This window comes from Larus michahellis, chromosome 2 (assembly GCF_964199755.1).
Source record: "Larus michahellis chromosome 2, bLarMic1.1, whole genome shotgun sequence".
NCBI lineage: Eukaryota > Metazoa > Chordata > Aves > Charadriiformes > Laridae > Larus > Larus michahellis.
The window spans coordinates 117,173,545-117,295,440 of NC_133897.1; the positions used below are offsets into that span (position 1 = coordinate 117,173,545).

A 121,896-nucleotide genomic window follows, 5' to 3' on the forward strand; every position below is an offset into this window, starting at 1 on the left:
TGTCATGGCTTGCCCCAAAGATCCTGTCAAAACCTTGAAAGAAATCTCACACAACCTGAAAATTATCCAGGCAATAGAGAGAAATGTGATGGGATTTATTCCTTACTACCTGAAAAGCTCCTCATGGGACCTTAGTTTCAACAGTTTTTCACGCACAGACCTGGGAAGGAGACAACACCTCAGTAGCACACAGACAATTTTGAGAGGAAGGCCTTCAGGTGTGCTTGGGATGTATGATTCCCAGCCACTTGCAGCTGCTGCTCTGGTGTTTCGCATGCTGCTAAAATGTGACCCACCTCAGACAAAATATGCCTACAAATATATTTTACCAGCATAAAATTTTCCAGCTTTCCATATATTCTGACACATGGAAAGAGTTTTTGAACAAGTGTTTCTCCAAAGTTGGATAACTCTTCACTGAAAGGGACCATGTTTCCTCTCGTAAAAATTGAACTCTCTGTGTCACAAAACATAGTTAAAAAGAGTGTGTTAGTCATGGAACTCATGCCAAAGTATTGTTTCAAACTGATTAATCTCAAGAGCCTTAGAGTCTGATTCCTGTATCCACCAGCTTTTAGAGACAGAAGTGGGACTACTTGAGAAGGACGGAGAGGTGGGAAAGTTTGAAAACTCAAGCAATGCCACAGCCCTGAGGCACCACCAGCCATGCCTGTCCGCTCCCACCCCCCTTGGGTTCCCCCCACCTTGCCCAGGGCCCAGGCCCCCATGTCAGACCCCTGGGGCCATCAGCCCCTGCCCCAGTGACATCACAGCAGGGCTGGTCTCCAGCTCCACACAGCCCTGCCCTGCCCAGCCATGGGCCCCACCGAGCCAGGCCCACCTGCAGGCCCATGTCCTAGCCCGGCCTCAGCCTGTCCCTGTTCCCAGGCCCACGTCACTGCCCAGCCTCAGGCTGTCCCTGTTCCCAGGGAGGTGCCCGATGCCCCAGGGCTGGGTCTTCCCTGATGCCCCCCGGCTGCCCTGCTCCTGGCTGAGGCCATGGGACAGGCCATTGCTGCCAGGCCCTGCCCTGGCGGACATCACAAGGTGCCCCCATGGTCCCTGGAGATCCCCCAGCCCCTGCGGTGCCCTGGCAGGAAGGGAAGTAATCTGTACAGATGTGGGTAGATAAATCGGGATTTCCAAAATGTGCAAACCTCATTGGATTTTCCAGCTGTTTTCCCTGAGGAAAGCTGCAATACACCCCCGAAAGGAACGCTTTCGAGGGGTCCCTCTGCTGCTGCTTCAGCAGTGTGTGCTGTGGCAGCAACATGGTATCTGCCACAGCCAGAGACCCTCCCAGTCCGGTCCTGCTTCTCCCACCCTTCCAGTGGAGCAAGCTAATTTTGAGGGGGTTTTGGTATCTGCAAGTCTTCTTGAACAATCTGTTTGATTAAAACAAACACACAGGCACCCTGAGGCCTCAGCAGGAGTGAGAAGCAACTGTGGGGTTCAGGGAGCTTCTCTGGTCCCTACGGGTGCTTCTGGAAGGGCTGAAGCCTGCCCTGGCTGACAAGCCCTTCATGGAGCTGGTGGCACCAGGGCAGTCTCAGTGTGTCGACATAAGGTGACCACAGAGCCTTATTTCTGGACTTGCTGACTTTCCCCAGAAGGAAGAATGTGTTCGCACATGGAGTATGGCGCAAGCTGTGAACCGCTGTTGAGTGAAACAAGAGTGCTGTTGACCGGTTGAAAGATCATCAACAATACATCACTTTGATTTTCAGCAAAGATTAGCTATCTTAGATCTGTGGAGGACTTTCTAACTGGAAACACAATGAGTCTCTGGACCAAGACACAGAGAAATGCTGAGGGACCACCTTCATTCAAGGCATGTAGGAATAATTTGACAAACATCTTTGCTGGTAGCCTAGGTATACTTGATGCCTTTCACCAAAGAATTGGATAAGATGATTTATTGAGGTCCTTAACACATTAAATTTCTATGATTTATTTTTCTACTACTGCTAAGAGCAAGGTATTTTTGCACTTTAGAGCTATGAACAGTATCTTATCCATATTTCTTACACAGTATCTAACCACATGCATATTCCGCAGCATAAGCCCCAGTGGCACTTGGAAAAAAAAAAAAAACAAAACCAAACCAAAAACCATATTTTGCTTTTCCCACTTCTGAAAGAAGGATTGTCTTCGATACCTTTGCATTAAAACAAAACTGTGAAGAGCAGAAAATTTTGCTGATGCTTACCTGCAAAAGAATAAAAACAAAATATAATCCAGCGTGAGAGGTTGACTTATTCTTCCATTTAAAAGAAAAATAAAAGGAAGACGAAATCATCTCTTCTGAAAGTGCTAATCCCAGTGGCATTATAATAGCTGAAAAATATCTTCTTCAAGTTCTCTATGCAAATAATCTTTATCCACTTTTAGATAATGACATTTGGGTAGAGAAGAATAGATTTCCTGTGGGAATGCTTTTATGTCACACGTGGTATTCAGTTCCTGAAAACAGCAATTGATCTGTGGGGGTCAATTCTACTTAAACCATGTTTAACATTACCAGAAATTAGTCCCTCAACAGTCTCTTTTTCAGGCAAAATATCAATAATCATCTGGCTTCTTTTCCATACACACATAACACATATAATATTGCTGTTACTTTGCATAGTTTGCATTTAGCATTTTTCCCATTTTCAGATTCACAGTTTTGTTGGTGTTAATAGACATAACCCCATAAAATGAATTTTCACCAAGATTAGCAAAATCTATGTGTCCCAAGCCTCCAGTTTTAGCAGTACTTATACTACATTAACAATGGGTCTCTTACTGCTGTGCAGAAAACTTCTGTCCTCATGCAATAGCTGTTGACGGTGTGTTTGAAAGGAACTATCAATCAGGTGTGTTTGTAATTAAAGTGTTTAAGGACTCATCAACAGAAAATGGCAGCTGTCAAAATCTAGGCCCTCTAAGACAAAGTTTTGGTGGGAGGAATTTATTGCAGAAACACTAAACACAGACACTAATAGCAGTCTGATGAGATATGTTTGGTACTCTGCTCTGATTTTCTAGGACATTTCCTTGTACATTTCCTTGTACAGACATTGGAGAAGTCACACAAGACCTTATAGGTGCTGTAACTTTCTATATTTTCTTATGAAAAATGTTCTGCTTAGAACACTTGTACGAAAATGGATACAGCCCCACATTTGAAGTGTCTGTTTGTGATGCAGGACACTCAGATTTAAGTCCCCCGGACTGCAGGACCTAAGAGTTGTAGTGAGCAGAATTGGGGATGTAAGAGCATGAAAACTTGTATTGTCTCAGAGCAGTGGTCCATCCAACCTGCTTGCCTGCTTCCAACAGCAGCTGCTAGCAGATGCTTAGGAAAGCATAGAAGAACAGGGATGCTGGTATTGATACTTTCTTCTCATCCACTTACAGCTTCTGGATGTCTGTGTCTTCAGGAATTATTGAGCTATTAAGTGTATCCTCATTCTGATGTTCTGTTCTTGTTTGACTTTTCCCTATGACAGTGTCTAATTGCATTTTGAACTGTTTTATACCTTTGACTTGCATTAGATATGTGAAACGAGTTTCACAGCTTAATTAGGAGTTGTGCCTAATCAAGTGTCTATTCTGGATTGGACTTTAAGATTTTCCCTTCCCCGCCGCCGGCCCCCTCTTATTTCAAAGGCATCTTTAGTGTGACTAGAATTTCGAAGTTCAACACTTGTCATAAACTGGAACTTCTGTGCATCTCATCCCTTTGCTGTGATGCTTTGGTACACAGGGCAATACAAAATTGGCTTCTGTGGATGACAACTAAATTCTTCATCTGCACATTATTAGCATTATTGACTTGTCCCTCAGATATAACCAGAGTCCATGCTGCAGCCTGGAGACTGAGTACTGCAAAAGCTGATGCCAAACTCCCTGCAGGGGCCTGAAGACAAACATGCTCAGAACTGATTACCAAGCAGTTTTAACTTAAACTACAGTTTTGCTACTGAGGCGGGTGGGAAATAACAGAGAAGACATATAATGTCCAAGCTTTCCACGCTGATCTTGGCTACACTCCATTCATCAGGCAAGGGATGAGATAAGCTAATTGTTTGATCAGGCTTATCATTCTCAGTTAACACTGTCTCAGCAATGCCAGTTTATAAGCAAAATTCAGTCAATAACTTTTAATGTTTACTTGTCAATATTTACAAAATATTATTTTACACAACAATTACTGCTGTAAAAAAGGGGGAGTATTGTTATTCCACTTAAATACTATACAAAATTCACCACTGATATTTATCTTACATTTATAGCTGTGTAGCACAGTAACCGAGGGACTTGATATAGATTAGCAGAGACTGCAGCAGAGTAGAAAATGGAAGTAAAATATCCTGAATCAAGAACACATCAATATTTTGTATTTTTGAACCAATGTAGCAACATAGGTGCACATATACGTTCTTGCCTAGAATGAAGGTGGTCTTGCACTGAGGTGACCAACTGCAGTGAGAGCTGGTTAATAGAGCTTGTTGGGAAAACAATGTTGGAATAGACAATTCACTTTCATTATCATTGACACATTTGCAAAATGGCATAATTTTCTCTGTTATTTCATTCAACAAAGGAGAAAAAAGGGGAGAGAAGTTGTGAAAATTTTTCAAAATGCCATTCTGTCACTTGTGGAAACATTCTGAGGTTTGTTTTTTTTCCTTTTTTTCCTTTTCTTTTTTTTTAAGGATTGTTGATTTAATTTTATATTTTACTATAAAATCAAAAATGGCCTCATCTCAAAATGAAATATCCAGGTCAACCTGACACTAATCCTTTATGAAATATCCTTCTGCATAAAATTTGTGAAGCTACTGGTGCTGTAGCTAATGAGGGCGAGTGGCCAGTCCTTTGCAAAATGGAATTTCCATCTTCTGCAAGGCTCTATTAATAAAGTGTGACTTCATGGGGTCTGGAAGGTCATGATTTTTTTCATTGCCCTCTTTCAAGAATCGGATTTGCTCACCATGGCTAATAGCAGCTTGGGACAAATGATTACTATACGGTCTCATTACCAGCCTGCCTGGCCTGAGACAGCTTCTACTGAATGATTTCTGTAGTCAGCTTTTGTTACCCATCTTCTAGGATTTACCTTTTGCTGCTGCTATCGTTCCCAACTCACCTAGCGTGGACACTCATTATTTCTCTGCTCTCACACAAGGCTTTTAATAGCACAGCATGGTATGGTTATAAGTTTAGAATTGCACCCATCCTTTTATTACTGTTACCACGTCTTCCATTGCCCCATCACAATCCACTTATTATTCTCATTCATCTCCTCTATCTTGTCTCATAGCTGATACTCTCTTTGAGGCAAGTACTGTCATTTTCTACGTGTATCTGAATGACACCTGCCACAGTGAAAGGCCAGGCCAGCTGAGAAATGCTGTTACATAATTGTGTAATAATTGTAATTATCATCAGAGACAGATACCTATTACTAATCATAAAAAATTCTAGAACAGCCTTGTCCTTCTCCTGCCCTGTGGTGTTCTTATTTCCCTTCTTTTTGCTTTCCTTTATGCTTTTTTAAATCCTTTTTTTTTTTTTCTAAACAGATACCTTTAAATAACAGGCTCCCTCAGCGGCACTCTCCCCACTGTGTTTATCTGGTACGAGCACTGGGCAGCACCCTAATTCCACAGATAGGTGTAAGTGAGTCAGTGCCTGGCTGAACGATGTCCATCTTCACAGTGCCACAGAAAAAATACTGTGCTGAAATTAAATATGAACGCACTCTCATTTATAGAATCATAGAATTCTTAGAGTTGGAAGGGACCTTAAAGATCAACTAGTTCCAACCCCCCTGCCATGGGCAGGGACACCTCCCACTAGATCAGGTTGCTCAGAGCCCCATCCAGCCTGGCCTTAAAATCTTCCAGGGATGGGGCTTCCACCACCTCTCTGGGCAACCCATTCCAGTGTCTCACCACCCTCATGGTGAAGAACTTCTTCCTAAAATCCAGTCTGAATCGTCCCATCTCTAGTTTTAATCCATTCCCTCTAGTCCTACCATTACCCGACATCCTAAAAAGTCCCTCACCAGCTTTCTTGTAGGCCCCCTTAAGATACTGGTAGGCCACTATAAGGTCTCCTTGGAGCCTTCTTTTCTCCAGACTGAACAACCCCAACTCTCTCAGTCTGTCCTCATAGGAGAGGTGCTCCAGCCTTCTGATCATCCTCGTGGCCCTTCTCTGGACACGCTCCAGCACGTCTATATCGTTCTTGTAGTAGGGGCTCCAGAATTGGATGCAGTACTCCAGGTGGGGTCTCACGAGAGTGGAGTAGAGGGGGAGAATCACCTCCCTCAACCTGCTGGCCACGCTTCTCCTGATGTAGCCCAGGATTTATCATGTTTCGCCTCGTTTCCCATGTTCTGCGGCATCCTGCGTCATTGTTCCATGCCAGAGAGAGGCACCTGCAAGCAGGCAAGCACACTGTTAGCAAGGCCATCACCTCATCTAAGAAAGATCTGACTCAAAGCTAGCTGCAGCTGATTTCAGAGGTCCTCCCTTGGTATAAGCTGACAATGTCCCATATGCTGCCTCCATAGCCTCAAAGCTCCTTTCTGCCCCAGCGGAGCCAGTCTGCCCAGTTCAGAAAGACAGATGGATAATTTCTACTTCCCTTATTCCCTGGCAGTGAAAAGAAAACTAAATGCTTGGGAGGCAGTGGAATTCTGATTACTTTTCTCAGCCTTCACAGAAGAAAGACTGGGCTCTGCAGGCTCTGTGATTTTGCCTTTTGACCACAAGATGTCTCCTGCAAACCGTGGAAATAGCAGGAGGCTGTCACACAGATTGGGAAAGTGGACACCAGCTCAACTCGCAGGCCTGGCTCTTAGGCTCAGTGTGTCTTACACTTGCCTAGTATGAAAACCAACCCAGGTTCATCCCACTTTTTCCAGCAATTCCAGCAACAAGAGGTCTAGAGCATGCAAAGGATTTTTAAATTTTATTTTAATTCTCATGTTTGTTTCCTATAAAAGTTATGCAAATTTCAGCCGCCATGGGGTAGTGGTAAAAAGAGAGCTTATCACAACAAGCAGCCTCCAGGAAATCATGTGAAAGAAGCTTCCCAATGCACATCCCATCTCCCACCTGAGAGAATAGCCTCCCAGTGAGCGACGGTCAGCTTTGAAAAAAGAGGGAAAATCTGCTTAAACTTCTTGGAGGCACAGACTAACTGAAACAATCTGTAAGCCTTCACAGAGACAATTTATAAATACCTGTATGTGAGAGACCAAAAGACTGACTGACACAAGAAACGGCTGAGAAACGGCTGTGAAATACAATGACGTGCACAGAAACAAGAACTTCCTTGAACTGCAACATTTCCAGGATAGAAGCTTCAAGAACAGGCACGAGTTAGTTTGTGCAAACATAGCGAGTATTGGGCTTTTCTTTAAGCAGACTTATTTTTAAGCTTGTCTGATATTGGTTATTGTCTTGGTCCACAGAGGAGCGGCTATGTGTGTAGCCTGCGTTCATTCTTTCCTGTCATGTCCAGTGAAGCCCTCAGCATGTAGCCGATGTTTTAGTTACTGCATTTCTTCATCTGTACTCTAATGCCGCATTAAAGAGCAGACTTGCCCTTGGACTGCTCTGTTTCTAGTGTAGGTTCTCCTTTTGAAAATGTAATTGGCCATAACTTCTAGTGTAACTGCATTGTTCACTTTGAAGTTAGACAGGATGCTCGAGAATATTTGCTTCTAAAACATTCCACTAAAAAAGAATGGGGGGGAAAAACCACTGTATTTAGAAATCTATCACATTTATTTAAAAAAAAATCAACAAAAAACCCAAACATTTTATCTATTTATATTTTTTCAGCTTGAAGTTTTGGGGAATTTTAAAAGAAACTGGGCAAACCTTTAGAGATCTTCTGACAAAATATATATTTTTGTCCTCATTGATTATCTTTTACTGGAAGAAACTCGAAATGAGTTCTTAAAATTGAAAGTGGTTGTTACATTAAATGATACACTCTTTTAAGTGTGTCATTCAATTGATATTTATAATTTATAATTGCAGCTTGTAAGGCACAGAGGCATGCCAAAAAAAATTAAGCAATATTAATTGCATCATTCAGATTGACAGGAGAACTCCCATGACTTAAGCAAGTCACAGAGAGGGAGGCAGGGAGGAAACTCTGCTCTCAGGATTACTGATGCTGTACCAGATCAACAGACCTGCACGGATTTCTGAACCAGGCTTCCCACTTGAAATTAGCATCAGGGCAGCTGTCGCGGTACTTCCAAGGCAGCAAGGTCTGCGGGGAAGGAGGCTTAAGGAATAAGCAGATGTTGGGAATGGTGGCCTGCAGTGTAACTCCCGAAGGCTGTGCTTCAAAATAGAGCCACTACAGACAGACAGGAGGCTAGATTGTTTCCCCCCCCGCTTCACAAGCACCGTAGTCTAGTATTAGCGCACCTATCCCAGCAATAGGCTGCTTCTTACTCCACATTTAAAGAAGCCAAAGGGCCCCCTCTCTTTATGCATTTATCTGCTATTTAGCTCTACAGGACAAGCACGTGTGATGCATGTAATGGAGTATTTGAAGGCAAAAGTGCCTGTTGCAGTGAGGAGGAGAAGGGTGTAACTTCACCTCGGTACTTTCCAAGTTACATTCTTTTATTAAAGGGTATGGTCTCCTCGACAGGATTTTCTCTCATTAGCAGCTCCGCTGAGGTCGCTGAGACTGCTTTACAGGCTGTACGATTACCCGTTGGTGAACATAAATCCTTACCCAAAAAAAGCAAGCAAAAAATCCTACTGGCTTTTGAATAAAGGTTTTATAAGAAATCTAAATGATACCAGGCACTGTTCTGAGGTATAAAATAATATGTGTTCATAAACTGATTTGTGGTCTTCATGTGAAATCGAATATATAACTCCAAAGTGTACTATTAAATATTATAGTATGAAAGAATTGCTCTGAGCACTTTTGTAAATTTCTATTCTTGAAATATTGATTCAACAATTTTGAAGGGCCACTAGAATTTTCTATAAATACGAAACCAGGTTAGCCACAAAATTTGTTGCGTAAGTGCATAGGCTACTGCATTCTTCTATGCAATGTACATTATGCAATTTATTATTTATGCATGATACTTCTTGTCCATCATGAATCATTGTTAAAAGGAGATGAAACTCAGAATACTTAGAAAGATCGGCGAATGTGTTTTAATTTCAAATTAACTGTGGAAAATGTATAAATAAATCAGTAATTACTACTGTCTGAGCTCTATGATGGTAACTACAGGACTTAATTAGAATTTAATTGAGTAGTAGCCATTGTCTTTGCTAAAATTCGTAACTAGACCTTGAGCTGAAATATTATGATTTTCTGAAACCTTCCCACAGTGATGCCTCAGTTTCTCCATTTTCTTAGAGTCCATACCATATGTGTGTATACATAAGTGTGTGTATGTGTCTGTGTATTTCCTGTATGGGACCCTGAGAATGCTGGTTAATGTTTGATTTGCACAAACACTTTCTATAAAGCGTTTGTTTTTCCTACTGGTCTTAGCCAGCATACCTGACATCTGACTAAAACCTTTGAGCATTTAAGTATTATTTATTGGTGGAGTCACAAACTACGTTCTCTCAGAACCAGCTCTAACTTTACACTCATCAAAATTGGCTTTGTCCAACCTAATTTCTTCTCTCCTTCCCCAGAAATACAATAGCTGAACTCCCATTAGGAGGGCTTTGCTTCCCTTGTCAGGGCTGATACAGAAAGCAGCAAGCACTAACCAAAATAATCTTATACCAGTCTAAGACTTCTCCTCATCTTGGCACCTACACTTACCAGGTTCAGCAAGAAACCAAACTCTTTTGTACCAAAGTAACAAGAAATTAAGCCCTGCTGTACTTAACCTTAAATGTAACTGTAGAACTAAGCGTAAATCATTTCTTTGCTTGAAAACAGCTGCTGCGCTTAACCTGAAGTACATTGAGCGCTTTACCCCTCAGTGTCCTACTCCTTACACTTAACCATCATCCAGAAATTCCTAATTGACTCCGAATGAGTCATAAACTATTTGCCAGCACAGATCATGTTTTTCCTGTGTGTCTTGCAGAACTCAGCACAAAATGAACTCTTCAGTTTCTGTTCTCCTGAACCCAAATCCTTGATATAAATCTAATTTTATTCTATCCCAGAATAGATCAAGCTATCTAGCTTTTATTACCCTGAACTTAAATTCAGCCTATCCTTGCTTCATTCCTCATCAAAGTCCTACAGGTCTTAGGAGATCCTAAATTTTCCTGAATTCTTCAGATCTCTGTGAACCAAACCTTAACATTAACCCTAACCCAAGCACATAATTTACATATATCCTACCAATCCCCTGCAACACCAGCCCAAACAGTGAGCTATTTTCTCCTACCAGGGTCAGTCCACAGCTTAACCCCATGCACCTCTTGGATCCAGCAGTCATCTGACTCTTCAGCCCTCTTAAGCCATGGGTTAGGGACAAACTCTAACCCTAGCTTTAATCAGAGCTCAGAGTTTAATCTGCAGCTGTGGCTAGCGTCCCCATCCCCTGCTACCTTTCTGGATCAGCCCTTTCCCTCTGAACCTCTAGCTGCGACTCCAACCTTCACTGCAAGGACCCACATCCTATCCTGTCCTGTCACCCTGAAACGTCCCCTACCAGCAGTAGCCCCCATTCTAGATTTAATGTTCTTGTAGGGATACACAATATATACAGATTTTCATGCTTTCTTTTTCAAAACCCAAATCTTTATCCTAGTCATAGAATCATAGAATTGTTTAGGTTGGAAAAGACCTTTAAGATCAAATATGAGTGAGTCCAGAGGAGGGCCACGAAGATGATCAGAGGGCTGGAGCACCTCTCCTATGAAGACAGGCTGAGAGAGCTGGGGTTGTTCAGCCTGGAGAAGAGAAGGCTCTGGGGAGACATTAGAGCAGCCTTCCAGTACCTAAAGAGGGGCTACAGAAAAGGTGGAGAAGCACTCTTTATAAGGGAATGTAGGGGTAACGGTTTTAAACTGGAAGAGAATAGATTTATATTGGATATTAGGAAGAAATTCATTACTGTGGGGGTGGTAAGACACTGGAATAGGTTGCCCAGGGAAGCTGTGGATGCCCCATCCCCAGAAGTGTTCAAGGCCAGGCTGGATGGGGCTTTGAGCAATTTGGTCTAGTGGGAGGTGTCCCTACCCACGGCAGGGGGGTTGGAACTAGGTGATCTTTAAGGTCCCTTCCAACCCAAACCATTCTATGATTCTATGATCATCAAGTCCAACTGCAAACCTAACACTGCCAAGTCCACCACTAAACCATGTCCCTAAGCACCACATCTACATGTCTTTTAAAATACTCCAGGGATGGTGACTCTACCACTTCCCTGGGCAGCCTGTTCCAATGCTTGACAACCCTTTCAGTGAAGAAATTTTACCTAATGTCCAATTTAAACCTCCCCTGCTCCAACTTGAGGCCATTTCCTGTCATCCTATCACTTGTTACTGGGAGAAGAGACAGACCTCCACCTTGCTACAACCTCCTTTCGGGTAGTTGTAGAGAGCAATAAGGTCTTCCCTGAGACTCCTTTTCTCCAGACTAAACAACCCCAGTTCCCTCATCTGTTCCTCATAAGACTTGTGCTCTAGACCCTTCACCAGCAATCCTAATGTTAGGCTCAGAACTGCCCCTTTTCCATTCACCCTCGCTACCCTCAGCCATTGTCCCATTTCTGTGACAGCAAGGAATGAAGAAATCCACTAAGATCCCACAGAATCCATGGGGAGAAGGGCTGGGGTTATTGTGGGAAAGGACAATGTTTAGACATAGGGAGTTGGTGATTTTGGACCCATGATGCAGCCATGATTACAATTAGAGCTTAAATTCACCAGCAATGCCAAGACCAATGAGTCATATTCATTCCTTGTCCCTGGAAGGTGCACAGTGGTAGGTAAGACCTTCTGCTGGGAAGGCTGAGTGATGCATGCAAGATTTGGGAAGGCTGCATCTAGCAGGGGATGATTAATATTTAAGTTTCTATTCCAGAAGACCTGAGCTGAAGAGCTGAGTTTTGATGACTGTTGAGTTTTGCAAAGCCCTATGGCGGGAACACCCAATTACCTTAACTGGAGCACGAGTGGGGATCCATGGTTAATGTTTAAGCTGGAGGGCAAGATAGGATATTTGGTAAGATTCAGATTGCCTGTAAATGAATAGCTGGGTTTCTTTATGGATTTTACAAGGCCAGAAGCCTTTTGAGGAAGAGTGCTGTTGGCACAGCGGATTTGTTTATGATGAGAAATGGAGGCCACCACTTTGTAGCTATTCTAGGACAGACATTATGGGTTCTGGGTAGAAAGGACTGAAATTTTTTGCTTCCTGCGTTTCACAAGCCCAGTACAACATAAAGCCAACTTCTGTTTAAAGCGAGGGTTGGAAATGGTGCTACATTTGGAGTATGGGATGAGGAGCTGGGGCCAGGGAAGTGGGGTTGTATCTGATAGCGATGCTCGGGATTATAAAGCAGTGGATCAATGCTAGGTGTTCAAAAATGGCTTTTCATTATTTATTAGCCACATGGGAACTGTTTTAAGTAGTTGAATCTGTTTGTAGATCCTTGGCTTTCAGCAACGGGTTTTTTTAAATGAGACTGGACATGCTCCTTTCCCCAAGGGAGACTGGGAAATCAGCTGAAATCATGCAGAGACATGAGGCATGGCTACAGTAGCAAATTCTGGGTATGTGAGCTTGGAAGAAACTCAGATTACAGAGGACTAGGTAACATGCCAGGATTTCAGCAGGGAGGTAACCTCTGTGGCAGGCGCCCAGGGAAACAGGCAGGCTGGTTCAAGCGCGAGGCACTGCCGTGTGGGATCATAGCTGAAGCGCTCGGAGTGATATAATTAACTTGAAAGAGGGATGCAGCTGCATAAACTTCACATCTGTACTCACCCTAAAGAAGGAGCAAGCTCCCATGATTGAAGCGTGATAAAAGGAGCCCTTCTGCCATTTGGCGGCACGAAGCGATGCAGGGTGAAGTCCAAAAAGCAGCTTTCCTGTCTACAAGCGTGCTCATAACTCTTTCTGCCCATCCACCTGTGTGTACTTGCATGCCCTGTGGAAAGATGTAACAAAATTGTAAGGTCAACAGTCATGAGAGTACTTGACCTGTTTCTTTCCCTTTGTGATAGCCCATGGAGCCCTAAGACAGCCAGAGCCGCCCCCTCCAGAGACCTGCAAGCATCGCTGCTCCTCCTGGGTCAGCTGGTGCGGTGCCAGGCTTACCGCTGTTCTGCCAGAAATACATGAAGTACAGCGTACTTTTTGTGCAAATATCCAACAGAGATATTAAAATGAGGTTCATATCCTCATCTGCGACAAAGTCCCGTATTACTGACTGCAGAAACACGTACCATCTGTGGATGGCTAAGGGCCCTTTGAAGCACAGAGCAGAAGCACAACAGAGACACAAGTAGAAATACAAATTTTAAACCCTGTGGTGATTGCTGTGGAATTTCAGAAAGCGCAGAAGCCCAGTTACAGGTAAGGCAATGTTCGTATTGGACCAGGACTCCTTAAATGCGACTTTCAGACCGGCATCCTGAATTCTGTTACCCCACCCAGAGGTGTCGATAGGTTGTATTTCTCTGCTCAGTGAGACGTGCTGGCAGCGCAAGAACATGTTCAGACATAAAAATGCAAATCAACTCACCTCATTAAATTCTACATAGGGGATCAAATGCTGTGTAACAGTTAATTTTTTTCTTTTTTTTTTTTTTTTTATTAACCATTTGCAGAGAGCAAGATAAATTCTTCCAGCTTTCTAACTGACATCAGAGCAGGCTCTGGGTCAATTCTTTGCTCTGAGAAGGAATAGCAGTGCTGTGGCCCATAAAAAACAGCTGCTGCTTACATGGGAGTTTAATACATTTGAATACGTCATGTATTAAAAATATATAAATTTTTTTCAGTATAATTTCTTTAAAATTTACTCATGGAAAGTGATATTTTCACAAATATCTTGTTACTTTGGGGGCATTTTTACCCTTTTATCAGTAAGTATCTCTTATAGAGGACATGATGAATTATTTTTTTAAAAAGTATGTACCACCTTCATTTTATCTTAGTCAGAGCATCCTTGTGTTCACACTAACAGTAAAAAAAAAAAAGTTTGAGGATTTTTTGCAGGAAAATTACCTTCCTGTGAACAATTTCTCTTTTTTTTTCTTTTTTTAAGTAAGGGAAATATTGTATGAGCCTCTCTCTGTGAGCCCATATACTGCAGAGTGGGAGTTGGACATGCCAATATACTTGCTTCACTAGTTGAAGGAGTTCTTGCTTCCCCTGGCACCACTCCTCAGAGACCAGAGTATAAATGCATTCATGAATTAAAATGCATTTATTTTAAATAAAGTGCCCACAGGTGTCACAGCAAAAACCCAACATGTTGAGATTTACAAGTGTTCAAAGTTAAACCTTTAATGTGCAGCCTAACCTACTCCCTTCACAAGCGCATTTGTCTTCAAGAACATGCAGTATTTCCATTAGTGCCTACAGGGAGACCAACATCTGTGTTCATGGATTTGCACATAGAGAGAATGAAGGCAAACTATTTTTCACATCCATGCTGGATACTCATATTGAATTATGGTCCTTAGACTTCGTTGTAAATGTACTGTTTCTATGCATATAGCTGTACCAACTCTGTTTCTCTTGAAGAATGTATTATGACAGGGATTCCCACAAAAGCCAAGGGCAGGAAGGTCTCCCAGGGTGCCTTTGAAAGCCTTCCCCATAGAAGTTTGTCTTCAAAGGCTGTCTGAATTCAGACATTCCAAAGTTGCAGCTTATTTTTTTGAAGTTCTCCGGGAAGCTTTGTTGCTGTGTGGCCTCAGGACACTTCTGCTATTTGTTTTTATTTAACTTGTTCAGAAAAAATAAACCAGGTGGTACCATGAAAACAAAATAATCTATTTAGTAACTTTCCACAAGAGGGTGCAGTTGCATTTTGTTAAATCCGGAGCCAACCGCAAATAAACGGATTGCAGCAACAGCTGCCTAGCTGCCTACAGAAATGACTAATAAAATAATTATAGAAAAAAAAAACCTCATCAAGAGCGGTGAAAGATGTGAAAAATTATACTGAAACACACTGAATGTATTCATAAACAGCACTATGTGTCAGGTGATGTTGACTAGAAAACCTAATACACTTTAAATACCTTTCAAACCTATGGGGGGTCCATTTTTAATTTGTTTTCTTTGAGCTAGTGAAGAGCCACAACTGCTCCAGGGGGAAGCCCTCAGCTACGAAATACACTCTTCCACTTTAATTTGAATTCACAGACATTCCCAGAAACATCATGCAGCAGGTAGAGCATTTCCCGATTTTACCAGCATAAACCTGCAATAACCCTGGGCCCATGAACAGCTCACCCTGCAGTCCCCGGGGGGTGATGAAGCTCAGAATTGTTAGTGGCCGTTTTGCATGTTGGACTAGTGAGGGTTGTTTATATTCTTGTCGGTTTTAGTATGAAAGCACCTAACAGGCCTGCCGTGGGGACTAGCATCCCATTGTGAAAACTCTACACACAAAGAACAGAAAAAGGACAGCTGCCTGCAAGAATACGGTGAAAGATCTATAACTTAGCTGACCAAACAGGCATGATGCCAACAATTGTCTTTAAATACCCGTCGAGCTCCTGATTTATTTCATTGCTCTGCTCTTCTTGCTCGTTGGTCCCTTAAGCCCGTCACCCCATCTCGCAGTGCTGTGGGACACTTTGGTCTGGCACAAGTAACTGGGCTCAAGCATGGCTGAAATCTGAGGGGTGGTGACAGACATTCAGAGCACTTGACACTGGCTGGTCTGTTGGTCACTTCTGCTCTTAAACTTGGTGAACTACCCGTTTATTATACTCAGAAAAGCATGTGATTAACTTGGGTAATGGGAAATAATAGGCTGTCTTCTACCCACTATTGTCAAGCTGAAGCTTGCCCTGGTACAGAAGAAGCCAGGACACACTTAAAGCAGAAGTTGCCCTGAAACATAGACATTGAGATGGCCATCAGTTCTAGAAGGCCAGTGACTCACAGCCTGGCAGGTTATCCTAACTACCTGTATCCTAAAAATTCAGTAAGAGTACCGCATCCCATCTCTTTCCCAAAAATACTTTGTTGTCATTACAAAAAAGGGTTTGTGCCTATTTTTTAGAACAGAATTTAGCGGTATGTTTCTAAATAACAAATAACAATGAATTTTGCTGCGTGCTTCTGAAGCTAAAAGTATGTTTCTAAACATATAAGCTTTTGCTTTGCGGACAGAGATATGTTTTTTTAAAAGCAGTATTCAGTTTTTAATAAATTCCTAATCCTAGCAAAACAGTTGTGAAATCTCAGATGTGATTTTTCACCTCAAAGGCCCAAGCCTTCCACCAGAGCTCTATCACATTTTTTTAAACAAACAAGAGTTTTTGAGTGCCTCTGTGAAACATCGTATTTTAGATGTGTTGAAACATACTAAGTCGTGCCACATGGATTTCATCACATTATGTTTGGTGTCTATGAAATATACTTACGTTCATATAAAATTCTTATTGCTAGGTTGGAGCACTCAGAAGATTCTCTAGGGACGACATTCTCAAATACGCTTGGGTTTGGCTTGACTGCTTCCCTCTATTGCTGCTCCAGAATTTTCTGTTCATGGTTTTTAATAGAAAAGCGGTTTCTGTAATATTGACTTTTTTCCACAGGAAAAGGTTGGTTATGCCAAAACAATGTAATGTCCCTTTGGGAAAATAAAGAAGAATCCAAAATGTTTTGAACTGTCCAAGCAAATCTAAATGTTTTGCTTCAGGATGGTTTGCCATTACTCATCAGGAGTTTGTCATGGTTTAGGTCCCTGATTTTCCCCCGTCATGTGGGATTCCTGAAGGGATTACATTTTCCATCAAGAACAATAGAGCCCCTTCTAGCTGTGTTATGATGTTGCATCAAAGATGTCCCAAGCCCACATTTTAAAACCAAAATATTTTGAACTTTCCATGTTTTATTTTTCTTCCCAATTAGAAAACAAAAGCAAAAATATGGGACAATGTAGAACACACAGCCTGATTTTCAATAGGCTCTATTTTGAAGGAACAAGGAGTAGGATAAGCAAATTCCTGTGCTTTGTACAATCCCACTTTAACCAAAAGTGAAAGGAAAAACAAGCAAAAGGAAGCAGCATGTGAGCCATACTAATGTAACCTTTAATGCCATCTATTTTTCTTTAGCTAGTATTTTTCTTATTTTCTTTAGCTACATTTGTCTCCATATTATTAACTAGCATTACCCCGTTATTATGAGAATAATAAATGTATCTTTTTATCCCATCATTTACAATTTATTCCATGAGAAATGAAATACCAGATACACAATGTTATCTGGCTTCCACAGACTGTTTAATGAAATGTAGGAAACATAAGAAAATAGTGAAATATGATGTTACTTTAAAAAAAAAAAAAATTCCAAGATTTTTATATTCCCTCCAACATTTTACAGTTCTCTGAAACAACAGGATCAATTACTTGCACGTTCAAAAAAAAAAAAAAGGAATACTTGCCAGCTCCCTTTCTCAGAATAATTCAAAATTTGGAGAGATGTATGTTGGTAAAAACTTTCCTTTCTAAAAAAAATATAAAATAAAGTAAAATAAAATTGTTCTTTCTGTAGCTTCCAGGTCTGAATTCATGGCTTGTACTTAGTTCTCCCGAACCTTTATAGCAGCCTTTTTTTCCCTTTTGAAGAATATGAACAAAAAAGGTTCTCAGCCACTGTGCGTATCATCACCAGCTCCAGCACTCGTGGTGGGGGGCTCAGGTTAGGTTCCATTCCGCTCCTTTTCCCCCCACCCCGAGAGCCAGATGCTCAAGAAGCACCATGATAAAACAGCAGGACAAATCAGGAACCTCCAGAAGAAACAGAGCAACTCGGAAGCAACCTTCCTTATTCATTCCTGTAGGTTTTTTTCTTTTTAAGCAAGAGGTGGAGAAGGGAAGGGCTGCTACCACTTGCCTACAATAGTTGTTGCGTGGTGGGAGGTCCATTCCAGCTCTGCGTTCCTACCTAATTGCAAAGAAATTCTGGCTTAGCCTTTGAAGCCTTGGAACGGAGCATCTCCAGCCTCCTTGGCGAGTAGGACTTGTGGGAGGATATGCAGATAGAGTTTTTTGGAGAACTCACCTTGGATCTACTAAGCCTGTACACGCGAAGTGAGACTGTGCAGAGGCTTACTTACCGGCAGGTCAGATGTGGATGTATTATTAACACATATAGCAAAAGGCATATCCCTGACATCTGTACAGGAAACTTGCTAAATTTCAAACGACTGTGTCCAGTTTGGAACTAGAGGTGCTTCTCTACAACTCAGCTGGCAAAGTTGCTTCCATCTAACATGAGAAAGCAGCAGACTCACATTGCAAGTGTCAGAGCAGCGAGGCAAGCAATTGCCAAGTTTTAATAAACCCAGACTTCTTCCATCTCTTAATGTGTCTTTCAGATTTTAAAAACCAGGTTTTCCCCAAGTGCCTCTTCTTCAGTAGTTGTTACCTCTGCTGCCTCGTTCATGACTCTCCCATTTGCCCTGACACAGATTCTCAGGGAAGAACGGAAGACACTGCGGCTGCTTCAGGGGAGCAAAGCAGACAGCAAGAAGGAAACCAAGGGTATTTTGCTGGAGTGGGGTGGGAACTGAGAGATGCATGCAGAGCCAAGTAGCAGTTAAACATCAGGAAAACAGAGATATCTAGTCTTTCCTATTCCCCACCACCACTGCTCTCTTCTCATCTATGACTGAAATCACACTGGGGTTCCCTACATTCTGAAAATTCAAACTGTTCTGGCTGCAGCTGAGGTGGGATAAGAAGTCACTGGTCCCGTCCCTATGTTGCTACCTCTTTCCTCATGTCAGGGAGCACAACTGCATATACATGTCACTCCCTATAAAGTTGCCATCAACAAACAAAATTTTATTTTTTTAGAAAACTATTAGGACACTTAAACTGACTAAGATCATGTTGGCAGAACTGCAAAACTATAGGAAAAAACCTATAGTTGTAGTTATGTCAGCAGACCTGAGGGGACTGTAATCTCCAGTTGAAGGAATGGTGATGAGAAAACGGAAGATGGGAGAAAACGGAAGATGGGAGAGAAACAACAGAGATAGAGGGCATGCTGAGAAAAAAACCATACATCTGATGGCTGTTCAGTTTTCTGAGATCTCTAAATGGTGCACAACAGCAACATCCACCTGTAATGGTGAACACCGCAACAGTGAACAACCCCATCCTGATCGAGGCTCCACTCCAAGGATTTGTCTGGCATCCCAGACCGAGGGGATGACTTTGTTCCTGGAAATATTCCCAAAGTAAAACTTGTTCACATTCATCTCTAAATTAAGAAGGAAGGCTTTCCGGTGCCCAGGGTTGTGACAGACAATTATCCTCAAAACATTAGGGCAAGAATAACAACCTGGCACAGAAAATTCGGAAGATTTGTTAAACATTAATGCATAATAAAGGGCACTGACACAGGCCTGAGGAATTTGTCCATCTTTAGTCAGGGTGCGAGCTCAGAGGAAAGGACCATACAAAGTCTTGTGCAAGGCTGAGCACAGAATCTACCTAATGATGATGAGGAGGATAAGATGGGGAATACAGCAGAACAAAAACGACGGGGTGAACAGAGGAGAGGCTGATTAGGAAAGGCTGGTCCCGCAGGGCCACATTAAGACTCCGTATATAGTTTCTATGTCTTTGTAAAAAGAAAGTTGTTGAATTCTTTTCACTTGGCTTCGTTTTCTGAAGTAATGTATAAAAGCGCCGCAACCGCATGTGTGCTCAACAGCTAAAATTCAGAGTGCCCTGGAAAAGAGATTTTGATGCAGAATCCCCTAGCAGCACTCCCTAAATGCTGTATTAACTTGGATTTTGCAGCTAATAACATTATTAAGAATTTCTTCCCCAGTAACATCTTAGGCAGTCAGCACAAGAATAACAAAAGAAGTATAACCAACGTATATATGTATATGCAACTCTCACAAAGTCAGCAGAAATTGTTCCTTTATACTGGCTACTAAATGAGGTCACAAGTCTCTAAAAGGCTATGAGCAACTCTAGCAGCGATGTCAAAACCAAAGACAGTTCAGGTCAGCTTTACCACACATACTTCTAAAAAGAAGTACTTTTCTCCTACTGTTCGTCCCTTTTCTTTCTGACTAAGAGTATACGACCCCTTTTGTGAGGAGAAGAGCACACATTCCAAATCTCTCGGAAGAGCAGGGCAGCCCAAGTAAATGCATTACTTTTTTCTGGACATGTACGATTTCACAGGCTTCAGATTTTTCAAATATGAAATTTAAATGAAAAATAAATAATAAAAAAGAATGTATCTTTGCAGCTTCAACATTAAATCATGCAAGTACCAAAGATAACAGGATGTGTAGCTGCTGCCAAAGCAGGGTTGAATGTTAAGTGTTCATCATACATAGCATTGCCCTTGAAACAAAAGCAGTAGTTATTTTAAGTAACCATAAGCAATACTCATGTGCAATTCAAAGGAGATCGGATATAAAGAGATAAAGATTAGGGCACAGCAATAGGGCTTTCATTATACGGTGTAATCCAGCGTGTCTGATATAACTGGATGTGACACAAATGTAAATAGCAACAGGTTTGGAAGTATGGGGTTTTCCAAGATAAAGTCTAGCATGCTTTCAAAAGTACCTTTAAATACTTTCAAAAACAATGTTGGAATCAATGTTTTTCAAAAAGAACCCTCCACATACTTGCTAAAAGTATAATATGCGTAAGTAATTAGTCATGTTACACAAGATCAAACAGAAGCGCTATTTGAGAAAGAACGGAATATTTATTCTTGCAAAGAGATGTGCACAATGAACACAAAGATCCCGGCCACTTGGAGATGCAGAAGCATTTTAAGGCAAAAAAGGACAAAAATATTTTGAAGTTTAACATAAAGCTTCAATAGAATACTCACTTCAGAATAGGAAACAATGACAGATCCATCACACAGTGACTTAGCACGCCATTTCCTTACTGAACTACTATATTCTTATGTAATTTGCATTATATCCAAGGAATATGTTTTACTTTTTAAAATCAATAATTTTATTAATAGCGTCACTTGAAGAAATTAACATGATGAAACAAAAACTACCCACTTATTTGACTAACAGAATATTCAGATTCAAAAGAAATATCCATGTTTTGCTAAACCCCCTATTCTTAAAAATACTGATGCAAGTGCTTACAAGTAAGCATGTGACTAATACTAATTAATTCCAAGAAGAACTGTTTTCTGTAGGATGAGCAATGGGAACTTGGCCCATGAATTTTAGGAGATGCTGCTATAAAATACCATTGTTTTCTAAAGAGTAAGTGATAGTTAGGATGAGGCCTTGACTACCATAGTTACTTCTCAAAATGAAGGAATGAATTCAGGTCCAGAAAAACTTTTTCTCTCTTTTAAAAGAAAAAAACTGTTTGCAGGAGACCACGATATTTTTCTGTTTATTCCAATTTATTGGAAAACAATCCCACCAAGTGTTTTCAAGAACGTCTCAATGTTTCCAAGTTACTATAATGTGTACGATAGATTAACATTTGGCATGTACAGTTAAAGCTCTTCAGAAAATCAATCTACCCATCTCCTTCAAAATCTCAGGATACGAGGCCTGTAATTCCCCAATCACAAATCACTGAACCCAGATCAATGCCTGTAATATCTTAGTCTGCCCTCCTCCATCTCTGTTCCTCCTTCTTTCGTTCTGCTCTTACACCTGCATTCCCCCTTATATCCCTAAAAATACTTCATTTGGCATAATATGTACTTAATCCTAATTTAGTAACTTGAACCAAAAAAAAAAAATTAGGATTGTAAAAATGATCATCTTCTTTAGAAATTAATTCAAGTATATGATAATTTTAAAAGATAGCCTACATTTAGGAAGGTGTTCTGCCTGTACTATTTGCACAGATCTTTAAGAGTGCGTTAATGACAATTTAAAACTCAGTGCAGCTGAGGTGTTAGTAAGTGCTGAGCCTGTTAGAAGGGATATTTGGGAAACTGTATCCAGCAAATGGCAGTGATGAGCCCCTAAGGCAGTAGCACCTCACACCACATTCCAGCCACAGTAGAGCATAGGAGAGCAGCTGCTCCCTCCCCTTCCTGGACAAAGTAAAAAATATTAATTTAAATCAAGATTTGAAAGCCCACTCAGTAATAGCCGAGCAGCAGCATTAAGGGAGTTTTACCCAGGTAAAACCAGGCGACAGGTTGCAGGCAGAAGGTGGCAATGACGCCCCGAATCCCCTCCTGTGCAGGATTAAACAGGACTGAACCACCAGCAGTTTGACGGTTTTAAGTCACCTGTTCAGTGTTTCCTTATAAAAATGAGGAACACTCAGACTGTTAGTGACAAGTGCAAGACAATTTAAGAAGCAGCCAATTTTTCCACTGCAATGAAGGCATGTCTAGCCTCCAAGACTCCCGACTCAAACCCTCATCTATTCTTTCACGCCCATCTGGTGTGAGTCTGAGCTTGCCGTCAGTTACGGGACTGGTCATCTCGTCTTCTCCCCAACTGCTCTGCTATTTTAATCACACTGTGCTTGAAATTAAGCGTGCCGGTCTCTCCACTATCAACCAAAGTCTATCACTGGTGCAGCCCCAGCACTATCCGTGGCAGCCGACAGCACACGTACACATAGAACAGCAGGCGGAGGTCGCGATTAACGGCTCAGTCTTTCAGAAACCCACCAAATCATTCCTTATCTTGGTCTTAAGGGGAGAAAGCAATGGGAAAGGTGTGATGGACTGAAAATACCAACAAACCTTTTGGTACCACACAGGCACAGCCAGGTGCTGGGAGAGAGGACAACTATGTAATCCTATCCATTGACCCCGGGCCCAAAACTTAGAAGTCAAATTACAGTGACAGCTGGCAAGAGCCAATATATATATATATTTATGTATGTAGAGCTTTAGCCCAATGCTGAAAAATTTCTTAAGAAAAACGAGTAACTTTGAAACATAATGAAGATGATGACATCCTTAGGCCTCATTCAGTTTTTCAGACATCCAAGTTTTACCATTGTGCTGTAAAATTAACCACGCAGCAATGCTTACCTGTGTATTAAAATCCCAGAACTGTTACTTGGTGATGAAACTTTGCTCTCTATTCAAGACTACCTACCATAAACCCAGATGAAGCCATGAAACCGTGGCAGACCCAGAGATCTCACCAGTCTGCAAACACTCCTCCTCAGTTAAGTAATCCATCGCCCAGGCCCATTTGTAAAACTTGCTGTTGATTTTCTAAATTAAAAATCAATTCTGTATAATATGATTTAGGCTCCTGACAGAACAGGAACATGATAAACTCCACCGCTCTAACTGGATTACATGAGTACAATTTATGGTGAGGAGGCTCCAAATCTAAAACACTTTTGCTTTTTTTGTATGTTGTTAACTGTTTAGCATATTTATGGCCCTGTAAAAGCAAATACACGTATTTGCTGTCAGTAAATTTGCTGTAAAAGCAAACACATGTATTTGCTTTATCTTAAATTAAAAAATACAAATGGCTTCACTGTGCAGCACTGCCTGGAAGATAAACTGGACATCCTATTCAATTTTTTTAAGATTAAAAATATATTAGATTATCATTAGTGATCAATACAGTTACTGCTTTATATTCAGCCTTTGAACCAAATAAAGAGGCAAGAGTGCTATTCCAGTGCTAAATTTGACTATTAAGAGAACTGAAAACAATAAAAGTAATAATGAGAACTGCCGATTTGACCACGTAAACTTCAACAACTTTGATTCTTTAGCGTTGGGTTGTTTTTCTTTCTTTTCTTCTGCTTCTCCCTGCAGCCTGCAACTCTGAAGGCTAGATGCATTTACACAACCTTTCTCCGTGAAGACCGCCTTGCCCCAAATCCAATTTTTTTTTTTTTATTATCTCTTAAAATGTGACACGCTGACTTCTGGCATCGCCGTGATTGGGGAAACCCGTAACACACCGCACCGCGGAGTTACCGGTGCCTTATTTACAGGCTTGTCTTTTGTTTGCCCAGGGTTTGGGGACAGGTTTGCTCCGCGGTGCCGCCGCCGCAGCCCCTCGGTCCCCGCCGCGGTGCCCTCGCTTCACAACGATCGTTTTTCGCATCTTGCTCGACCCAAAGAAACGACGTTTTCACCCAGCCTAAGCCGCGGCCCACCTGCAGATGCCTGTCTGTAGGACTTCTAAAGTTATTTTTCTTCACCTTTCCCACACCAGGCCGAAGGGCTTCGCTGCCGAAATCTTTCAGGTTCAGCTTTCCCTGCCGAGAGAGGCTTCCCGAGTCCGGCTGCCCCAGCTCCCGCCCCGGTATTTACCCCGACCAGGGCCCCGCTCCCCAAGCCCGAGGAGACAAGGCCGGGGGAAGGCGGCGGCCCTCGGCCCACGCCTCACCCCCGCAAGCCGCGGGGCAGCGCAGGGCAGGGCAAGCCCCGGCTCCCTCCCCGCCGCCCCCACACCGCGGGGCCGCTGGGGGAGCGGCGGCTCCGCTCGCCTCCACCATGTTGGCTCCGTGCGCGGTGGCGCGGAGGAGGAGAGGGGGAGCCGCCGCCTGCCCGGCTCTGCGGGGGCCGCCCGGCTCCTCCCCGCAGCCTCCGTCTCCGGGCGTGGGGGCCGCTGCCCCGGCCGGGAGGGGCGGCGATCCGGGCCCGGGGCGCATGGGGCGGCCGCGGGGGCGGAGGGAAGAGCGCCGCGGAGGAGGGGCCCGCGGTGCCCGCCAGAGAGCCCGGCCGTAGGGGCGGGGAGTCTCCTCCTCCTCCCGCAGCGAGGCTCCGGCTCCCCGCACGCACCGGAGCGCCCGGCTCCCTCCTCCTCCTCCTGCTCCTCGTCCCTCCTCCCTTTCCCCTCCTCCCCCCCTTCCCTCCCCGGGTCGCCGCGGCTCCGGGAGGAGCGGGGGGGGTCCCCCGCTTCCTTCCCTCCCCCCCTCCTTCTCCCACCCGCCACGCCGAGGAGAGGCAGGTGAGGACCCGGCCGCGTCCCCGCTCCCCCCGCCCCGCGGGAGAGGCGGCCGCGATGGCGGCGGCGCCCGACGAGGCGCTAGGCCCCGGCCGCCCGCCCCCGGCCTCTCCCCGCCGGGCGGCCCCGGTGAGGGGGGGAGTTGGGGGCGTCCCTCACCCCCGGCCCCTTCCTCTACGGAAAGTTTCGCAGCAAACTTTCTTCCGGGCCCGAGCCCCCGCCCGAGGGGTCGGGCGGCGGCAGCGGGAGGGAGGGAGGGAGCCGCGGCGTCCCGCACCGCCCGGGGCTGGGCCGGGCTGGCGGCGGGGGGCGGGCGGAGGGGAAGTAAGTTTGTGAGGGGAGGCCTCCCCCCCCGACGCCCGGCTGCCTCCGCCGCCCCTTCCAGCCGGGCTGCCGTCCTCGCCGGGCCGTTCGCTCCTTCCCCGGTGGCGGCGGCGTTCAGCGCCCGGGCCGGTGCTCGGCCGGTCCCGGCTGGGCTCCCGAGCGCAGGCGGCCCCCGGTGCCGGCGGGATGTAAAAGGCTGAAATTCAGGAAATTGATTTGCGAGTCGCCCGTAGCGTGGCCTGCGTGGAAGTGTTTTCTATTAATTTTATTATTTTTTTTTCACCTCACCGTTCTGGCTTCTATCCCTACCTCTAGCAGGGACACGACTGCTTTAAATTTCTGAGTCATTAATTTAAATGTTCAATCATCACAACTTCATGGAGCCTCCCTACGGTTAAAAAATAAGTGTACACTAATAATATAAGTGTATATATTACAGGGCCCCGCTGCTGCGGAGGCTGCCTGTAACTTTCTGTGCTGCGTGGACCCGTGCATAAAGTTGTGCATGTATCTCTCAGGCCGAGGGCTGGCGTGTCTTCTCCATTATAATCACATTTATTTCAGTATGGTCCCTTCCAGATGTCAGGTATGGGTGTGGGTACGGGCCGCTTTGCATTGGGAAAACTAGGTTATAAATATTTCCGAACCTTGTGGTTGTTAAGGTGTATTCGGGCGTACCTGCTGGATTTAACCCTACACAGAGGCTGGTCGTTAATTAAAAAATAGTTGCATGGACTTACTTAAACTGGCAAAATGATCCAAAACCAAGTTTAAAATCTGGAGCATGTTGCCAAGGAAGGTGTATTTCTTTCTCTTAATAATTTGTCGACAGCTGAATGAAATATCAGGCATATTTTGCAAGCAAAATTGACCTTTAGTCAGGGAAGCAAGATAGGAAAGTTTACCTGAGATTCTTTTTCTTTCATTTTTGGAAAGTAAGGCCTTGAAGAGGGATTTCTAGTAAAATTGCCTGGTCAGTTACACTTGCAGCATCTGTGTCAGTTTTGCCATAACTATATATTTCTGCAGACTTTGGAGATGTAAGGACTGTTCCTTTCCAAACAACACAACCTTGTACTTCCACTTGTGTTTCTGATGCATGCTGCAAATTTAGCTCTAGGAGGTTCCTGCTGAACATGGGCACAGAGCAGAGACGGTGGGTGGGTTTTGCACAGCCAGGGTGTTGGGGTTGAGTTCGGGACAAGGTAGCAAATGTGATGGGAACGGAAAGAGAGCAGCCCTGGCGCTGTGCTGAATTTCAAAGAAAAAGATCCAGCGATACCAGGCGTATGAAAGGATGGTAATAGTTGGTAGCAGCGATTGCCAGTAATTATTCTGTGGGTTTTGTTAGCTTTATTTGCTCAGGATGTGCAGCTCAAATGCAACTGCAGTGTCTGTGTGGTGTCAGTCCCTCTAATAACTCTTCTGGCCGTTAGCCGATTTCAAACAAATTTGGCAGCAGAGGTCTCCCAGGTGAGCAATTTCTACAAAATTTGTGAAGGTAAGGAAGCCAGGTAGAAGAGAGCTCTTAACCTGCACACCAGAGAGTTCAGGTCAACATTTATCTCAAACTGGAAACTGACGCAGGAAATGGGCCCTCCCTGGTTCTGCTGCTCATAGAGCTACTGGTCCAGTTTTCAATAAGTTTTTAAAATCTGGAGCCCAGTACCACTCCTTGAAATCTGAAGAATTCCATTTGGAATGAGAGTAGTGAGCCCAAGGTGGGTTTAATCTGTATTTTGTATTATAAAGAGAGATTTTTCAGGGGAATATTTATTGCCTAACAACAGTTCTTTGGCTATGAAACAAACAAACAAAATTGAAAGTATGTTTAAATTGCTGCGTTATTCAAAATCACTAGAAAAATACTTAATAAATCTTTTGTGTGCTGCGTACTGTGTAACAGAATTATTGAAAAACTGCAGTTCACAATTTAGGTTTTTTAGCAATATTCATGTAGCAGAGCAGAGAATGGCGCTTTCACACTAGAGGAATATTCTTTATTTTGAGCTTTGCATACTTCATGCAGCTCCTGAAGAATGAAATCGACACTCTCTTCGCTCCAATAAATGGTGGCCATCATGTGACAGTGATGTGAAAGTCTGCGGTGTGGCATATGTCAGTTTATGTGGTCAAAGTTTGCTTTATGAACAAATTCACTGCATCGTTTTCCTTCTCTATATGTGCTGTCTGCAGACAAAAGCTGTATATTTTCAATAGATAATTCCTTGTGTTCAAACCGTTAGTTAAAAGAAATACATTCTTTCATCTGTATTCCCTACTTGGAGCCAACTGTTTTGCCTCGTACTTTGATCACAGTTTGAGTAAGCTACCTTGATGTTAATTTAAATTTGGTGTCAGCATTAACACTGCTTTAGGAACGCGTCCTTATTCTGCTGTGTCACGTCAAGCAGCCTTTTTCAGATAGGACGCCTCCCGTCCACACATACACAGTTTGTGGTTTCTGTGAAGCCCTTGTGAAAGGTTTTGGGCTTCTAGTACTGGAAGTCCTCTGCTAGTCAGTGGAACAGATTGATTAGCGAGGGAGAAATGTAGTTTCTCAAACTACTGTGACAGAATGGTTTAGTTTTTTGTCCTGGAGGAGCCACCTCCAAATACAAGTAGATAGCTGATTCTCGGTATTTCATTTTTGTTCTCCTTGAGAATGTCAGTAGGATGCTGTTTTAACGTGATGGATTTTATGATGTGGCAGCCACTAATTTTTTTTTTTTTTTTTAATACAACCTGCTTTACGGTTGCCATATGGTAACTTCTTTCAATCGCTATAGTACCCAGCTGCATTCAAACCAATGGCTTAGAGATGTAGGGTTCCAGACTGTATTATCAATTGCCAGGTTTTGAAGGCAAACCTGGACAAATTCCCATGTGTATGCTGAATTTAGTAGGGAAAAAGTCATATTGAAAAGATGCTGTCAACTAACTGTAGGACAAGTTTAATTTTAGGTTTTAAGAGGTCGTTCTTACTGCCGTTTCCACCTATGGAGGTTTATCCTTCGTGGTGCTAATGCATCAAAGCAGAAACTGGCACCACAGCAAGTTATTGAAATGAGTGGGACTGCACCCTTAGGTAAAGTTAACATGAACGGCCGATTGCAGCATCAGAGATCAAGATGATAGTAACGTTAATGCTAGAAGTTAAGTAAGTAAACTGTATTACTTATGCATGAGTTTTGTTCCCTTTAGATTTAAACACATACTCTTTAAAGATGTAAAGGATAGCTGGAAATAGGGTGGGAAAATACTCTTTTCTGTTGTCGCTTTGGGTTGGCATCTGCACAGGGCACGGGGTTTCATGCAACGTCCCAAAAATCAGTGAATCAAAGTCGCGCACCGCTGAAATGAGCCCTCAAGCTGAGGGTCTCCTGTGAGGACTGCTAGGCCTGGCTTTTATCCGAGACGTGCAGCCTGTGGGACACTGCCGTAGGGATCGTTGGTAAGCAGATCCTTGGCCCGTGCTGAGTGTTGTGGCTGAGACTGGGGTTTTATTTTGATTTTTCTTGACTGTAGTGTTAGGTAATGTTGCAGAGTATGGTTGGAGAGTGCCCAGGGAATAACGACTGCTAAAACCTCAGACTGGCATCATCTGTATTTCAGCTTCTTGAGTACTTTAACCTGGCAGTATTTTATCTTTGTATTTTTGGAAGGCAAATGCTATTATAATAGTGTTATGTGAGACTCTAATAAGTACCTGTATTGACTACATCTTTATCTTAAATGTTTACGTAAATTTTGAACTCTGGTGGTGCTACTGAGTTTCAAATAATTTGTCTTTCAAATTGGTGCTTCAGGGGGATGAAAAACTTCTGTGTCTTAAGATACATCTTTCTGTGGTTTTCTTCACACCAGAAGTCTAGAGAAGTCTGGGAAAAATAAATGATTCTTCAGCAGCTTCGAGCCACCCCTTCAGTTCAGATTTTAGAATCAGCTAGACCAGGCTTACAAAAGTGAATAACTTCATTTACTTCTATTGACAGAGAAGTTGTTGAGTAAATACACCCACATAGGTAAATCTTTGTAGATCAGGGCCTTTAACTTGTTTCTGGGGCATTTTTCAGGAGCATTTTGTGGTGTTAATCAGATATTTAGAGTCAGCCTTCATATTAGAAGACTGGTTCAATGGGGTTAATTTCCTTTGTTTGCAGAGGCCCAAAGCACCTTTTAATCTTGCAAAACTGAGACAGTAATAGTGTTTTATTCATGGTGTGAGTGATGGAGCATGAATGCGGTCAGGTCCCAGGTATGCTTACCAGGACTGACGATCCCGTAGCAAAAGAAGGGTCAGAATGGAGCATGGTGTTCGTGTTCCGTCCCGTTCCAAATGTTTGCCCATACTTCAGGCAGACTTTCTGATGGTGCATGTAAAGTTCAGCTTCAGGAAGAAAAATACAGTACGTGGGCTAAAGGGTTTGAAATTTGCAACCGTACTTAATGCCCTCACCATTGTAAGAAAAGGCAGTGCTTGTGCGAGGTATTTAAAGAGTAATTAGAGGGTACTATGAATCTCTTGTGTATTGCAATTGTGTAGCATTATAACCGTTTTGGCAGTCAGCCAGGAAAAGAAGACTTAAAACAAATTAATACTGAACAATCCTGTTTTAATAAGTTATTTTAAGTATGGTTAGATAACAAAATTAATATTTATGCTTAAAATGTGACAAAGGAGAAACAGATCTGAGTTGTTGTGTGTGTCGTCTTGCTTTTCAAGAACGTTTTATTGGAAACTAAAATCGTGACCAACACTTGTAACCACAGAAAAATTAAAAAAAAAAACCCTCCAAAGTCCTTCTGTATACCTTGCTCTTCCTTTCCACGCTCTTCCTGTTTCTTGTTGGTTTTTACCAGCTTAGCTTATTCAACATAAATACTCTATTTTGCCAGGAACAGTATCCCGAAGTCCAGAAGCTAAAAGACTGTGCCAAGGATAGCATGGCCACAGGCTTTCCTGGTTCTTAGGGTCCCTTCCTGAGCATCCAGTATTGCCCAGCGTTTCAGAAGGTGGGACCAGTGGTGAACCTCTGGTCTGACTCAGGGGTGTTGGGGCTAGATGGACTATTGATCTGATTTGTAACAGCTGGTCTTTCAATGGGCTTAATTTAATGAAAGCATGCCGCAAAGATGAACAACACTGTTAAGGTTTTGGTCAAAGCGTGCTCCACTGAAAAACTGATAGAATTAATGTCTAGAAAATCATCTCGTTTTCAAACTACATTAATCTGAAACTAGAATTCATTTGCCAAAGTATGGGAAAGAAAATATTAATAAAGAGCTGTGGTTGAGGAAGGAAATCTGAACATAAATACAAAAGCTCTGTATTTCATTGTAAAGTGTTTAAAAAAAATTAAAATCAGTAAGTTTAATAATACATCTTCCAAGTTATTTTTTCAGTTCTCTTGTATCTCCTTTCTTTGCCTTGATTCTGATACTGTTGTTCTGAATGTCTATAGTTTGAGATTAAAACCTTATCTTACTGATTTCCAAACAATGGTCTTCAGAAGCATCTGAACAGACAGAATTTGTGGTGTTTCAGTTAAAAGTTTAACAAGGTTAGTCTGTAAGAAACAGAGAATTAAGTGTGATGTGTAGGTATGAAATTTATATAAAGCAGTGGTCTCCAAACATCTTAAAAATCTGCACCAAACCTAATTGCAAACTTCACATCTTCAAAATCTGCACAGACAAGGCATTTATATTCATGTGAGAACGGAGCAAGGGTGAGATGAAGTGGGAGGAAAGCTTATGGTGATAAAAGTGAGTGTTTTGTGTCCCCTCTCCTATAACTTCTTGAGCTGAAAAGAGAACGTATCAGCAGAATATTTTACTAGTTCTGGTGTTGTTGATACATAGTATTTAGTATTTGTGACTCTCATTCCTCTCCTTCAACTGAAGGACTCCACATTTTCATTAGAGGCGTGAACGTATTTTGGTGCTATTGTGAAGCTGCAAACAGATGTAATAGTGCATCTTATGTGCTTGTAGGTAATTTCCCTTAACAGAAGATCTTGCTATACTTCAATGACAAGTGAACCTGAAAATATGGATTTTTATTTTTTTTCTTTTTGCTAATGTAAATATATGCAAGGCTTAGATAAGATCCATAGGGCAAAGACCATTTTCTACTCTGCGTTATGACTAGCCCAGGCGAGCAGTGTATCTGTTGTGTGAGAAGACTGTCCCATACTGTATGGAGGGGTAAGACTTGTGGTTTTCTTGTTTGGTTGGTTTTTGTCTTAAATCTTAACAGTGCTTCTCCTCTTTGATATATATGTTTATTAAGTTAAGCCTACTGAAAGAACAGGTGTCATGAATCAGACTAGAGGTCCATCTAGGCAAATATATCTCTTTTTTTTTTTTTAATTCTCCCCCCACCAATTCAGGAGAAATTCTTAATGTCTCGTCTCAAGTAAAAGTTTTTGGAAGTTTAGTTAAAGGGAAAATTTCAGAATGGGTTCTTTCAGCAACAGATGGCAGTTCTGATTCTGTCTGTTTTAAATAAAAAGTATTCAGTTTTTCTTCCCGTGATAATATCCTGAAATGTAAGTGTGCTCTGTAGTATTTGAGGCATGTGATATTTGGGATTTTTGCCAAAGTATGTTCTATGTTTTTGGGTTCCCCCCCATAAGTTCTGAGTAGAAGATACATTAATAGAATGACAAAGTCCTGAAACCAAAGAGAGGGAGGGGTTTATTTAACTGATACCGATGTTAAATATTTGTTTAAAGGATTATTGAAGGTTATAATAGTATTGGCCAGATCAGCTCATCCGTACCTAACTGAAAAACATGCATTGGAGGGAGAAAAAGAGTATACTAGTCTCACCGTGGAGACCCATGTTTAATTCTGTTTTCATAGCAAAGTTAAATACTCTATTCAGGAACACTTACAGAAAAGAGCAAAATACTATTCCTTTTGAAAACAATTACCTATGAAGGAAAGATAAGGGAAAACCAGAATAATTCCTGAGCTGTTACTACTAGTCAGTTGGGGATATTTACCTGAATAAAATTCTTTTTTTCAGCAGCTGCACTTCCTCAAGCCTGAAAAGTAAGTATTGTATTAAGAATCTGTAGGGGGTAAAAAAAAGGGTTCTGGTTTGGTTTGGGGTGGTTTTTTTGGTTTTTGTTCTTAGTTCTGTGGTTTTCAAATGAGTGAGCAAAATGCAAGTACAAAATTCTCAGCTTTAGAAGACACGAAAATTAGATGCTGACTTGTATATGGTGTTAAAGGCCCAGATGCAATAGTAATATGGATACTGGTTTTTTTTTTTTACTTTCCAGTACCGTTCTGTACTGTATTTTAAGTACAGTTATACACTTAAAATACAATTCATAAATTATAGTGGTTGAGGTTATTTAAAGTGATAAGCTTTCAAAATAGCTTGCTGAATAATTATATATATTATGTAATTTGCTAAAGATATCAATCTCCTTTTTCATTTTAGGAAATATTTCTTAGCTTATATGCTGTAGAAACCTGTAGAACTGATTGATCCAGGCTATCATGATGTACGTAAAATGAGACAAATGATAGTTTATAGATGAAAAATCATTTCCTTGGAAACGTTTGACTTATTCATGCAAAGTAGGTGTATTTAAATATGCTGGAATTAATTTGCATTGGTTATTAAATCTAGGACTCTGATTACTTACCCCCCCCCAGCTTTAGCGTAGGTCTGACGTACCATCAGAATACTATTTAAATTTGGGTGCATACATGGTGAAATCATAGCCAAGTGAATACAAAGTGACTTACGTTAACAAGCATGACACCCTGATTTTATATGGTTATTTAAAATGATTATTTGAACTTAGTTTTGTGCTTGTGTATCTTAGTTCTTTTCCCAAAGAGGCTGAGTCTTACTAGTCAGTAAAATATGTTAACTATATATTAGGTTTACGCTAATCTTGTTAGTTTTTTGCCAGGGGCATGGATTTTATGCATGTGTGTTTAATGTAATAATAAAGTGTCTTAATATCTTAATAATTATTTTAAGCTATATATATATAATTATTTAGGCAATGAAAGCCCAATTTATACACAAGACATTTTTTTCTTCCTAATTTGTGTTCAGTGACATTTAAATTGAAATTCTGATTGAAATTCATATAAAGAACCAGCATTATATTTTAAGGTACAAGTTAATAATATGTTGCCTTTTAGATAGGGATATATGAGGCAAGAATTCTAAATGCAAACCACATTTTGTTTTAAATCTGATTGATTTATTTACAAAAGGGAATGTTAGCTTTAATTTGTTAATTTATTTTGGTCTCCAAAACCTCTAAAGTGTTAGAATGTATACCTCCCATATGTGCAAGTTTTTGTTTTCTTTGAAAATACTAATGAAAGTCTTCCTCTGTCTTTTAATGTGATCTTCCCTAAATGTTTCTCAGTTTCTAGTGTACTGATTTCTAAATAATATTAACTGGGGGGAGGGAGGTCTTCTACGCTTGTAACAGCTTATGTTACTTCAGATATTTAGGCTTCCAAATTCTGGTTCCAGGTGATTTGAATTTGTTTAAAATTTTGGTGGCTAACAACATAGTTTGAATAATTTTTTTAATTTAATATAGGTTATCCTAACAGTAAATTTAGGTCTTAATATAAATTGATGTTACCGTTTAAAAAAAAATAAAATTCTTTCTCCACTTTAAATATTGAAAAAATGCCATCAGAAGGGTAACTTTCCATTATAACATGGCATGTGGTCAGTTAGCATATGACTTAACTTGGCTGTGCAGGTCTGTTGTATTTTGGTTTTGCTGTTATACAAACACTCAGAAGTATACATTGTTTATTGCTTTATATTGAGTATAGTACAGCCGGGTAACCGGGTAATTTAGGTGGCCGAATCAAATCATGTTCAGGCCAACAGAGTAACCTGCCAAAAACTTTTGAGTCAGGGAACTGATCTCAGTGTAAGATGTTCTTGAGGAAACCCTAATAGCATTGACAGAGAATTGAAAAGTTTGGAAGTGTTACCACTGCGTGATTTCTACAGTTTGGAAACCATACCATTAAACTGTTGCTTCTCTTAAGGTATTTCCTAGACTTAAGGGATTGTTGCTTTTTCCCCCTCAGTTCCTCTGAAACTGAACAGATGAGGCAGATGCGTTAGATAGTATGGTGTTACAGTCAGAGTATTGGAATGGGATTATTTTCTCTTTTTAAAAACGTTGCCATGTACAACAACTTTTCACGTGCTTTAAACTGAAATGGAAATTAGACTTTTCCTTTTTTTTTAATCGTTTGTTTCATCAAATCAATTGCACATGTTTTGTTGTTTGGGGGTGGTTTTTTTTAGCTAATTAGGAAGTGGAAAATCAGAACTTATTTTTATTCACAGATATTTTAGCGTTTCTGTTCTAGGACCTGATCCTTTTTCACACTGAAGTCAAGTGCAAAATTCCCCTTGACTTCAGGGAGAGCTGGATTAGCTTTACACAAAAGGACCAAATTGTCCTCTGGGATAAGTAAAGGCAATTCTATTGAAGTAGACTTCATCGGAGTATAAAATGAAGACAAAGAAGTGTTGCCTGCCTTTACAGGCAATGAAATTGGACCCGTTAGCTCTAACAGCTAGGTTAATTTAGCAGTTGAATCAAAGAAGTTTTCCTTTTTCCAATTAGATAGTGCAGTTATAGTAGTTCACTGCATCAAGCAATGAATATGTTACTTATTTTTGAATAGAAATATTTTACAGAAGCTAGAATCTGTTTATGAACTCTTTTGTCTATGAGGCATAGGAATTATCATGAGAAAACTCATATGCTTTCTAAACTGTTAGCAAATGTTCAAGCAGTTTATCCTTAAGTAGCTGAAAGGGATCCACGTGCCGTTTAAATTTAATAGGTTTTATGTGACAAGTTGTGTGGGGCTTGGGGGGCTTTGTTTGCGTTTTCAGCATGAGGCTGGCGTCCCAAGTGGCTTTCTGTAGTCTTGCCGAACTGGGAAGAGGGTGATTCATTTACACCAAAAGTTGGACTGGAAGTTATCCCTTGTGTTTGCCAGTGGTATCCAGAGTAATCCCACTGATTTCCACAGTTGGCAGTAGCACCTTTGGCACCTTTTTTTGTGCTTTACACATCGTATCTGTGTTGTGTACAGAAACGATGAAGGAAATAGTATTTGAAAAATGAACTCAAGTACAGTGATTACTTATGTAATTCTCTATACTACTTGTGAAATGCATCATTTGTCACTCTTGCTTATCAAATTTTTCTTTTCGTGCTTCTGATATCTGTTGGGATCATGAATTAATTCAACAGTCTCTGTGATTATTTTGACCTAAGCACTGTGTGGCTTTCTTGTACTTGCCCTTTGAAGTTTCACAAAGGGAAAGGGGGCTGGAACATTGTAATCTCCTTAGAATGATTTGAGAATGAGTATTTAAACGCTGCTCCATGTTCCTTTATTAACATTTCACGTGTGAAATGAAATTCCCCTCCTGGGAAGAATGCAGATCCACACAGCGTTTGGCCTTTTAGCATACGTAGCTTTGCAAAAAAAACATCCACAAATGATGGCTGCTGTAATATTTAGCTGATGCTAAGGGGTTAAGTAGCAAACTGAAATCCTCTGACACACTTGAGGTGCTAAATTTACAAAACAAGACACAGGAACTGTTTTAAGATTAGTCATAGTTAGGAAGCTTATTGAACCACCAGCATCTTCCCGGAAACATCCTGTACTTCTGTTGTCTTCAGCTAGCTTCATCTATTCACCGTCTTAACTGCTTTTTGGTTTTTAGAAATTCTTGCAGCAACTTCTTTGTGACTAAGGCGCATTGTCAATCAGTCCTGTCCTCCCCATGCCAGCCAACTGTCCCCTTAATGCAGCAATTCACTTAGATGAATAGTGCTCATACTTTAAGGAGACAATTGCCTACCAGAGAGAGTGCCAACTTGATTTAACTTCGCACAAGTGTGAAAGAGTTTTTAAATGGATACTGTCAACTAACCTTGGCCCAGGGCTTCAGCTGCCTGGAAATTGTTATAATCTGATTGGGAGTATGTCCAAATTTGTTTAAAATATTTTAGACAACCGCTTGGCTGCAGAGAGCGTTAGTACCCCAGAAACTGTTGTCAGACGATCGTCCTTGGTCTGTTGGAACTACAGCGGACGTGTCCTGGCCAAATGTAGAACACGGCTTTTAAAATGGCCTCCTTTTTTGGCAGTACATCGCTAAATCGGTGAAAGAATACGGGATTCGTGTTGTAATCTGCTCTTCCCGTTCAGTTTAATGCCACAGCGCATGTTTGAAACACTTGTTTGGATGTATAATACAGTGTAAAACCACAACCGTAGCCTGCTATTTCTGTAAGACTTTCAGAGCTGAGCTACCATTTAGCGAAACTAGCCACTGGATTATCTGCTACCTGGGGGTGTTTAGAACTGGACAGAATTTAGGAAAACTGTATCGCTGCTTTCTTGGCCAGAATTTCTTGATGCATTTTTAGTGGAAGTCAAAAGGATGCTTATCTTCTAGGTACACCGTCACTTGAATGCAGAGGGTTTGGTGCTATGCATTCTTTCTTCCCCAATATGTGTAAGCACGGGCCTTTTCTTAGCATAGTTTGGGGTCTGATATGTCTTCACTGCACTTCTGAAAGGAAGAGGAAAAGGTGAAAAAAATCTAATGTTGGAGAAGATGCTCCCTGAAATTCCTGATGCCTCTCTTTCACAGAGGCCAGGAAATCTGAGAAAATGAGCTACTTCTGACAAGAGCCTGACAAAATATGTGAATTAAACTAGATGTGTAGAAAGGATGCTATTAACAAAATGCCCAGTTTAAAGGAGAGAAAAATCCTTACAGGTGAGATGCCTGGTAAATTTGTATTTTCCCAACAGTAAGTAGTGAGTATATTTGGGGGCGGGGAGGCGGGTGTTTTCCTTGCTTTTCTGAGATCATTAGGCTGTTACAGCTGCAACAACATTGCTACTAGTTTAGATACATTTGTGGAGGAAAAAAAAGAAGCATTGTTATTTCAGTGCCTGGCTGGAATAGTTTGTTAAGCAGCACTGTGAGATTGTTAGTTGTTTTGAGGACATCCCAATTAGTAGTTATGCAACTATTAATGAGTAAGTGTATTGTATAAATCCGAAAAAAAACCCTTAGATTGGAAAATATTGTTCTAGGAGCTAGAATAACTTCCAAATATGAAGGTTATTGGGAGTTGTTAGAATAGCACGGATTTATGAAGGGGAAATGGCGCTTAACCCACCTTCTGAGATGAGATGGCTGGCTGGGTGGATGAGAGCCAAGCAGTGGATGTTGTTTATGTTGACTTTAGTAAGGCTTTCAGCATGGTCTCCCATAGCATCCTTATAGACAAACGGATGAAGTACACTCCAGGTGAGTGAACGGTGAGAGTGACTGGAAACTAGCTGAACTGCTGGGCTCAAAGGGTCATCATCAGTGGCACAAAGCCCACCTGGAGGCCAGTCACTAGTGGTGTACCCCAGGACTCAATGTTGGGTCCAGTTCTGCTTCACACCTTCGTTACTGACCTGGGTGGTCACACAGAGGTGCACCCTCAGCAAGTCTGCAGAGGATACAAAACTGTGAGGAGTGGTTGATAGACCAGGGGGTTGTGCTGAGGGTCCTCAACAGACTGGAGGAATTGGCTAATGGGAACCTCTTGAAGTTCAATAAAGGGAAATGCCAAATCCTGCTCCTGGGGAGGAACAACCCCAGGATCCAGTATAAGGTAGGTTCCAACCAACTGGAAAGCAGCTTTGTAGAAAAGTACCTGGGAGTCCTGGTGGGAAAGATGTACGTGAGCCAGCAATGTGCACTTGTGGCAAAGGCGGCCAGAGGTGTCCTGGATGCATTAGGAAGAGTTACCAACAGGTTGAGGAGGTGATCCTTTCCCCCTGCTCAGCACTGGTGAGGCCACACCTGGAGTGCCGTGTCTGCTTCTGGGCTCCCCAGCACAGGGTAGTCATGGACATACTGGAAAGAGTCCAACAAAGGGCCACTAAGTTGACTAAGGCCCTGGAGAATCTCTCCTTTGAGGAAAGCCTGAGAGAGCTGTGACTGCTCAGCCTGGAGAAGAGAAGGCTCAGGGGGATCTCGTGTGTAAATACCTGATGGGGTAGAATGAAGGGGACAGAACCAAGCTTCTCTCGGTAGAGTCCACTGACAGGACAAGAGGCAAAGGGCACAAATTATAATAGAGGAAATTCCATTCAAACATAAGAAAAAAATGTGGGGTTTTTTTAATTGTAAGGGTGATAGAACACTAGAACGGGTGGTCCAAAAACGTTGTGGAGTCTCTGTCCTTGGCAATAACTCAAAACCCAGCTGGACACAGGCCTGAGCTACTTGCTGTCGTTGGCATGGCCTTGAACAGTGGGGTTGGAGTAGGCATCCTCCAGAAGTGCCTTCCATCTTCAGCCATTCTGTGATTTTCATAAAAGGAGTTAAGAGGGCCACAACAGTAAGTGCGGTAGTTGAAATGAAACAAAACAAAACACAGGTGTTAAAAGGCAGAATATTTTTGTCAGTTTGTTTCAGCAGCCAAATTTTGTTTCTGCCAGCTTTCTTATTATGACAGCTTGGGGAGAAGGGATATAACTCTTTGCAACTGCATTGTTCTCCTGGGTTTCCTTGCTTTCTGATATTAATATCAAGTCTGTGTATGGCTTTATTGTCTGCTGAGTCCTCTTCCCCCTCCCACGGCAGCCGTGGTGAGGATACTGATAAGTTCTCTGCTGCCTGGAAGACTGAGTAGTACTAGAGGCTTTGAAGTCAAGGAAATGTTTTCATCTTGTATTTGGAAAGGTGTTTTTTCAACATCTGTGGTAAGGTTTTTTTTCTTTTCTTTATAATGCTGTAAAAACTTAGGATGTGAACACTACGTGTGCTCCAACAGTTTCTTTACCAATGGTGATAAGATGTTGGTTTTGTTTTTCTCCCTACGTTTCACTAAACATACTGAATTGATGAATCCACGCTGTTGTTCTGTTGGTGTTAGAACTACAAACTTCTGTTCGACTAATACAAAATATAGAGGTGAAGAAAGAGCTGAAACAGTTGCGTATGGATTTAAACACACTGTTATGTTTAACATCTTGCCAGTAGAAATATAGTTACAGTGAAACCTAGCCTTTGAGCTTGCATCACAGAAAGGCCCCTGGTGAGTTTTGGAAGACAGGACTCCTTAGTTTTTAGCAGTTTGTCTTTGGACTTGTGAGTAAAAATAAGACAGTCAGTGCTATGCTGAAGAAAAAATCGAGTGAACTTGAACTTGAAATATAGAGGGCATTTAGAAACCTTGTGAAACAAAACTGCAACTTCACACGATTGGTGAGGACAAAAATATTGGTGTATATTGCAAATTGCCTTGGTTTAGTCTTTGTCTCAAGTTGCCTGGCTGCTGGTTGTAATTTCCACAGAAGTTCTCAGTTCCAGTCTTCTAGCAAGATGTTAAAAGTTATACTTCCCTTTGAACAATATCTCATTTGCAGTTGAATAACTGTGTTTTCAGAAGCTCATTTGTGTTTTCTGGTAATTAGGACAGCTATTAAATAGTTGAATGGCTACTACTGCACAGGAGCATATATTTATGGAACTGTAGTTTACAGACTGGAAAGATAAGAGGGTTCTTTTTATAAAACTAAATGTAGTATTACTATTTGTAGTATTACTGTTACAGTTAATCTTTATTGTTTACTGATCTTCCCAAAGATACTGCTTAAACCTAACGAAAAAAATAACATTTGCATCTCTTTAGAGAGTTTTGCTTTTGCACTTAGAAGTAGTACAGCTTTTCAAATGGCAAGCAAGCAAGGATCACTGTGCTGTAGGCAGTAAGCAACAAATACAACATCTAATTAAGAGATAAATTAATTTATGTATGATCTGTAATGTCTTAATCTGGATATGACACTGACTTTTTTTTTTTAAAAAAAAACAAGGCTTCAGGAGAGATCTGGGGAGCAACAGATCAGTGAGCCTGACATCTGTACTAAGTAAATCTGTTGAAATAATAGCGAAGGTAACATGGATAAACATGATGTATTGGCTGGGGAAGAATGAAGAGCCTGCTATGAAGGGATGTCATGTTTTGCAAACTCACTGGAGGTTTTTTGAAGGCAAGCGCATGAATAAGTAAGATCTGACAGAAATAGTTTACGTGGATGTCCAGCAGGCATTTGACAAGGGCCCCACCAAAGAATTTTGAAGAACGTAAGCAGGCATAGGATAGGGGGGAAAGGACTTAGTGTGGTTAAATTAATGACTAACATCTAAGAAAGGGAGAGCTGGAGTAAATAGGGTAGAGAGGGGTCCCGTGTAACAATTCTCCAGAAGAGTGTTCAAGTTCATAAAGGATGCAGAACATAAGTGAGCTCGCAGTCTTTACTGATGCGTAGCAGATGCAAAGGCAAACCCCAACATTGCACAAGGACTTGACAGTGCTCAGCAACTGGACATTAAAATGGCAGATGAAATTTCCTGTAAATAGCTTCATGTAGTGTATTTGGAGGTAAGAAGGAGCGAGCTTACCTTCGCATCTAGAAAGACGAACTCAAAGCTGACTGTTGCCACTGGAAATGGTTAGGAAATAAATAAAGAATAATGATTTGTACTGTTTAAAAAAAAATAAATTTAAAAAAATGTATTATCTTATGTAGTTCTGCTCTGCTCACACCTGTCCCTGTCATCATCTCAAAAAGAATGTAGCTGAAATTTTAAGGAAGACTAAATCTGAAACAAATGTGAAACAATTTCTGTAAAAGGAGTAGCATGAATTCATTAGGGTAGAAATGGCGACCGAAAAGTGGTGTGACAGAATCCTGTGAAGTGTTCAGTAGCCAACGGGATATAAATAGGAAGTGTTTATTCACTGTCTTTTTTTTTTCACGCACGCACATTAAGAGGTATCTAATGAAACCAGCAGCTGATGAATTGAAAACAGACAAAAGGAGGTGGTTCTCAACAGAACATGTAATTAAGCTATAGAATTTCTTGCCTCAGGAATTTAAGGAGGCTAAACATTACATCAGTGCAGAGGGAAACTGCCATTTCATGGAAGAACCATAGAATCATCAAATGCAAATACCTATTCTTGTTCAGGAAATCCTGCTCCTGCAAACTGTTGGGGGCTCAGGGAGTATTCTGGGGGAAGTATTACTATATATTTATTGTGTTCTTACACGCTTCACTCAGTATCTGTTATTGGCTGTTGTTAGTGAGAGGGTATTTGAATGGTCTTGGACCTTTGGGTCTTGCTCAGTACAACTATTCCTTTATTGTAAAACCTGCCCCCCCCCCTTTTTTTTTTAATTTCTCTTGTTTTCCAGAATTGTTTCTAGCAATAGTACTCAAAGTTTGGCACAAATTGTGGCACTAACCTATTTAGGGGGTGTTTTAGGGCCACTGGCTACATATTCTTTGTGTGACCTTGCACATGCCACCAAAATATACAAGCAAGGGTCATGTTCAGGGCAGGGTTAGGACTGTGGGTATATGTCAGTTCGTGGCTTAATTTCCTGTGATTTTGTCCTTTTTCGGTCATGTAACGGGTGCACTTCCAATTGCATCTCTCTCGTGTGCTCCTTGCACAATAGAGGCACTTTAGGGAAAGGGGTGTTCTAAGGAAGAGAAGTTTTTTAGTGGGTAGTGATCAAACAAATGCATGTTCAGGGCTGTCTGTAGACTGGTTATTTCTGCTCTCCTTTCAGACTCCTTTGCGGTGATTTTTGTGTCGCCCTTCCCTCTTCCAGATGTGCTAAACGCCCATATCTCTCTGTTGTATGTGACCAGCTTATCAATAAAAGTATATTTCTTTCTGTCTGTAGTGACTATTGAAATAACCAAGGGACCTCTCTGCTTGTAAATGGAGAAGTAATATTAAGAGGGCATACTTTGTGCTGGTTGGAAATACTGCATTTGAGAAGATTTGAAACAAGAGGCTGCTATTTAATATAGATGCCCTGTTCCTTTTGTTAAAGTGTCAACTGTGCAAATTGCAGATGATTTTCACTCTTTGGTTCAATCTTAATTGATTATTGTGATACAGTAGCATACTTTACTGTGTCAACAATTTTGAATCCCAAGTCCTCGTTTTCTGTGGAAACATTCTTAAAGTTTAGTCTGACTTTAGGCATTTAGTAGACTTTCTAATATATTTTCATTTTTTTTGAAAGATATGCTTATTTTTCCACAAACAGACCTCTAACTATTGTGCAAGGGGAAAAATAGTAGTGACTGCTAATGTTTACTTAAAACTTAAGCTAATTAAGAGTAGCGCTGCTTCTCACCTTCTTGAAAGAAAACTTTTCTAGCCTAATTCTTTGATTCTTTGATTCATTAACAGAAGGCAACCGTTCAGCATACTACGCAATGTAAATGTGAGCATTAGCTACCAGGAGACAGGTTGGTGAATGCAGGCTTTGGCTGCCTGTATCTGTAGGCTGCCTTTATAGTCAGTGGAGAGAAATAAGCACTTTCACTGCATGATTCATCTCACCCTCAGATAGATGTCTAAATTTGGAAGATGAATTCCACCTGAAGTCCATTACTGAATATAAATGTCATTAGTTTGAACTAGGGAATTATTTAAAAGGACACTAGCTTGACTGGCACGGCAACTGAGTAGAAGTCTTCTGTTTTCTACCATGAACTAGTTTTCAGAGATTTAAAATCGGCACGCTGCAGCTTGTTTCGTATTTTGTGTTATTTGAAGCTGCTCTGCTTTTATGGTAGATTTGATACTTAACAAATAGGATATATTCCCACTGCCTAATTTCTAAGCATCTAGCTCTGTGAAGGTATCTGAGTAGTCTTGTTGCCAACTGGTTTGACTTTTTTTTGGGGGGGGGGGGGGGTGGGGGTTGTGAGGGGGTTCGTGGGGAAGTAGCATAATTAAAGGAGCAGGGCATATAACAATTTTCTTTCTGCTCTAATCTTTGTTAAATGTTATCGATGAAAAAAAAAAAAAAAATCTTTAGGCATCCTTAAAATCATTGCTCTTCTAGAGTAGCCTGTGTCTCTCCAGTGGCTGTGCAGGAAGCCTTTGTAAGGTGATCCAGAATTCAAATTTTCAGGACCAAAAGGTACGCAGTGCAGATGCCTTCCTTAATTTTTATTTCTGTTTGTCTGTAGCCAACACTTGGAATGGCTGATATCCTTTTTAAGTAAGGTTCATGCTGTGCCATGCTCACTCACTCTGCCGTGCTTGAAAACTCTCTATTTCCCGCCCCTTCTTTTTTACTGTGATTCCTGTTGGCGGCAATCTCCTAGTCTTTTCTCTTTCTTTCCTTTTGCAAACGCTGCTCTCTATGTCGTAATTTTTGTCATTTTTATCCTCTTGATCACACTGATCAACTCTTACCATCAGACTCTATCCTTACACCTTAATCAAAAATAGATTGCTATTGTACCACTTGTATTTTTCTGTCCTGTTAATTATACTTATGTTTAGTTGTATGTGAAAGGCTCATGGAGCTCTGTCAAGTTTGTTGGTGGTTGGTTTGGGTTTTTTTTACATTAAAGTGAGTATTTTTTTTATTTCCTACCTCAGCCTGAACATTCCAGAAAGTAGTTTAGGATTAGAAAATAACTTGCACCAACATTTCATGTTATGTATATCAGAGAAACCTCTATCCTTCAAACATTTTCCTCCACCAGGTACAACCACAGAGGCAAGAGGAGTTCCTCACTAGGAGCTTAGGGGAAATCACTGGTTGGAAACTTGGAACTGAAGGGTTATTGGAGTTCCTAACTGGGAGAACTGGATGCTGTACAGATATCGTGGGCTCCCTACTTGTACCAACAAGGATGTAAAACATTTCTTGGCTCTCTAACAAAAATAGCAAAAGTCATAAGTCGCAGCTGTGACACCCTACGGGAAGGTACGAGGACAGATGAAGCACATCGCCAGCCTTTCCTTAACATTGGCTGAGCATTTGTCAAATTGAAATTGCCAGGCACTCCTAGAATAAAATGCCTTCCCTGCAAGAGGGGACGTGAAAAACCCAGTAGTCTCTACCAGTTGGGAATGGCTGGATAATTCTCCCTATCCCTAGTCTGGCAATTTAATGCTAGGTGTTGTATGAGCAGGAAATGCAAACCTGTTGGTTTGTGTGATAAGGAGCAATTGCTGAGCTCTCTGCTTGATATCAAGTAGGACTTTGCTTGGGGACAATGTCTCTTCTTCATGTTGAGTTACAACCAGTATTTGGTAGAAATATGAGGTGCTACCTACTCCTTCCCTATAGACTGATCCAATGAAGTTACTCCCTTCTGGTTTTGCCTTTCGTCTTATTGTGTGTTTGGGGTTTAGTGCTGTGTTGTGCAGCTCTTGCCTGTCTTTAGACCAGTCATCAGTGAACTGTGCCACTCCTCAGGTGGCTGAACGTACAGGTATTCTTCTAATTATGCTTGGTCTCAGAGTTATCACTCTTAGCATTATTCTTTGTGAAAAGCAGTGGATTCTGGCAGCGAACAGTCCACAAATTGCTGCAAACAGCAGAACCTGTTTTTCAGCCGATTCATTTCATGTTTAGTCCAGAAGACAGTGTTTAAAAATGTGCAAAATTGATTCTTAAAGCTCACCTGTGGGATGATAGTATTGCATTGCTTCCTGCTTGAAAGATGACATTTAGAAGCATTAAGTTTATAAAACTGGTGAGGACTTAAGGAGTTTTTGAAGCTTAGAAGATTTGAGGTTTAGCAAAGAAATCCCATTTCTGCTGGACAGGGAACTCCTCTAACTTTTTCTCAGATACAGCTTCCTTTTTAACCTTATGAGAAATGAGAAATACGTGTTTTTACATATTTGTAAACGATTAGTTTATATCAGTTTAAGAAGAACCAGAACACTGAAATGAGTAAGGAGACCACATAAAGGGACTTGAAATACCTCACCCTCCAGGAGAGACATCTTCCCTTTTTCATTTTATGGGAACATGATAAAATAGAATTATTTAAAATGTTTGTATTGTTTTAATTTGTTTTCAAAAAATACTTGGTTTTATGGAAATTTTCAGTTGGAGCTTGTCAAATCTGCAGCAAGATACGTATTTTGTCTCTTTTCAGCATGCTGTTTATTTTTGAAGATAAGTTTTGTCATTGCAATGTTTCTATTTTAGGCATGTTAACTCTTCTTAAATACTGTTAATTTGTTGTTTCCTTCATTACTACTCGTAGCTTAAATCCTTCTGACCTATGACCAAAATTTAAGTAACGTGGAGTTTACTGAGGAATAAGTTGTTTGACGTGCACGCTTCTGCTGAATCCCTAACATCTTCCACCCTTTAGGTGGAAGATTAAAGGTTTCTACCTTTACACTTAATTAAAATGGAAATTGTCCTTCCTTCTGGCAATACTTTTGGAGTCAAAAGAGTATTGCTAAAAGCTCTGCTTACTGGTTAGGAAAAAGAAAATTTTCTACTACACAGTAGTTATTTAGCCTGAAGAGAACCTTTAAGTATACATTGTGTACTCCTGAAAACAAGTGATTGACAGAGTGATTGAGAACATGAAATGGCCAAGGCATTTTACTTACCTATTTAGAAGAGGGTTTCCTGAACCTGTCGATTAAAAACTGAAGGATGTCTTTGTGCTGTGTGTATACCCTATTGTAGGTTAACAGTATTTACCTACATGAAATATGTCAAAACCATTTTCTCTTGCTGTGTTCTTTGTTCTTTGATTACTAATATTCTGTTTCTTTTTTAAAGAGAATGTGTAGCACTCTAGTTGTCACTCTAGCATCTCTTCACTCTTCCCTTCACACCTTTCTCTCATCTATTCCTGTTTTAAATTCGATCCTGTACAGTGGCTAACTTACCAAAGTTATCGGTTGTGTTCACTTTGCACATCTTCAGAGAGTAGTGACTGGTAATGTGGTTTACGTGCTGCTGGCTAGTTCACGCTTGGATTGTGTTGCCTGAATGGTAGGGAGTAATCTGAGCTGGAAAATGCTAAATTAGAGGGAAGGCCCATTGCCATATTAGGAAAACCTTTTAAAAAGATGAACAGAACACTGACGTAATCTTTAACGTATCCTTAGAAGATGTCTGAAGGCTTCTACATTTTTTTTGAGCTGGATTTTGATAAACCTCCCCATCACAGGAAATGCTGAGATGGTTTCCCTTTGTTTCACTCTATCAAATAAGAACACCCTCAGGAAAAGTTTGTCTTTGACATCTTTTTCAGAAATGCTTTTATGAACTGTGTTTAAAATCCTTTCAACAGTTTTAAGTGGTAGAGTCAAAATCATCAGAAGATGAGTGTAAAGGAAAACCATCAAGGAATGGTAAGTGAACAGTGTGGTTTTCTATTACATGCCATTGTTGCAGGCTTGGAACACCCTGTACATGTCACTCTAATTGCTAGTCTGGAGCTGGAAAGAGTTGGTTTTTTTTTTTGATTCCTTAGCAAATGAAACAACATGAACGTGAGGGAAAGTAACACCTTGTTTTTGAAAGGAAAGAATTAAGTTAGGTTTTTTGTTCGGTTGTTTTCTGTTTGTTTGGTGGTTTTTTTTATTGGTAGCAGGCTCACAAAATTGCTAGCGAAATGCCCACATTGGAACAAAACTTTTCTGTTGAGGACAGAGGATACACCTACTTTGCAGGAGCCAACCCTGACCTAGGACAAGTGACTGTAGCCTACAAATAAGCCATTTTTCCTCCCAAGATAAGAGGGAAGTGGCTGCTTCGTTTTTGCGGTGTGCTTGCTGAGGTGCAGCAGAAATGTCTTTCTCCTGCAGAAATAGATGAACTTGGAAGGTAGAACTGCCATGTGGCTGAGCTCCATGCATGTTGCAAACCATAGTGCCAGGTGCTTGTAGGCTAGATGATGAGCAGAACAATGGAGTATTGGAGATAAGTGTAAGAAACCCTGGGTAGGGTAACTGTGAGACTCCACTCTTACCATGTCCTATTGTCTCCATTTTCATACGAGTGATAGATTTCTTCACATTTGTCTCACAGCTCCATGATTGGAGTAATCCAGATTAATTGAGAGTCTGTACCAGTTTAATACAGATAAATACAATAGCACGCTTCTTGCAAGAAGGATCTTGTTTATGCTTCCAGGATACAGAAATTTCTGTTCTAGAGCAGTACTGAAAAAAACCTGAAAATCATAAGGGACAGTGGCTGCTGCCAAAATAAATAGTAGAGTCTCAGATGGGCCTGTGTGAACCTCATGAAATTCAGCAAGGTCAACTGCAAGGTCCTGCACGTGGGTCAAGGCAATCCCCATCAATACAGACTAGGGAATGAATGTATGGAGAGCATACATTCTTGTGAGACTCCATGCAATTCTGGGGCCCTCAACACAAGACAGACATTGACCTGTTGGAGTGGGTCCAGAGAAGGGACACAAAAATGGTCAGAAGGCTGGAACACCTCTCATGAAGAGAGTGAGAGAGTTGGAGTTGTTCAGCCTGGAGAAGAGAAGGCTCCATGGAGACCTTATTGCAGCCTTTCAATATATAAGAAAGATGGAGAGAGGCCTTTTACAAGGGCCTGTAGTGACAGAATAAAGGGTAGCAGTTTTAAACTGAAAGAGGGTAGGTTTAGATTGGATATAAGGAAGAAATTTTTTACTATGAGGGTGGCAAGACCCTGGGACAGGTTGCCCAGAGAAGATGTGGATGCCCCATCCCTGGAAGTGTTCAAGGTTGGGTTGGATGGGGCTTTGAGCAGCCTTATCTAGTGGAAGGTGTCCCTGCCCATGGCAGGGGGGTTGGACTAAGTGATCTCTGAAGGTCCCTTCCAACCAATACATTCTGTGATGCTATGGAAGAAGAAATATTCCTTACCTGGAATACCATGTGTGTTCCTGGTGATCCCTGTTAAAGGGAAGCACTGAAAAAAAACTGAGGGAACTTGGAGAAAATGAGGTGGTTGGAGTGACCAGAAAGCCATTTGCTAGACTGGAGTCTAATGGGACTGCATCAGTCTTGCCAGGCGGAAGGTTGAATGGAGCCGTCATCTACACACTCAACACAGGGAATAGAAACGGTGCTCCAAGGCAAATGTAACAAGCTTGCTGTCTGGATGTTGGCATTAAATTCAGATGGGATGTGAGGCATGTACTTCTAGTGCTTATTGTGTTTAAAATTTAGGTCTTGTCCAGTGTGGGTGGACTCTCCATAACAGGTCACTTTGAAATTAAATTAATTTGATCATGTGCGTACCTTCAAAAACACAAAAAAAGAGAAATGAATTCAGGGCAGCCCTATGGCCTTTGTTGTGCAAGATGCCTGACAAGCTAATTAACGTAATTTCTCCTGGTCTTCTTGCCTCTGAAGGGTGTCATATCTGTCAGTATAGCAAGCAATATAACAGTAGTAATGATAGCTATTAGGGTAGTAATTCTTGTTTAGTTAAACATCATCCAGCTCTTCTCTTTTAATAAGGGTATTATTTAGCAGACGTCATCCTACACCTTGTTTGTTTAATTTTGAATTTCTCTACAACTTAATTGTACTTTTCACTTGTGTTTTATGTACAAAGGAAAACACAAGCTATTGAATCATCAAGGACAGTGTACATATATGGTTGTAATTGTTTATACATACTTTTACTTTTTGTTTTAGTCAAAAGGTTGATGTTTTCCATCTGGCTTCTTGAAATTCCTGTTGTTCAGCAAAGAGCTAATTGCTGAAGGAGGTCTGGATATGTGGCCCTTGAATAAATGAGTAGCAACATTTTATCAGTAATTGGATTTAAATACTTTAATTACCGATTTTTGTTAACATGCTAATCATGTCAAGTATATTCGGATAAAATAGCTTGAGAATAAAGGGGAATTTACTTTCAACTTAGGGCGACATTTGGCAAACAGTAGCTGGGAAAATTCATTTCTACAAAGCAGGTATGTGCAAACGTAAAGTAACAGTTTGTCAGACACACACCAAATTAATTAAGTCTAAGTTCCATGGGATTCCCTAACAGCGTTCCTGCCCTATAGTTGGGGTGGGTCTAACAGTCATTTATTCTAGAGTCTTTTTTTAATTCATATTTTAAGTTGCTGTAACTGTTCCTTTATTTATATTTATAAACTGACTAACAGAGACCAAATGACTTTGCAACTGGATTCTTACTGATATTGAATTCCTCTATCATCTTAAAATGTAATTGCTACTTCAGCCATATGCCCAGTTGAGAAAATTAAAAATACCATAGATTCATATGAATTTCACTATCTCTGAATTTCCGGGAGCTTGCAAATTTTGTAGTCCCTTTTTTCAAATGTAGTTTGTAGTTGCTGAACTTTGAAATAAATGACCTCTTAAATTTTCAGAGAATTTTTCAGAACAAAAGTGCTGCAAATTGTTCTTCTACCGTGTAAGTTTTACTTTACTTTTTCTGCAAAGCAGATGTCCCATAGGAAAGCCGTTTGCATGTTTCCTGCTGTGAGATCCAGAAAACAGAACATCGGTTTACCTCAGTAAACGATATTGAAGAGTTGCTTTTTAAATAACTTTTGGAAGCATCCTTTTCATAAATAATATACTTAAATAGAAAATCGAACGTATAAAAATGTTCTGCGATACCAGGCATACCTTTTGTTGTTTTCCAGATAGGATTCAATGAAAACAAAACCTTTATGTGTATAAATTAGTTCCTAAATCCTGTCTGAAATAGGCTAGATAGGTTTGACAAGGTATGACATGCATCTTACTGTAATCTGAAACAATCTTTTGGCCAAACTTCTTGAATATATCAGGCTTGTAATTATTTACAAATTAATAAAAATCGCTATTATACTGAAAAACCTGAATTGTCCTTTTCTGCTTGTGTTTATTTATAGACTGTGTACTTAAACGTTCAAGACAGTGGAGCAGCAGTAATGCTGTCTAGACAATATATTGGTTGTTTTGTCTGTGGTATCATCTATTGTCAGAGAAAATGTCTTTGGTAAAGGCTTGAAATTGTATGGCTAGACATTGTAACTCTAAATTTTAAAAGGGTCTCGTGTATATGTATATTTCAGCACATAAAATTGCTTTTGCAATTCTGATATTTTAGTTAATTTCTCCCTTTTGATCTTGACTGCTGGAGTAAAGAAAATTAATCCGTCGGTGTTGTGTACCCATTTTGCATCCTCTGCCTTAGGTTTGTTGGCAGTTTTTTTGTTGGATGTAGCAGAAAGCACAAATTATTTTTCACTCTTTCTGAATGTGAACAATGTGCTTGAAAATTTAGAATAGATCCTGAAAACACACTTTCTTAAAATAAAAGTTCTACTTAGCTATTGGTACGTTTTTAAAATGAACTTTAAACATTTAAATTTGCCAAATATTTTCTCTGCTGTGCTCTGGAGGTTAGAAGGAGCTCCCTCTGGCTGTCAGTCAGGTACCCCCAGCTAGGCTCTGTGCCTACTGCAGGTGGGCTTGGGATGTTGTGAATTTTTTTGTTTGTTTTGGTGGGGTGTTTTTCGACACCCCTTCTTTTTTGTGTGCTTTCTGTTGCCTTGCACACAGGGTAGGCCGCTTCCAGCTTTGAAGTGGGGATTGCTCAAGTGAGCAACTGGAAGACAAGGAGGTTGATGATGGACATGTGCTTCTTCAGATGCCTGAACAGCTTTGACAAGAAAGCCTTGCCCAGGTGTAGCAGACTAAAAGTCAGGCTGCTACAGTTCGCACTTGGAAGATCTCAGTCCAGGTCTTGGCTGTGACACTCACCTCCTTTCAGAAGCCTTGTCTAAAACAGAAAGTTATGATGTTTAAATCTATATCGTTATAGTACTAACTATTTTTATTTTCTTGCATATGGTTATTCTGACTTCAACCAGGCAGCATGAAACAATTCAAGTAAAGATATACCAGAATGCAAATCCTGTGCAGATGTTGCATCAACATAACTACATTAGTTTAAATTCATAAGCTAGGTCACGCCTGTAGAAATTTTCTCATATAGCTGAGTCCTTAGTCTCCATCTGACTGTGAGCTTTCTGAGCTACAGATGGTTGGAGGTTAGAGAAATCTCAGTCTGTGCACATCCTGCTCCTCTTTCCTCACAAGGCATCTGCTGCTGGTCACTCTTCCTAAAGAGAGAAAACTTTATTCGTTGTCAGAGTCCGAGCCCAGGCCCATGGTGAAGGAGGAGCTCCTGGTTAGAGGCAAAGGCTGCTATTGAAGACAAGATACTGAACTAGATCATCTTTGATTAGAAGTGTCTTTAAAATTAGAGTATGCTTGCTGTCTTCCACCTCTAGTCTGTCTTTCCTGAACGCTTACTAGTCTGATTGGAAAAGCCACCTTTTCTTGCTATGCTTGCGTACCACATCTGGTCAAAGGAAAACCCACACTATCTCAGATAGCGTAGGCGAAACTCTGATTATAAATAAACACAATTTTATGAGTGTGTATTTTGCAGAGCTAGGCACATGTCATCCACAACATGATCATTGTCTCCAACGTGTTTCTGCAGCCTTTGCCTGTCTTTAAAATGAAAGACTGTCTCTACAGATTCAGCTGTCCAAATTCACAATAAGTGGGAGGAGATCCTACATGTTTGGTCCAGCTAAAAGGAACGCGTGACTGAGAGGGAAAACTGAATGCTCACATCTCCCCTGACTTTGGCTCACTGATAATCTGTAATTCCACTTTATTTGTTAGAACTTGTTGTTGCAGTAGTTAATTTTTCCTTCAACTTTGTAACCTGGCATCCAATGGGACCTTGCAGTCAGATGGTAGGGCCTGGTATGGATTGGGACAAGGGTTGTACTGTCTGCTTCTTACCTGTTAGTTCCAACTTGGATGATAGGTGTTTCTTCAGGAGAGAAGCTTTTGTTTGGGACGATTCAAATTGGAGAACTGGAAATCCTCAGTCTCCTTTATGGATACGCTGTCCTAAGTCTGATACATCTGAGCAAGTCCCCCATGTCTAAAACCGTTCAAATCTCAGAGGAAGCACGCTTCCATCAAACTCAATGACCTTCATTCCAAAAAAAGAAGTCAAAAAATTATGAGAGGATGTAAAGGATTGAAGGACCTTATTCTTTTTTATGCAATTTTTGCTTATCCTAACTTTCCAGGTAGTGTTTTGAAATCTGTTATTCCTTCAGAGCACAGTTGTAGTGATATTGTCAGCCAGGCAAGTAGCTCCTCCAGCAGAAAGATCAGACTCAATCATTAATTTAATGCAAATTTAAAATTCTGCTTCCTGTAAATAAATAAATAATAAAATAAATTAGCTAGAACAGAAATATGTACTATTTCCAACAGCTTTTAACTCTGAAATGCAAAATGTACAACTAGAAAAGCAATTTTGTACTCATTGTTTTTTCTCTCTTTATACAGAGTCCTCTGTTCTACACTGGGTTGCTAGCTGTAGCTTTATTAGTAAACAATCTGGGGTTTGTTCTGCTTCTATGAAATCAAAAGCATTGCCACAGCAGCCCCAGAATTTTCCTTGAATATGTTTGTATAGTCATGATAAAAGCAGGATTTGGTCTGTAGAAACATTAGGATCAAAAATTTCAGATTGCATTAGTCAGTGATAAAGAGGATATTTCTTTACTTTTAAATATATTTTTAGTTTATGGGCAACTTAAGATCTAATAATGCTACTTTATAGTTATTTTTCTGGGTAGAACTGCACGAAGACATGTGGGAAACGTTGAAGTTCTAGTAACCTAAATCCTTGCTTCAGTGTCTTTTTTCTTTTTTTTTTTTTTAATGCTTCTTCCTTTATCTTCACTTTTTCCTCCTTATTCGATCATTAATTACAAGGTCATGTCATTTGCACTTTAAATGCATAATGATACAGACACTCCAAGGTCTCTTTACACTAATGTTATTGTTAATTATAAAACTGAATCCAGTAGAACATCATTCTTTGAAATGCCATGGGTTGATCACGGTAAAATAAGCAAACTTCGCAGTTTATGGCAGCTCATAAAAGATAAATTCTATCACGTGATTAAAAATGCATAATTTTTAAAAAATTGTGTATACTCTGCAAAGAACACAGGGCAATTCCTTCGTTTATTTTCCTTTACAAACATGTCAGGTTGCTTTGTAGACAAGAAATCCTACCCATATTTTCATACCGAAGCAGTGACCTGTTAAAGATGGACGGAGTCAGTTGGACGTGATAGTGTTAGCCAGAGGGGTCATTAGGTTCTTTTCTGGTTATCTCTGTTTCTTTCTATCTGTGTCACTTCTAATAAATGAGTTTTCGATACCACCAGCTGAAAACAGCTGTTTGGCGGATGCTCTGCATTGTTTGCCTGTCATACGAAAAGCCAGTATCGGTCGTGTGTCTCCGGTGACAGATGGAGTCAGCTCTGCACTTGTTTGAGCAAATAGTCGGCAGTCAGCTAATGGATCCATTAGCGAACTTTCCACAGAATATCCTGTCTTCACCATTGCATGAAATTTTAATAACTTTAAATCATGCCTTAAGTTGAAAGTTAAGAGGACCTTTTTATAAGACATTTGTTTCATGTTTGAGAAGTGAAGATGCTTCTTTTCTTGGTAAAAACAGTTTATTTTTTGCTAACACTGAGAAGTGAAGGTAGAGTAGCAGTGGAAATCCTTCTATGTTTTTTTCATCTTTTTATTAGCAATTTATGAACTTCAAGTGAAATTTTTCATGTTATGTAGCATGGCGGGTTGGTTTTTAGTTGTTGGCGTTTTTTTTATTTTTAGGCAGGAGGATATTTGCAGTCTTGCTTTATCCTTCTGGAAAGAGATTTGACTTGCTTGTTCTTTTAACTTGACTCTTCATAGTGAAAAATGACTTATGTGCTCTTTTTGGCTGTGTGGGTGTATGAACAATTTCAGTATTCAAAAGTAATGGAAAAAATAAATTTTGCAACCTCCAACCTCCCCTTCCCCTTAGTTATTTTTCTTTTGCCCTACCTCTTGCATTTATTTCTTGTATGGTTTTAGTACCCGGTTTAGCCAGAGGCCGAAAAGAGAACAGCTCCCTAGAGCGTCTTTCCCTTTGCAGAATGTCAGAACGGCCATGTGCAGCTGTCATTCCTGGCCTTACATCATGATGAAGTCTCCAGAAGGCATCTGGGGACACGCTATATTGTAACAGAAATGGAAGATTTTTCTTGGTTTTGTTTTTGTTTTTTTTTTTCTCTAGTGAATGTGTTTTGTTATCAAATCCACTATGGCATGTGAAACAAATGTGAGGCTTTCCCAGCTTTTGGTCTTCAGAGTTTCAGAGGCTAACATCTAGCCCTCAAAATCTTGATGACAATAGGTAGAGTATGGAGGGAGAATGAATGTGGTGTGTAGAGGCATTTGCAGACTGCTTTTCTCTGAGGCAGCTAACTGTACCAGATTGTCAGTTTATCCACCTAAATTAAAATCACCTCTTTCAAAGGAAGCTCTAGCATCTTCCTTCACACCAGTAGGACACCTTTCTTGAAGCATTCCTGAGAACCTTGTGTCCCAGGGAACCAGTAAGTAGATAACTCCTGTAACTATCAACTGGGAAGAGCAAAGACACATTGGATGAACGAGTGACACCCCCTCTCCAGGCTGGATGGATGAGGCTGCAGACACCCTGAGGGGAACCGCTTGTCAGTATCCTAGAATATGACGGCTCTTGAGGAAATAATAATTTTTCTTGGTCTGGTAGGTCATCCTTCTGAAAGGAAAGCAGGACAAAAAAACCATGAAGGCTTTACTGGCCACACTTTTCAATTGTTGTTGAACAAAGCTTTCCTTGTGATCCAGCACTCTGCTATAAAACAGAGTTGTGAAGATAAGAGGGCAGCACTGACTTTCTTGAAGCTCTCTTGTTTGGCAGAGGGGTTATTAAGGGCCCTCTGTCATTGTCTGTGGTGTTTGTTGAGTATTGAATGATAATGAACTTTTGCCCTTTGTATCACTTCTCCAAAAAGCCCAAGTCAAAGTAGATGTCACTAAAATCTCATTTGATGACTACTTCCTGGAGTACTCTGATTCTTCTATTGATTTTTGTGGGCATCCTGCTGACCTTCTCCTGTCCTTCCAGTAATCATTTTAGCTTCTGTTTCTTCTTGAAAACATTCAAACATAGGATTGCTTTCATCTAGAAAGCAGAACAAGATATCTGTGCTTTTAGTCCATGCCTTTCTGAACATGGGACCTCCAGGGAGCTGACTCCTAACCCACCCACCCACCAAACACGTGGGCACGCTGATCAGAACCAACAGGAGAGTATTTGTTTCAAAGAAATAACAAGCAGCTGAAGTTACTCAAGTAGTTTGCTTCAGACACCAGTCTGGTCTAAAATAATGATTTAGCTAATGGGAATGGATTAGTGGCTTGTGAATAACATACCTTGGGCCAGCATTTCTTTGAATAGATGGACTTCTACAGAGCAAACACGAACTTTTTATCTGTATCTATTTTTAAAAAGAGTTCAGTGCTTCAGACAGAGAGCCATGAATTTTATGACAGCAATGTATTCCTTAATATTTTGTTGCCAGTCAGACAAAGGGTGATAAAAATAGTTGTAGGTTATTTCTGTTACATACATTTTTAATAACAAATAGAGTACCAGCATAATCAAATCCAACATTACATACCAGCTGCTTAGGGATTTTTTTCTTTATCCAGTAATTTATTACAAGACTAACAGTAATAAGTTGTCGGGTTTTTTCCCCCACATAGTATGGGCAATCATTTTTCCTTTCCCTGCTACTCACTCTTGGCTTATGTTACCTTCTCTACCCTCATTCCTCTAATTCCTCCTTATAAATGCATACACAATGTTCTATAGTAAGATCCACCTATGTTTTTGACTTTTAAAAGCTAAGGAATTTGCGTCCTTAATTTTGGTTTGTGGGTATGCAGTTATAAAAGTCGAGATTTTAAATTTTTAACTGCTTATTTCTGGATATCCTTCTCTTTGAAGTGCTGATTGAATCTCTGTTAATCTCTTTAACCCCTGAAAGAAGATTACCTTAACAGTGAAGTGGCTGGGGAGGGGAGAAGCAAGGGAGAGGCTGACTCTCTTTCCCTAGAATGAATTCAGGTCTTCAATAAGGGCTTTTCTTTGCGGCACTCAAGTATACCAATGGTACCTTTTTGTTGCTAACCTCAGCTTAATGAGTGAGCGGGTGTGGGTGGTAGCAGTTATAATTGCAGTACGGGGTAGCCTTGTCGTTTGCCACTTGGTCAAATCGGCAGTGGTAAATTGTTTTGAACACTTAATCATACAAATGTTCATACATTTCCCTTTTAATCTACTTTATTAACGTAAGTAGTGTGTTTGGTGTGATGTTTAACAACAGGGAATCACTACTGTTAGCAAATACATTTTTGTGGATGCGATGGGGCTTGTGTTCAGTGCCAGCAGAAAACTTTGATCGCGGTTTTTTAAAGAGAATCAAAGAAATAGGCCTCAAAGTAAGGCAAGAATTCACACTAGGCAGACACATGGCCAAAAAATTGGTTCAAATTACAGTGTCTGTTTGCAGTGGTAGAGAAATTAAAATGATGTGATTGGGTGCTTGGTTGACTCGTATCGTGACTTAATAACTGGTTTTTCTACTGTAGGTTGTAAGGCTTCTTTTGTAAGGTATTTAGACACATTATGTCTCATGCATGTATTTGAGTCTTGGTTTATTAACATTTCTGCACAATAACGAGTTGGCAAGAATAGTATCAAAAGTAAAAACAAAATAATGAATAAGATGTGCTTTTGTGATGATTCATTATTCTGTGTAAAACTCTCAGACAAGATTTGTAAATATGCCGTTATTTGACTTTGTTGCTTGTTTCTGCACCAGTAATTGTATTACATTACAGCATTAGGGGCTGAATTGACAGGGTGAATATTCTTAATTTTATGAGCAGTGAATTTTGTACAGTGTTTCACTGGCTATGGACTTTCTTCTTTCTAGGAGCTCTGATTCACGGTTCTTGAGGAAATTACAGTGTCTTTAATATTGTAATGGGTAGTTATACAGAGGGAATTAGTTTCTCTCAGTGTGACTATATTAAGTATTTGTTGAGTAAGATTTACTTTGTTCCATATTTTTGTGTCTAATAGTTAACAAGGCAGGTAATAGGGAATTTAAAAGGAAAAAAATAGACACACGATGGGAAACAATTTCCCTAATTGTTAGTTAGACTCCATGAAAGTTATTGTAGTTATCAAAAGACGTATTTTTAATGCTTTCAGACTGTTGCTGTTTACTTTTTTTAATTGATTCATTAGAGAATGTGGAGCAGTTGATTTCCTACTTTTGTGGAGGTTTCTCCTTTTGAAGTTAAAGCAGATTTTTAACTTACTTTTTCCCAAGAATATAGGAGTTTTCATGCCAGACTAGTGCTGCATCGAATAGAGACTCCTGTTTTCTTCCTGATTTGTTTCCCAGCTGGGGTTAGCCAGAAAATGCCTGCTACCTGATAAATGGCAGGTGGTGATTTCTTAAAACTCAATAATTTTAATTGTTGGCGATATGTCTCCTCTCTGATTGCCTCCATCAGCAGGTAATAAGTGTCTGCCTAGTAAACAGCTCTGGCACATTCTGCCTGTAGTGGGATCTGGTGGCAGGCAATCTTGGGCCATCAGGGCTACAAATGGTCACCTGTCTGGGCACAGTTCAGTTTCTAAACTTACACAGAAGTTGTCATTACTCTTCTAAATTTTTTTTTCTAATTCTAGTTAGACTGTAGAGCCCCGTCCTCTGGACGGGAATATCCCAGGTTTGTTGGAAAGTTGTATTTTGGGGGGCTGGCAGTGGATGAAAACTTCTCCACATCTTTAAAGATATTAGTTGTAATACCACCAGCAGGTCAGGAGCTTATCACACAGGTGCTTAAAAAAGAAAGCAGGAATGTCCCACTCGTTTTCTTCATATAATTGCTTTGGATTTGCTTCTTGTAATTGGCTTGGGATTTGTCACCTCTGTTTCCCCTTCCTCCCTTCTACAGAAGTCTTCAGTCTTTTCCTCATCTGTTGCCTGACTCCCTTTTTTTTTGTTTTTTTTTTTTCCCCCTTTTTCTTTTTTTATCATTTACGGTCCACCAAGCAACTGGGATGAAGAATAATCCAAATGTGCAGTTCATATGCGTGTTGTAAGGGAAAAGTTATTATGTCCTCTCTAGTCTAGGAATGACTTAAATTTTATTCCAGAACACTTTTTCATCAGGCTTTGTAAACTGCATGTAGGAGAAATTCCTGGGGGTTGTTTTGGTTTTTTTAACCACTAATAAATCAGCATTTTCAGTAAATTTTGGGGAGTCTTCTGTATTAACTATCAAAAGATGCAAAATAGAGATGAACTTATTATTTCCTCTCATTCTCACAGGAGCAACCATGGGGTGCATTAAAAGCAAAGAAGATAAAGGTCCATCCATGAAATACAGACCTGATAATACTCCGGAACCTGTTATTTCCCACGTCAGCCATTATGGATCAGACTCCAGCCAAGCAACACAGTCACCGTCAATAAAGGGATCAGCAGTTAATTTTAATAGTCATTCCATGACTCCTTTTGGAGGGCCCTCAGGAATGACACCTTTTGGAGGAGCATCATCTTCATTTTCAGCTGTGCCAAGTCCATATCCTAGTACTTTAACAGGTGAGTGTTACATAAAAAGATGTGTTGTTATTATTGTTAATTGATAGTCATATTAAAAAAATACTATGACCCCTTGCCACACAGAAATAAATTACAAATTTAAAATAGGGATTTATGATTTTCAATATCTTTACTGCTCAGATAATAATTCAGGCCATATTCACTAGTGACTGGGGGTTGGGTGTTTTGCCTTTTGTGTTTTTACTTTGGGGTGGTGTTAGGATCACAGCACAGAGAAATTTTAAGATTTATTAAAGGCAGTAATGGAAATGCTTGTTAAAATGGTGTTAGCAGGTATAAGCTGCTGGAGGGATGCACGGGTGATAATGGCTTTAAACTTTTGGAGGGAGGTGCAAAATGAAAAACACTTCAAGTTCATGCAATTGATATTTTAAACTGATTTTCAGACTTATTTGATTAGCTGTAAGTTACTTATATTAATGTAACATTGAATGTGTTCATCTATAAAGCTAAACAGGACCATGCAGTATAGTTTACTATATGAACAAGATGTGTGAAACAAAAGAGCAGAATTCTCATTGTTAAGGAGAAAATGTTGAAAATGTAAGAACAGAATTTATAAGGTGCAGAGACCTTCTTGGCTGAGATATAAAGCCTCCGAAGATACAGCGTTTTAAAGTGATATGCATGTTTGATGTTATAAACACAGCTTTATATCAAAATCTTACACTTTCATTACAAAAAACATTTATTTTGTGCACATGGCTAATCTCATAGAATCATAGAATGGTTAGAGTTGGAAGGGACCTCAAAGATCATCTTGTTCCAACCCCCCTAGTTTTGCTGGATATTTTTGAGAGGAAGCTGTACTTAATTCTTTTTTTGAGAGAGAGGAAAGAATAATTTATTCTAGAAGCTTTGCACGGACACTTCACAAAACAAGGTAAATCATTCCTTATTAGTCTATTTCTAGTTTTCCCACAACCCTCTAATGTTAGCACAATTACAGTGCTCACGTTTGCTTCGTTACAGTGGCATTTAAAATCTTTGAAACACAAGAAACTTGAGATCCCTAAAAACTCACTGTGGCCTTGACATTAAGCAATTCGGGAAACCAAATATGAATTGTCATGTAGTGATCACCTCGTATTCCCTTTTTGGGAATTCATTAAAAACCAAATAATTAAAATGAGCATCTGTCCCGTCTCAAAATTTTTGAGACAGCTCTGAATCCCCGGTTTGGATGAACAGATGCAGAAATGAAGTAAGGGCAGCATAACCTTTTATTCGTTAGCTCCATGGAGGAAAGTTTATCGTGCTTCAACTCGTCCAAGAACCTCTGTGTGTTTCTTCTTACTAAATCTGGTTCTTTGTTCATGTGGGAATCTCCAGCAGTGTTTGCGGGCACTCCTGGGTATTGCCAGACATCAAGGATGTAGCCCACACCCAGGTACCACAAATCCCTTGTTGCAGAGACCAGGAGGGATATCCGTTCTCTTGCTTGTCCCTGTTCCTGCTGGTAGTTAAGCATGTTATATCTTGGACCAGAATCAACAGGAGAGATTTTTCATGACATTTCTCATCAGTGTGAATTCAGTTATCGTCAGGCAGGCTGATTTGGGTGAACGCCCCCATCGTTTTGCAATCAGGTAAAATGATTCTGCATGTGTAATTATTCCTCCTCGTTTTGTAAAACCAGCCCATTCACAAACAAACGCATTTTAAAAAAAATATTTAAAAAATGCACCAGTAGTTTTTTGGTACATTCAGTACCGATTTTCAGATCAACCAAAATTGGGTGGTTTTGTGAAGGAATAAGATGACAAGCTTCACCTGGCTGTAAGCTTTCTGTATTTGTGACAAATAAAACACTGGATTGCATTCTGTGGCCCTTTGTTTTGTAAGGGAGGAGAATAGATGGGCTTGTCAAACAGGACCTGGTGTCAGTAGTGCTTATCCAGTCCATCAGTGACGTCTGACAAGAGGATGATATGGTTGTCATCATGGTCTGTAGTGCGGCTGAACAGAGTTGAGCTATCTTTTATGTAGAGCAGAAAAGGAGAAGAAATTAGAGTTAGTCACGCTGCTCCTGTATTACGCGTTCTCAGTCATCAGATACTTTGAATTCTTAGAATATTACTGCAAATTGAAACAGAAGAATGGGCCGCTGTTCTTGCCTTCCATGAAGCCATGTAAGCACTAGTGCTCTGTAATCCTCATGCTGAGCAAGAAAGTAAAGTCTTCTCTCCAAAACCGGTCCAAGATTAGAGGATGTAAATACTGACCTAATGAAAGGATAACCTTTAAGGGAAATGTTATCACCACAAATAGCTTGAACAGCTAAACCAGATCACCTTCACAAAGAAAACAGCTGCAAAGGACTTCAAAAATCATTTTAGTGGTATCTGTTTAAAACATTCTGGGCTGATGCTGTTCTCCTGAAGTATTTTATTGTTCTTTGCTATGAGATAAATAACACTTGTTAGTGAGAATAAAAAGAGGGTTTATGGTAGCTGAAGTGTTGAAATCAAAACTTTCCAAGGATTATATATTAGCTTTTCCAGTTCTTTCTTTACAAATAATTAAGAGTACACAAATATTCACAATTACTGATAATTCTCTTATTGCATGGTTTACATTTGAGTCTGTTACTTTCACTAGTGCTACGCTGTCTAGAGGAGTTCATCTCTTGCTTGTTCCCATGTTAGTATCTTTCTAGATGTTGTACAGTTTGTTTTGAAGTCCTGGGAATCTCACGGTTTCTTTATATGCAGTGAAAAACTTCTGTAATATTGTGACTTGAGAGTATTGATTTTCTTCATCTGCTGAAGAATTCTTTGGGGGATGGTTTATTTCTGTAACATTTGGTTTCTGTTTGTGTGAATATGGTTTGTATCCCCACAATTTTCTTGCTCAGTGTAGCAGTTTGTGTCATCAAAGTAATGCAGGCAAAAATTGGTAGAAATATGTTGATTTTTAACTTAGATTAGGAACTGTTAACTCCTAGGGAATTTTCTAATTCATTTTCAGTTCATAAATCACACTTCAAAAAAAACCCCTCCATTACTCTAACCTCCTATGGGGACTTTTTGTTCTGTTTTTCCTAGAGGAACTGTAAATTCATTTCCAGCTGCAGCCTGCTGAGATAGTGTAATCACAGGAAGACTCTAAATCAAATGAAAATATTTAAGTGATTAGGAGCTCTTACATCAGAAAGCGTACATTGTAAAAGAATATTAGATATAGACAGTACCCATCGCATTATGTGTTTGTTCTTTCTGATCACTGTCATGTTAATTGTAACATCTAAAATTAATTGCAACATGTTTCTGTTGGTGGTCTTCTATGTATATCCTGGTACATATATATGCCTGCTGGAGATCTAATATTATAGTTTTAAAAATAAGTTATTGCTTGGACTATCATTGGACTTTCTAAATGTCCATTAGACTGTGAAATAGCATTTCTAGAGCTTAAAAGGTCTTTCTGAATTGCCCATCTGCAATTTTCTGTTTTCACTTTCTTCTAGTTATGGTACAATAGTCCTTTATTTTTGCTCGTAGCTTGTACATCTCACATAGCCTGTCCCTCTTTCTCTTTTAGCCCAGCTGTGTAGATTAGTTCTTTTAAGTATAGAAAACGTTTTCCTAACGTAAGTATAGGAACCTCCCAACCACCTATCTCTCACACCTGTATCCTGTTTGTGGGACATGGTCAGCAACGTGCCCTGTAGCAGGAGTGGGATGGGGAGACAAATTCCTTAGCGTTGATGGAGTGCAGCTGCTCGTCCTGTGAAATATCTCAGTCCTTGTTCCCTCGAGTAATGCACTGATGGATCATCCTCAGCAAGGGTCTGCTTCACTGAGGGGTAGAATTGATGGAGTTAGAAATCATTAGTCCTAAGCTGTCTTTGTCCCCAACAGAACACTTTTATTTCTGTTTCAATTCCTTGAGTAGGTCTTGATGTGTAACCCCAGAAACCTGTGAACACACCAGTTATTTATAGCTAAGTTCAACAGGAAACTACTTCACTAAAAATTAGTGGCTGATGGTTCACCGTTGTTGTGGTGTAGGAGCTTCTAGAATTGCATTTTTTAAACAAGAAGCTAGCTTAATAAAGAAGCTAGCTTTTTTTTTTTTGCTGCTGATGTGTTGTGCAGGTTTCTGTATATAATTGCTATAATTATTAATATACTTTCAGTGATGTATCTGGCTGCCTTTTGTGGTGTCTGTGGAAGCGTATTTTTAGCATGTCTCTTTATAGGCTTTCCTCTGTCTTAAGAAATGAGCTGATTATTGATCCAGCTTCCAAAATGAGATGCAACCCAGAGTGTTTAGTTGCTTCCAAATCAAAATTGATGAGTTATTTCATGGACAAGTCCTTAAATCAAGTATTGCAGCATTACTGCTATATCATGTTGTTTTTTGTTTTGTTTCCTAAGGTGGTGTTACTGTATTTGTGGCCTTATATGATTATGAAGCTAGAACTACAGATGACCTTTCATTTAAGAAAGGTGAACGGTTCCAGATAATAAATAACACGTAAGTGTTCTCATTCACAGACTTCACTTCATTGTTGTTGGGAATAAGCAGATCCTTAACTCTTCTTGAAATCTGCGTGTCCTATCTCAGTGACGAGTAGATATGTTGGGGCTTTTTTATTTCTTGAATGAGAGTTCAGCAAGCGTGGGGTTAAAATATTGATACTGGCAAGACAGTAATTTTCAGGCTGAGGTCATGTTTGGGTGCAGGTGTCAGGCTGTAGTGACTGGAGTGGCCCTAAGCCTTCTCCCTCTCAGCTGGTTGGGTGGCATCCTCCCACTCCCTGCTGCAGCGAGGTGCAGCTACCCGCTTTGGGGCAGCAGAGGTGGAGACACAGGTTGTCCCACCCCATCCCAGGCTCTGTGCCTTGCAGGTTCTCTCTGGTGGGTTTCCATATCTGATGGGGAGGTGGGTGCAGCCAGCGGCGCTGCACCACGAATGCCAGAGGCAAGCGCCCTGGCTGTATATGCAGGAACTTCTGGCCGCGGAAGCGTGTCTAGCTGGCCTCCGCAGTAAATCCATCCTCGGATAGCAGTAGTTTGATGTTCTAGTTTAATTGCAGCGGCCTTACAGTATTATGGCCTGATTTCTAGAAGTCTAGTGGAGAGGAAATTATTTGTTCACCTTGGAGATTTCTTTACATGCAGCTTTTGGCCATGTTAATAGTTCTAATTCATACATGTAGCAGTTTTCATTCATCCAGTTGTCTAATTTTATTAGCTGACTGTCAGCATACAGGCAGAATGATCCAGGAGAGGCAGACGAAGACTAGAGAACTGGGAAGTTTGTTTACACATCTCTTCCATAAAATGTTTTGTTGCAAGTTTGTGTTTTGAATATATGGATAAATTCCTTTTACATTAAACCCCCCCACACACACAAAAAAAAACCCCACAAAACCAAAATGTTTTAAAATAAAAAATTCCACTGAAAGGCACTCATGTTTCTTACAATGAAAAGAAAAGTGTATTTAGGTACAGCACAAACTATTTTAGATGCCTTCATAATTAAAACAACATGTTACCTAAATTTAACCTACCTTTTGTGTGTGAGGACGTTGTAACTGCTGGAGAATGATGTGTTGTTTAAATGTGGAAGAGATAACCGGTGTTGCGTTGCAGGGAAGGAGACTGGTGGGAAGCAAGATCCATTGCTACAGGAAAAACAGGCTACATCCCCAGCAATTACGTAGCTCCTGCAGACTCCATTCAAGCAGAAGAGTAAGACATCGTATACTGTCAATCTGTTCTTAGTATCCATTCTACACTTTGTGCCCTGTGGTGATGCTGTTCCTTTAATTCAGTATATGTACTATTTAAGGGTAAAGTAGGATAATACTACTAATTAAGGGATAGCAGTGCTACTTGGGTGAAGTCAAAGGTATAATTATAAGTAAGCGTGGGGTGGACACTCATGAAAATGTTTTATGCCTGCTTGCTATATGTAGGGCTAAAGGAAAAAGGATAGGAGAATGTAGTAATGAAGATAAGAATTGGGGGATGTGCATTGCATTTCATATAAAAAAGAAATGGATGTTTTTTAGTTACAAGAGTTCACACATCATCAACTCTAGGTTTTTATCCTTATTTTGCCAAACGCTAGTTCAAGATCAGCTATAGCCTTGGCAGCACCTGATCTTACATTCTAAGAAAAACATTTGTGTGGATAGTCATTGCTAATCTATTAACCTGTAACAACTTTTTTGGTGACAAAATTGTTAGGCACACTAAGGACTGCTATGAATTGGGAAAACTGTATTGCTTTGGGTACCAGTACTTCCTACATTTATTTACAAACAAAGATCCCAGAGCACTTACAGAATCACATGAAGTTATTGTGGGAACTGTGAGTTGGGGTTCAGTTTCAGGTTATAATTGTTCCAAGGGATTGATTGTATTTGTTGTACTAGAAATACAAAGCTCCGCAACTCTTGCTTCAATACACAGGCATGTTACTGCCAATAAGCAATTCCCTGATACACAATCTGTTCACTTCTGTGTTTGCTGCTGCCCTTCTGGGAAAAGTGCCCGATTTCCAAGATGTTTCCTGAATCTCGAGCTGAGACTTTAGCATGTTGCTGCCGCTCTCACCTGGCTCTTTACTATTAAAAAGGGATTGCATCAGAGACACACTGTTATTTTATGCCCTTGAGTTTCGGCTGCTTTTAAAATTATTGACTTCAGATGTTTTGGAAAAAAAGTCGAGGGCTTTTTTTTTAAAAAAAAAAAAAAAAAAAAAAAACAACAAAAACCAAACCTATACAATAAAAGCACATTGTCATTACAGCTGCAGTGGTGGTAAAATAGAAATGATAGCACTTTGCAAACTAAGAGTGCAGTGTTTCTGCAAAGAAAGTATTGCTCCTAAAGACTGGCAAAACAAAAGGAGGGGAGTTTTGTCATAGGTTTATGTGATAACTAGAGGTAAGAGTGAGGGGTAATAGGTGAGGAAGCTTTTTTAAAGTTACTATTTTAAAGAACCTAGTGCCAATTTTATTAAATATTGCCACAGCATTTGGAATAGAGTTCATTCGCTTTAGAGTTCATTTGTTAGCCCTGAGCTTTGATAGCGTTTATAGATTTTTGTGTTGTGATTGCAGTTGGAGTTGCAAATGTGAAAGCAATACACGGCCCCAGGTTGCTAGGATTTTCTTTATAGTGGGCTTATAAATACCTGAAGGCATTTATATCACAAACTGCTTGTGGCGGGATCCATATTATGCGTGTGCATTTTGAATGATACCATAATATAAATGTTTAATGCTCATAAAAAGAACAAGTAAACCCTATTATTACTTTATAGGTAATGAAATAAAATAGTACTTTACCATACAGTTTGTAAATCGTTGTAGTAGTCTGGGGAAGAGGCATTTTCATGTGAAGTAATTAACTTGGGTTCAAGTGTGCTTCAATAAGATTTTAAGTTACATCCAAATTGTCTCAAGTGTATGTGCTTTCATATCCAATTCTAACTTTGCATGTCTACTTACGTAGTCAAACTGCAAATACAATTAAAAGTAAGAATAAGTTTCAAATTCCCAAGCGATTGCACAGGCCATTCTGTTCAGAGGCCAAGAAAATTATCCCTCCTTACCTACGTTTTTCCCCTACAAAATGTTTCACCCACAAAACCATTGTTTTCCAGCAGTTTCCAATACTTTTTCTTTTCTTCTCCCAACAATCATGAAGCCAGGTTTGCTTGATGTTGTGATGATCCCAAATGAAAATGCTTGAAATCTACACTTTGCATCACTTTGTGACTTCTGAGGCACACAATCAAAATAAAATATAGGTAGAAAAAAGTGTTACTCCAAAGTCTGGGAATTCACTGGGAGATGGACCTTAAAATTATCGCTGGCTCAGAACAGAGCTTTGTGAAGGCTGTTCGTCAGGACGAGCACTCTTAGGGAGCATAGAAGAATTCCTCTTGTGAAAGAACTTAAGGAATGAAAAAAAAACAACACAGGTGTTTCAAAATGTCTGCATGTTTTTGGTATCAGAATGATGCAACAAAGATGGAGTGTTACTCAGAGACAAGTGATACCCACTACAGGGCTGTTGGTAATTGATCCGCAGGAAAAAGTGCTCCCTCTACTGAGGTACAGAAGGGTGGGAGGTAACAGAAGTTGTAACAGGGGAGGTTCCAGCTGGGTATAAGAAGAAACCTCTTTATTGTGAGGACAGCCAGGCAAGAGCACAGGTTGCCCAGGCTGGCTGTACAGGGTCCATCCTTCAAGGTTTTCAAGACTGGAGTGGACACAACGCCCTGAGCAGCCAGGTCTGGTCTCACAGCTGACCCCGATTGCAGCAGGAGGCTGCACTAGAGACTTCCCAAGCGCCCCTTACAACCTGAATGAACTTGTGATCTGGTGATATTTGTGCACGCCCATTTTGCATTAAATATTGGGGTTTTTAACATGTAGCCAAAACTTCTTAGAGAAGGTAGTTGCAGCTGCTGCAGTGTTTTGCGTGTGCTACTAACAGTGTTTCATTGTCATCTGATGCAGCTTGACCTGTGAACTTCTTAACCGGAAGGAAGGTGTTACTTTCAATGATGAGTCCTGTTGATGTCCATTATTAAACCATCATAAAAACATAGTATTTGCAGATAGAGGCCTCTTTACATGTATTTTGCAAACAGTAGAAATGAGAGTCGTATAGCAATAGGTCATCTTAATCCTTTGATTATATGGATGTCATTACTTTTGTTGATCTGTAACGGCTTTGGGATACTAGTCGTTCAGTCAATGCGTGAGATTTCTAAATCTTGTATTTACATAATTACCAAAACATAGGAGCTCTTACTTACACATGTTTCCTTTAACACTTTCTAGGTGGTATTTTGGTAAGATGGGCAGGAAGGATGCAGAAAGGCTACTGTTAAATCCTGGGAACCAGCGTGGTATTTTCTTAGTAAGAGAGAGTGAAACCACTAAAGGTGTGTATATTTATGTATAGCTCTTCCCTCTCCCACTTCCTCACCCCCAAGGTGGACATAATGACCATTTTTACGTCTATCACATTATACATATGGATGTGCACACATGTATGTGTATAATGACAGTTAGGGAGATGTGTTAAATATGTTTTTAAGTTTTTGGTGAAGAACCAAGTATGACTTGTTTCCTAGGTGCTTACTCCCTTTCCATACGTGACTGGGATGAGGTCAGAGGTGATAATGTGAAACACTACAAAATCAGAAAACTTGACAATGGTGGATACTATATCACAACCAGAGCACAATTTGAATCTCTACAGAAGTTGGTGAAACACTACAGAGGTAAGACCAAGTTCTAGAGTCCCAATGCTACCTTCTGTCTATCACTAGGAAGAAAAACTGCATATGCAGCTTATTTCTAATATTCAAAATTATAAAACTTCTTTTGTATTTCAACAAACAGTGAATAGACTTGTTCTTTTTATCAACATCATGATGTTACTTTTGTTACAGTGATACCCCTGCTTAATGACAAAGCTTATTTTTTCCATTTTGCAGAACATGCTGATGGGCTGTGTCATAAGCTAACAACTGTGTGTCCCACTGTGAAACCACAAACACAGGGACTAGCAAAAGATGCCTGGGAAATTCCTAGAGAATCTTTAAGGCTGGAAGTTAAGTTGGGCCAAGGATGTTTTGGTGAAGTATGGATGGGTAAGAGCTTAATGCGACACCTTTCAGTTGTTCGTGTGAAGGTTTTAATAGTATTTTAAGTAAATCAGTATTGGGATCTGAAAAGATAACCTGATAAAGAATTGAAAAAGTACCAACTACCATCAGTCATGTAAGGGTGAAGATAATATTCAATATATTTTAAATTTATAATTATACTGTTAGCTTAACAAAACATGCAAAAAGCAAACAGTTTCAGGAGAAAACCTCTTTGGTACCATAGGGGAGAATGAAATCTAATTTGTTTTTCTAGGAACATGGAATGGAACCACAAAAGTAGCGATCAAGACACTAAAACCTGGTACAATGATGCCAGAAGCTTTCCTGCAGGAGGCTCAGATCATGAAGAAATTACGACACGACAAGCTTGTTCCACTCTATGCTGTTGTTTCTGAGGAACCAATCTACATCGTCACTGAATTCATGACAAAAGGTGTGTGCAGAATAGTTTGAAGATACTACATTTAAAAGATTATTTAAGATCCCAGCAACAAATTAAATGTTTAATTAATGTTAGGTTTAAGCTGACTGGAGTATAAATGACAATTTTGATTAAATTAAAATGAGCAATGCTTGACCTACTTGAAGCAGTTCTAATTTAGATCGTGGGTGGAGGCATGATTTTTTTGCACATCTGTGTCACCCTTGCTAATCTTTCAAGTACAAGATTGGGTTTTTTTCCTCATTTTTAGTGTGTACTGCCTGTTACATTTAAATTGGATGATATAGCTGCGAATCTTATTATGAGAATATGCCCACCTGTAGACAGATCATACTCACGACAACAGAATCAGTTGGGTTTAGGGTGGTTTTTTTAGTTTTTATTTTCCAGCGGTGAAATAGTAAATTTTTAAAAGGTTGAGGATTTTTTTTTTTCCACGCTGCCTCCATTACCTCCTTGTTTTCAGTCTTTCATCCTTCTTCCTTTGCTGAATATCATTTCTCCCTCCCCCTACTGCTGAAACAGAGATTTAGAGATTTAAGCTGAATGTAGAAATAGACATCATAAGCATATTAATGTTAAGAAGCAGCAGATTTTCAAGTCAATTATTCCAGTTTTATAAAACGCAGACTTCTGTTCACCTCACAGAGAAATTTTGCTATCCTGGTAAAAAATAGGAACGATGTTAAAGTCCAAGAGAGTGGCTTCTTGTGTTCAGTACTCTGCCACAAATATGTAGGGGTTTTTTTTTCCTGGTTAGATGGGGTTTTTAAGCGTTGTATAAGTTTTAAAAGGTAGAAAGGAACAGAAAATATTAAAGTTCCATCTGTGGTGGTGGTGTTGTTCTTAAATAACACCAGACAATCTCTCTGTCAGATCTTAAAGCTGCCATGCAAAATCAGTTTTCAGTGTTCAGAAATCGGGTTTTGGCGAGACAATCAGGATTAAAAAAACGCTTTACAGCATTATGCATAAAAAAAAAAAAAAAAAAAATTAAAATCAGAACTGGGATGTTACCTGGCAAAAGCAGAAGTAAAGAAATGGAAAAGTAGTTGTATGTTTGTCTTAAGTTATGGATACAAAATGCCATTGGAAGTCTCTGTTTGCATTTGAAAAACTTCTCACATTTTACCAAAACAACATAAAACCTCATTGGTAATTCATGCTTGAAAGTCATTAGAACAAGGTTCTCTTGCTTTTCTTTTCTTTTTTTTTTTTTTTTCCTTTTCCCCCTCCTTTTACAAGGAAAAGAGCTGCGTAAGAATTGCACAGTACCCAAACTTTTATTTCCAAAACGGACAGGTTGCTAGAGGTCAGTGTGAAATCATTGCTCATCTTCGGTCCTTTGAGCTCATGAACCAAGATGGGGAAAAGTCTGTGCAAACACAGATAACAAATAGAAGGTGCAGTGTGGGTCTGGCATGCCACGCTTTTACTTTCAATGCAAAAATACAGTAAGCGACTAAAAACACATTGGAGGTATCTAATTCACAGCTACAGCCGTGAATCCACTGCAAGATCCGCAGATCAGTGGGGTTTTTTCCCCCCACCATTGGCACACTTGTAATTCTGTCATCGTAATTTTGACTGCGATGAGACTGGTTAGTTATCGGTCTTCACCAGTTTCTTAAAGAAGAGATCGTGTTCCTGTACCCTTGTGGCGTAGTAACACCTGTAGGGAAAGCTGTTGTGCCAGAAACAAAGTTTTACTACTTGTGTAAAGATTGCTGTCTTAGGAGGAGCGCAGGTCCTCGGAACTGGTTTCAAATACTACTCACGTTGTAATGTTCTGGACACAATTGCATTATATAAATGGGAAAAGATAATATATTGTAAAGAATGGAAGATACTTTTGGTTTCCTCTGTAAGGAAGAAAAAGCAACAAAATAAAAACAGAAAGTTCAGAATAATTTCGCTAGTATATAATAGGAGCTGGCAGAAAAAGTAATGGATAGGAGATTTTTTTTTTTTTTGCTCTTTAATTATAAATCTCACAGTGGAAAAATGTCCAGCTAGGAAGGGCATTAATACCAGGAATATTGGGAGAAATCCAGATGTATTACCATATGATCATCAAGCGGCAGTCTGTTTTATCAGTGTTCAGTTGTCTGAATTACTGAAATGGATTCCAAGACCTTGGGATAAAACTCGCCCTAATTATTTATCAGGACAGAGGCAACTACAGGTACAGTCCTTGAGTCGTGTATTCTGGTAAATGATGGATTTTCAAATACGTATTTTGGGTGATTAATATGTAAATCATCACGTCTAGGAAAAAAAATCTCATTTTTATTTTCAGGTGAAGTTAATATTTTGGGGTTTTCCTTTTTAATACCCAAAATGTGTCATCTTTTACAGGCAGCTTGCTAGACTTCCTTAAAGAAGGAGAAGGGAAATACTTAAAACTCCCACAGCTTGTCGACATGGCTGCTCAGGTACATGGTATAAACCAACAAATCTGTATTTTGTGCTTAGAGGAGAGATCTAAAACTGTATCGGATATCAACCAAACATGAATATTGAACTCTTTGGCTATTGTGGGCTGTTCTGTATTGCATCTTCTATTTAGGTTTGTAATTTGTCAAAAAGAAACAGTGTAGTTCCCAATCAGCAGATACTGAATAGCCAGACACACTCTAATCGGTGCTGTCACAAGCTCTTGCTATGCTATACCCCTATATATTCCTATACAGTGAGAATGGAGCTAAAATAAAGGGGTACAGCTTAATGCTTGGGAGAAACGTGTATAGTAATGAAAAATAATCTTTAATAAAACTTTATTTTCAAGATTGCTGATGGCATGGCTTACATTGAAAGAATGAACTACATCCACAGGGATCTCCGGGCAGCTAACATTCTCGTAGGAGACAATCTTGTGTGTAAAATAGCAGACTTTGGTTTAGCAAGGTTAATAGAGGACAATGAGTACACTGCAAGACAAGGTAAGACTGATTTATTTACTGAGTAAATAAGACCTTACTTAAAACTATTACATTTAGCAGAATGTGTCTGTGTGTGTCTGCATTAATAAAGATTATGCGTAAGTGTGCTTTCACAGCTGTGTTCACGTGTCCCCCTCGCCTAAGTGTAATTTTAGTAAACTTCTTAAATGTTCAAAATTATCTGTCAGTTTGCTTATGTTTTCAAAAAACGTTTTTAGTTATTTTTTGGGGGGAAAACTTGGTACAGTTTGAAGAGAGCTGAGATTCCAGAGGGGTTGCTCGTCGGATTCTGAAAATCATCCCACTTTTTGAGAGATATTTAATTAAGAATCCCAGATGTCTTAAGTGCTTACAGAAATTGTAGCCAGTAGTTGCTGCCCTAGTTTGAAACTGCTTTCCAGTTTGAAATATTCAAATACTAAACCACCTCGAATTTTGTCAACAAAGCAAAACATAAGAAAAATTTGAGTGCAGTATTCTTTTTAAAATACTTCAAAGTGTAAGCAAATTATGCATAAACAAGGGAGAACTGAGTATCTGTATTTCCAATGTTTGCAGGAGCTAAATTTCCAATTAAATGGACCGCTCCTGAAGCAGCATTGTACGGTCGGTTTACAATCAAGTCCGATGTGTGGTCATTTGGAATTTTACTGACAGAGCTGGTAACAAAGGGGAGAGTGCCATATCCAGGTAAGAGGAAAATGTAATAGATCTTTCTTTTCTTTGTGGTGTTGTGTTCTTCTGAAGTTACCTTTTGTACTTATTTGCCTTCGTTCAGAGCCCACAGTTGACAAGCAGAGACAAAAACTTAGTTTTGTTTCACTGGTTCCTTTGTTGACAAAGCTACTTTGTTTTAATTACAGATTAACTATTATATGTAGCATTTGTAAATGTGACTGATAGTTCATTTCAGAATAGTGGATATCCTTGTGTTTTCTTATCTGTCTGTTCCTGAAATTTCTGCTTTTGACATTTTCCCAGGCTACAGTGAGCATCAGTAGAGTGAACCTGCTAGACCAGTTTTTGAAACTAAACATATGCAACATTTTTTCAGATATTTTGCCGTGACTGGAATTTCTAAGGCAGGTCTGTTAGGTATAAAATGCCTTTTCTTGGCCTGACTTCAAATCAAGTGGTCCTCGAATGGAACCGAAGGCAGGCAGAAAGTATTTGTGCTCAAGTCTCTTTTTTGAAAGGACAGGTCCAAGGCAGTGTGGAAGTATACAAATGGAAGAAAGACCAGGTATTGAGGAATTAACGGTGTAAGGAAATAATTTTCAGAAAATGTATTTAATGCAAAATGTAAAAAACTCATTCATTATGAAGTGTGTTCCTTAAAGGTTCTGCTATGGTAGATTCACGTGCACTGTGTCCGGAGAGACACTTGAAGAACTTTGGGAAACTGTTCTTTGCATAACGTTATTCAGAGCTAACGTGCTTTCCTTTCAGGGATGGTGAATCGGGAAGTTCTGGAACAAGTGGAACGTGGATATAGAATGCCTTGCCCGCAAGGCTGCCCAGAGTCTCTCCATGAGTTAATGAAACTGTGTTGGAAGAAGGACCCTGATGAGAGACCAACATTTGAATATATACAGTCTTTCTTGGAGGACTACTTTACTGCTACAGAACCACAGTACCAGCCCGGAGACAATTTATAAGCCAACAGTCTATATAACATGCACAAATCTGCCAAATGTAAAAGACTTGCAAAGAATTCCTGACGTCTAAAAGGAATCAAAGGAAAGAAAATCTTCGCTACTTTGCATGCTCTTAATGGCAAACTGGAATTTCATAATGCAGTTGCACAAAACCACTTTTCAAGTGTTATAATCTAATTTACCAATGACATGTTTTTATTTTTTTTCCTCTTTCCCAACTTATTTTCAGGGTCCAAAGGAAGCTTACTGAAAATTCCGGGGTAGAAAAATGTGTGTTGGTGTCAATAATAGCAGAAAACCCAATGTTTCAAATCCTTTATTTTCCCAACATTTGATAATCATGCTGCATTCCCCCCTACTACAGAGGGAATTGTCTGGAATTAGTGATCTTGGGGTAAGACATTTTTAAAGCAGAAGAACTTTGTGGGACCAAGCAATTCTATTCCAGTTCTGTAAAACTCCCTGTGTTCAAAATTACTTGTGTGCCCCCATCCCCACCCCCCTACCCCCAAAAGAGAAAAAAAAAAAAAAGATGGTACAACTATAACAACTATATTTGATGCATAGCCTTGATCTCTAAGCTTCCTCTTGCACGGACTTCATTAGGATAGGCAGGTTAAAAGAGAAATTGGAACAGTGAATGAGAAACTTGATCTAAATGGTAGACCTCAATAGTGAAATTAGAGGGCATAATGCACTGTGTTAATACTTGTATTAATGTAACTGGAAAGTAGCATGAGATATTTTTCTTTTTTTCTTTCTGCGTAGCTAATTAAGAATAATGAAGGTAACTAGAAAATTGAGGTAATATTTTATAAAATTGTGTTGATAAAGTATGATGATATTTGAACTTGAAGCTATGTAATACAATCAGGGGGGGAAAGCCTTTAATCTTTTAATTAATGCTCCAATCCAACAGCGAGCTTTTGTATGGGAAGACTACCTGAACAAAGCTCACCAGGAAAGCAAGACTGAAGCTGGTAAACGGACGCTCTATAGTCCTTTTGCAGAGACAGGTTTGGTACTGTCGTATGTGGCTTATGTGTGTTAACAAGGGTGGGTGCCACCAATGCTAGCTGTCACTAGTTCAGGGATTTGATTGCACTTTTGCTTTTCTTGACTATTAAGACACACTCACACGCAGTTGCTCTTCCCGTTTCTGCCCTTCCTACAGAATTATTTAACTAAAAATGAACAAAAGAAAATGTGAAAGTTTGAAAACTAAAAAGGGTAAAATATATTTAATATTGTCCGAACCTAGTGACATTGAAATTTGCTGGCATTCAGCCCAGCTGACACTACATCGAGATTTATTTTCTTTGGCTACTGACATATCAAGCAATAACATCATGTCTTTTACTCAACAGTTTGCATGAGGTTCTTGAATTTCTGATCAAGCTTATGTACTTCAATTTTGAAACACTAAACTCTTACTTCACTACCAGGTTGGAATTCATATTATCATTGTAAAGCTAGCCAACAAATGAATTTCAGAAAAGCTGGTAATATAGTTCTGGTACTAAACTTCACATTCTTCATGGGTTTACACTACATTGAATCCAGCTACCAAACAGATCTTTGTAAGAACAGTGCCATCATTTTTTGTTTTCCCTCATCCTCGCTCATCACCTATACATCTGTGGTTATCAAATTTTAAAAGGGCTTTACGTAAGAAAAACAAAAATAAAACAAAAAAAAAAACACATACAAAAAATAATCAAAAAAACCCAAAAACTACAATGGCATTTTAATTTTTCTAAATATTTTAAAATTAATAACACAATCATATGAGTTTATGTATTAATAGTTATAACAAAAAATGCCAAAACTGACACTGGCATTGTTTGGATTTTTAATTACTGAATGGAACAGTTCATTGTAATAACACTTGTATAGTAAAGGAATAAAACACTAACTTAACGAACGTGTTCATTGTAAATGGTTGTGTATTATAAGACTTCTCCAAAAGAGTTTGTATGTTTATGAAAATTTATTTGTTTCACCTGAAGACCTTGATGTGGTTCTTACCCTAACAGAGTTTAAAATTCACATTCACACTTTTTATATAAATAGTAATAAGTTTAATTATGTAACTAAGTATTTTTATAAAGTATGGCATTGTTGAACTGTTTTGCAGAATTGGTTCAAAATAAATTTCTCCTTGATTGCATCTGCTTATTTGAGGGGGGGAGGGGGAACGGGGAAAGGCGGGAGGGGGACAAAAGCAGAGTAGCCTTCACACTGAGGAGAAAAGGAGGGTAATAAAACCTTCCTGAGTTTTGGGTGTATTTTTATCCTCTGTAAAGTATTTTAATGTACTTTCATACAAGACGCTGAGTTCATGGTGCGTTATTGCTGTGAAAAGGGAGTGATTTTCTTGAGCAGTTCAGAAGCCTTTGTCAGGAATAGGCTAGAACAGTTCTGTCTAGACTTAAAACTAACCCCTGTGATGGACGGACAGACAGACAGACTTGGGATTCTTGTGAGGGCAAGTCCAGCATCGACTCAGCTGTGGCCATCACGGCCACGCTGTAGGGCAAACACGTTTCCTCTCTTTTCCTTTATCAGGTATTAGCAGCCACTGTTGACTTCTGTGCAGTTTTTCAGGGAATTTTATACAGTTGTTCTTGCGATAGCTGTTGTTTTATCTCAACTTCATTGAATGTTTCCTGTCTCAACGACCAGTACAACTCAAACCGCAAGTCCTGACCTGTATATACAGTGCCGCTGTAGATCAAGGAGCCGGCACTGTTTGAGTTTCAGTGATAACTAATACGGCACTAAAAAACATACTTACAGAACCTACAAATTGCAAAGTTTACTGTATTTTTAGTATTTCCTGTTATGTAATTAATGTTTTGCTATTTTTAATTACAACAGTCATGTAATTTCTGGTAATCTGTATTCTCCTCGTCCATCAGAACCTTGCGGTACCCATTCTGCGTGCTAGGCCTGCAGATTGGTTCTGTCATGCGTTGTTTCAAGCTGTAGCATTTTAAGAATATCTTCACACTATTTTTGAGTAAACTTTCAAACATAAAAATGTGTGCAATCCTACTATTTAGATAAAATGCGTCCCTATTTTGGCATAAAGCATTATGAAAAGAACCTTATGTGTTCTTATCCTTGCAGCCACTGAATTGTCATTTCACTAGGGTTGGGAGTAGCTCTTACCACTGAAAAGTAGCCTTGGAAAGGTTTTTTTGGGGTTGGGTTTTTTTTTCCTTTAAAAAAAAAAAAAAGTCTCCTAGAGTTGCTGATGGGTAGAAACAAGCCGGAATGCTGTCTTACACGTAGTCATCTACAATACTGCTTGTTCTAAAACACATTATCCACAGCTGGAATGAGTATAAATGAATATAAAACAACTAAACTTCATGAGCCCCCACCTTTGTTATTTATTTTGATCTATTCGATCCAATAAACTTCTCAGTTTCTTTACGTTTTCTGTGAAGATGCCGTAGGTGTTTGTATTTGTGCCAACTTTCCCCCAACAGGCAGGACTTAGAGCTACGCGGTCATGTTGGGTTTAAACCACAGGTAAGCAGTACGTTGCAAACAGGAGATTCAGATTCCCACACCTTGCTAAGGAATTTAAGACTCAATTTGAATAACTGATTTGGGCGCCGTAAGCAGGTCTGGGTGGATAACTGCTGAAGTCCAGAATCGTGATTCATCCACTAGCTATTGTCTTGTGCAGTAGGTACTCGGACTCTCTTTGTGCGGGTGCCTTCACAGCAGCACACCTTGCCCCTGCCTCAGCCTGATCCTAATGCAGGAGCAGGACTGCCATGGACCTTCCAGGCACCAGAGGAGGCTGGAGACCCCCATGACGTGCATCTCTGGCAGATGCCTTTTCAAGACAGGGTTGGAAGAGACGGTAGGTAGGAATGGGATGGTTGCATCTATTTTTGATGTAACAGCCTCGAGTGTAAAACCTGGACTCTGTTGAAGAATCTGGGATAGCTGGTGGATCTTACACAGGTGGTCGGGATGTTGTTGAGAGTGGGGAGCAGAACCCACTGGGGGACTTCAGCCACAGTCTTAAGCATTTACTTAAGGACTGGGTTCTTTTTCTTCTCTACACTTTTTCCTACTGACCCTTAACAGGGAGAGTGTTAGCTGGAGAAACATCAACAGCTTCCCTGCTTCTACCTTAGCGCAGGGGAGGGAAAGGGGGAGAGTGAGATGGAAGGACGGAGATCAGCAGCTGAGGTACTAAGTTCTGTGCTGCTTCACAGGGCAGAGGGAAGCAGGTTGAGGGGTGCGGCATAGCAGGTGTCATCCGTTCTCCTCTCTGTCCTCTTTTGAAAAGGAGGTAGAAACACAGGGGAAACGAGGAGAATCTGTTCCCTTGTGTGGAAATGGAGCCAGGCTAATGAATGCCAAGTGCTGCTTCTGCTCGCCATGGTGGTTCTGGTCAGTTCACCCTGACCAGTTCCTAGCAGAGCCCCTTCATATTAGCTGGGGAGTCACAATACAAAAAGAGCATCATTTTGCTGTCATTTGTAAGAATGAACCTTGATCAGCTCCTAGGGAAAAAAAAATGAAATGATACAGAGAGCCTAACCAGAGAGATAGTGGTCCTCGGATCCCAAATTGGCAGGGATGCTTGCCTCTGGAGCTCAGCCCCAGAGTGATGGCATTTCAGACACTCTGGCAAGTAGCTTAGCATGTCTTTCCTAGTGGATGTATGTGGATGCGGGATTTTGCATTAGGTTTCCCTCCTTTCCATATGGGTGTGGCGTGCCTGGGAACTTAACAGAGCTTAGGCATTACCCATGGGACCCATGTTCTTTACTGGTCCTACTCTTCAAACTTCTTTTCCCTGTCAGTTCTGCATGCAAACATGCTTCTTGTAGGTAGCGTGTTGGTGTTTTGTTTGGGTTTTTTTATGTTCTCTTTTAATTTAAAGGCATTTTTTTTAGTCAAATTGTAATAACCACTGTTGCTGGGGGATTAAAGTATTCATAGCACTGTGTGCTTTTACAGAACATTGCCCATCTCTTAGTATTTCATTTACTTCAAGCGAGTAGAAGCACGCGTTGGCCATCATGTTGCTTTTGATTTGTTGCTTTTAAAGGAGAGAGGACAGTTGCCTAATTAAACTCAGTAGGGTCTGAGGAACAGACTGGAAATTTAAAAGGGAAACCTGAATACAAGCACTCTTGATGATGAATCAGTCGTGTATCGACACCGAAGCTGACTGCTGTGAAAGCATTTCTTTTTTTATCGAAAAGCTACTCCCACTAGGAGCACTTCACCCCTCTCCTTTGTGTCCTGCTGCTAGGTTATTGAGTCTCTAGCTGAGGCTACTGGTAAGTACATATTGGGAAATGGGTAGATCTGTGCATCTTACATTTTGCCCTGAAAATCCATCCCGTGCATGCTAACAACTCACTTTTTTCCTGAACCTCAACAGGTGCCAGCTGCTGCATTCGCCATTCATTCAATACCTCCACATTTATTCACATTTGGGACAGCCTTGCAGGGGCTCCGTGGCTGATGATCCTTCTCTCGGCTTCAGTGTTTGGAAGCACCAGGATTGCATTTGCTGGGTAAGGAAGCATTTCTCCTCTTTCAAAAACAAAAAAGGATAAATCTCAGTTCAGCTTGACTCCTATGATAAAAGTGCCGCAAATAAGGAGAACATGTAATCATTTGGCTGCTTCATTATGAAAACAGTGAGGATGGCTCCCTGCTTCCCCCGCGTCTGTGCAGTATGCCACTCATGGAGATGCTCAAGGTGGGTTGTTGAACAGGGAATGACCGTGCTAGTTTGCAGCCCCTCTTCATTCCTGGCAAGGAGGCCAGGAATGGTTCTGTCCTTCTGAAGAGTTCCTGAGAAAAGGCAAGAGTGTTGGCTCACGTTTCTGAGAGTGGAAGCCGGTGACTAGATGACTTACATCCCTTACATCCCTCTACCCGCCGCCTTCTCTCAGTTCTAGCCTAGATGCTCGCTCTTCACCACAGCTGGCCATTATTATTTCTCCATCATGTGGCTGTGCAGTAATCGCATGAACACATATGAGAATTCACAGAATTAAACATTAGAAGCCTTTAGCAGCTGTATGTACCTTTTTTTTTTTTACTTTTTTAAATGGAAGGTGCCTGGCAAATTGAGCACCCTTGTTATAGCAAGGTCAGATCCGTACCACGTCCACTGGAGCTTTGATTTCGTTCTGTATTACCCTCTTCACTTCTGGAATGGCTCCCTCTTTCAAATTGGCTTATGACTAGCAGAAACATATACTCTTTTCTTTGTGCTAAAAGACTGCAAGTGCAATAGAAATAGTTTCTGTATTTACATTTTAATTTAGTGTTATTTGTTAAGGTGACTGCATCAAAAGGTGTGCATTTAATCTTGCTGCCTTTGTCAAAGGACTACCATTTGCAAGGGGAGATTTTTTTCCATATCAAACATAAGTTCAATCAATAGCTTTGGTGGGTTTAAGGTTATAATAAGTAGATTACTAATAGGCTAAATATAATCTCTGGCGCCACTGTCATGAGAATGGCCCCAGCCTTTTCAGATTGCTGCTAAGTGTTCTGAAGAGCAAGTGGGTGTGTGCTTAGCAATAGATATGCCCCCCGAGTTCAATTGATCATTAAAGTGAGAAGGAATGACCCTCTCTGCAGCTTGGGGGATGACAAATGGCATTCACGAAGATAGTGGGATACATGTTGACATTGACAGGCCAGCCTGCCTTGTGCTCTTGATTTATCGACAAAATAGCACAACTCGCGTTTGTTCTTTGCCCCAAGACAGACCCTGTTATGCCAGGCAATAGGCAGAAATCTACTGATAGGCAGCATCTCTCTTCGGGGTTTCCAAGGCATTGGCCATCTTACCCAACAACCCTTTTTACCTAATATATAGCATTTCTCACTCTCAAATACTTCACAAACGAGATCAGCTTCATTAAGTCTGGATGGCAAACTAAGGCAAGGGAAGGAAAGGTATTTTGACTCATCCAGGACCAAGTTGAAGACTGTGATCAAGCAGCAGACAGGATCCAGTTTGGTCTACTGGGAATTTCCTTTCAGATGGGCAGCTTTTACGTCGCCTACCAACCTTGATTCCTGGTATTGAGCTTGGAGAGGTGATTTCCGAAGAAAAGCCTGCAGGAATTTCCCATTATCCCCCACAATGGACACCTGAGCTACTCCAAAAAAAATGGAAAAACTTGGATAAAGCTTGAGGGCCCCGCAGAGCAGTTTGGCTGCCACAAAGCCAGTGAATCAATCATTAGTGCAGGCAGCGTGGAGCTTGTGGTGGAAAACCCTGCCAGCCCCTGGCATACTCAGCCTGGGGCTGGCCCAGGTGGCCCTGGGGTGCAGCTAGCCACCACACAGACAGCCCATGCGTGGGTAAGCACTTGACCTCGGCCTCCAAGGTCTGTAGGGCATGGTGGTGATCATCAGCGGCGTCTGATTCCCCAGCTTGCTGGGCTGACACATCTCAGACACTGTGGTACACGTGGCCAGGCAGGCAGGAGGCTTTTGTTGGGCAAAGCAGTTTGTTACGACAGGACGCGACTGCGATGGTGTTCTACGAGCAGCGCCTTGGGAGCACATGTGCAAGTTTCTCTGCAGTTCTCATTGCTCTCTTCTTGATCCACATGTAACTTCCACACGTAACTGTTTTGCAGCAGTGCTTTAGAAGGGCTTTCTAGTGCTTTTGAAGGGCTTTCTAGTACCCTTTCAGCCAGTCAGTGCCCTAGACCACAGAATGAGCAATTCCTTCTTCGCCACTCAAGTCTGGTGTTTCACAGACACTGCTGAATATGTCAAGACCCTCTAAGCAATCAGCTGAACACCCACAAAACCTGTGACTTGATGATATCATGCTTTTTCCTCCTTCAATCTACCTTTAAAATTGTTTCTTACAGAAACATCTACTTTTTTTAAAAAAATCACTTAGCAATCTGGCAAGTACATACTCAGTTATTTTAAGCTTCTTTAAGGATAAACCATTATCTTTAGTCAGCCTAAGATTGGAGTCTGTGTATCACCCGGTCTGCTATCATATAAAATGCTGAACACCCTTCTGTCATCGTGAGTGAAAAGTACTTGGTATAACCTGCCTAGATACATAAATGACCTCAGCCATTGTAGTACATGATTCATCACATCCAAGGAAAGTGGGATGGGATGTTCTTCTTCCCACGCTGCAGGTAGGAACAGCAGAGGAACTGGGACACAGGCAAGTAAAGCATCTTGCCCACAATCACACAAAAAGATTCCTACAAAACTGAGGTTCAGACACTGGTTTCTCAGATCTCAAGCAAATACCCTGAACGGGGGAGACCTCACAGGATGAACACACAGTCTCATATGTCTTATGAGACTCTCTTTATTCCATGCTCCTAAAGAAAATGATGGTTGGCACGAGGCTTCATGCTGTGTCTGTCCTTTCTCTGACACTCTGCAGTTTGCCAGACATGATTTGCGTGTGGTTTACCCAAAGAAAAACCCTTGCTGGGAATATATGTTGACGTTGAGTAGTGGTATGCGGGACTGGAAAAAAAACAAGAGTTCAGTCTCAGCCCCGAGTCTTGGGAACTTGAAACAGCTGGACCACAACTGCCATTATCTCACTGCCAGAAACAGAATGCCTTATGAGGAAATGGGAACTTGAACATGACTGCAATTACCAAAACAAGTCTGTTAGATGCAGCAGTTGCTTGAAAGGGATGGTATATAAAGGCGCTCTCATTTATAGAAACACTGTTTTCCTCAGAGGAGATGGGATCTGATGGCCTCTATTTCTTTCACAGTGTTCTGTGCTGTCAGTCTAGGGTGGCCATTTTCCTCCTCTGTGGAGTCGGAGGTGATACAGGGGCAACTCTTCATCTTGAAAGCCCTTTGTAACTATTAATTTTTTTGAGGAAGGGGTCAGCATCTGGAAACAGGCAAGTGTAAGACGAAACATGGCCATGCAACTAAATTGACAGTGGCCACTCAGATCTGGGTGCAAAGTGAATGGTTCCATGCTGATACTTCAAATTCATAGACTGTCAGAAAAGGAAGGGCCCAAAGTCATTCTGTTACAGGCATTTGGCTGTAATGAGGCAGTAAATTCTGCTATGCTTTGCGGTCATAAGTGCTGTCAAGGCTTTCTTTAGTCAAGTAGTCGATAGAGACATGGGAGAAATTGTTGAGAACTTCGGAGGCTTCTACAGAGCACTCAGCAGCGACAGGCAACTCTGCTGGGTAAGACACATTGGGGGTGCTGTTGTGAAAAGGACAGTAACAAACATATAAATTGTGCACTTTCACAAAATATTTCCATTTTTAATCTTGGAAATTGGGAATATATCTGGCGCTAAGGCAAGCCAGGGTGAAAGTGACTATTCAGAGGTTTTTCAGGTGGGTATTTGCTACAAGTCTTACATTTCAGCTTCTACTTCTTTTGTAACTTTTAACCAATATAAATTCCTCCTTTTTTCCAGTATCAGTGGCTTTTCCCCTTGCTGTGTTATCAACAGCGCTGTCTTTTAATCTCTGGCGAACAAAGTATCATTTAACAGAAACTGAGACACTGGTGAGCATCAAACCACTGTGGGTGACACTGGTGGATGTACATTTGTTTGCTCAACAGGTTGGACCAGAGAAGGGTGCTCTGCACTTGGCCATAGCCGCTGTCCTGGATGCTCTGTGGACCAAGTGAGAGGGAAAGGTAATGTTCATGGCAATTCAATATAGGAATGATCATTAATTCAGAGAGATTCCCTGCTTCTGGTTGCCCTCATTTGCACATCTGGTCTTGATTTTGCAGTAATTTATACACGTTTAGCTTTAAAATGTCAAATAAAGTACAGGCATCGCTGAGTTCTTGGTGACTCTGCCCATGCTTAATTTTTGCAGGATGGAAAATTGTAGCAACTGCACAGTGCTTAGTGGTGGAATTGGTCAGAATGTTTCAGAGTCGTTTTGTTGGAGCTCTGGCATTTCTGAAAGAAAAGGTTTTTGCCTAGGCCTGCTTGTCAGATGTTTCTCCATATGCCCTTCTCTTGATTGCATCTTTCTTACTTGGAGATTCTATTCTGAGATTTTAATCCTTTAGCCACTTCCCTACTAAATATGCTGTTGGTGTGGGAGCCACATCTTGTATACTTAACATGTTACCGGATATTAAAAATAACCTATTTAGTCAGTGAAGTGAGCCACCATAAAGGTGGCCTGGTCAGAAGGGGAAATTACTGAACACAAGATATTGTCTATTCAAAAATACTGACAGAGAAAGGGCTGCCAGCCTGGAACTGCGAGCCTGGGGACTAGCCCTGTGAATCCTAAAAAAACATCTGTGAAAAGTGCATCTGGCCTCGTTGAAGTGCAGCCAGGGTACCTAGAAACCAGAAACATCCACAGATACCACTGATAAGTGCAAAACAAGGGACTGGAACAGCAATTTATCTCCTGAGAAGGTGGAAAACAGTCTGAAAAACAAAATTGCTCTGAAGGAACAAAAAACAACACCATCTATTGGCTGCTACAGATGAAAAATGGAAACTAACAGCATCTATTGGCTGCTCAATGTCCTGCTCCCTCTAATCTCTCTGTGATGTAAAAAAGATTCAACTTTTATCAAAAATGGAGCCTCTCTCTTTCTGAGAACTTCCCAGTCGAATCCCACATGAATTTTCTATGAGTTCTTGGGCTCGCCCCAGCGATGCCTAGCTGAAACTAGAGTCTGTGATGAGGACCATTTTGGAAGTGGGACTCTGCCTGCTGTCTTATTGGCTTGGTCTGTCCTCCCCTCTTCTGGGGATGGTTGGTCCCCCTCTGGGATCTGTTTGTTTCCCCCCTTTTGGCATGGTTTGGCCCCTTCTGAACTCTGTCTAATTCACTTCATATTGATATTATATATATTAATGTAAGTAATATACCAAAAATATATCTGCTGTTATATTGTTGATAAGTTTGCTTCACTAACGATAAACTGTGGTAATCTGTAATAGTATATATCCACTTGGCTGCTGCTGTTATTGGTCGTACTACAATATTAATTGATGCTACTATTGATTGATACAATACTATTGATTGATACTATATTATTGATTGCTGATAGCAATTTGTAACAGCTTGATATATATTCATTCACATTCATTTTATTAATCATAGGTATGTTTGCTAGTGGTGGTTTTTCTGGTAGTATACTTGCTTGTGGTGATTTTTGTGGTATTTGTGGTAATCTGTGATAGAAAAATTTAGAGGATAAAGCTTCCGTGTCCTTACGTATTACAGAATCCTACAAACCCGCAATCGTGATCTCTCCACGCTTGTAGGCCAGGTAACCCTTTAGGTTGTGACAGTCAGAAACTGGCCTTTTGCTCTGTTAGCTTAACACCCTTGGTGTGGTGGAGTCCTAGTCCAGCACCAGCCCTTCAGACCCCTGCAGGAGAACAAATAATACCCGGTACAGTGTTGCTGTGGCTGTATCCCGACAGGCACAGCTGGACGTACTTGCTGCTTGCAGACCTGCTGTTTTAAGAGGACAGAAACAGCAAAAAGCTGTAGGTAGCACTGACTGGAGTTGCCACTGTGCACGCTCAAGTACCACGTGGCTTGGGACATGCAACTCCACTGCCCTGACTGTAGAGTTTACAAGGAAGAGTGGGCTTGAGTCCCACCAGCTCAGGGCCCTGCCAGCATCCACTCTTTTCTTCACGTGTCATTGCTTGTGAAAGCCATCAGCAACCTTCAGCTTGCCAAAGTCCAAGAGCATAATACAGCCCAAAAAAGAGGCTCATCAAAAAATTCACGAAGAGACATCTTATACGTTGAAAGGGTAGTTTGTGTGGTGATGATTTCCAGCAAGGGAGGGGACCGGAGGGAAGGTCACCGTTTCAGATAGCTGGCATGAGGCCCTTTTTTTTTCTAATAACCACCCCACCAATATTGCTTCCATAATGAAACCACGTTAAGAAGGATGCTCAGTCCTTAATGATTTTCAGGGGAAAGTGTCAAATGTTCCTGCTTGGGGTTGAGAACCACATTGCTTTAGTGTCAGTAATTACTTTTGTGTGACAAATGTAAACATACTTGCACTTCATGAAACTTCCTTATAAAGAAAAAAGCATCTGTGTGTTTTCTCTTTTATGGCATCCATGTGGTTCCAGTTATTTAATTTCTTTTTTGTTTTCTAGTTTATGTGGAAGTTACTGGTCGACATGGTAAGGAAATCTTGTTATATTTCCAGTATAAAGGCAACTGGGCCCTATTGGTTTTAACTGTATTAGAAGAGCTCATGTTTTAGTTGGTGTCAAAATGAAAATGATCTTAACAGCTCATTTTGGACAGAAGCTGTTTCTCTGGGGGTGGGTGCTACTTTCTGCTCAGAGGTGTGCTTCCCTCCCAACAAGCCCTCTTCATGTGTCTGCCCTTGTGTACACCAGGGAAGCTCTACAGCGCGTCTTGTCCGGCTATAGCGTCATAGCTGGCAGCGGGAACTGATGTCTACTGCGAATAGGAAGCTGTGTACTTACAAGATTGTGCTTTAATCTGTAGGTCTTTGTTTAAGATTTGGCAGAGGAGCTGCTTTTCTTCAAGTTTAGATAATTGAGGGATTGATTTACTTTTTTTTTTTTTTAATTGCTGGGGGCTTTATTTCCCCCGAAATAACTCCTTACTGAAAACTAAACTAACTACCAAAAACTAAAAAACTAAAATTGAACTGCATATGCTGCCATTATCTGCTAGCAAATTCTTGGGCCTTGTGTGTTGATCTGTTTACTCAAGTGAGCAGTCATTTTGGGGGAATTCTGTTCAGTTTTAAGATCTAAAAGAGCCTGTTCTAAAAGAACTTGTTTTTTTCCCCCTGAGAGCAGAAGGTGTGACAACAGGAGTGCTCCTCTGATTTAATTTGACAGCTGAAAAGTGTGACTTGGCTTTCCTGTTTAATTTTTTACTCTTGCTTGGATAGACCTTAAAAAGAAGCTGAAAAGGGCTTATTATTAACTACTCATAGCCATGAAATTAGGCACACACTTATATGTTTGTCAGTGCAACAGAGGCTGACGAGGTGGCTGGGGGGGAAAGGTTTAGGATATCTGCTGTCTCAATTCCCTGCATGCTTCAGAGAAATAGGGGAAAGATTGCCAGCCATTCCTCAAGTGGCTAGCTTTACTTAACATTTTTTTTATCATACTGTTTTATTATGTTATGCTTTTTTTATTTTATATGTCATCCTTCAATCAGGTTGCCAAACAATTGCTATTCTGCATGGATTTCAGATATATTACTGATGTGCTAACAGATGGAGGAGCTTGTGGTAAGCCATCTTTCCTTCAAAGCTGGACTTTGCTACCCTCCATCTTCCTAATCCTTCAGTTGTCTCACCAGTTTTGGTGGGAGTAGCTCACTCAGGAACACACCACCAGCCTGTGAGACCAAGACTGGTTGGAAGGACAACCTTAATGATGAAATCCGGACAGTGAGGAGAAGTTGTTGTTTAGTGTAATTTGATATTTATGCTTGTTCCCCTCCAGAAATACTCCAGAATGGCCTGCTTGGGAAAAAGGAAAGGGGTGAACTCAAACAGATCTGTACTCTGCATCTCTTAGAGAATGGGAAGGGGACTGTGTGAGATGAAGCCTGTTGTTTGCTAGCATCTTCTCACATTTTCCAGGAGGGCAAAGTCAGACTTTCGGTTTGTGCTACCTTGGTGACTTTTTGCCCTATAACTCTTTGTGTTGGGTTAGCAAGGAGATGGTGCTGTTCTCTGCTTGTTCCAAGGATTTATCTGGTTCGCAGTTCTCTTGCAATGAAATAGCTAGGGAGAAGAGGGAAGGGCTTATGCACCAAAATTGGGCTATTTGATTTGAAAAAAAGAAGTCAAAACACCTCCAACCCTTCAGTTTCCCCAAAGAACATTCTTTGATGCACTATTTAACAAAATAATCCTCTGTTGACTAAAACACAGAACAGCAAATGTTGAAGCATGGATATCTGACTTATACAAGATCCTGTGCCTGGCTGGGCTACTCAGATCAGCAGTTAAAACACGTTTGAATGTTCCATCTTATAATAGTAAGATTTTAAATGGTATGTGAAGTGGGGAAATGCTGACAGATTATGATCAATTCTCACTGCTTGCTCCTAAACGCTTGGAAGTTTTGCTGGACTGAGAAAAAATGTAACATTGCAGATCCATTTTGGGAGGTAAAAAGCAGGCCCAATGCCATTTAAGTGATTTTCCTAGAAATCTGTCTATGATCAAGGATATACCTAAGGAATATGAGTATTAAGAACAAGGTATTAAGGCAGAAACAGAAGTCTCTCTATGTTGGTATATTGTGCACAACAGCAAATTTGCATGGGTGCAGCTGTGTTGGTTTAAGCAAGGAGCTTATGCACATAGGGATACTCAGGAGAGTGGTATGCATTAACCAAAAGTGTGGTCATTAAGCGTGTTAATGAAAACACATAAAATCTGTGCTTGGGTAGCTATGTTCAGAAGCGCAGCGCCCTTAACCTGCAGTAACTTCATAAATGAGAGATGGGCATGTCTCCTTCATAGACAACATGAGCCTCAAAAGTCTGATAATTGCTGGTTTCTTCTAGTTCTTCTGGTTGCCTTGGCTTTGAGGGATACTCTGAAACTGTCAGCGGCACAGGGCCCTTAGCTTCCTTCGTAAAGCAGCGTCCTTATTGCCAGAGAGAGTTGCATGTGCTTGGCTTTCTGTGAAAGCTTTTGACAGTTTATTGGTGTCAGATTTAGTTAATACAGCTGGGATTTATCTTCTGGGAAATAAACACCCTGGTATATCTAGTGTTGCCGAGTCATGGGATGTTCATACCTGGCTTAGAAAAACGTACCATACGTTACAGCTAGCTGGGTCGAGGAGTTTGGTTCAGCTGGATGTTATTCACATATCTGGTCTCATTTTCTGGTGGTTTTCTGCTACCTCCTAGGAAGAAATAAAAAGCTTATTCTTATTCTGAAAATGTGTAAATTAATATTATTCTAGATGCAGTGTGGTAGAGTTATTTGGAGGATTCTTTTAGTTATATGATTTAGTGTTAGGTAGTCCTGTAAGGAGCAGGGAGTTGAACTCGATGATCCTTATGGGTTCCTTCCAACCTGAGATATTCTGTGTATGATTGGTGTAACTTTGCTTGCAGTTACGCACCTAGGCCTTGAGAAAAGGCTGGACAACGTATAGTAAACACTTGTATTCAGGGTTATTCTTCTGTGTTTTGTGCTTTGAACAGATGGACTTAGACCGAGTCTAACTCTTCGAGGCGTATGATATAGGCAGCGATGTCTTCGCTTCTCTATCTCTATCAGACACTTCCCCTTCTACTACTGCATAATGGTGCATTGCAGGAAAACAGTAACGGTATGGCAAAGCTGAGGGCTGATCACAAATGAAGATAAATGTGTTTCCATTGATTTATGAAAAAAAGATTGCTGTTTTATTTTCAGAGTAGGATGAAGCATACTCACAAGGGAAGAGAAGTAATAAGAAAGTTCTTTCTGTAAGACAGTGATGCTGAAATTGTAAATTCTAGTTTATGGATTCCAGTTTACTGCTGCATTAATCATTCAGAAGTGACTTATATCTTGTTCCAAATATGCATCTATGTTCAAAGTAAAGGTGGGTGCAGATCTGCAGGATGATATTTGCAGACGCAGATTTGTACGAAAAATGATCGGCGCAGACAAAATAACGGTGATTATCACTTTTTGCTACTATACTATGTTATTTTCTATTTAAAAACATTGGATAAAGTATCTCTCATTATATACAGTTCTTGACAAATATTTTTTTCTTCCTTCTTCAAATCCTGAATAATGATGGCAACAAATGTTGATATATATCAACAAAGAGCAGTATGGGGCATGACCAAAGAAGAATTTTATCCTGTATTTCCGTGCCAGAACTTCCATTCAAGTCTGCGGGAGAACCCCACTTCCACGACTGTCTTCTAGGAGATTTAAAGTGCCTTAAGGGAGGCACTTCGGAGGAAGTTAATATTTTTTCACCAATGTCTGGCCAAAAATAAATTGGAAAATAAGTTTTTCAAACTAAAATATTTGAATGAAAAGGAATACTTAAGTGGAAGTCACACATTTTGGTTTGGAAATGTTACTCTGTTGACTGCTGTGGGCTGGATTCTTTGCTCCATGTGTTCCCTGACACACCACAGCTGCCAACCTATTCTGGTTGCTGCAGTGCAGCACAGAGCTTTCGTGGGATGCCATATATCACGAAATGCCGAACCAGGAACTCCGTGAATACAGAACCTGAAGAGCCTGCAGAGGAACTGTGGTGTAATTTTCAGATGTTTCACTTTTTGTAGGGAGAAAAATTCTCCCTTGTGTGGGAAAGAAGTGCTGTTTGAGAAATTCATCTTATTTAAACTACTGCATTTTCCTGTCAGAAGCTTTTCTGCTGAAAACTTCAGGCAGCCATGTCCATGTTTTAGGGGGCTTCACTCTAGTATATGCTGCCAAGATACTCATTCCCACAGAAGACTCTATTCTACTTCCTACAGCTCCTGATCTGCTTGGTTCAAACCTAGTCTGGATATTGCTACAGTCATTGCAACTCAGCGTAAGTGGGGCCAAAAGCACAATACAGACAGAATGGCAATTCCAGCTTTTCATTTCCTTTCTATTTCCTGAATTTCTACCACTTCATACCAATTTTGCAGTTCTTTTTATGAGAGTTTGACAGAAAAAAAGTCAGTAGAATCCTTCAGTGTATTTGATTCTTATTTTCCTTATCCCCAGATGCTGGATGCAAACCAACAATGGGAAATAAAGGAAGCAATAGAGTGGGTCACTAAACCAGCTGAGTTTAAACCCTTGTGGATTAAGGAGCCAGCTTTTCCAGATGAGGGTATGCACGTCCAGAGGGGACATGCAACCATTTCAAAGGTTGGAGAGTTAATTTTTTTATTTCAATAATAATACACTGACTCCAGTCAGTACTGTAGTGTGATGTTGATACTGTTCCTTCACATATTCAGAATTCAGGTTGAACTAGTTATTCAGGTGCCATTAAATGTATTTGCTACAGGACCTTGATACACATCCTGCACCTGTATTCCCTTAAGTTTAAAGAAATTGATTCTAAAACAAAATAAGTAAAAGGACTGTAATGCCTGCACGAGGAAGGCAGCCAACATTTAGTATGAAATGTGAATGGACTTTTTTTTAAAATGTGTGGTTTCCAGTGAAATTGGAAGGTCGGTTCAGAATTTGTGCTCCCAACACGCTATACTTAGCAGACTGTTAAAACCCCAGATGTACCATATGTGCATTTCTTTACTGCTCCACACACCCTGCTCTGTAATTCTTTACATTGCTTGTGGAGCAGAGAAAGCAGGAAAAAAAAATCAATAAAAAGTTTTATAACATGTGTTACATTTTCTATAAAATGAGTAGAAAACAGTATGCTGAATCAACTCTTCTTCCACCCTTTATGCTACCGAGTAACTCCACTGGGAATTAAAAACCAGAAGCAAGTCTTGAATGTTTGCTATTTCCTTGCAGGCCTTAGAACTGCTAGGAATTGGTGTGGCAACCAGAGAACATGTGAGTGTATGTATAAGTGCTTTGGGCTTTTTCCTAATTACTACTTGTTTAATGTAACTACTGCATAACCTTTGGAGCAGGTGCCAAAACTCCTTTGCATTTCTCACTAAAGTTAAATACTACAGCTGAAAATTACTTGGTGTCTATTTCAGCTAGTCCCTACCAAGGTTGCCTCCCTTCGCCTTGTCTCCCTGTTTCACTCTTCCCACACACGATTTCTGTGACCAACGTGGAAATATCTGATTTTTTTTTTATTGTTATTGTGAGAGTAACGGCTAAAATTTCGTATTTTCACATCAGTGAGAAGTAGGAAAGAATGCACCCGTGATCCTGATTTTCCATATGAAAGGTAGAGAAGCAAGGTACAAAGACTAAGTCCGTGCTGCTCTGTGGAGCACACTGCAGCTCCTTGAGACAACTTGGATAACATCTGTGCAGAACAGTGTAGTGTGGACAATGTGGTCTGTTGGGAGCTGCAGGGCTGCTGAGGCTGATATCCCCAGTAGCCCAAGGATAATTACCACAGCTCCCATTTTGCCCTGTGGGTTTTGGTGCTTAAGCGAGTGTTTTGCTCAGCACAGCAGTGCAGGTGTAGACATGACCTTGCAGGGGCTATATGAAGGAGTAGTTTTTAGAGTCAAGAAGCTCCTGGCTCCTCTTCTTGCATCAACTCTATTTGTGCTGCACTAACTCAACTGATTCTATGATTTTATAAAGACCAAAATCCCAGAAAATCATGCTGTTTTATCCAGCTGTAGTTCACCCTCTTGGTGGCACCAGGGGCAATGTCAGGGGTGCAGGGAGGGCTGAGAAGCCAGGATCTGATGGCATGGCTGGCAGGGCAGGTCTGGGGTGGCAGCCAGGGTCAACTGAGAAGGTTGCCAGACGAGGTCATGGTAAGGAGACAGCTCTGAGACCACCATCTGGCCCAGTGACAGGGAACAGGGTCAGACACAGCTCAGTGGCTGCATCCTGTCCACAGTGATGAAGTTGGACCCAGGTCGAGCTGGGCTGTCAGCCCGTGGTTCAGGGTCCGGATCAGTGAGGGCCATGGCTTGGCACAGCTGCAGTGCGATGGGAGACAGTCACGACTAGGGGTAGCTCAGGCAGGGACTGGGGGCCATGACCTGCGCCGAGATGGGTGCCAAGGGCAGGTGCTGGGGGAAGAACCTGCGATGTGGCTGGACAGACCCAGCAAGGCCAATCCTGCCCTCCGTGCCCTGATGGCAGCCATCCCCCCAGAGGCATGCGTGCTCCCGAACAACAGAGATCTGGGCTCAGATGGGACTTGCTGAAGAGCGATTTAATTGCTGTGGGGTGTGAGGGGCGTTTCAGGGGACATAGAGCCAGTGCGGAGCCAGGGAAAAGGGAAAGGGGCATGGTGGGATGGACTGGAGCCAGGTCGGGGGCCCAGGCAGACCCTGGGTAGCCCCAGAGGCTCGGCAGGCCTATGGGGGGCAAAGGGCCCAGAAAGCCAATCGCGTCCTGGGCTGCATCCAAAGAAGTGTTGCTGGCCAGTTGAGGGATGTGATTCTGTCCCTCTACTCCGCTCTCGTGAGACCCCACCTGGAGTACTGCATCCATCTTCAGAGTCTTCAGCGTAAGAAGGAGATGGACCTGTTGGAGTGGGTCCAGAGGAGGGACACGAAGGCTCCAGGGGGCTGGAGCACCTATGCTATGAGGACAGCTGAGACAGCTGGGGCTGTTCAGCCTGGAGAAGAGAAGGCTCTGGGGAGACATTAGAACAGCCTTCCAGTACCTAAAGGGGGCCTACAGGAAAGATGGGGAGGCACTCTTTTATCAGGGAATGTAGCAATAGGACGAGGGGTAACGGTTTTAAACTGAAACAGGGGAGATTTAAATTAGATATCAGGAAGAAATATTTCACTCTGAGGGTGGTGAGACACTGGAACAGGTTGCCCAGAGAAGCTGTGGATGCTCCATCCCTGGAAGTGTTCAAGGCCAGGCTGGATGGGGCTTTGAGCAGCCTGATCTAGTGGGAGGTGTCCCTGCCCATGGCAGGGGGGTTGGAACTAGATCTTTAAGGTCCCTTCCAACCCAAACCATTCTATGATTCTCAGATGGTCCCTGAAGAGCCCCGAGGCCCCCCTGTGAGGGGTTCACTCAGAAGCTTGGGCTCAGGCAGGGGCCAGTGCTGTGGGAGGGTCAGAGCCCAGAGCCAAGCCAGGTTTGTAGGGCAAAGCCCAGTGCAGCCATGGGCCTGGCTCCGCAGTGCTGGCTCAGGGCTCGGGACAGCCTGAGAGAACTGGCAGGGTGCCCCAGGGGCCACCTGCTCCCAAGGGTGCCCAATCCGCCATGGGGGCAGCAGGGCAGAGGCCTCCCAGCCCGGCCCAGCCCACCTCCAGTCAGAAGCAGGGTCGGCGGGGGGAAGTGGGGTAGCCCCAGCCCCAGGACACCTCCCTGGGGACAAGGATGGGGACGGGCTGAGGCCAGGCCAGGCCAGCTGTGTGTGAGACGGGTTGAGGATCAGGCCTGGTGAGGGGAACCAAGGTCAGAGACAGCCCAGGGTGTGTCTGGACAGGGCCATGGCAGAGCAGGGCCACGATCATGAGGCCAGGCCAGGGCGTTGGTCCATGGCCATACATGTCCACAGCTGTACCGCAGCTGGAGGCAGGTACACCTGCAATACAGCCCAGGCAGAAACTCAGGCCCATGGGCCCCAGGTGAGACGGGTCAGGGTGAGGCCTGTCAGTGCACCCAGTGCCCTGTTGGGGCTTAGGAGGAATTTGGCCGGTATATATACAGCTACTTTATAAGGTTGAAACCTTCCCTTTCCCTCAAGGAATCTCGTTGCTGCATTAGTAGTAAGCCACTGCCATCAGCTGTATTGAAATTCTTTTCACATGAAATATTTTTAATGAGTCCAAAGACCAGCACCAATTCCCGGATATATCATAAACAGCGAGGTGTCAATAGACAGGCTGGTACCTTTTAGAATACCAGTCTCCAAACTAAAGTAAATTGTTCTTTATTGCACCCATCTTTTTGCCAAATCTTGATACCAAATCTATAGAGCCAAATAATGTGAATTAAGAAATTCCTCGTTCTCTGCAGCAACTGGAGACAACAGTGACTGCATTAGCATAGTTTCTCTGCTGCCAGTTTCTCATGCCAAGCCCTGCTATCAACATATTTCCCTGTGCTTCTCACTCTCAGCTGTTGTCTACCAGTAGATAGGACACTTAATTTGGGGAGGGGAGTGTTTTATAACAAATATCTATTAGGATGGGTTTGAATTAGCCATTAGTATAGCCTTGCTTTACCAAGTAAAGCCTAGGCCTGAATACTGGCTTTACTTGGTGGTTTGTATAACCTTTTTCTTCTTTTCACCCTAATACCTGAGAACCACATAAACATTTAATGTATTTATCCACATAATTCCCCTGTGAATAAGGGGAGTACTATTATCTGTACTACAAACATGGGAAATTAATGTGAGGCCTGAACTGACTGAACAACTTAGCCAAGCTCCAGACAGGAAATCTGTAGCACAGCTAGAAATTGAATCCTGACTCTTACCCAAGTGTATCATCTTGTCTACAAGGCCACCTCTCATCTGGCTGGACTGGTCTCCAGAAGAAGGAATGATTTCCTACAGCACAATCACTGCTATATTCTCTTTAGCTGTCTCAAAATGGGAATATCTGCTTATTCACATAGGCAAGCACATCCCATAGCTGTGCAGACCTGAGCATGCTGAAGTGGGGCTAAAACAGTTCAGTCTCCTGTGTATCCCAAGTCCCTGCCTGGGGACACGGTTGCCTGATTGGAGGCAGGTGAGTTGGCTCCTGAAGGAGCCTAAATCTTAAAAAGATTTTGAGGCAGTCTGTGAGGCAATTATCTGGCAGAGCTGCCCCATCAGTCCGTGTGAGCATTACATGATGGTTTCACTATGAACTCAGCCATCTTTGCATAGGTTAAGCCCCTGTCCTTGTCCTGGAATGGAAGAGACACGTTTACTCGGCATTTTCGCTTTGCTTTCACTTACGTGGTTCAACATCCAGTTAAGGGGCAGTTAATTTCCAAACTCATTCCAGTACAACTATGCCCTTTGGCATACAGTGATTTTTTTTTTTTCAGTGTACCTCAGTTCATTGTGCCGTGTTGTCCTGGTTTGAGGTGCTCTTAACATTACAAGTATAAGCTGATTATTTTTAATATTGGCAACATCTTTGAACTTCATCCAAATTTTCATGTGATCTCTCATTTAAATGGAGTAATTAAAATAATTTGGGTTTATTGAGACACACAGGAGGGACACTGTACAAATGTTTTTTATATGAGTTGCCAGCGGCTTTTGTAATATGTTAATCTGGGAGACTTCAGGTCTTAACTTTTTTTTTCCCCTTACACTGCCACAACCAAGTGATATTTAAACAGTTTCTGCAAGCTAAGGCCTTGAGTTATCTCCAAATTGGCAGCAGCAGGCTGGGAAGCGTGAATGAAAACTTGTCTGTGCTGCTGATGGCCAAAAAGTTCCAGAGTAAGGCTCTGCAAAATGCAGCAGCAATGAGAAAATCTTTCTGCCCCCACCCTTCAAGCTAGTCTGATTAGTTTCTTCAGCTGTCATGCTTGGGATTTCTGAGCATAAGCTTGTGTGCGCTGCTGTAATTTTGTTTCATGTCATGCTGTAGGTCTGCACCAGAGGGCTTTCGATGTCTCGGTATTGGACACTGTCTGTCTCTAGTCTGGACTTGGGGATCTCTGTGAATTAGTCCAGCACTTGATAATATTTCATTATATCCCAGTATCTGAAAGCCTTGAAAGCAAGTTAATTATGTAAAATACTGCAGCAGCATATTTTTTCTTAAAAAAGATGTTGCAACATGGTGGTCACAGGATGCATTTGTCTTGTTACCCTACAAGCCCACCTACCTGCGGGCTACAAAGGGAAGTTAGAAGTGTGGATTAAACTTCAAGCAGGTGAAAGTGAACAGTTTGCGGTTTTGATAAAGGTACTCAAAACCTGGGCTGTATTTCATATTCAGACACTTCACATATGCCAGCCACTATGGTGGCAAATTCACCAAATTACACTAATTAACAGATTATTGATTTTGATGGCTCACCAGGTAGATGTTTGTCTCAAAATTCTGAAACTGTTCCATCTTTTCTGACCCCTCATCTATCATGACCAGATAATTAATATTCTTTCTGGTATTGCAGTAAGGCCAATTTTGCAACGTATCACACAACACGTCAGAAATAATGTAAGTTACGAAAGCTTGTCTAAGAAGGCAGAACACAGAGGGAGCCGGTATTTGAGCAAAGTAGTAAGAAATTTCTTTACCATCTCCAAGATGATTGAATTGCCCTGGGAAAGTGGAGAAATGACAAAAGGATGCACCTGGGGGTGGAATGACAGAAGAGAGGAAACTCTTCAAGGCCAAATTATAAGGCAGAATGAGTGTAGCAGTCATCAGGGCAAATGGCAAGGACTCAGAAATGCTATGGATATGCAGAACTGGTAAGGAACTGACTCCTAATGCCACCTGTACAGGTCTTTAAGTCATCAGTTGGGGAGTGCGTGGGACAGGGAGCTGCTGGGACAGTTTATTCATCAGGAAGTAAGTCCAAGAACGCCCCCTTCTCTCAGCAGGCCTGTGGGTTCCCGTCATAGCTTCCCAAAAGGATCTAACAATGTCCCGTGTTTTGTCTAAAATACTGCTCTGAATGTAGCCTGCAGTCATACTAGTCATCTTTGCAGCAGTTAAGTCTTCATATTCTGCAAAGCAAAATTCCTTGACTACCTCCTGTTTAAGTCTATATACTCAAATTCTTTGAATATTCATATTTTTTGATTGAAATAATAGTCTTATACCTATTAATTTAAAATGTGTGTTTTCACTTTTAATCATATTGAAGTCTGTTGTCTGAAGTCTGCTTTTTAGAGATTTCTGAACTTTTGAGAATCATAAACCTTCCTGGACTTCAGGTTACAAGCTTAATTTCAGCAACTGCTACTGGTAGTAAATTGTACTGATAAAAGTGAACAGTGACGTTGTAGTTAACTCCTGTACTAAAAAGCAGTAGCTCTTCCAGACCTATACGTATTGGTCTGTTTAAGGATGCTATGTATGCCCATACCCCTGTGTGAGAATACACTATTTGTGATGTTTCATAAAGGTAATACTTAAAAGGGATTTTTAAATTTTCCTTCTGATTGGACTAACTCCTCTTGAATTTATGAAGTGATTCCCATTCTAAATTCTTCTCTTGGCTAGGTATTCCTGTCCTGGCTAACTTCGCCAAGACTGCCAATTCCCACTAGTCAGGCCCTGAGGCCAACATCTCGTTTCACATCCTCTCTGGCTACACTTGCTAAACTGCCCTGCAGATTCCACCTCATCTGACGTGTTGCATAAAGTGTTTTCCAGCAAAAGGAACTTAACTTGCTAAATGTAGGCAGAACTGTTAAGTGAATTTGCAACTTAAACTGTTTTCTTATATGAGGACTGTAAATACACTCAAGAACTTTCCATTTATAAAAGTATGGACACAGTAAGAAGTTGCTGACATCCTAAAGCTGGGAGGTATCATTAATGTAGATAACACCTGGAATATCTGACCTAGATTACTTTAAAATATAAGACTACTAGAGCTGAGATGAAATTTACTGGAAGGAGCATGTGATGTGGTGCTCAGGTCTAGTCACAAGAATACTACTATCTGTGAGTTCAGTAATTTGAAAGAAGACTCAAGTGTGTTTAACTACAGGCTGGCTATGGAGCGTTCATTTAATGCAGCCTCAGAAAAAGACAGGTTTGATTCTTCCATATATCATGTTTCTCGTATGATCTCAGCTGAACTAGCATGTACATTCTGATCATCTCTGTGCAAGAACAATGGACTAGAGTAGATACTGAGGAGAACCTTTCTAATAAGCACAAGCCTATTTACATTTGATGTACTTACAAAAGGTAATGACATCTTCTTTCTGCAATTTTGTTACGTTGGTCTAAATGTCAGGAAAAAAGAAGAACAATTTAAGCTTAAAAAGTCTTAGTTGTTGGAAATTAGAAAACAATTCATCCTATCACTACTACTATCTCTAACTTTTACTGCTCCAGGCTGCAAAATTAGTCCATATGTCTGTGGGATCTGGTCTTAAATGATGACAGACAGATCGTTACTAATACTACCTGGTAACCTCTATTTAACTACAGCTCTCTCTGATTTGTATCAATTTGTTATTCGTGTAGGGTTGGGGAATAAAATGCTGATACAGAGATTTATGCAGAGATTGCACTTCAGACAAGGCTCCATTAATATCTTTTGTCTTCTTGATGGTTCATAAATCAAGACCATGGGAAAACTGAGTTTGTTTTTCCTTGCTAGATCTCACCCTTCAAGATCCTGAAGTAAAATAGAATTTACCTTTGCTTTCCAACATTTATTTACTACTAACTACAAGCAAACGTACTAAAATTAAATATGCATCATCCCTTCCAAAATATTTTTTTAAAAAGCTTTATTAAACATATACTCTTTAGAACATATTTAAAGCCTTCTACAACCTTGAAGGAATCCTCTATCGTACATAAAAGTTCTTATTTTCAGTACTAAATAGAGCATGTAAGCAAGTGCTACTCACACACAGTAACTGAATGGTAACAGAAGTGGCCACTGGTAACCGAAACAACATGTAGAAAACTATCTCAGTAACGACTTAAAACTGGGTTAGCATCTGCACAGTACAGCAGGAATAAATTATCATCTGTTCTGTACGACTAGAGTTTAGTTCTGAAGGCAGTACTGGTCTACTAGTATCTGTTTCTTTTTCAGTAACAAAGTATGTACCTCTTGAAGTATATAAAAACCTGGTAACTTTAAGGACAGAAAAAGCTAAGTAGCTTAGGCACATTTCCACATTAATAGAAGCTGGTTTATACCATTAAACAGCCATCTCCATTTTAATAGGTGGATGAGGATTATAATCTTCAATCTGAAAATCTTCTGCCTTAAAGTCACAGATGTCTTCAACCTTACGAAGAATTCTGAGTTTGGGGAAAGGTCTTGGCTCCCTCTGAAGCTGAAATAAAAGCAAGCTTATTGTATAAAGCTAATACTTGAGGGCAGAGATTTTGTGTTATAAATTAGATTTCATTAATATCAGTTCCGATTAAACTATGTAGATTTTCCCTCCTCCATTTATACTACCAAAAAAAAAAAAAAGAAAATTATAATCCGGTTAGATGGAATCTAGTTTAGTGTTTTGATAGGGAGCAGGCCGTGGATTCCCTGATCATCAAAATGCACTGCAAGCATTTTCAATTTGCAGAGCAATTCCAGTGGTTACAAATTAGATTCCTTCCAGAGGAAACTAAATTGGAAATTCTGACCCAGATAAGCATCAAATGTGCTGCAGTTTCTCACAGGACATTTGGGTCCAAACCAGTAACTAGTTCTCTGTATGGCTTTGAACCATATGAATGGTAAGGACACCCAGTCCAAGCTAAGTCTAAGGAAATAAAATTCTGATTTGCTCCTATTGCAACAAGTTACTTTCTGAAGAAAATATAGCCTTATCTAACCAAACAGTAATACTGATTAATTCTGTGAACTGATAAGTTATCCTTCTGTGATATACTACAAAGACATTTTATTTTGTATTTATCTGTACTAGGTGGAATTGTTTTCTAATGTTTTGGAATGATGAAATCAAAAGTAGCAGTACAGATTCTGGATCTCTAACTTGGTTCTAGAATAGTACACTGATGTCCATTTCAATCATGTTTGTATTGTATTTCTGTTTGCTACCTGAGTTGGAACACAGGTTAAGGTACTACAATTATTAGGATAGAAATAAGAAGAAAAGCCACACAAATTAATATTTGCAAAAGGATATTTATGATACCAAGATAACTTAGTATTGGATAAGCATTGTGGAAGACAAAAGGAAACAAGAATACAAAGTACTTACTTGAACTTTCAGAGGTTCCACATGATTCAGATATATGTGAGCATCTCCTAATGTGTGTATGAACTCTCCAGGCTGAAGAGAAAGGAGAATACATGTGGTTTTCAGATAGTCAGGTTTCAAGAAAACAAAACATTACAACGCTTACAGTACTGACTCTTTAACATCTTACATCTAGTGCGGAATTGCAGCTTCTGTACTAGATTGGATTATCAAGGCATCCTTGCAAGCTTTGAAGGACATTGTCTTCCCAGACTAATGCATAATAAATGAGAAATATAATGAAATTTCCACTAGCTTACCAAAAAAGTTATCTTTGAAATCCTGCTAGGATAATAGCTTTGGTAAATGAATGGAGCACTACTCATCTGCTCATCAGGATGGAAACAGATGGGGAAGTGACATCCAGCTTTTCCACTGCACTTCTAATAAGCTGGACTTGCCAAAGTTGGTTTCAGACTAGTTGCCTTAGCCACTACTAAACAATGTAGTTTGTGGCAGTGGAGGTGTCAGTCATAGGCTGAACCCCAAAGCACTTACAAACCCATCCAGATGGGTTTTGCAATCTTGCAAGTTCTGTGACTTGGCCGCCCCCGAGAAATCTAATTTAACTTAGGTAAATTTTATCAGCTATTTTTCTGGCCTCTGACTACTCAAGCCTCGGATATATTATGCTAAAAACCACCAAAGCTGTGAGAGGAAGTGGATGAAAGGCAACAGCTGCTTTACGGACATAACATTAAACTTTTTCTAGTACCTTGACCTAATTTCTTATGTATGCCTGCAATTGCTGTGCAGGCTGATTCTTCCCTACTTCCCTATTTTAAGTTCCCCTTCATGTTGCTGGTAGCACGAAGATCAGGCCCAAATGGCCTTGCTAGTATAATTTTTACATGCAGGTGTTTCCACAAGATTGTAGTGCATTTAAATTACACTGCCAAATTACAAAATACAGCTCTGGAGTCAGGGTAGTAGCTATTCGAGCACATACTACCACTCCACATAATCATCTACAGTAGGAGATGAAAAAAAAACCCGGCTGAAATCATAGCTGGAAGTTAGGTGGGCAGAATATCCAAACTGGATCCTTGACAGCAACCGCTGAGCTACTGTTTGCTTCCAATAAAAAACACATGCTGCAAAATGTAATCACTTCTATGTTATTATCCTATAAGTACAAGTGCTCAGTTCAGATTTCCAAGGAGCAAACTAGTGGAACAGGTCAGTTTTGACATGTTCAGTTACAAAGACATGGAGGATCTTCTCTCTGTCTGACCTGAATTTAAGAATTCTTACATTGCTGATCCTAACCGCCCATACAGACCAGAGACAATTCACATTAAATTCACAGGGCCCTTTCTTACACATATTTCAGCAAGATTTTGAACAGCATGTTCATTCCAGTTTTTCTTGGACATGACATGAAGAGTCTTATCTTTTAGTCCTCACTTCTCAGACAAGATTAAGTAAAATGATTAAATAGCATACCTTTAGCCCTGTGACATGGGCAATCATGTATGTGAGCAGTGAATAGCTGGCAATATTGAAAGGCACTCCTAGTCCCATATCTCCAGACCTCTGATAGAGTTGGCAAGACAATTCACCATTTAGAACATAGAACTGGCAAAGGGCATGGCATGGAGGCAAAGCCATCTGAGAAATATCTAGGAATTGCAGTACAGGAAGGAGGGGGAAAAAAAAAATATTGTAACAGCATTACTGTGTTATAAATGTAGAAGATGCAAAACCTGAACAAGCACTTAATGAGATACAGTAGAGCGCAAAAATCCAACTACACTATCATTCTGTTGTTTTTTCTCTTGTTTAAAAGCACCCGCTGCCTAAGCAATTAAGTCTGGGTCATGACAAGCTGTCTCCTGGGCTGTATGACCAGAAAAGTCATAAACAGATACTCCACAGAACAGATTTATGCCATAATGCTGCACAGCAGTTTAGTTTTACTCACCTTGGCGAGACAGTTGATTTCCCTAAAGGAAGACATTAAGAGTAAAATTAAGAATGTACCCCAAAGCGACCTCCAACTGCTTCATCTTACTCTGTTCCCATTGCAACATGCCTTTAGTGCTTGCTGAGATATAAAAGCAATGATCAATAAAAAAACAATAATCAAAAAACAAAAGATCTTTTGAATGTTTATCTACACTTGAAAGTGCAGATAGTGCAATTACAGTGCAATTAAGGAAAACTTTAACCAGGCATCTCCTCGTATCCGAGAATGTTTAACCTTAAAAATAACAGCAACAGCATATGGCAACCCCTCTCAGAGACATGAGTGGAAGACGCTGGGTGATTTTTTGTGTGCACAGACCTGCTGATGCTGAAGTTACACATTCTCTGGCACTAGCTCTGACTTAGAAGTAGCCCTACAGAGTGAATGGATATCTAGACAACTGATGTTCAAGGAGATGATTACGACACAAATAATATTTTTGTTCTCTAGCTTTAAGGTTTTTGTGAACTTTACAATTTTTTATATGGCTAAAAAACAGACACACTGCTTTCGTACACTCTTTTTTGGTTTGGTTTTTTTTAGCTTTTTAAAAATGAGAATTGCTGTCTGTATGTCAAAGACAGTGGTAGCCAGCTATATCCCTTACTTTAACCTGGAGAGAAAAACTTTGAAGTAAAGGTTCAAAAATTTTGAGGTCTGAACATGAGAATGAAGTGGAAAGAGAATGAAGCTTATAACGCCTGGTCATTTTCACCACATTCCTGGTAATTTTATAAAGAATAAGCAAGGATATCCAATGGAACTGACTCTTGACACAGGATTAGAACATAGTTTAGCATACAGCAAGATAATATCCAACTGCATTCACTTAAAAGTCTGCTGTCCAATACCTTTGGGATTCCAAGCACACATAATGATTCTTCTGTCATCTGGATTGGTTTTGATCATTTCAATCACTTTTTGCAACTGATCAACTCCTTGGTTGGAGTAATCTGAAGAAAGATATCAAACAAGATCTAAGCCAGACAGATTCAAGTCATGATATTTTTTTAAAGCCCAGCCCAAATCCCACTGAAAAGTGATACCCAAGTGACAACTTCTGATGATTTTATTGTAACTCAGAAAGTGATTAAACTTATCAATTGGCACCCTGCAAATTCAGATTATTCTTGATCTTCCTTAGGATGCTCTAAGGCATGTGAAATTCTCACAATGGTATTTTTCTGCATCCCTCCATCTCTTTATGTGCTTTGAGTACCTTTAGCACCTATTGAAATAGGACCATTTAGAACACTTTATTCCAAGCCTCAACAACTAGACCATTTTTAAGACCAAATAAGAAGTCTGCATAAACACTACATCCCAGGAAACAAAAGCCGCAATACAAAAAAATTAATTGCACAAAGCATGTTATTTTGTCATTCATGATGGCTTGTTACCTAAACAGGACAAAAGCTGTACTGGAACAGGCAAGATATGAGTCTATGATTCTATGATATTACCACTTAGTCATTCATGGTATTTAAAATAATTTGCTTGTTGTGTTTCCAGATTAAGATGCTTTTCTAGATGTTAAACTTGCATACTACAGTGCTCCTTCTAAAAAAAAAAAAAAAAGAAAAAAATAGAATTATGCCCAGATCAGTAACATGGGGTGCCAGCATTCTTTGCATGCTCAAAAGGAGAAAGTTTTTGACAGATGAATAAAAGCATCCATCTAGCACTCACAAGGTCATGTATTAAAACTAAATTTCCATAGCATTTAGTGCCAGAAGGGAACTTTAATCATTTATAGCACAGGATATTACACTTCACCCAACGACGCTCACAGGCTGATTTTTAGGCTCAATACCACTTACATAAGAAATTCACTGGAATTAACTGAACATTAGAATGGATTCCAGAATAAAAGAATCATTAGTTGTTATTCATTGCTCTGAATCATGCCAGTGAATCAGCATGGCTGGTAACTAATTTTTTTCTAATAACTCTTATTGCCAAACAATACCAAATTATGGTTATAGGGAGACCCAAGCTGGCAAACAAGGTAGTAATACATAATTAGCATCTCAGGGAATTCTTCTGCCAGCAATACTGTGCCAGAAGCCTTTTCAAGTGATTATATTAGTTCCTGAAGCTAATTACCTATCCATTAGTAATGCATTTTAAGGAAATCTATTAGTAATGAAACCTATGGGAATTTATCTTGTTCTTTTTTTCCAAGCTATGTTATGCCTCAGACATTTTAAGTTCAGGAATGCTGAAACATTTTAGTAAGTTCTGAGACATGTCAGTTCACAATCTGCATCATTTGTGTTAGCACAAAACTGTATTCTGCCAGCAGTCAACATGCCAATACCAAGTCTAAAATCTGTAACTAATGTGAACTTTGAGACTGTATTGACAAAAAATCCAAGAAGAAAAGTCATAATTAACTATGTTGTTATTCTGAGTTAAAAAACACCCCAACCAGATAGGGACAACCATTTATAACTTTTTTCTTATGGCAGTCCTCTAAACGTTTTGTACATCCTCTCCTTCAGTGACTTAGAAAAGAGCCATCAAGACACTTCAGAGCACATCTAATGAACCCGTTCGACTGAAAATAATACCAACAGGTACTGAATCACACCATAGCTTCATAGGTTCGTCCTACTTTGTGCCAGCTGCAGACTGGATAAAACCTTTCTCTTCCACTGTCTCCAATGAATGTAGTGCAACAATGTCAGTTTTTGCCAGCACAATTGTATCATGGAAATTAGGACCCTGCATTGGTATTCTGGTAAGTGAGGTGTCACAGTCATCTCACGAAGCAATCAAGATTGTATTTGCCTCTGATTACCTGTGTGCATATCTTTGTATTCCGCTCCAAAGTGCCTCCACTGGAAACCATAAACTGGTCCCAAATCCCCCTCCTCTCTGGTGCTGAAACCCTGCTTATCCAGGAACTCACGTGATCCATTAGCATCCCAAATCTTCACACCCTTTGCAGAGAGCTCTTTGGCATTTGTAGAACCCTACAAAACACAGACAGTAAGGAGTCTACATCCTAATCCCAACACAGAGGACAAGATTTGAAACAGCTATATTAAGCTTTGCTAGTCTACAGTATTTCTCCACTTCTAAAGGATGAACACTCTGATTAATGCACTGGATGAGGTTCTTGCACATGGACACAATAAAACTTACGAGCAACATACTAGAATGAAGTATGAAGTGCCATGCTGCTGTTACTTATCTCAGGATTCTTCTAACTTTGTGAATGGACAAACAGTACAGTCTCAAGGTCAACTGTGGTACCTTATTTCATTACACATTTGTGGAGAACAAGACTGTACTTTACAGACAGATAAAAGTAGGCAAAGAAAAAATTTACAGCCCAGGCATTGTCTTTGCCAAGCCACCTATAATGAGGTTAAGGTCTTAAAAATCCTTTTGTTAAAATGACAAAAATGACAAAATGACCCAGAGAAAACTCAATGAGTTCTGCAACATGTCCAGATCAGCACAATCAAAAATCCAACATGGAAAGTGTTGTGTTTTGAGGAGTGTCTAGTCTTTTATACTTGAATAAAGATACTGTAAAAAAATGAATGTGTATTTGAGTGCTGCTATCTAGCAAATGGTTAGGTAGACTTTCCTATACCTGCATAATATCACAACATATAAAGGAACACTTATATCTTAATGTATTATCTACAGTTGAATTTTAATACTTTAACTACAGCTATTATCTCCATTAGATCTCAGGTTTTTGCTACTAAAAAGCCTAGGGTTTACATCAGCGTAATCTCACCTGTGGTTCTGCACTGCTTGTTTCTGTTCAAATCAATAAAAGCTACCTCAATATTAAAAAGCAGACCATTAAATTGCCTATAATCTACTTCATATTATGATTTCTTATTCAAACACAAATAAAAGAAACTGTACTAGGCTTTATAACTGTAGGGTACAGGGAAATTGTCAAAAGGCCTCACTATTTCAGACTATTTCCCTTAAAAAGAAACAGAAAAACTCTTCTGACTGGTAACAATGCAATAGTCTCCACTAAAATGCACAGAATGTCGTGAAGATAATGGCCTTCAACTTGTAGTCAAAATATTCGATGGTTACACTTCTTCTGTTCTGTCGTACGAACAGAAGCACCTGCAGTTACCCAAAATGTCTTAATCCATTCCACACTAGTTCGTTCTGTTGATACCCCTCTCAGGCACAGAGACATCCAAACACTGAACCTTGATGAACCACAGCAGCTCCTCCAGCACTCCTTTCCAGAACACCCTCTTTGTTGTTAGCAGCGGAAACTGATCTGAAAAAAGTTTCAGAGTGTCAGAGGTGACGAGCGATTTGTCAGGGTGACCTCCATAATACAGGCAGTAATACCACCACCTATCTGCCATTCAGAGGTTTGGATATGAAGTAAAGAAGCTGGTAAAGGATGTGTAGTTCTCATATTCAGATCAAGGAAGACAAGAACCTGACTTTTTTTTTCCTGGGCAGAGGGGTAAGATGAATTATCTGTGGGGACTTCGACAACTCCCCCATGAAGACACCAAGGTGTAGCATACCGATGTATGTATAGGCATTTCCAATGGAAAGTGCAGGCTTGAGATAAAATTTTTGGCAAATCTATTTCACAAACCATCCTTCCTACTATGCTTGAACGATAGGAAGGACCAGGACAGGCTATCTCAAGATCTTCCCCGTTTATTCACCAAGGGACAGCGATGGGGCCGGGCCAGGCCTGGCCGCCGGGCCGAGGGAGAGCACGGGTCCCAGCTGCCGCAGGCTGGCGGGCAGGGAGAGGGCGATGGAGTTGCCGGTACAGACCTAAACGCCTCTACAGCCCCCCGCAGCAGCTACGAGCCCCGGCATTGAGCGGGGAGAGGCCTCCCTCTCAGCAGGCGGGAACGGGGCACCGCCGGAGAAGAAGATGGCGTCCCCGTCCCCGTCCCCATCCCCTCCCCCGGCGCAGGGCCGCGACCGCTGGAGCCCCGGCGGGCAGGGGCAGGGGGCCGCGGCGGTGCCGACCTCTCAGGCTGTACCGCGCCTGCATGCCGAAGACGGAGATGGTGCCGGTGCCGGTGCGATCCTCCTTTCGGTGGCCGTGTTGCAGGATGTGCCGGACCTGCCGCAGGTACTGCGGCTCGCCGGCCTCAGGGCCGCCGGGCTCCAGGGCGCTCGGCAGCTCCCCCTCAGCAGGCATAGTAGCCGAGAGGCGCCCGGGGCGGCTCCCTGCGGGCCGGGGTGGGCTGCAGCTGCCCGCCTGTCCCCTTCCCGCCGGCGCCCTTCCTCCGAGCCCGACAAAGGCCGGCCTTTCCCGCCAAACGGCGCCGGGGAACGGGCGGAGCGGGGCCCCACCGCCTCCTCCCTCCCCTTCCCTTTCCCTCCCCGCCCAGACACAGCCTTCTCCTGGCGGGGGGTGCCTGAGCGCTGCCGCCTCCCGCCTCCGTCGCAGGGCCGGAGAGGACCTGGAGCGGTTCAAGCGGGGCGCAAGAAGCCCCCCGGCCGCCCTCAGGCGGTGTCCGGTGTCCGTTCCTCTGCCGCCCTTGTGGGCTTCCTCGCCTCCGGCTGGAAATCCTCTACAGCCGCCATCTCTGGCCCCGCGCGGGGCTGGTCCCCCTGACAGGGATGTCCCGGGCACCCAGCCCAAGTCTGTGTGCCAAACCACAACGGCTTTTCCTCGTTCTGCACCCAGCGTGGTGTCCTCTGAAAATTTTCTAGGTGTACTCTCTCTCTTAGTCAAAACAAACTGATATTAGGAAGAAATTCTTTACTGTGAGGGTGGTGAGGCACTGGAACAGGTTGCCCAGGGAAGTTGCGGATGCCCCATCCCTGGAAGTGTTCAAGGCCAGGCTGGATGGGGCTTTGAGCAGCCTGGTCTAGTGGGAGGTGTCCCTGCCCATGGCAGGGGGGTTGGAACTAGATGATCCTTAATGTGCCTTCCAACCCAAACCGTTCTATGATTCTATGGTATGATGACCTTAAAAGTCAAGGAGTCTGTATAAGCCACTTATCTCTTAGATAAAGCCCAACTTTCTGACAAGCGGTGTAATTACAGGAGTTACGACTGCTAATCCCTCATGATTAGGAGCCTCTAAGGCATGTGTCATGGAGGTTGAATGCAACTAGAAGACTGTGCACTAGAAAATGCTACTTCTCCTTACAGCAGGCAGGAAAACATATCCGTCCCACTAATTGAAACAATGAAATGGCCTTTTTCTGGTATAAATGTGTATACTTACTTGCATGTATAGAAGGAAAAGGTATGGTATAATTAGGGTATGGTTATTTTTCTGTACTCATACCTAATCTAGATAGTTTTGTACACTTTGAAATGAATACAATTTATTTAGCAGAGACACAGTTGGAAATGGTGAATATAACAGCGTGTAAAAAATGCATAGAAATACCAGGCATAGCAAATGAAACCAATCCACCTAGAGCTCTGCTTCTAACTAAGAGATATATCCGTTCTTAACCTTTATTGTAACTTGCAAATACCCTTGCAAGCTAATGTGTATAATTTAGGAAAAAACAAACATCTTTTCTGATAAAGGTTTCCCTGTTAATTATGACTCCAGAGGCGAACTACAAGTAAGAAATGCCAAAGGCAGAAGAGTTACGCATTACTGCATATTCAGAAAAGTCATTTAATGTACAAGATAAACATCAAAAGCAACTAGAAGAAGAAATGGAACATTTTCATTGGAAAATAATATGCTACATGCATATGGAAATCTGGTTGATTCAGACTTAGCTGAATGTGCAACATCTGTAGGGACCAATCTTGAAAAGGCTTAAGAATGTGCTGGAATTTAAGTATGCAAATAGGAATTATTTGTATGCTTACAGCTGATTATTTCCTTAAATCTTTGCACAACCAGGGCCATAGCTGGTTATCAAAGATTACCTAATTTACAACATAAATAACATCTTTTTGAAATAAATGAATATTAAAATAGATTTGAATTTGGTTTTGAATTAAAAGATTTCTACAGTCGTCGGTTGCTAGCTCATATGTCACAGTATTTACTAAGCAAAATTTTATTTATATGCAACTATTTTAATCATAGTCATTTAACAATTAGCTGTATGTTGAGCTTAGGGGTTTTTCACCTAAAGAATATTGGATTACTGGATTTCAGGAAGAAAGATTTCACACATCTTCTTTCCTAGGAGAAAAAAAAAAAAGGTGATTAAACATTTTGGTTTTGGACTGAGAAAAAGATGTTAGAAAAATAAGTGTATGGGGAATGTATCAGTGCCCTGCTGTGGAAACATACGCAACATAAAAACCAGACGGAAACAGATTATTTTTTTTTCTCTTTTTCCCTTCTTGTAGATGTTTCCAAGTTTTAACTCTTTGCTTTCATCACTCTTTCATGTACCCTGAATCTTGTGGAAACTGAAAGTAAAATGGTATCGTCAATTGGAAATCAATGCCACTCAGTTTTCTTGGGTATGAAATGGCTACACAATATACGTTGCACAGAAGAATCAGACTAAGATTGAGGCTAAAAATCATAATCAGACTAAGTAAATTAATCTTGTCACATTAGGCCTTGAAGATCAGTCTTACGTGATCTGAAATAGTATATATCATCAATAACTGCATAGAAATTACAGAGAATTTTGAAGGAAAACTGTAGAGAAACTGTGATGAACATTTTATTTTATATGTTTATAAATACTCTTTTAAAAGTTTCTTTTTTAAATATAATATACACATAATTTCACAGCAGCATGATGCCACCTGAAACTACCCCATCTTTCCTGGAGATTCCCTGTGGGGTTAGAGAATACAAAGTGCTCTTTTCCCCCGCCTCTCTGCCTGGTTCTTCCCTCTCCATCTGGAAATCTCTTAAGCATGGAGAGAGGCCTCTGTGAGCCCTTTCTGCAAAAATGGTTACAATTCCATGAGAAGGATCTTTTTGTGCACATTTCTGCGAGTAAACTGCGGACACTGTTAACACTTAGTCTAAGCAGAGCACTGCTAATGGGAAAATGTTATGGTAAGACACCTCTTTCAAGTCCTGGTGCTGATTCTAACTTTGCAGTCCTACATCATAAAAAATAACAAAGAGCATGCTCTTAAACACCGCCTAAAATAAAAAACATAATGAATAGTGGTAATTCCAGTTCATTCGTGATTAATGAACACAAAGACGTGGTTTCCGATGCCAAGGCTCTGCACTGTGGTTGTGAGGCAATTCTTTTCTGAAGGAACATTTATCATCACATTACCTCATCCCAGATGTTACTTAAAGATTGAGGGTTTCACAGTTAAATAAGTCAAGTCTTTTAATATCATGTCTGTGTTTTGCAGGCTAGAACATTGAGCATTTGTTTTTGTTTTCCATAATGCTTGTGTTTGTCTCTCAATCAATGTGTCATTTCTGAGGAGACGGTCTCAAATATACCGTGACTGAATCCTGTGCCAACTCAAGTTTATTGCGATGTAAACACTTCTTATAAAGACTCGCGTTCTCTATGAAAGGAGAAAGAATGAACTTACCACTTAAAAATTCTGCTTATATAGTTGCAGTGCTTTCCCAGCTATGTATTCAATGAATTCAGCACTCTTTGTGTCTAAGTTGGGAGGAACTTTAATGGTAAAAGTAGGTGAAGTCAGAATATTCACGTCTACCACGGTTTCATTTTTACCAGAAGGATCCCCGGGTACCACCTAGAAGAGAACAAATCAATACTTTAGACACTATGAACTACTGGATACTTTCAGTTTTGTTTATACGTGCTGCGCCTACTGTCTTTAAAAGGGGAAAATTAAAGAGAGGAATATTTCAGACTTTTCTACTTTCTTTAAATTACTTTCTTCTGAGGAGACAGTGGGTGTCTGAATTTATGCCAAAGCTTATTGTAGGCGGTGGGAAAAGCTGACATGGCACTGCAAGACCATATTAAAGAACTGCAGGTTAATATTTATACCATGTATACATCTATAAAGACTTTCTGATCTCCTAATGAAAACCTGTGTGTGAGTTGTCCCACTAATTTCAAAGTTTTGAGACAAAGGTTGTGTGATTGAAATTATTCCTTCCTATGTGTTTTTCCAAGCCAGACTTAGTTCTATAGCTTTATTTTTCTAGAGCAGATAGCTCAGACTCAGTTGGGAAAGTGTGCTTAACTATTGCCTGTCCCCTTGTTCCTGATTTTGTGATTTTTGGTGGATTGCACAATCATTTCATATAAAGTTTTGTAGTAATAGTAGTACGTTGGATTTCTGAGTTGGGAGGGGGAATAAGATTTCTCCCTTGCCCAGGAAAATGGATTGAATTTACCTTGGTTATACTCTTGTGTGCCACATACAGTTAATCGTGATGTATTTATTGGAGTATTGACAGATGCTGTTAAAGATATGCAGCTTCCACTGCAATAACCTGCGTAATATTTGCCTTCTTTGAGTTTTGGGACATACAGGTACAAACATAGACATATAGCTAGATATTCAGTGCTCCAATAAGGATTTGACTGGTACAGTGAAATTTATCTGGGAAGGTAATCTGAGGTCAGTCAAAGCTGCTAGTGTCAATTTGCTCCTATCAGACAGTGGTTCAGGTTAGCCTGTGAGCCATCCATCAGGCTAAAAGGATTTAGAGGAAAAGAGTTTCTAATCTCTGGAGTTTCGAGGGATTATCAAGCATACATAAAAGCAAGATGAGTAGGAATTTTGTGTTGTAAAACCCCAAACATTACATGTGTACAAACATCCACAATCCCCAAGAGCGTAAGTATGAGCAAAGCATAGGTCAAAGACAGCACTGTGCAGTAGTTCCCTTTGGAAGATAACCCTTACCTTAACTATATTGAAAATATTTTCTGGTCCGATGGTCATATTGGATAACTCAGACACCCACCCAAACCTTTCTTTCATTTTGTTCAACAAGTACGAAGTGTCTTCTGTATGATGCTGAACCACCTGGAGAATCTGCTCATACTGTTCCCCCGAGAGATTAACCAGTTTAAAGGCTTCATCAAACTTGATGTGCAGTTCAGGAACATTGGGGCAGTCTGTTAGAAAAGACAGCCAGCATGAAACTTCTAGGAAAGTAGTATGTCTTGTACTTCATCTTTTCTATCTGAAGTATAGAAAACTGTAAAAAAGTCTAGCAAGGGGGCATGTTTTGGGTTGGTGTTTAAATAATGCTTAAAAAAAAAAGAAGTAATTCTTGCTGGCCTATACTGATAGATTTAGTGTAGGCTTATAATGGCTAAATGGATTAATTATCCCATTTGCTGTATTATAATGACTTACCAAGTACTTTAAGGTTTATATAATATTTCATGGCAATAGATTTTCTGTTATGCTAAATAAGAGCTGGTAAATTTTACATATAGGAACTTCACAATCCCCTTACACGGTATCTTTTAATTGCTTATATTCCATTATCAGTCCTTCCAAGTATTTAGGTTATTAGAAGAAAGCCTGTAATGTATGTTAGTGTTCCTGTTGAGTGTTAAGGCCTAATATTTATCTAACAATAGATAGACATTAGTATCTGACTAGTATCATCTACCATGAATTCAGAACTGGAGATTGCTGGTTTTTTCTTTAGTAAAATGCAGATTTTAAACAAGAATATTATATTAAACCTATACAAAAATTACTGTGGAAAAATTCAATTTATTCCGTGTCAAATAGGACTGTCAAGGGACCCTTTCAGGCTGATAGTACAGTAACCACAGATAGAAATTGTTATCTGTAATAGACAGTTGTAGACAAAAAGACATTTTTAGTGAGATGGAAGTGGTCTGATATTCTTTTCAAAATGTATCATCGGATCATTAATATTTGCCGCATTGGAGATATTCTGAAGACATTTGGGTTTAAGCATATTCTGTGGCTTTTAAGACTTAAATAATTCTGGAAATGGATGTGCTATGTGCGGTGGGAGTCCTGAGAGCAGTTCTAGGTGATGCAGTCTCAATTTTTTCCAGGTGCCAATGGGGAGTGCATCTCCTTACATACTGACAAGCAGTCCCCTTTTTGTCCGTTATGTCAGCCCTGTTTGCTGACATGGTTCGACAAAGAGTAATTGCAGGCTGTTCAGCTCTTGTTTTCCTTGTGAGGAGCGGAATGCTACCTGACGTTACATCTGGATGTCTGCAGGAGAAGCGAGTGTCAGGAGTTGGAGCTTCTCCTCACTTTCTGCTTGGCACTTCTGAACCCAGGCAGGATTACTACCTGGCCTCTTGCTTCGCTGCAGGATGGCAACTCCAACAGAATATATAGGTATTTTGTTATGGAGTGCAGAAAGTCTCTTTGGACCTCCAGCGGTATGTTAACAACTGAGTTATACTGACACTCTGTGGAGACAGTGGGGAAAGGTAATTGAAATCATCTGGAATGAGGAATAGCATTTGTATCGGTAGTTACTGAGAAGAAATTCAGTGACTCAATGTTAATTCCAAAAATATGGAAACAGCACAGTGGAAAATGACAGCCTCAAAATCTGCAAACCAGTTATCAATGCATTACAGGAAAAAAATCAGAAAATAGCTATTTACCATGCAAAAGATTGTCTTGACATTTCTGACATCTCTCATGAAACTGTGGGCATCCAGAGGAGTTCTCCCGAAGCTCCCTGCACAGAAGCCTATGGCGCCCTGATCCAATCTTTGAGAACATGCCACTTCTGTCGGGATCTAGAATGAAGTCACCATAATTTTAGACGGCCATTAAGCTTAGGGTCTTGATAAATAGACGTTTGTTACCTTCTCCGTGTGCTAGAATATAATTTCTTGCCTTAATCCAAAATATCTGGCATAAACCCCTTCTGCCCCTTCCCCCCAAAAAAAGAAAAAAAAAGGAATAAAACATTAAAAAGTAGAAGTCAGAAGATACAAATCATGTTTTCTTTCAAGGAATTCATGCCACAAAAGTATATTCCCTTATAAAGGCATAGTAGTGTATTCCCCACTAATAGCCAAACAATTGCTATTATTACACATTATTTCTAAAACATGTGAGTTCTGATAAGATCTTTTTGACCCTTAGAAGTCCAGATGTTTCATCATCATGTACAGCTAGATGAGAGCACAGTACCAAAGCTTATTTCTGAGGTAACATGAGCCAAGATACACGAAAAATTAAAAAAAGCGGTTGTAGAATCACTTAAGTTTATATTTCCTGATGACCATATAGTGGTTGTGTCCCCTACCACTCAGACTTATGGCATGTCCTTACTGTGATCTCCTTAGAGATAGGCACCAGCACGTATTTGAATGATGCTTGTTTTTCTGTTTGCATTTGTAAGATACGAAGGATAAGGCTTATTTGTATTCCAAAAGGTGATTGAGGGTTGTCTCCTCTATTGAGAGTTATCATCACCTGAAACCAAGTTATGCCCAGGATTTTTCTGGTCCCTAGAAAACCTGATGGCTGGCCTGGGTTTGATTGGCACGTTGCATTGCAGTGGAAGCCTAGAGCAGGGCTGGCACCTGTCTGCCTGAGCTTAGTGTCTTTTGACAAGGGCAGGGATATGCCTTGACGTGTCACAGAATTACTCTAATGTTTTAGAATTGGTGACGTGTCAATATGATATGATACATATCATATCCTGACAAATGCTGGGATCAGACCTGTCAGTCAGCCTTATGGAAACCCGCGTCCGTCATGAATTCAAGTGCTCCTGAGGAACTCTTGCAAATGCTTTGAGAATTGCTGTGAAAATCAGGCTGTGTAGGACCCTTAAGTCCCCCTGTGACATTTCTTTGAGATTTCTAGGTGATTTGTACCTTTTAATTTACCTGATAAAGTTATCCTTGACCCATGCCTGTTTAACCAAGAAAGCCTCCAGAGCTTCCATACCGTATCTCACACCAACATAACTCAAACTGAATCCCTACCATAGTTTAGCAATCCCGAGGGATTTGATATTATTGACAATGCAGTTGTCATTAGATAATTTTCATTATCTAACACTTACCTTTGGCTTGTTCTGGCACATCTCTTCTACTATTTCTGTATTCGTCAAATACTTCAGTAATCACCTCACTGACACCTTCAAACACTGTCCTGCTGAAATCAAAAATTGTCTGTAAGAAGCCAGGTATACCCCAGCCTTTCTGTGAGCCGTCATTTCTGGTGGTGTCCTCAGGTAAAGCTGGCATGCTGGGGGACTCATTCAAGTTCAGATCAGACATGAAATACGCCTGAAAAGACTGGTCAAATTCTTTTTGCATCTGCTTAAAAAAAATGAAACTTCTGTCAAATATTGAGCCCATGTCTGATAATAGTTGGCTAAATAGATTTTCCATTTTTACTAGCTGGGTATCCTCTTTCTCAGGCTTTTCATTAAACTGGATGTCTTTTCCTTGATCCTCATGAAAAGTAAAAATGAGTGGAGGTATTTTCCTCAAAAAATCTTCAACCTGTGTATAAAAAAGAGCTAGATCAGCTGCTTGACAAGTAAACAGTTTTTCATCTCTCAGGAAAGTAAGCTCTATTTTTTCTCTTTCAAATATCCATAGAAACAATGCCCTCTTAATAACTGCAAACACAGCATACTCTCCAAAGTAATTTAAGACACTAGACTCTAAAGAGTGAAAGTACATTCAGTCTAAATCATTAGCTCCAAATCAGATCTGGAGTAAAAGGGTTGCCAGTTGCCCGTTAATCTGTGGAGGCTCAAAGTTAGTATCGGCGTTTGGGTTTCTTCCAACAAACAATTTGGACTTTATCTTGGAAACATTTCTGTGGTACTTATGTGCAGTGGAGGGAACAGAAGGCAATTGTTCTTGCTGTGATCTGCAAACACCCTACCCTCTCTCACCAGTGGCCAAGTCCTCGCATGCTTCTGCAAACTGAAGCCCATTAAAATCAATGAAGCAGTGGCCCTGAGTCCGTGGTTTGATGATGGAAGAGACTGGGTGTCCACTCTGCTTTGCTCAGTGCTTTAACATGCTACCTTCGCCTGAGCAGATGCAATGTTTTGTGGAGTTGCGCTTCATGGCATTAGAAAACTGGTGTGGGTTAAGAAACACCCTGCCGAGTACATACACCTACACATACATATACCTTTCAAAAAAAAAAATCAAATCAGTGGCTTGATCTGACCGCTAGTGCAGCTCAGAAGATTGTGAAACAGCACTGCAGGAACAGCCTTAGTCAGTATTGCCCCTGCTGCCTGTGTGTCATCAGCCACAGCTATCGTCTTTGTCCTCTTTTTTGAAAGAGATTTAGGTCACAACAGATTTCTTACTTTGAATGCTTCAAAGAAACCATATAGCTCCCTGAGGAAGTTACCAAGAGGGTCAATGACAGTGACAGTGCAGCATGTAACTTTTACTGCAGTAATTTCAATCTGACATCCACAGACTCTTGAAATTCCAAGAGAAACATTTAAGGTATCCATGAGAGGTATCTAAAAAGCCCAAAGTATCACCAGTAGTCTTAAATTTAATATCTTCCACATTTTTGCCTGAATAATTTTAAGAATATGCATAAATGTTAAACACCTTTGCTCTAAAGCTTGTCGCTTCTGAAACACACCACATTTAATTTTTAAGTTATCATATATTTCAGTGCCGGGGGATGTGAAAGTTAAGTAATCTGGGTAAAATTTCAAGAGCAGTAATTGCAAAGTTTCAGTGGTTAAGTTGCACTTAAAGCATATGCCCAAATAAAAAATGGGATTACAATTTTGTTAAGTCTTGTAATAATAACATGCCAGCCAGGAAAGTTTCTGGTAGAATTAGGGGAATCTCCTTTGCTGACAGTTTCCTTTATTAAAAAACAGTTAAGCCTTTTAAAGTGGTTTTGTTACTTAAAGAGTAGATTTAAAATAAAATAAATATAGGAAAGAATGATGTTGTATTAGTAGGTGATTTTTTCTGATGGAATTTTGCTAAGTATATCTACAGTTTTTATTCTGCCGATTTTCAGATGGACCATAAAGAATCTATGTTTTATTTTTCACAAACAGTTATTAAGCATCTTAATGCAAGTCCTACCGTGAGAGACAATGCTGTATATCTGGAGTGACTCTGTTGGAGTCAGGGGAATAATCAGTGTCAATGGAGTCATGCCAGGGTGCAACTGAACTCATTTTGGCTCAATCTTCAATGAATATAATTGCATGTAATCTCTGCCGTATGATTTCATATTTCCAGACACTCCAAATCAAATTAATTTTAGTAACCTGAAATAACTGGCAGATCTGGGTGTTGAGAAAATAAGATGTGCTCTCTCTAAAACTGTTAGGTGAATTCAAGATTATTTCACAGATAGAAAATTTCTTCCTACCTTTCTTCTAAATGTTGATAAACCATGTTTGCAAGTTGTGTAATATCTCATGCAGGTACTTTCTAAACAAGATTCACATTCATCCCATAAATTTTTCAAGGATGCTTGACATTGTCTTTCTTCTTCTTCTAATCTTTCCTTTACTTCGTCCATAAGTCGCAAGGCTTGCTGAGTAAGAAAAAAGATTCAGTTGAGGGCAATTTTCGGATTAATATTCTAAATACTTATCCCAGTGTTCATCACCCATTTCGGCGATTTATAGTTCCATTTTTTGCTAATCCCTAACCATTAGGGTAGGTTGTCTTCTCAGCTGCAGTCACAAATAGAGGGAACTGAAAAATGAAAAACAGAGGGCAAAGCCTACAAAACCAAACGGATCTCTACAGTCTACCTGGATCTTTGAGGTTATGAAAAAAGCCCACACATTTTTCTGTGCAAGAAGCATTCAACCTCTCACAAGGTTATGTGCTCAACTCATGTAATTTTTTCTCCATATCATATCTGCACTATTCATCTATTCCACAAATAGCCCTTTTTTGTTGCTCTGCTCTATTCTTTAAGGGACTGATATTCCATGAGGCTAGGTCCTTGCCATACATAAGCTCTTCCTCTAATGCAGAAACATGTAAAAGTATAGCATTTCCTCTGTTTGGGATTATACTAATCCAAAGACTGTAGTTAGGGGGTTTCTTCCTGCTCTTGGAGAAGTGTGAGGCACTCCTTCCATACTGAAGGGAAACAAGATGCATTTTACAATGCTGCTTCTATTTACTGGATCATTCTTCATCAGGTAGAGCACAGAGCTGAGCAGATCAGAAGTGGCATTTTAGAACAGACTTGGCAAGGGAAAGACAGAAGAGTTTTTCGTATTGAAGCAACTTGCACATCGTGAATTTCTTTCCGCAAGTACAAGATATTTTAATAGCTTAGGTTTCCAAACGATGTTCCAAGTTGTTCCTAAGTATGACAGAAACCTTTTAATTGGTCAGTCTCATTACATTCTGGCATCTTTTCAATAGGGAAGAGGGTCACAGAAAAGAAAACTTCTGTCAGAATGTGCTTGGTAGAGACAGTAACTGTGGTCTTCATTGTCTATGTTAAATTATTTTCTGATCTTTCTCATACATTTATTCAGTGTTTTATGAACTCTCGCTATGGATGTAAGTCCTGTGTAAATTAAATCATCCAGTAAAAGCTAACAACAGCGTAGATCATGGGAGCGTACTGGTGTTCCTGAAGATGTTAGAAAGCTATCAGGTACTTTTTAGCTTGCTAATACAAATAGTTTATCTACCAGATGTTGGGCCAAGAGGGGATTTTCCTTCAACTCCTTTGAGAGTAATAGTTAGGATCTTTGGATTTTTTAAAATATAAAGTAATCTCAGTTTCTCAGGATCATCTGAGCACATGGCTCTGAGCCTAGGCATTGCACTAGGACACTGGAAATTCCCCAGATCCCCTGTACTTTCTCCAGAGCACATTATCAGTTGTGGCTTTGATATTTTTCTGAAGGTCTGAAGTTTGCAAAGCAAGCTGGGAAACATCTTGTGGCCTGTGGTGTATAAAGACATGCAGGGCAGATCTGCTGGACCTTCCGCACAAAAGACCTTTATAAAATTGCTTGCAGTTGCCTTGGTGTGAATTCAGTGAAGCAGAGGATTTCTAGAAATAAGCAGTAAGTGCAATAGTTTATTCAACACATTGCTGTTGCAGCAGCTCTAGCTTCTGGATGTCAGAAAGCTCAGGCTCTCCCTCCAAAGCAAAGTCTACATACAGCATTTAATGTCTCCTTTTACTGCAGAACAACCATATCTCCACATGATGGTCACCATCAGTTTGACTGTGCCTAGGCTGCCACTGGTTGCCTCCCAGCTGCAGAATGAAATGAGAGAGCTCAAATCTCAAGGAAAGTTGTGTCAGACACCATGTTTTCCCTTGCAGCCAGGATGGGCTGAGTGAAGGTAACTTGCTAACTAGTGGTAACTCAGCTGTATTTTGTCTAGTGCTCACTCTTCCAGTTTCATTTTAGAAATAACTTAGACATTCAGCCACAGGGAAAAATTAACAGCATGCCACTAGTTAGAAAGCTGTATTTCTGAGGAAAGACAGAAACTCTTCACCTCTAGCTTTCAAAAGAGCCGCACAATCTGGAAGAGGCGTCAGTGAGGCAGGCGGTGCTCTTGTTCAGTGCTTTATTCCAGCACAGTCTGAAAGCTTCCCTCAGGGCTGAAGCCTCAGTCTGACAGGGTCCTGCCAGCAGGCGAGCTCTTTCTTAAGAAACTGGCAAATATAAACTAATTTTTTAACTTCTTCTGAAATGTGAACATCCAGGTTCCTGACAGGCTGATATAGGATGTCTGTTGTCCTAACTCCTGCTTCCAGGAGACAGGCAGTGAGATGCCATGAAAGTTTTCTTCTGGGGCAGAAGCAGATTTCCTATCAATCCTATGGCCATGTAAAGAGATGTATGCTGCTCAGAGTGTACATACAACGTGGTTTACATTCTTCCCAGAAAAGGGGAGACACCAGGGGATCCCATCTGGGTTGCCTATTGGCCTAAGCACAATGGCGGGCTGTACTACTTCCAGAAGGTAGGATAAATCCATGTACAACCCGCCTCATCTTTGATTAAAAATAGCCACATCTTAACAAAAATACAAACAAAAAAATCCAGATGCACTTAAGTTACCTGTTTTTCTTCACTGCTCTTCTTCAAGGTTTTCATCAGATCTACGTGCTTATCTTCATTTTTTTGCATCATAATTTTCATCTGCTTAATACCAATCAAAGCTTTCTTTACCTCTTCATCTACATACTTCTCTCCAACTTCAGATAATACTAAAAAAAGCCAAATTATACAGTGACTTAATCAGATTTTAACACTATCACAAATTGTCATGCACTGATGATGAGGGAGAATGAAACAGTTCTATGTTTCTCTACAGTTGCAGAGCCAAATCTTGAGATAGTGAATGCTGAATAACACAGAGCCAAGACAGCTTCCATCAGATAAGAATCTGTCCCAGAGCCTTTGCCAGCGATCAGCTGTGTGTAATTCAAGCTATATACTCAGCTGTCCCACTGCTGATCACTGAATCCCAGAACAGTTAAGGCTGGAGATCATTGAGCCCAACCCTCCTGTTCAAAGGACAGTCAACTAGACCAGGTTGCTCAGGACCTCATCCTGGGTTTTGGATATCTCCGAGGATTACTCATCAGTTTTCTAATCATATAACCTATATATTTATCTTTGATCTGAAAGCAGCCTGTGACAGCTTCCCTTTACATTTTGAAAATGTAGATTACAGGTGCCTTCAATCTACTTTCTTAAAAATACAGTCTCCAGGCTTCCTATGAAATAATGACCATAGATGGTTACCCAACCCAATGGCCTAAGTTGGCCCAGACGTTGCACCTTGAAGCTCTGCATGATTGCCTATCCTTTATCTGTATTTGTTCCCTTTGCAGAAATACCCTGAATATCACCGGAGCTATACAAAACAAGAAAAGAACACATCACCCTGAGACTGACAAAAGCACGTCAGTCATTTCTCCCTTTATATCTTCCTTCCCCTCCCCTAACTTTTTGTTTGTTACAGAAATATTATTAACAAAGACTGAAGCAAAGGAACGTGTCATGGCAGATCCTCTTGGGATTCCTATCCCCAAATTAAAATCATGCTTAAATGTGAGCATATGCAGAATAGCTGCTTTTTCCTAAAGTAAATAATTTTATTTCAATTATTTGTAATAACCATCTTTTCCAAAGTTTATTTAGACAAACAAAATAATTTAAAATCTGTTGAATTGAATTTGGGGTTCAGTTTGTATTCTAATGATCTATGAGGGACCAAATAACCTATAAAAATGCTGTAAACACTTTTTTTGTAAGGGGATGCTTAACTGTTAATCCTTTTATTGTCTTATCCCAGTTGTTCTTATCTCCCTATTGTGTGTGCGTGGATGCATGTAGTCAGCTATGGTTTCAAAGCTCCACACATGAAAGCAGATCTTCTTGACACCAGTGAGTATGGAAGTCAAAATGCACCAGGAGATTGGAGACTTGGGCCCAGGGGCTTCCAGCAGACCCCTGGTAAGAAAAGCATACATACGCTTCAGGTTTTCCCGGGGATTCATTTCCTCCTGCCTTGTCGGTGCGCACTGATGTCCGTTCAGCCATAGCACGTATATTATAAACAACCAAGAGGACTTCATGTTCTTTCTGTTAAAGGAGCAGGTTGGTGCAGTTAAATGTAAGCATCTTCATGATGCTCAAATGCCTAGGTGTAATGTTTACTAAGTATTATACAAGTTCCCATTAATTTTGACTTTAAGTATAGTTTCTGAGATCTGTAACATGCACCTAAATGCTACTGTTAGTGAAAACACATGAGTAAGAAGCTTGACCTCATTTGTAATTATCTATTCAGACTAACTAGATGAATTCCACTGAGTTTGCACAGTGGTGTAACAGAATCAGGACATATATATATAAAACTGAAAGCTTATG

General features: G+C 40.6%; 4 protein-coding genes across 4 annotated transcripts; 2 read left to right on the top strand and 2 right to left on the bottom strand.

Moving 5' to 3' along the window:
* The first annotated feature begins 24,891 nt into the window (after positions 1-24,891).
* Positions 24,892-75,324, top strand: YES1 (YES proto-oncogene 1, Src family tyrosine kinase). The gene is made up of 12 exons (XM_074576792.1): positions 24,892-25,087; positions 58,668-58,940; positions 63,344-63,443; positions 64,565-64,663; positions 67,777-67,880; positions 68,073-68,222; positions 68,439-68,594; positions 68,866-69,045; positions 71,413-71,489; positions 71,843-71,996; positions 72,555-72,686; positions 73,446-75,324. Exons 2-12 carry the CDS (start codon positions 58,676-58,678, stop codon positions 73,652-73,654), a joined length of 1,626 nt encoding a protein of 541 aa, XP_074432893.1. The 5' UTR covers positions 24,892-25,087; positions 58,668-58,675; the 3' UTR covers positions 73,655-75,324.
* Positions 75,325-86,694: 11,370 nt separating this feature from the next.
* On the top strand, positions 86,695-96,009 carry ENOSF1 (enolase superfamily member 1). The gene is made up of 9 exons (XM_074573551.1): positions 86,695-86,930; positions 87,148-87,186; positions 87,582-87,664; positions 88,796-88,814; positions 89,243-89,334; positions 90,399-90,545; positions 91,164-91,203; positions 95,578-95,714; positions 95,914-96,009. Exons 1-9 carry the CDS (start codon positions 86,822-86,824, stop codon positions 96,007-96,009), a joined length of 762 nt encoding a protein of 253 aa, XP_074429652.1. The 5' UTR covers positions 86,695-86,821.
* Positions 96,010-98,603: 2,594 nt separating this feature from the next.
* On the bottom strand, positions 98,604-107,473 carry TYMS (thymidylate synthetase). Its single transcript, XM_074576794.1, has 7 exons — positions 107,150-107,473; positions 106,354-106,427; positions 104,961-105,135; positions 103,009-103,110; positions 101,635-101,810; positions 100,150-100,221; positions 98,604-99,258 (listed from the first exon to the last, which is right to left on the bottom strand). Exons 1-7 carry the CDS (start codon positions 107,322-107,324, stop codon positions 99,121-99,123), a joined length of 912 nt encoding a protein of 303 aa, XP_074432895.1. The 5' UTR covers positions 107,325-107,473; the 3' UTR covers positions 98,604-99,120.
* Positions 107,474-110,639: 3,166 nt separating this feature from the next.
* On the bottom strand, positions 110,640-121,601 carry CLUL1 (clusterin like 1). Its single transcript, XM_074573604.1, has 7 exons — positions 121,499-121,601; positions 120,076-120,224; positions 117,387-117,554; positions 115,069-115,513; positions 113,648-113,785; positions 111,936-112,150; positions 110,640-110,807 (listed from the first exon to the last, which is right to left on the bottom strand). The coding sequence occupies exons 1-7, from the start codon at positions 121,599-121,601 to the stop codon at positions 110,640-110,642; spliced, it is 1,386 nt and encodes a 461-aa protein (XP_074429705.1).
* Positions 121,602-121,896: the final 295 nt, after the last annotated feature.

Coding starts and splice junctions, on each gene's coding strand:
- TYMS (XM_074576794.1), bottom strand. CDS start 107,324: ATGCCTGCTGAGGGGGAGCTGCCGAGCGCCCTGGAGCCCGGCGGCCCT. Junction 105,136..106,353: donor AGCTGCTGTGGTTCATCAAG/GTTCAGTGTTTG, acceptor TGTGTTTTGTAG/GGTTCTACAAATGCCAAAGA. Junction 99,259..100,149: donor TGGAACCTCTGAAAGTTCAA/GTAAGTACTTTG, acceptor CTTTTATTTCAG/CTTCAGAGGGAGCCAAGACC.
- YES1 (XM_074576792.1), top strand. CDS start 58,676: ATGGGGTGCATTAAAAGCAAAGAAGATAAAGGTCCATCCATGAAATAC. Junction 68,223..68,438: donor GTTGGTGAAACACTACAGAG/GTAAGACCAAGT, acceptor TCCATTTTGCAG/AACATGCTGATGGGCTGTGT. Junction 69,046..71,412: donor CACTGAATTCATGACAAAAG/GTGTGTGCAGAA, acceptor CATCTTTTACAG/GCAGCTTGCTAGACTTCCTT.
- ENOSF1 (XM_074573551.1), top strand. CDS start 86,822: ATGCTTTTTTTATTTTATATGTCATCCTTCAATCAGGTTGCCAAACAA. Junction 87,187..87,581: donor GCTTGGGAAAAAGGAAAGGG/GTGAACTCAAAC, acceptor ACTAAAACACAG/AACAGCAAATGTTGAAGCAT. Junction 90,546..91,163: donor GACATGCAACCATTTCAAAG/GTTGGAGAGTTA, acceptor ATTTCCTTGCAG/GCCTTAGAACTGCTAGGAAT.
- CLUL1 (XM_074573604.1), bottom strand. CDS start 121,601: ATGAAGTCCTCTTGGTTGTTTATAATATACGTGCTATGGCTGAACGGA. Junction 117,555..120,075: donor AGAGCAGTGAAGAAAAACAG/GTAACTTAAGTG, acceptor TTTCTTACTCAG/CAAGCCTTGCGACTTATGGA. Junction 112,151..113,647: donor TCAAGACAATCTTTTGCATG/GTAAATAGCTAT, acceptor CTTTTCTAACAG/ACTGCCCCAATGTTCCTGAA.